Source organism: Taudactylus pleione, unplaced genomic scaffold (genome assembly GCF_031769625.1).
Source record: "Taudactylus pleione unplaced genomic scaffold, aTauple2 ptg001181l, whole genome shotgun sequence".
In the NCBI taxonomy this organism is placed as follows: Eukaryota; Metazoa; Chordata; class Amphibia; order Anura; family Myobatrachidae; genus Taudactylus; species Taudactylus pleione.
Genome location: NW_028285582.1, coordinates 415,017 through 559,195, shown reverse-complemented (window position 1 = coordinate 559,195; position 144,179 = coordinate 415,017). Strand labels below are relative to the sequence as shown.

The following is a 144,179-nucleotide window of genomic DNA, read 5'->3' as shown; positions in this document are numbered from 1 at the left end:
TTGATATATATGTGCGGCTAAGGCGCACACAAACACAGAAAATATTTTTTTATTTTTGCTGGAGAGTAGTGCACTTTGTGGGTTACACCACCCTTTAAGAAATGAGCCAGCCGGCTCTTTACTTATGGGACACAGGCGCACGCTTGGCGCTGCTCCTTTGTTGATGCACGTGCAGCCACAGTGCACACAATTCACAAACACAGAAAATATTTTTTTTTTGTTTTGGACTGGAGTGTACTTTGGGGGTTACAGCACCCTTAACGGTCAAGCCAGCCGGCCCTTTACTTATGACACAGGCGCACGCTTGGCACTACTTTGTTGATGCACGTGCGGCTACTGCGCACACAATTCACAAACACAGAAAATAATTTTTTTTTGGTTTGGACTGGAGTGTACTTTCGGGGGTTACAGCACGCTTTAACGGTCAAGCCAGCCGGCCCTTTACTTATGACACAGGCGCACGCTTGGCACTACTTTGTTGATGCACATGCGGCTACTGCGCACACAATTCACAAACACAGAAAATAATTTTTTTTTTGGTTTGGACTGGAGTGTACTTTCGGGGGCTACAGCACCCTTAACGGTCAAGCCAGCCGGCCCTTTACTTATGACACAGGCGCACGCTTGGCACTACTTTGTTGATGCACGTGCGGCTACTGCGCACACAATTCACAAACACAGAAAATAATTTTTTTTTTGGTTTGGACTGGACTGTACTTTCGGGGGTTACAGCACCCTTTAACGGTCAAGCCAGTCGGCCCTTTACTTATGACACAGGCGCACGCTTGGCACTACTTTGTTGATGCACGTGCGGCTACTGCGCACACAATTCACAAACACAGAAAATAATTTTTTGGGGGGTTTGGAATGGAGTGTACTTTCGGGGGCTACAGCACCCTTAACGGTCAAGCCAGCTGGCCCTTTACTTATGACACAGGCGCACGCTTGGCACTACTTTGTTGATGCACGTGCGGCTACTGTGCACACAATTCACAAACACAGAAAATCTATAATTTTTTTAGCACTTGGGGGGAGCACCCCTGATGGACAGAGCACCCCCTGGACAACACTACAGCACCCCTTTAGGACTGGGACACTGCACAGGACTTTGGAGTGGACACAGCCCCTATGGAGAACTGACTGCACAACACAGTCCAGCCAGCCCCTATGTACTTTGAAGTAGTGGACACAGCCCCTATTAACAGCAGCACAGCACAACACAGCCAGCCCCTATGGACTTTGAAGTAGTGGACAACAGCAGCACAGCACTACACTACACTACACAGCCCTAACTCCCACCCTCCCTCTTCACTGTCCACAGCCGAGTGAGAAAATGGCGCCGACGCGGGTACCTTTTATAGGATCCAAAACCCGCGAGACTCGGAAGGCGGGATGATGACGTTTTGCCTCGATTTCAGATCCGAGTCAGGCGGGAAAAGTCGAGCCTGACTCGGATCGGGGGGGCTCGGATTTCAGAAATCCGAACCCGCTCACCCCTAGTTACTGTGATCACTGGTCCTGTATATGCTGGAATTATGACACACAATACACTATGTACGACACATATAATGGGTTACTGTGATCACTGGTCCTGTATATGCTGGAATTATGACACATAATACACTATGTATGACATATAATGGGTTACTGTGATCGCTGGTCCTGTATATGCTGGAATTATGACACACAATACACTATGTATGACACATATAATGGGTTACTGTGATCACTGGTCCTGTATATGCTGGAATTATGACACACAATACACTATGTATGACACATATAATGGGTTACTGTGATCACTGGTCCTGTATATGCTGGAATTATGACACACAATACACTATGTATGACACATATAATGGGTTACTGTGATCACTGGTCCTGTATATGCTGGAATTATGACACACAATACACTATGTATGACACATATAATGGGTTATTGTTATCACTGGTCCTGTATATGCTGGAATTATGACACACAATACACTATGTATGACACATATAATGGTTACTGTGATCACTGGTCCTGTATATGCTGGGATTATGACACATAATACACTATGTATGACACATATAATGGGTTACTGTGATCACTGGTCCTGTATATGCTGGAATTATGACACACAATACACTATGTATGACACATATAATGGGTTACTGTGATCACTGGTCCTGTATATGCTGGAATTATGACACACAATACACTATGTATGACACATATAATGGTTACTGTGATCACTGGTCCTGTATATGCTGGAATTATGACACACAATACACTATGTATGACACATATAATGGGTTACTGTGATTGCTGGTCCTGTATATGCTGGAATTATGACACACAATACACTATGTATGACACATACAATGGGTTACTGTGATCACTGGTCCTGTATATGCTGGAATTATGACACACAATACACTATATATGACACATAATACACTATGTATGACACATATAATGGGTTACTGTGATCGCTGGTCCTGTATATGATGGAATTATGACACACAATACACTATGTATGACACATATAATGGGTTACTGTGATCGCTGGTCATGTATATGATGGAATTATGACACACAATACACTATGTATGACACATGTAATGGGTTACTGTGATCGCTGGTCATGTATATGCTGGAATTATGACACACAATACACTATGTATGACACATATAATGGGTTACTGTGATTGCTGGTCATGTATATGATGGAATTATGACACACAGTACACTATGTATGACACATATTACGGCTGGATAAGTGCTAATTATGCCCTCTTCATGGACTGGCCACACTTTAATATCAAGCATTTGCAACCCCCTCTGTAGACATCCTGTGTTTGCCCCTGTACTGTGTAGCTGATCCTGGGCAATCTGGTTTGAGCAGCGGGGTATGTATGAGAAATGTGGGTCTCCCGGCTTTACCAGCTTCCATGGGCAGATTGCAGGTGATGCAAAGTGACATAGGAGAGTCCCTACAGCTGCCTGCGGATGACCATCTTTCCTTCCTTCATGGGACTGCAGAGGAGACCGGAGCTGTCGGCATCATTACTGGCATCTTCCTGCCCCTGGTGTGAGGGCTCATGTGGCTGTGGTCTTTCCTAGGTGCCCAGAACATAATCTTCCATGACATTTTCTGCCATAAAAATATGGGCAGAGGCTCAACATCAAGATGCTGTGGATTTCATGCTGTGGATTTCATCTTAGCCAAAACACTGTGACGCCCAAACCTGACGACAGGAGGTACAAGCAAGCCCTCCCCCTCTTCTCAGCACTGCCCCCACTCATCATTGAACCCCCCCCCCTTGTTGTCCAGCCAACCGTCATCATCCAGCACACCCCACTCATCATCCGACACCCCCTTGTTGTCCAGTACACCCCCACTCATCATCCAGCACACCCCCACTCATCATCCGACACCCCCTTGTTGTCCAGTACACCCCCACTCATCATCCAGCACACCCCACTCATCATCCGATACCCCCTTGTTGTCCAGTACACCCCCACTCATCATTCAGCACACTCCCACTCATCATCCGATACCCCCTACTTGTTCAGTACACCCCCATTCATCATGACACCCCCCACTTGTTGTCCAGTAGACCACCACTCATCATCTGGCACCCCCCACTCAACATCCAACACCCTCCACTCATCATCTAGCACACCCCCACTCATCATCTGACACCCTCACTTGTTGTCCAGCACCCTCCACTTGTCATCCAGAACCCCCAACTCATCATCCAGCAGCCCCCACTTGTTGTCCAGTACACTCCCACTTGTCATCCAGCACATCCCCACTCATGATCCGACACCCCCCACTTGTTATCCAGCACCCCTTATTTGTTGTCCAGCACACCCCCACTCATCATCCAACACCCCTCACTTGTTGTCCAGCACCCCCCACTTGTCATCCAGCTCACCCCCACTTGTCATCAAGAACCCCCAACTCATCATCCAGCAGCCCCCACTTGTTATCCAGTACACCCCCACTCATGATCCAACACCCCCCACTTGTTATCCAGCACCCCTCATTTGTTGTCCAGCACACCCCCACTCATCATCCGACACCCCTCACTTTTTGTCCAGCACCCCCACTTGTCATCAAGAACCCCCAACTCATCATCCAGCAGCCCCCACTTGTTGTCCAGTACACCCCCACTTGTCACCCAGCAAACCCCCACTCATGCTCCGACACACCCACTTGTTATCCAGCACATCCCCACTCATCATCTGATACCCCCACTTATCACCCAGCACACCCCCACTCATCATCTGACACCCTCCACTTGTCATCCAGCACACCCACACTCTTCATCTGACACCCCCACTTGTCATCCAGCACACACACACTCTTCATCCGACACCCCCCACTTGTTGTCCAGCAGCCCCCACTTGTCATCCAGCACCCCCCACTCATCATCCAGCACACCCCCACTTGTTGTACAGTACTCTCCCACTTGTCCTCCAGCACACCCCCAATCATCATCCAGCACACCCCCACTTGTTGTACAGTACACTCCCACTTGTCACCCAGCACCCCCCACTCATCATCCAGCACACCCCCACTTGTTGTACAGTACTCTCCCACTTGTCCACCAGCACACCCCCAATCATCATCCAGCACACCCCTACTTGTTGTACAGTACTCTCCAACTTGTCATCCAGCACACCCCCACTCATCATCCGACACCCCCTTGTTGTCCAATACACCCCCACTCATCATCCAGCACACCCACACTCATCATCTGACACCCCCCACTTGTTGTTCAGGTCACCCCCACTCATCATCCGACACCCCACTTGTTGTCCAGTACACCCCCACTCATCATCTGGCACCCCCCACTTGTTGTCCAGCACACCCCCACTCATCATTCAGCACACCCCCACTCATCATCCAACACCCCTGACTTGTTGTCCAGCACACCCCCATTTGTCATCCAGCACATTCACACTCATCATCCAGCACCCCCCAGTCATCATCCGACACCCCCCACTTGTTGTCCAGCAGCTCCCACTAGTCATCCAACACACCCCCACTTATCATCCAGCACCCCCCACTCATCATCCAGCACACCCCTACTTGTTGTCCAGTAGCCTCCCAATCATCATCTGACACCTCCACTTGTCATCCAGCACATCCCCACTCATCATCCGACACACCCCACTTGTTGTTCAGCAGCCCCCATTTGTCATCCAGCACCCCCCACTCATCATCCAGCACACCACCACTCATCATCCGACACCCCCCACTTGTTGTCCAGCAGCTCCCACTAGTCATCCAGCACCCCCCACTCATCATCCAGCACACCCCTACTTGTTGTCCAGTAGGCTCCCAATCATCATCTGACACCTCCCACTTGTCATCCAGCACACCACCAATCATCATCCGACACCCCCCACTTGTCATCCAGCACATCCCCACTCATCATCTGACACCTCCACTTGTCATCCAGCATATCCCCACTCGTCATCCGACACCCCCCACTTGTTGTCCAGCACACCCCCTCTCATCATCTGACAACCTCCACTTGTCATCCAGTACACCCCCACTCATCATCCGATACCTCCTTGTTGTCCAGTACACCCCCACTCATCATCTGACAACCTCCACTTGTCATCCAGCAAATCCCCACTCATCATCCGACACCCCCACTTGTCATCCAGCATATCCCCACTCATCTTCTGACACCCCCACTTGTCATCCAGCACACCCCCACTCATCATCCGACACCCCCCACTCATCATCCGACACCCCCCACTTGTCATCCAGTACACCCCCCACTCATCATCCGACACCCCCCACTTGTCATCCAGCACATCCCCACTCATTATCCAGCACACTCCCACTCATCATCCGGCACACCCACACATCATCTGACACCCCCTTGTTGTCCAGTACACCCCCATTCATCATCCGACACCCCATTTGTTGTCCAGTACACCCCCACTCATCAGCTGGCGCCCCCACTTGTTGTCCAGCACCCCCCACTCATCATCCAGCAGCCCCCACTTGTTGTCAAGTACACCCCCATTTGTCATCCAGCACATTCACACTCATCATCCAGCACACACCCACTCATCATCCGACACCCCCCACTTGTTGTCCAGCAGCTCCCACTAGTCATCCAGCACACCCCCACTCATCATCCAGCACACCCCTACTTGTTGTCCAGTACACTCCCAATCATCTGACACCCCCACTCATCATCCGACACCCCCCACTTGTCATCAAGCACACCCCCACTCAATATCCGACACCGCCCCCACTTGTCATCCAGCACATCCCCACTCATCATCTGACACCCCTCCACTTGTCATCCAGCACACCCCCACTCAACATCCGACACACCCCACTTGTCATCCAGCACACCCCCACTCATCATCCAGCAGCCCCCACTTGTTGTCCAGTACACCCCCACTCATCATCCGACACCCCCCACTTGTTGTCCAGCAGCTCCCACTAGTCATCCAGTACACCCCCAATCATCATCCGATACCCCCCACTTGTCATCCAGCACATCCCCACTCATCATCCGACACCCCCCACTTGTCATCCAGCACATCCCCACTCATCATCTGACACCCCCAATCATCATTCGACACCCCCCACTTGTTGACCAGTACACTCTCACTTGTCAACTGACACTCCCCACTTGTCATCCAGCACACCCCCACTCATCATCCGACACCCCCCACTTGTCATCCAGCACACCCCCACTCATCATCCAGCACACTCCCACTCATCATCCGGCACACCCACACTCATCATCTGACACCCCCTTGTTGTCAAGTACACCCCCATTCATCATCCGACACCCCATTTGTTGTCCAGTACACCCCCACTCATCAGCTGGCGCCCCCCATTCATCATCCAACACCCCTCACTTGTTGTCCAGCAACCCCCACTTGTCATCCAGCACCCCCCACTCATCATCCAGCAGCCCCCACTTGTTGTCAAGTACACCCCCATTTGTCATCCAGCACATTCACACTCATCATCCAGCAGCTCCCACTAGTCATCCAGCACACCCCCACTCATCATCCAGCACACCCCTACTTGTTGTCCAGTACACTCCCAATCATCATCCGACACCCCCACTTGTTGTCCAGCACACCCCTACTCATCATCCGACACCCCCCACTTGTCATCCAGCACACCCCCACTCATCATCTGACACCCCCCACTTGTCATCAAGCACACCCCCACTCAATATCCGACACCACCCCCACTTGTCATCCAGCACATCCCCACTCATCATCTGACACCCCCACTCAACATCCGACACCCCCCACTTGTCATCCAACACACCCCCACTCATCGTCCAGCAGCCCCCACTTGTTGTCCAGTACACCCCCACTCATCATCCGACACCCCCCACTTGTTGTCCAGCAGCTCCCACTAGTCATCCAGTACACCCCCAATCATCATCCGATACCCCCACTTGTCATCCAGCACATCCCCACTCATCATCCGACACCCCCCACTTGTTGACCAGTACACTCTCACTTGTCAACTGACACCCCCCACTTGTCATCCAGCACACCCCCACTCATCATCCGACACCCCCCACTTGTCATCCAGCACACCCCCACTCATCATCCGACACCCCCCACTTGTCATCCAGCACACCCCCACTCATCATCTGACACCCCCCACTTGTCATCCAGCACACCCCCACTCATCATCTGACACCCCCCACTTGTCATCCAGCACACCCCCAATCATCATCCGACACCCCCCACTTGTTGACCAGTACACTCTCACTTGTCAACTGACACTCCCCACTTGTCATCCAGCACACCCCCACTCATCATCCGACACCCCCCACTTGTCATCCAGCACACCCCCACTCATCATCCGACACCCCCCACTTGTCATCCAGCACCCCCCACTCATCATCTGACACCCTCCACTTGTCATCCAGCACAACCCCCACTCATCATCTGACACCCCCTTGTTGTCCAGTACACCCCCACTCATCATTCAGCACACTCCCACTCATCATTCAACACCCCCACTCATCATCTGACACCCCATTTGTTGTTCAGTACACCCCCACTCATCATCTGGCGCCCCCCACTCATCATCCAACACCCCTCACTTGTTGTCCAGCAACCCCCACTTGTCATCCAGCACACCCCCACTCATCATCCAGCAGCCCCCACTTGTTGTCAAGTACACCCCCATTTGTCATCCAGCACACACCCACTCATCATCCGACACCCCCCACTTGTTGTCCAGCAGCTCCAACTAGTCATCCAGCACCCCTACTTGTTGTCCAGTACACTCCCAATCATCATCTGACACCCCCCACTTGTCACCCAGCACACCCCCATTCATCATCTGACACCCTCCACTTGTCATCCAGCACAACCCACTCTTCCGGCCCTTAGAGAATGGAGATGAAGTGTATTTATGTACAGGGCAGGATGGAGCTGAGACACAGGGGGATGTGCTGGAAAGAGAAATGAGGGATTGGGGACATTGGGCCTGATTCAGTAACTGCAATTACGCTCGCAATAGGCCTATTGTTGCATTCTGCGCATCAGGATTCATCAGTGCACATGTGCGAACACTCCACTGCGATCAGGACTGCAATCGCAGTGACTACGCAGACCCATCACAGAGTGATTGACAGGAAGTGCCGTTTGGGGGGTGGTGATGGGGGTGTGGGTGGTTGGCAAAACGCAGGTGTGCCAGTGCGTTGGAACGCCGTTACATGGGCATGCATAAATTATCTACTGCGATACCATACGCAGCCTGTGTACTCGCTGTGTGCGCTGAAGTTAGCAATTCCTGAGTAAGGTCAGAGCTTGTGCAAGTGATGGAGTCACAGACTTGCTAAACATTACGGATGTGTGTGAGGTAAGGTGGGCGCCCTCATGTGCTGCGGCAGCATAGCGGTCGCAGACATTAGCATACTATCGCAGCTGCGATCCTTACTGAATCAGGCCCACAGGGGGGAGGTGATGCTGAAGGACACAGAGGGACGAGCTTGAAGGACAACCATCATTTACCTATTGGGGAGTGAGGTAGGTACCAGGATTCCTGCTGCTGGCCCAGGTGACGCCCTGCAGTGCTGAGAGATATATTACAGCCAATGTTCATCTGCGTCTGGCTGGTAATATTACAGATTTGTGGCTGACACGTATATATGTACATGGTGGGTGGGGGTCATCAGATGACATAACTGCTTGTCCATAGAAAAGGAAATAGGGGGTGCTGGCTGATGCACGTTTTGCAAATATCACACACACAAAATATTGCATCAAACTTAAAGTGCAAAAACATATAATTTATTAGACAATAATAATAATAATACTTTTATTTATATAGCGCTTCTCTCCATCAGGATTCAGTCACTTTACAAAATCAGAAACAAAGCACAGAGGAACACAAACCACAAATAGAGAACATAACGGGTACAATGGACGTATTGTAGAGATTGCTGCAGCCATTTTGGGTAATATATTTCACAAGTTCTATATCCCACTCGCAAAGGGTTCCAGGTGAAGCAGCCACTTTGGGCGTGCTACATAGGTACCTTGGGTGGGAAAGGTAACGTCTGGTAGAGATGACACAAAATGGGGAAGTTGCAGCGTATTACAGCTGAGAGCAGGGCCCTTACATAGCCAACAGATCCATGTGTTTTTCATCCCACCTACGGGTGTACCATGTCATCCAAGTAGGCCTCAGCACAATCTCTGAACCCCTTCAGCCTGTTACCGAGAACGCCCTGGAAGATGGCTGGCGCATTCTTCATCCCAAATGGTGTGCTCTTGAACTCAAACAAGCCAAATGAGGTGACGTAGGTGGACCGTTCTTGAGCCTCAGGAGTCATTGGTTTCTACTAGAGATGAGCGAGTCCAGTTCTCAGGGAACCGGACCCACCCGATCATTGCAATTCCGAGTCAGAGCCAAGACCAGCTCGGGTTTTCCTGCCTGACTCGAATCTCAAAACGAGACAAAACGTCATCATCCCGCTGTTGGATTCTCGCGGGTTTTGGATTATATAAAGGTCCCCGCGATCGGCGCCATTTTCACTCCGGCTGTGGAGAGAGAAGCTAGCAGACGTGTAGTCACAGTCAGTCACTCAGTGTGTGTGCCCAGTCAGGGTCTTGGCCTGAAGGCTGCTGCCATGTTGTCCATAAAGGGGCTTAGGCTGCAGTATATAAAGGGGGGCTACCTTCAGTGGGTGCTGCAGCTGCTGTGTCACTTGTCCTATCCATTACCTGTGGCTGCTGCTGTGTTGTCCTGTCCATCAGGCTAGGGCTGAAGTCCATAAAGGGGTGCTGTGTTGTCCAGGCAGGGGGGGGGCTCTGTCAATTAGGGGTGCTCTTCCTCAGTGTTAATATTAATTCACTTACACTGGGGAGGAGCACCCCTGAATGAGGCAGCACCCCTTTTTATGGACAACAAAGCACCCCTGCCGAGTGCGGAAAGACCAGCTGCAGAGTCACAAATACATGGACGATAAACTGCGACAGTGTCACCGTACAATAATAGCGCAGCTAAGTTGCTAACGCAAACCATCAAAAAAATAAATCTTTTTGTTAGTTTTTGTGGATTGATAAAAAAATAAAAGTGAAATAAAATTAATATTATCAATCCACAAAAAATAACACAAAGATGTATTTTTGTGTGTGTGCGTTAGCATCTTAGCTGCGCTATTATTGTTTGGTGACACTGCCGGCCAGACCCCAGTTCATCGTCCATGTATTTGTGACTCTACAGGTGGTCTAGCAGCACCTCCACCAGCAAGGCCACCTCATTTCTATTAGATGTATAAATATTAAAAAACCTCCTCCAGATCAAAGATATCTTTTAGGAACTGAAGAACTTGATCCTAGATTGATCTTCTCTCATCATTTTTTTAAAGAATCAAAACATTAAAATAAATAAATTGAAAACCAATCAATCCTTCCGTCCTTTCCCTGTCTTCAGTCCATAAACATATTCCAACTCCGTCGGGCCTCTGACCTAGTTAAGGAAAACATTCTTGCTTAACCCTAAGTCCCCCCCCCCGGGGGTGCATAAACCGAAAGCCCCTTTCCCGCACCCTAAACCTAATCCTACTGGGGGGGTGTCTAACCTACCCCAGGGGAGCCTAACCCTAACCCCCCCCCAAAACCTAACCACGTTACACTCCCTAAACCTAACCCTCCCTTCCACCCCCCTTACCCTCCCTTAGGGGTGCCCTCCGCCGTCGGGCTTCTCCTGTCGGAATATAGGTTAGCTGCATTTAGTCCGCCGGTCTGTAAACCGCATCCCGTGTATACCATCCCACATGTACAGCAAAGGAAACAAGCAGGAGAGTCTATCTTCTAAAAGTCGCCGGACTCAATAGGAGGCAACTCAGAAGGTACCAATATAATTCTCCTGCGACTTCTATTGAGTGGGCAAAAGCCCCTGAGAAATTGGCAAAATCAGACGGCGACTTTCATTACAGAGAGCGTTTTCTGCAGGACCACTGTATGCATGGGGGAGACACCGTACAAGTCACACGGGTGACGTCATTATCCCTATGTAAGCCTTGTTTGTGCATATTACTGTTTGATACGTTTGTGAGGGAGGACGGACGAGAGGCTCAGATGTTGAGCATTCCAAAAAGATTAAATTATTTTTTTATAGTGTGATAGAGATTATTGAATATTCCATAATGATTTAACGAAGCAGTTTGCATTCATTATTTGTCTAAAAATCATAGAGAACACACATTATATAAGAAAAATTGTGATAAAAGTTGTGTTTGACAGTAAAACGTAACGTCTATATATAACCTGTATCACTTTACATCTGGTTATTACACAAAGGGAACCCATCTAGCATGCTATTTTTACATCACTTCAGGCATTTCTCTGAGCACAAGTTTTGTAGTGCACTTTACACAATCACCGACATACAGGGGAGACTGAAGAAGGCCAGGCCTTACATAATTATAGTGCAGTTCACACAATCACCGACATACAGGGGAGACTGAAGAAGACCAGCCCTTACATAATTATAGTGCTAAGACAACTAGATTTGAAAAATATTTGTAGAAAAAATATTAAACTTGAAACACAACAAAAGTGTGAAATGGCCTCTGGGCTTGTTCCTATGGGGTTTGACTGCATTGAATAGAGCTCAAACGTCATCAATCTCGCTGCCCCGAGGTCCGTCTATTGTTTTGCAACTTATTTTGGTGCATTTCTAGTGGCTTTTAACGTCACTGAGTATTTATTATATATTGCAGTTTCTATTTTTAACATTAGAAACAACTGGAAGGCGAATGGCTTTGTGGCGAGTTTGCCGCAAATCTCTTACTATTACATAAGGTGACTTGAAACTCACAGGAATTGTGCTGGAATCATGACAAGTTCCAACCTGTTACCCCCCCTCTCCAGAGTAACAACATACATTAACACAGAGCCGTAGCCAGACTTTTTAGGTGCCCTGTGCCAGAAAGAGCATTGGCGCCCCCTCATTTTTCAAAGGGACATAATGCACCCAAAAAGGGCCATGGCTTCATGGGGAAGGGCCAGGGAAGAGATAAGGGAGGCCAGGAGATGCTGGGGATAAATAGGGACATAATATAGTGCACCTGAGAGAGGGCCATGGCCTCATGGGGAAGTGCCAGGGAAGAGATAGAGGAGGCCAGGAGATGCTGGGGATAAATAGGGACATAATATAGTGCACCTGAGAGAGGGCCATGGCCTCATGGGGAAGTGCCAGGGAAGAGATAGAGGAGGCCAGGAGATGCTGGGGATAAATAGGGACATAATATAGTGCACCTGAGAGAGGGCCATGGCCTCATGGGGAAGGGCCAGGGAAGAGATAGGAGAGGCCAGGAGATGCTGGGGATAAATAGGGACATAATATAGTGCACCTGAGAGAGGGCCATGGCCTCATGGGGAAGGGCCAGGGAAGACATAGGAGATGCTGGGGATAAATAGGGACATAGTATAGTGCACCTGAGAGAGGGCCATGGCCTCATGGGGAAGGGCCAGGGAAGACATAGGAGAGGCCAGGAGATGCTGGGGATAAATAGGGACATAGTATAGTGCACCTGAGAGAGGGCCATGGCCTCATGGGGAAGGGCCAGGGAAGAGATAGGGGAGGCCAGGAGATGCTGGGGATAAATAGGGAAATAATATAGCGCACCTGAGAGAGGACCATGGCCTCATGGGGAAGGGCCAGGGAAGACATAGGAGAGGCCAGGAGATGCTTGGGATAAATAGGGACATAATATAGTGCACCTGAGAGAGGGTTATGGCCTCATGGGAAAGGGCCAGGGAAGAGATAGGGGAGGCCAGGAGATGCTGGGGATAAATAGGGACATAATATAGTGCACCTGAGAGAGGGCCATGGCGTCATGGGAAAGGGCCAGGGAAGAGATAGGGGAGGCCAGGAGATGCTGGGGATAAATAGGGACATAATATAGTGCACCTGAGAGAGGGCCATGGCGTCATGGGGAAGGGCCAGGGAAGAGATAGGGGAGGCCAGGAGATGCTGGGGATAAATAGGGACATAATATAGTGCACCTGAGAGAGGGCCATGGCCTCATGGGGAAGGACCAGGGAAGAGATAGGAGAGGCCAGGAGATGCTGGGGATAAATAGGGACATAATATAGTGCACCTGAGAGAGGGCCATGGCCTCATGGGGAAGGGCCAGGGAAGAGATAGGGGAGGCCAGGAGATGCTGGGGATAAATAGGGACATAATATAGTGCACCTGAGAGAGGGCAATGGCCTCATGGGGAAGGCCAGGGAAGAGATAGGGGAGGCCAGGAGATGCTGGGGATAAATAGGGACATAATATAGTGCACCTGAGGGCAATGGCCTCATGGGGAAGGGCCAGGGAAGAGATAGGGGAGGACAGGAGATGCTGGGGATGAAATAAGAGGAAGCTACAACTAAGAATGATAATAAACAGAAAAAAAACAGCGCCCCCTGTCCTGCGGTGCCCTGTGCCCTGGTACCGGCCACACTACCCTAGCTACGGCCCTGCATTAACATCCCAAACAGCTGTGTATATGGTGAATGTTGGCGACATTTACAAATATTTTAATTAGGGGTGAGCGGGTTCGGATTTCTGAAATCCGAACCCCCCCGAGCCCCCCGATCCGAGGCAGATCCGAGTCAGGCTCGACTTTTCCCGCCTGACTCGGATCTGAAATCGAGGCAAAACGTCATCATCCCGCCTTCCGAGTCTCGCGGGTTTTGGATCCTATATAAGGTAGCTGCGTCGTCGCCATTTTCTCACTCGGCTGTGGACAGTGAAGAGGGAGGGTGGGAGTTAGGGCTGGCTGGGCTGTGTAGTGTAGTGTAGTGTAGTGCAGAGTAGTGTTGTGCTGTGCTGTGCTGCGCTGTGCTGCTGTTGTCCACTACTTTAAAGTCCATAGGGGCTGGCTGTGTTGTGCTGTGCTGCTGTTGTTAATAGGGGCTGTGTCCACTACTTCAAAGTCCATAGGGGCTGGCTGGACTGTGTTGTGCAGTCAGTTCTCCATAGGGGCTGTGTCCACTCCAAAGTCCTGTGCAGTGTCCCAGTCCTAAAGGGGTGCTGTAGTGTTGTCCAGGGGGTGCTCTGTCCATCAGGGGTGCTCCCCCCAAGTGCTAAAAATTTTTTATTTTTTGTTTGTTTGTGAATTGTGTGCGCAGTAGCCGCACGTGCATCAACAAAGTAGTGCCAAGCGTGCGCCTGTGTCATAAGTAAAGGGCCGGCTGGCTTGACCGTTAAAGGGTGCTGTAACCCCCAAAGTACACTCCAAACCAAAAAAAAAATTATTTTCTGTGTTTGTGAATTGTGTGCGCTGTGGCTGCACGTGCATCAACAAAGTAGTGCCAAGCGTGCGCCTGTGTCATAAGTAAAGGGCCGGCTGGCTTGACCGTTAAAGGGTGCTGTAACCCCCAAAGTACACTCCAGTCCAAACCAAAAAAAAAATTATTTTCTGTGTTTGTGAATTGTGTGCGCAGTAGCCGCACGTGCATCAACAAAGTAGTGCCAAGCGTGCGCCTGTGTCATAAGTAAAGGGCCGGCTGGCTTGACCGTTAAAGGGTGCTGTAACCCCCAAAAGTACACTCCAGTCCAAACCAAAAAAAAAATTATTTTCTGTGTTTGTGAATTGTGTGCGCTGTGGCTGCACGTGCATCAACAAAGGAGCAGCGCCAAGCGTGCGCCTGTGTCCCATAAGTAAAGAGCCAGCTGGCTCATTTCTTAAAGGGTGGTGTAACCCACAAAGTGCACTACTCTCCAGCAAAAATAAAAAAATATTTTCTGTGTTTGTGTGCGCTTTAGCCGCACGTATATATATCAATATAACATAAATGGAGGACCAAACTTTCTCCGATAAAAATAAAATAGGGAAAGATCAAGAATTACTTCCTCCTAGTGCTGTTGCTGCTGCTGGGAGTTGTTCATCATCCCAGAGAGGAAGTAGGAACATCACTACTTTTACTAAACAATTGACCCTCCAACAGTCCCTAGCGATGAGGATGAAGTACGACAGCAGTCATCCTGAAGCAAAACGTATAACTGAGGCCTTGACTGCTATGTTGGTGTTAGACGTGCGTCCGGTATCCGCCATTAGTGCAGTGGGATTTAGACAATTGATGGAGGTAGTGTGTCCTCGGTTCCAAATCCCGTCTAGATTCCACCAGCATCCTCAAAGCAGCAGCGACAAGCGTGCGTCTGTCTGTTAAAGGGTGGTGTAACCCTCAAAGTGCTCCAAAAAATAAAAAACTATTTTTTTAATGTGTTTGTGACTTGTGTGCGATGTAGCCGCACGTGCATCAACATAGTAGCAGCGCCAAGCGTGCGCCTGTGTCATAAGTCAAGGGCTGGTTTGGACATCTGGTCCGGACTGAAGGACGTGCAACCAATTTCTGACAAGTCTACTGTCACTGCATATGATACTGTCCTCAAAGCTGCAGCGACAAGCGTGCGTCTGTCTGTTAAAGGATTACATCGGTGACAGCATCCAAGTAGGCATGTCAGACAGTCCATACCTGTACTGGCAGGAAAAAGAGGCAATTTCGAGGTCCCTGTACAAACTGGCTCTATTTTACCTGAGTTGCCCCCCCCTCCAGTGTGTACTCCGAAAGAGTGTTTAGTGCAGCCGGGAACCTTGTCAGCGAAAGGCGTAGGAGGTTGCTTCCACAAAATGTGGAGAAGATGATGTTCATAAAATGAATTATCAACTCTTCCAGGGAGACCAGCCTCCAGACCGTACAGAGGGACCTGTGGTTGTGGATTCCAGCGGGGACGAATTAATACTCTGTGACGATGAGGATGTACACAACACTGAAGAGGGTGAGGAATCGGTGGATGAGGAGGATGAGGACGACATCTTGCCTCCGTAGAGCCAGTTTCTGCAGGGACAGATTAATTGCCAGCTTGTTTTGTGGGGGCCCAAACGAACCAATCATTTCAGCCACAGTCGTGTGGCAGACCCTGGCGCTGAAATGTTTGGTTTGTTAAAGTGTGCATGTCCTGTTTATACAACATAAGGGTGGGTGGGAGGGCCCAAGGACAATTCCATCTTGCACTTCTTTTTTTTCTTTGCATTATGTACAGTTTGGGGCCTAGTTTTTCAAACTGCCATCCTGTCTGCCACTGCAGTGTCACTCCTAGATGGGTCACGTGTTTGTGCCGCCCACTCGTGTCGCTTAGCACAGTCATCCAGCTACCTCGGTGCAACGTTTTGGACATAAAAACACTATTGTGAGGTGTGAGGTGTTCAGAATAGACTGGAAATGAGTGGAAATTAAGGTTATTGAGGTTAATAATAGCATAGGAGCAGAAAAACCCACAAATTCTGTGATTTTAGCTGTTTTTATGCTTTTTTAAAAAAAAATACAGATCCAAAACACAAAACCCAGAACCCAAAACACGGAAGGGTGGTTTTGGCAAAACCAATCCAGATCCAAAACACGAAGAAAGATCCAGATCCAAAACCAAAACACAAAACACGAAAAGTGGCCGGTGCACACCCCTAATTTTAATGAATGTCATGAGATTATGAGGGAAAATAATTATGACTCCTGCTTATACTTTGTGAATGGTATGTTAATGAATTAGTAACAATAAATGAATTGCAACAGTTATTAAATGGGAATTAGTATATTTTCTTCACTATTCTATGATCAAACTCTCCGTACTCTGATAATCAGAGAGATATCGCACCAGCGCCTTTGTTTTACGTACTTGGGTGTTTTTTGCTGCTGCGCATACGTAAAAAATCCCTAGAAACTCCTACAGCGCTCGTATTACAGAGCGTGCGCGCAAAGGCGCAGTTGTGATTGAGCCGCGCGTTATCAGAAATGTATTAGAAAAGTGCTGGGCGCTCCTGGGCAGTGACAGGGAGGTGGCTATAGAGATGCACTTCTTATAGGCGTATTACAGGAGTGTCGCGGGTGCGTCACAGATGCTTAGTCGCTCACATTGGGCGCTGTACTCAGACGGAGAAACTGCCGTAGGGCCCGGTGCAAGTTTCTATGACGAGACTGATGGTGGCGTCTAAAGATTCACCAACCTCTCTGGGCGCTGACAGTGGGCGTCTCAGTCCTCGCACTTTTCCGGCGCTCAGGTGTACACAAGGGAAGGACTTTGTAGTGGCATTTGCATAAAGTCACAGACCTCCAATAGGCGTTGTCTCATTCACTGCTGAGTCCATCTCTGAATAAGCCCCTTAAAAACTTCCAACGGTGACACTACTGTAACAGCCCGATATGTGCGCAGCCAGTCATTGGCGTGATGCCTATTGGCGCATCACGCTGAATTGAATTGGCTCCATAGAACCCGGCTTTTTGCTATTTTGGTGGATTAATGCTGCAGCCAAAACCACATATTCCTTTGTGATTTTATATAAAAAAACCCCAAAGAAACCACGTTTGCAGCCGAAAGTCTCTTCGCCAATTCCACCCCCACACCCCTGTTGCCGCACTACCCCCCCCCACACACACACTTTACTGCCTCAGCTGACTGCAGTCATAAACTTATACACAAAGCTGATCGCAGGGGCTGGCTCACCACTCTGCTCTGTCTGTCTATCAGGGCAGAGCAGGCGTTGGGGAACCGGGAGGAAGATGGCGTTATTATCACATGGCTTTATAGGACGGTATTTTTTCACAATATATTTTTAGTAAATCTGAGCAAATAACATTTCCCATTACAAGTATAGGAAATGCGATCTGCTTACTAAAAATATGTGAATTGAAGGGCCTGGAGTCGTTTTTCACGAAAACTGCTCTAAAAGCCCTTTAATACATTTATGTGATACTAATGTGAAAATGGTGAGAAAACACCCGAGTTCACATTATTTAATTAAAAATAATTTTGATAAATATGCTTCTAGGTCATTCCACCTTGAGAGAGGGAATTGTATGTTAGATGGAGCTGGACAGGCTTGGATTTACTTTATTGTTTTGTTTATTTTGTGCTCTGAAATAAAACTATCTGCGGACACACTTGTAAGCACTGGACTGATGTACTAATAATTGGCTGCTGCGTGCAAGGTACTGCCGTTTACCCCAGGAGCCAGCGAACCCTAACCTGATAATATAAAAATATATATATAAATCCATATGAACCGACATCAATCTCCACAATGGTGAAAATAGCCCAGGTGTCTTCCTTTAGGCACTCCAGGCCTTTGTAATATTCCAAAATGTATTAGTTCATGTCACAGATGGTCTAAGGGCCTGATTCAGAGCCGCTCGTTCGCTCCGAGCGATGTTTGCCCAACTGCGCATGCGTACGGATCGTTATACGCATGCACGAACCAGTCAGTGCGGTCGAAATTCATGTGCTCGCAAAATAGCGAATGCCTGCTAATTTGAGTGACAGAATGAGGCATATGTGGGTGGTAACAGGGGAAGGTGCTTGAAAACGGGGAGTGGAGATCAGAACGCAGGCGTGCTTAAAATGTCAAAAAAGGCGTTTTATGGGTGTGCATAATTAATACAGCAGCGTCATCGACCACGTCACTGGGTTATTTTATAGTCAGAACTGCTCGCAAGATTGTGGTAGCAAAACCAGCCACAAGAATAGCGAGCAGTTCATACGCTGGTCGATGTACTCGATTAATCTAATAAATAGCGGACATGACATAGGATGCGAGCGGCCAGCGGGCGTATTTATCCAAAAAACGACCGCATGTTTTGTACGCTCGTTCAGACCTAGAGGCGTGAACAGACCGCAAAGAGCGAACGGTTCATTTGAATAGCCACCCCTATTTTCTGGATGAGCGAGCGCTAATTGCGTCCAGCTCTGAATCAGGCCCAAAGTGCATCTCCAATGGTGGAAAATCTGCGCATGCACAAGTCTCTTTCTGTGACTACGGTCGCAGTGCCCTTAAACCCCAAATAGCGGTGATAAGAAATTATAATGATCAGGTCATAAACCCGATAATTGGTAAATATGCCCCTATGTACTATGGGCCTGATTCAGACCCGGACGCTCTCTGCGTACGCTCGCTAGATGCATATGCAAATTTTTCAAAGTGACACCACAGGAAGCGAGCGCTCGCCAAGGCATAAGCACGCCCACCATGTCTTAACAAGCGGCCACTTTGTGTATGCGTACGCCCAATCACACAGCCAGAGCCGCCCACCAGCGCACGTCATCTCCAGGAAGTGGAGTAAAACATTGGTACATCGAGCACCATCGGATGTGAACGCAGTGCTTGAGGTAGCTTTACCCTACCACAAGCGTTGCGAGGTGATTTCGTAAAAAAAAAAAAAAGGCAAGTGACGTATACTATGATGCTGCCTGTTAATTATGTAATCCTCTAAAACGGCGTTTAAACAGCCGGGCACGCCTGCGTTCGCATCTCCAACCCCCCGTTGTTAGTGTCCTGCCCCTGTTACCACCCACAAACGGCCTCTCCTGTCACTCATTACCCTGGGCTGCCTTTGCTGGGGAGCGAGAGGGATGCGATCGCAGTGAGTAGTTCACGCATGCGCAGAACGAAGCGTACGCAGAACATCGGGCCGCTTGCGAGCACACGCATATAGCGAACGGGTCTGAATCAGGCCCTGTGGACACACTGCTGCAACACCTCCTGGGTGGCAATGGCGAGATCCCCTCTGTCCGCTTGCTATCTCCCGGTGCTGCGCTTAGTATTAGGCAGAAGGTTTGAGCGCTGAGGCGTTTGTCTGGTAGTCACAGGATACAAGCAGATGCCGGCGTAGTAGGAGGTTTATTGGCTCCAATAGAATGTCTTTAAAACATACAATTGTTCCTAGTTGCAGGCACTGGGAATATCACAGTATACAGATACTCTTGCGGGTTCAGGTGATACACTGATATACACTTCTGGCACAGGATACAGCTGAGGGTAACCCAGTCCGAGGCCTCTTCAATCCAATTAATAATAGTTCACAAAATCTGGACTTTTTGTACATATTCACATCTATAATCTCACATCAGGAAATGGTTTCCGAAACTGGATTAAGCTCAATTACGTTTATCTTCTGAAATATGATCTGGATTTAAACACAATCTGATTTTGCAATGACGGCCATCCAGCCTCATCTCTCCACCAGGCAGGATAACAGGGGAGATGACCTCCTGCTGTGGATACAGCAATCGGTAATCCTGCCGTCCTTATGCAGAACCTTACACCAACATGTCCATCTCATTACCGCTCCCGGAATCATGCAGACACGATAGATCCCCAAATGGCAATATACAGCAGAGCCAACCGTTAAATATAACGTAATTAAAGTTGCACAATGTTATATCTACAGTCAGATGCATAAAGATTGGGACATTGACAGAATTCTCATATTTTGGCCTCTAGTCACCACCACAATGGCTTTGAAATGAAACAAACAAGATGTGATTTACCTGCAGACTTTCAGATTTAATTTGAGGGTAATTACATCCAAATCAGGTGAACGGTGCAGGAATTACAACGGTTTCTATATGTGCCTCCCACTTTTTAAGGGGCCTAAAGTAATGGGACTATCAACTCAGAAGCTATTTCATGGACAGGTGTGGGCTATTCCCTCGTTATTCCATTATCAATTAAGCAGGTGAAAGGTCTGGAGTTGATTCTAGGTGTGACATTTGCATTTGGAATCAGTTGCTGTTGACTCTCAATATGAGATCCAAAGAGCTGTCACTATCAGTGAAGCCATCATTAGGCTGAGACATCAAAACAAACCCATCAGAGAGATAGCAAAAACATTAGGTGTGGCCAAATCAACTGTTTGGAACATTCTTAAAAAGAAAGAACGCACCGGAGAGCTCAGCAAGACCAAGGAAAACAACTGTGGTGGATGACAAAATAATTATTTCTCTGGTGAAGAAAAACCCCTTCACAACAGTTGGTCAAATCAAGAACACTCTCCAGGAGGTAGGTGTATATGTGTCAAAGTCAACAATCAAGAGAAGACTTCACAAGAGTGAATATAGAGGGTTCACCACAAGATGTAAACCATTGGTGAGCCACAAAAACAGGAAGACCAGATTAGAGTTTGCCAAACAACATCTAAAAAAGTCATTACAGTTCTGGAACAACATCCTATGGACAGATGAGACAAAGATCAACTTGTACCAGAGTGATGGGAAGAGAAGAGAAGGAAAGGAACTGCTCATGATCCAAAACATACCACCTCATCAGTGAAGCATGGTGGTGGTAGTGTCATGGCGTGGGCATGAATGGCTGCCAATGGAACTGGTTCCCTTGTATTTATTGATGATGTGACTGCTGACAAAAGCAGCAGAATGAATTCTGAAGTGTTTCGGGCAATATTATATGCTCATATTCAGTCAAATGCTTCAGAACTCATTGGACAGCGCTTCACAGTGCAGATGGACAATGACCCGAAGCACACTGCAAAAGCAACCAAAGAGTTTTTAAGGCTATAAAGTGGAATGTTATGCAATGGCCAAGTCAATCTCCTGACCTGAATCCGATTGAGCATGCATTTCACTTGATGAAGACAAAACTGAAGGGAAAATGCCCCAAGAACAAGCAGGAACTGAAGACATTTGCAGTAGAGGCCTGGCAGAGCATCACCAGGGATGAAACCCAGCGTCTGGTGATGTCTATGCGTTCCAGACTTCAGGCTGTAATTGCCTGCAAAGGATTTGCAACAAAGTATTAAAAAGTGAAAGTTAGATTTAGGATTGTTTAGTTTGTCCCATTACTTTTGGCCCCTTAAAAAGTGGCACATATAGAAACCGTTGTAATTCCTACACCGTTCACCTGATTTGGATGTAATTACCCTCAAATTCCATCTGAAAGTCTGCAGGTAAAACACATCTTGTTTGTTTCATTTCAAAACCATTGTGGTGGTGAATAGAGGCCAAAATCAGAAAATTCTGTCAATGTCCCAATATTTATGGACCTGACTGTATAGTCGGTCTTCATTGGGTACATGGCACTGACCTCTACCCTTATAGGCACTACAGCATATGCAGCGGTGGCTATCTCAGGTGGCAGCCTAGTCACTGGCCACATGGATTCTCTACAATCTATGCTCAACCTCACTGCCCGCCTCATTTTCCACCCCACTGCCCCCCTGCCAGTTGCCCCCCTGGCTCCCTATATTGTAATATATTCAGACTCAAAGTATAACTTTTCACACTCACCTCCATGGCCCTCAGCAAATGCCCAGCCCCACATCTCCAAACTCATCCCCCTCCCACTGCGCTGTGCCAACTGCCACTCGGTGATCACTGCTGCTCATTCCCGCCTTCAGGATTTCTCCCGCGCTGCTCCCATCCTCTACACAGCTCTCTCACATTTAGTAAGACCTTCGCCTGGACTCCTGGGTATTAGATGGGATTGGGTGCGGGATCTTGGCGGTCAGAATCCCGATGCCGGCATCCCGACAGGGTTAGGATGCCAACACCTGTCGGTAAGTCTCCTAACCCTTCCCACTAGAGCCAAAACCTAACCTTCCCCCCCAGTGCCTGACCCTAACCCTCCCCCCAGTGCCTGACCCTAACCCTCACCCCCAGTGCCTGACCCTAACCCTCACCCCACTACTTACCGTCGGGATTATGACTACATCTCATTAGATATTACATAAGGAGCCACTGTAGCCCACCACCCCTTCTCCTATCTCTCCAGAACCTGCACCCTCTAGGTCTGCCCATTCCCTGATTAGAGTGTAAGCTCTTGTCTGCAGGACCCTCTCTGCTTATATTTCCTTTACGTAATGATGTCATTTGCAGCCTGTTAATCTGTGAGCCCGTATGTAACTGTCTGATGTGTTCAGCCTATAATGTGTATTCTTAATAAACGTTATACTCACCTGTACGGGGTCCAGAGAAGAAACATTTGTTATTGTTCAGCGGGAATATCCGGGGCCAAAATTTACATTCCATAAGATAAGTTTTATTTTAAAATCCCTTTTGAGTGTCTTCTTTTTTAAATACTCTATGGGGGTATATTCAATTGGCCGCGAGGTTTTGCGAGGAAAAAACCTCGCGCCCAATTTCGAAATCCCGCAGGTATGCACGCTCCCGATACCCGCAGGATTCAATTAAAAAAAACAGTGGACGCGGGGTTTTCATCACTGAAAACCCCGCGCCGCGTAAATAAAAAAAAAAAAAAATCACTTACCTGTCCGGGTCTCCGCGGCACCCGGCGGCCTCCCCTCTCTCTTCTTACTGGAGAGGGGGCTGCTGGGAGTCCCGGGGGCTGATGGGAGGAGCAAGGGCTGCTGGGAGATGTAGTTCTCCCAGCGCCCATTCCGGGGGGGCCACACACACCGCACCGGGTGTCACACACACACTCATGCACTCATACACACACACACACCACACACACAGTCACTCATACACACTGACATACAGCACACACACAGTCACTCATACACACTGACATACAGCACACACACAGTCACTCATACACACTGACATACAGCATACACACTGACATACAGCACACACACAGTCACTCATACACACTGACATACAGCACACACACAGTCACTCATACACACTGACATACACCACACACACAGTCACTCATACACACTGACATACAGCACACACACAGTCACTCATACACACTGACATACAGCACACACACAGTCACTCATACACACTGACATACACCACACACACAGTCACTCATACACACTGACATACAGCACACACACAGTCACTCATACACACTGACATACAGCACACACACAGTCACTCATACACACTGACATACAGCACACACACAGTCACTCATACACACTGACATACACCACACACACAGTCACTCATACACACTGACATACAGCATACACACTGACATACAGCACACACACAGTCACTCATACACACTGACATACAGCACACACACAGTCACTCATACACACTGACATACAGCACACACACAGTCACTCATACACACTGACATACAGCACACACACAGTCACTCATACACACTGACATACAGCATACACACTGACATACAGCACACACACAGTCACTCATACACACTGACATACAGCACACACACAGTCACTCATACACACTGACATACAGCACACACACTGACATACAGCACACACACAGTCACTCATACACACTGACATACACCACACACACAGTCACTCATACACACTGACATACAGCACACACACAGTCACTCATACACACTGACATACAGCACACACACTGACATACAGCACACACACAGTCACTCATACACACTGACACACACCACACACACAGTCACTCATACACACTGACACACACCACACACACAGTCACTCATACACACTGACATACAGCACACACACAGTCACTCATACACACTGACATACAGCACACACACTGACATACAGCACACACACAGTCACTCATACACACTGACATACAGCACACACACTGACATACAGCACACACACAGTCACTCATACACACTGACACACACCACACACACAGTCACTCATACACACTGACATACAGCACACACACAGTCACTCATACACACTGACATACAGCACACACACACACTGACATACAGCACACACACAGTCACTCATACACCCTGACATACAGCACACACACAGTCACTCATACACACTGACATACAGCACACACACTGACATACAGCACACACACAGTCACTCATACACACTGACATACAGCACACACACTGACATACAGCACACACACAGTCACTCATACACACTGACATACAGCACACACACAGTCACTCATACACACTGACATACAGCACACACACAGTCACTCATACACACTGACATACAGCACACACACAGTCACTCATACACACTGACATACAGCACACACACAGTCACTCATACACACTGACATACAGCACACACACAGTCACTCATACACACTGACATACAGCACACACACTGACATACAGCACACACACAGTCACTCATACACACTGACATACAGCACACACACTGACATACAGCACACACACAGTCACTCATACACACTGACATACAGCACACACACAGTCACTCATACACACTGACATACAGCACACACACAGTCACTCATACACACTGACATACAGCACACACACTGACATACAGCACACACACAGTCACTCATACACACTGACATACAGCACACACACAGTCACTCATACACACTGACATACCGCTGCAGCAGAAGAGCCGGCTCCCGACGCTGGATGCAGAAGATGAGAAGACAGCGCTGAGGAAGGTGAGTAATTAAGGACTAATTAAGCTAATTGGATACTTCCAATTGCTTAATTAGTCCTCAGGGGGGGGCGCCGCGGGGGTGTCAGAGCAAGTCCCGGTGATTTCTCCTGAAATCTTCGATTTCAGGAAAAATCACGCTTGCTCAGTAGGTGCGCAAAAAAAAAACACCTCCCGGCGCGTGTTTTAAAACAAAACACGCACCTAATAGAATAGCAAAAAGCCCGCACCTGCAGGAAAAACCTCGCAGGTGCGGGATTTTTGCTTTTCATGCAGCCTATTGAATATGCCCCTATATGTGAATATTTTCCAGAAAAATAGCCCTGCATATCAATAAGTACCAATCAGGTCTTACGTTACTACAGTACGTCCTTCTCGGCACTGACACCTGGAACCTCTGGCGTTCTGCAGCAGAGCACAGGCGGAAAGGTTACATGCAGAGTCTGCAGTCCGGGAGCGCCCCACAAAACTCAGAGGTCTCAGATGGATCACACACCAGCAATGCAGATTCTGAGGTAATGGGGAGTCAGGAATTATATCACTAATATACTCATATACTGTATATCAGGAGTAGGCAACCTGTGGTACTACACATCCCAGCATGCCCTGCCACAGTTGTAGTATGCCCTGGCAGGGCAGCTGTATGGAAACAGGCTGCTTACACCTGCTGTATACAATACATCTACATTCTGCTATAAACGTCTCTTCTCGCTGTAGACACTTGTTGGTGATTTACTAACGTCACATCTCATATACCCTCATAGTGTCTCATTTTCTGTAAGCAGTCTCTTATCTCATTGTACAGAAGTGTCTGTTTATGGGATATATCCTAAAGCGTATTGGCCCAGTGTCCTAGCCGGAGCCTGCAGGTCACCACAGGTCACTACAGGTCACTCGGTGAGAGGATAAAGCGTCTGATGCCTCAGATTATATCATCCGGAAGTTTCTGTTACAGAGATTATATCAGACGCTTCCTCTAATAATACCCTCGGTGTACAGCGCGGTAACGACACCAAACGGCTCAGTGCACACAGCACCACTGCTGATAGTAATTATCACAATACCGTCCCTCGTAGCCATCTACAGCTGTGTGCATGTGCCTTACAGGTGCCTCGTGCCTCACTGAAGTCACAAGTACCTAGTCAATTGATTGGTACGCTCATCTCTCTCTCTATAAGGGCACAGTCGTGCCCTTATATTAAGGCTGAATAAAAAGAAAAAAGGAATTCTCCCATAGAGAACTCCCGAGGGGGGCAGGGTGTTTACGGGGCTACACCTCAAAAGCTATTAAAGGTACCGAGCTGAAATGTGGCACGGGCGGGGGTAGAACTGTTGCTGGGTGCTGCATGCCAAATCTCAGGGCAAAAAAATAACAATTGAGGATCAGTTTTTTCTGACATTCTCAGTTAGGACACTTTTCTGCTATTCTCTATGGGGGATTTTTGGGAAGACATAACTCATGGTAGGGGGTAAATTTAGACTTGGGGATTGTTTTGTTAGGTAACTATTGCTCCAGTTGTTAAACTATTACCTCACAAATGTGCCATTATAGAGATAGGAAGCTTCAACTTGTTGCGCAGCCTCAGTAGGTGTACTCACTGTGGCTTCACTTGGGTGCACCAAGATGGCTGGCCAGTGCGGGCATTAGAGGTGGCGGAACCCGGCAATTGTAGTGGGCGTTACCAGCGGCGGTGGCGACCTGGTGACGGTGTGGCGGTTAGCCAGGTGGGGACTGGTAGCAATACGGCCATCGGCGGTGACACCCTACGGTGGCGGGAACCGGCAGCGGTGTGAGTGTTCCGAAAGATCCAGTCTTTGCCAGCCATTCTGCAGAGTTCGGCAGCAGTGCCCATTTAAAAAATGGCGCCTTAGCGCCATTATTGAAATTCAAAGATGGCCGTTGTGAGCCAATCATGGTTCGCGACGCCATCATGAGGCGACATGGCAGTCCGAAGGCGGGGAGGTAGCAGTGAAGAAGACGCAGCACTGTTTTCCACCCATCTGCATCACTTTGGCTTCCCCCTCTCTGTACTGCTTAATGTTCTTAACAGGCCCTTAACACGCCTTTCTGTCTCACCGCTTTCTTTTCTGCCCAGACCTCAGATGCATATCTGTATTGTGCAAGGAACACGTCCATTAAAGCGTCAGCCTTAATGATCGTCATTTCATTGCTTTGATTAAGTCTCAGTGGCAGAAATTCAGTAGGTTTAGTGAAAATTCAGCTCATGTCTACGAAGCCTCAATGGGACATGTGACACCAGGGCCGGATTTACCGCTAGGCAGACCACTAGGGCCCGGCGGGTCCAAGGGGCCTGTAGCCGGGCCCCCGGAATCCGGCCCTAGAGAGGACCTGTATTTGCTGCTGCTGCTGGCACCGGCGGGCGAGAGGACACACAACAGCGCTTCCAGAGCCCTGCCGCTACTAGGTGGGCGGAGGAGGCGGAGTTTCAGGGCAATGACGGCCTAACATTTAGCAGAGTATGCGGCTGGCTGACAACACGCACATACCTATTCCGGAGCACTGTTCCGTGGGTGCGACATCACGTCAACAAGTCACGTCGCAATTATACTCACTGGGAGGCGGAGCTCGAGGATCTATGTAGGAGCAGGCTGCAGGGGTCAGTGACGGGCCGATATAGGGGTCTGTGCTGAGAGGGGTCAGTGATGGGCAGATATAGGGGATCTGTGCTGAGAGGGGTCAGTGACGGGCAGATATAGGGGTCTGTATTGAGAGGGGTCAGTGATGGGCAGATATAGGGGGTCTGTGCGGAGAGGGGTCAGTGATGGGCAGATATAGGGGGTCTGTGCTGAGAGGGGTCAGTGATGGGCAGAAATAGGGGGTCTGTGCTGAGAGGGGTCAGTGATGGGCAGATATAGGGGGTCTGTGCAGAGAGGGGTCAGTGATGGGCAGATATAGGGGTCTGTATTGAGAGGGGTCAGTGATGGGCAGATATAGGGGGTCTGTGCTGAGAGGGGTCAGTGATGGGCAGATATAGGGGGTCTGTGCTGAGAGGGGTCAGTGATGGGCAGAAATAGAGGGTCTTTGCTGAGAGGGGTCAGTGATGGGCAGATATAGGGGGTCTGTGCTGAGAGGGGTCAGTGATGGGCAGATATAGGGGGTCTGTGCTGAGAGGGGTCAGTGATAGGTAGAAATAGGGAGTCTGTGCTGAGAGTGGTCAGTGATGGGCAGATATAGGGGTCTGTGCTGAGAGGGGTCAGTGATGGGCAGAAATAGGGGGTCTGTGCTGAGAGGGGTCAGTGATGGGCAGATATAGGGGGTCTGTGCTGAGAGGGGTCAGTGATGGGCAGATATAGGGGGTCTGTGCTGAGAGGGGTCAGTGATGGGCAGAAATAGGGGGTCTGTGATGGGCAGAAATAGGGGGTCTGTGCTGAGAGGGGTCAGTGATGGGCAGATATAGGGGGTCTGTGCTGAGAGGGGTCAGTGATGGGCAGATATAGGGGGTCTGTGCTGAGAGGGGTCAGTGATGGGCAGATATAGGGGGTCTGTGCTGAGAGGGGTCAGTGATGGGCCGAAATAGGGGGTCTGTGCTGAGGGGTCAGTGATGGGCAGATATAGGGGGTCTGTGCTGAGAGGGGTCAGTGATGGGCAGATATAGGGGGTCTGTGCTGAGGGGGTCAGTGATGGGCAGAAATAGGGGGTCTGTGATGGGCAGAAATAGGGGGTCTGTGCTGAGAGGGGTCAGTGATGGGCAGATATAGGGGGTCTGTGCTGAGAGGGGTCAGTGATGGGCAGATATAGGGGGTCTGTGCTGAGAGGGGTCAGTGATGGGCAGATATAGGGGGTCTGTGCTGAGAGGGTTCAGTGATGGGCAGAAATAGGGGGTCTGTGCTGAGAGGGGACAGTGATGGGCAGATATAGGGGGTCTGTGCTGAGAGGGGTCAGTGATGGGCAGATATAGGGGGTCTGTGCTGAGAGGGGTCAGTGATGGGCAGATATAGGGGTCTGTGCTGAGAGGGGTCAGTGATGGGCAGATATAGGGGGTCTGTGCTGAGAGGGGTCAGTGATGGGCAGAAATAGGAGGTCTGTGCTGAGAGGGGTCAGTGATGGGCAGATATAGGGGGTCTGTGCTGAGAGGGGTCAGTGATGGGCAGATAAAGGGGGTCTGTGCTGAGAGGGGTCAGTGATGGGCCGAAATAGGGGGTCTGTGCTGAGGGGTCAGTGATGGGCAGAAATAGGGGGTCTGTGATGGGCAGAAATAGGGGGTCTGTGCTGAGAGGGGTCAGTGATGGGCAGATATAGGGGGTCTGTGCTGAGAGGGGTCAGTGATGGGCAGATATAGGGGGTCTGTGCTGAGAGGGGTCAGTGATGGGCAGATATAGGGGGTCTGTGCTGAGAGGGGTCAGTGATGGGCCGAAATAGGGGGTCTGTGCTGAGGGGTCAGTGATGGGCAGATATAGGGGGTCTGTGCTGAGAGGGGTCAGTGATGGGCAGATATAGGGGGTCTGTGCTGAGGGGGTCAGTGATGGGCAGAAATAGGGGGTCTGTGATGGGCAGAAATAGGGGGTCTGTGCTGAGAGGGGTCAGTGATGGGCAGATATAGGGGGTCTGTGCTGAGAGGGGTCAGTGATGGGCAGATATAGGGGGTCTGTGCTGAGAGGGGTCAGTGATGGGCAGATATAGGGGGTCTGTGCTGAGAGGGTTCAGTGATGGGCAGAAATAGGGGGTCTGTGCTGAGAGGGGACAGTGATGGGCAGATATAGGGGGTCTGTGCTGAGAGGGGTCAGTGATGGGCAGATATAGGGGGTCTGTGCTGAGAGGGGTCAGTGATGGGCAGATATAGGGGTCTGTGCTGAGAGGGGTCAGTGATGGGCAGATATAGGGGGTCTGTGCTGAGAGGGGTCAGTGATGGGCAGAAATAGGAGGTCTGTGCTGAGAGGGGTCAGTGATGGGCAGATATAGGGGGTCTGTGCTGAGAGGGGTCAGTGATGGGCAGATATAGGGGGTCTGTGCTGAGAGGGGTCAGTGATGGGCAGATATAGGGGGTCTGTGCTGAGAGGGGTCAGTGATGGGAAGAAATAGGGGGTCTGTGCTGAGAGGGGTCAGTGATGGGCAGAAGTAGGGGGTCTGTGCTGAGAGGGGGCAGTGATGGGCAGATATAGGGGGTCTGTGCTGAGAGGGGTCAGTGATGGGCAGATATAGGGGGTCTGTGCTGAGAGGGGTCAGTGCTGAGAGGGGTCAGTGATGGGCAGATATAGGGGGTCTGTGCTGAGAGGGGTCAGTGATGGGCAGATATAGGGGGTCTGTGCTGAGAGGGGTCAGTGATGGGCAGATATAGGGGTCTGTGCTGAGAGGGGTAAGTGATGGGCAGATATAGGGGGTCTGTGCTGAGAGGGGTCAGTGATGGGCAGAAATAGGAGGTCTGTGCTGAGAGGGGTCAGTGATGGGCAGATATAGGGGGTCGGTGCTGAGAGGGGTCAGTGATGGGCAGATATAGGGGGTCTGTGCTGAGAGGGGTCAGTGATGGGCAGATATAGGGGGTCTGTGCTGAGAGGGGTCAGTGATGGGAAGAAATAGGGGGTCTGTGCTGAGAGGGGTCAGTGATGGGCAGAAATAGGGGTCTGTGCTGAGAGGGGTCAGTGATGGGCAGATATAGGGGGTCTGTGCTGAGAGGGGTCAGTGATGGGCAGATATAGGGGGTCTGTGCTGAGAGGGGTCAGTGCTGAGAGGGGTCAGTGATGGGCAGATATAGGGGGTCTGTGCTGAGAGGGGTCAGTGATGGGCAGATATAGGGGGTCTGTGCTGAGAGGGGTCAGTGATGGGCAGATATAGGGGGTCTGTGCTGAGAGGGGTCAGTGATGGGCAGATATAGGGGGTCTGTGCTGAGAGGGGTCAGTGATGGGCAGATATAGGGGGTCTGTGCTGAGAGGGGTCAGTGATGGGCAGAAATAGGGGGTCTGTGCTGAGAGGGGTCAGTGATGGGCAGATAAAGGGGGTCTGTGCTGAGAGGGGTCAGTGATGGGCAGAAATAGGGGGTCTGTGCTGAGAGGGGTCAGTGATGGGCAGATATAGGGGTCTGTGCTGAGAGGGGTCAGTGATGGGCAGAAATAGGGGGTCTGTGCTGAGAGGGGTCAGTGATGGGCAGAAATAGGGGGTGTGTGCTGAGAGGGGTCAGTGATGGGCAGATATAGGGGGTCTCTGCTGGAAGGCGTCAGTGATGGGCAGATATAGGGGGTCTGTGCTGAGAGGGGTCAGTGATGGGCAGATATAGGGGTCTGTGCTGAGAGGGTCAGTGATGGGCAGAAATAGGGGGTCTGTGCTGAGAGGGGTCAGTGATGGGCAGAAATAGGGTGTCTGTGCTGAGAGGGTCAGTGATGGGCAGAAATAGGGGGTCTGTGCTGAGAGGGGTCAGTAATGGGCAGATATAGGGGGTCTGGGCTGAGAGGGGTCAGTGATGGGCAGATATAGGGGGTCTGTGTTGAGAGGGGTCAGTGATGGGCAGATATAGGGGGTCTGTGCTGAGAGTGGTCAGTGATGGGCAGATATAGGGGGTCTGTGCTGAGAGGGGTCAGTGATGGGCAGAAATAGGGGGTCTGTGCTGAACGGGATCAGTGATGGGCAGAAATAGGGTGTCTGTGCTGAGAGGTGAGAGGGGTCAGTGATGGGCAGATTTAGGGGGTCTGTGCTGAGAGGGGTCAGTGCTGAGAGGGGTCAGTGATGGGCAGAAATAGGGGGTCTGTGCTGAGAGGTGAGAGGGGTCAGTAATGGACAGATTTAGGGGTCTGTGCTGAGAGGGGTCAGTGATGGGCAGATATAGGGGGTCTGTGCTGAGAGGGGTCAGTGATAGGCAGAAATAGAGGGTCTTTGCTGAGAGGGGTCAGTGATGGGCAGATATAGGGGGTCTGTGCTGAGAGGGGTCAGTGATGGGCAGATATAGGGGGTCTGTGCTGAGAGGGGTCAGTGATAGGTAGAAATAGGGAGTCTGTGCTGAGAGTGGTCAGTGATGGGCAGATATAGGGGTCTGTGCTGAGAGGGGTCAGTGATGGGCAGAAATAGGGGGTCTGTGCTGAGAGGGGTCAGTGATGGGCAGATATAGGGGGTCTGTGCTGAGAGGGGTCAGTGATGGGCAGATATAGGGGGTCTGTGCTGAGAGGGGTCAGTGATGGGCAGAAATAGGGGGTCTGTGATGGGCAGAAATAGGGGGTCTGTGCTGAGAGGGGTCAGTGATGGGCAGATATAGGGGGTCTGTGCTGAGAGGGGTCAGTGATGGGCAGATATAGGGGGTCTGTGCTGAGAGGGGTCAGTGATGGGCAGATATAGGGGGTCTGTGCTGAGAGGGGTCAGTGATGGGCCGAAATAGGGGGTCTGTGCTGAGGGGTCAGTGATGGGCAGATATAGGGGGTCTGTGCTGAGAGGGGTCAGTGATGGGCAGATATAGGGGGTCTGTGCTGAGGGGGTCAGTGATGGGCAGAAATAGGGGGTCTGTGATGGGCAGAAATAGGGGGTCTGTGCTGAGAGGGGTCAGTGATGGGCAGATATAGGGGGTCTGTGCTGAGAGGGGTCAGTGATGGGCAGATATAGGGGGTCTGTGCTGAGAGGGGTCAGTGATGGGCAGATATAGGGGGTCTGTGCTGAGAGGGTTCAGTGATGGGCAGAAATAGGGGGTCTGTGCTGAGAGGGGACAGTGATGGGCAGATATAGGGGGTCTGTGCTGAGAGGGGTCAGTGATGGGCAGATATAGGGGGTCTGTGCTGAGAGGGGTCAGTGATGGGCAGATATAGGGGTCTGTGCTGAGAGGGGTCAGTGATGGGCAGATATAGGGGGTCTGTGCTGAGAGGGGTCAGTGATGGGCAGAAATAGGAGGTCTGTGCTGAGAGGGGTCAGTGATGGGCAGATATAGGGGGTCTGTGCTGAGAGGGGTCAGTGATGGGCAGATATAGGGGGTCTGTGCTGAGAGGGGTCAGTGATGGGCAGATATAGGGGGTCTGTGCTGAGAGGGGTCAGTGATGGGAAGAAATAGGGGGTCTGTGCTGAGAGGGGTCAGTGATGGGCAGAAGTAGGGGGTCTGTGCTGAGAGGGGGCAGTGATGGGCAGATATAGGGGGTCTGTGCTGAGAGGGGTCAGTGATGGGCAGATATAGGGGGTCTGTGCTGAGAGGGGTCAGTGCTGAGAGGGGTCAGTGATGGGCAGATATAGGGGGTCTGTGCTGAGAGGGGTCAGTGATGGGCAGATATAGGGGGTCTGTGCTGAGAGGGGTCAGTGATGGGCAGATATAGGGGTCTGTGCTGAGAGGGGTAAGTGATGGGCAGATATAGGGGGTCTGTGCTGAGAGGGGTCAGTGATGGGCAGAAATAGGAGGTCTGTGCTGAGAGGGGTCAGTGATGGGCAGATATAGGGGGTCGGTGCTGAGAGGGGTCAGTGATGGGCAGATATAGGGGGTCTGTGCTGAGAGGGGTCAGTGATGGGCAGATATAGGGGGTCTGTGCTGAGAGGGGTCAGTGATGGGAAGAAATAGGGGGTCTGTGCTGAGAGGGGTCAGTGATGGGCAGAAATAGGGGTCTGTGCTGAGAGGGGTCAGTGATGGGCAGATATAGGGGGTCTGTGCTGAGAGGGGTCAGTGATGGGCAGATATAGGGGGTCTGTGCTGAGAGGGGTCAGTGCTGAGAGGGGTCAGTGATGGGCAGATATAGGGGGTCTGTGCTGAGAGGGGTCAGTGATGGGCAGATATAGGGGGTCTGTGCTGAGAGGGGTCAGTGATGGGCAGATATAGGGGGTCTGTGCTGAGAGGGGTCAGTGATGGGCAGATATAGGGGGTCTGTGCTGAGAGGGGTCAGTGATGGGCAGATATAGGGGGTCTGTGCTGAGAGGGGTCAGTGATGGGCAGAAATAGGGGATCTGTGCTGAGAGGGGTCAGTGATGGGCAGAAATAGGGGGTGTGTGCTGAGAGGGGTCAGTGATGGGCAGATATAGGGGGTCTCTGCTGGAAGGCGTCAGTGATGGGCAGATATAGGGGGTCTGTGCTGAGAGGGGTCAGTGATGGGCAGATATAGGGGTCTGTGCTGAGAGGGTCAGTGATGGGCAGAAATAGGGGGTCTGTGCTGAGAGGGGTCAGTGATGGGCAGAAATAGGGTGTCTGTGCTGAGAGGGTCAGTGATGGGCAGAAATAGGGGGTCTGTGCTGAGAGGGGTCAGTAATGGGCAGATATAGGGGGTCTGTGCTGAGAGGGGTCAGTGATGGGCAGATATAGGGGGTCTGTGTTGAGAGGGGTCAGTGATGGGCAGATATAGGGGGTCTGTGCTGAGAGTGGTCAGTGATGGGCAGATATAGGGGGTCTGTGCTGAGAGGGGTCAGTGATGGGCAGAAATAGGGGGTCTGTGCTGAACGGGATCAGTGATGGGCAGAAATAGGGTGTCTGTGCTGAGAGGTGAGAGGGGTCAGTGATGGGCAGATTTAGGGGGTCTGTGCTGAGAGGGGTCAGTGCTGAGAGGGGTCAGTGATGGGCAGAAATAGGGGGTCTGTGCTGAGAGGTGAGAGGGGTCAGTAATGGACAGATTTAGGGGTCTGTGCTGAGAGGGGTCAGTGATGGGCAGATATAGGGGGTCTGTGCTGAGAGGGGTCAGTGATAGGCAGAAATAGGGGGTATGTGCTGAGGGGTCAGTGATGGGCAGAAATAGGGGGTCTGTGCTGAGAGGGGTCAGTGCTGAGAGGGGTCAGATGGGTAGAAATAGGGGGTCTGTGCTGAGTGGGGTCAGGGATGGGCAGAAATAAGGGGTCTGTGCTGAGAGGTGAGAGGGGTCAGTAATGGGCAGATATAGGGGGTCTCTGCTGAGAGTGGTCAGTGATGGGCAGATAAAGGGGGTCTGTGCTGAGGGGTCAGTGATGGGCAGAAATAGGGGGTCTGTGCTGAGAGGGGTCAGTGATGGGCAGAGATAGGGGGTCTGTGCTGAGAGGGTTCAGTGATGTGCAGAAATAGGGGGTCTGTGCTGAGAGAGGTCAGTGATGGGCACAAATAGGGGGTCTGTATTGAGAGGGGTCAGTGGTGGGCAGAAATAGGGGGTCTGTATTGAGAGGGGTCAGTGGTGGGCAGAAATAGGGGGTCTGTATTGAGAGGGGTCAGTGATGGGCAGATATAGAGGGTCTGTGCTGAGAGGGGTCAGTGATGGGCAGAAATAGGGGGTCTGTGCTGAGAGGGGTCAGTGATGGGCAGAAATAGGGGGTCTGTGCTGCGAGTGCTCAGTGATGGGCAGATATAGGGAGTGTGTGCTGAGGGGTCAGTGATGGGCAGAAATAGGGGGTCTGTGATGGGCAGATATAGGGGGTCTGTGCTGAGGGGTCAGTGATGGGCAGAAATAGGGGGTCTGTCCTGAGAGTGGTCAGTGATGGGCAGAAATAGGGGGTCTGTGCTGAGAGTGGTCAGTGATGGGCAGAAATAGGGGGTCTGTGCTGAGGGATCAGTGATGGGCAGAAATAGGGGGTCTGTGCTGAGAGGGGTCAGTGATGGGCAGATATAGGGGGTCAGTGTTGAGAGGGGTCACTGGTGGGCAGAAATAGGGGGTCTGTGCTGAGAGGTGTCAGTGATGGGCAGAAATAGGGGGTCTGTGCTGAGAGGGGTCAATGATGGGCAGATATAGGGGTCTGTATTGAGAGGGGTCAGTGATGGGCAGATATAGAGGGTCTGTGCTGAGAGGGGTCAGTGATGGGCAGATATAGTGGGTCTGTGCTGAGAGGGGTCAGTGATGGGCAGAAATAGGGGGTCTGTGCTGAGAGAGGTCAGTGATGGGTAGAAAGAGGGGTTTTCTATTATGAGTTAAGGGGGTCTGTGCTGACATGGGAGAGGGGTCAGTGATGTGAGGAAAGATAGGGCCTGTGCTATGAGGGGGGAGGGTCTGTGCTACGAGGGTTTAGGGTTAGGCTGCTGGGGGTGGAAGGTTAGGACTAGGGATGAGAGGGGGAGGGTTACATTTAGGCTGCAGGGAGGGAGGGTTAGGCTGCTGGGGGAGGGTGGTTAGGGTTAGGCTGGGAGGGTTGGGTTTAGGTTGCGGAGAGTGAGGGCTAGGTTAGGGGTAGGGTTACCGGCAGGTATCGGTAACCTAACCTAGTCGGGATGCCGGCATCGGGATTCTAAGAGCCAGCATTCCGTACCCAATCATACATAGATAAATACATAGCCAACGTTTCAAGCCCAGAGCGGACCTTTTCTTCAGGTGCTGTAAGGGGACATGAATCAGAAATTAAAATATAGTGCTGTGGATTGTTTGAGGGAGGGGGGTCCCAAAACTTGCATCTTGCCTAGGGCCCCATGAGGACTAAATCCGGCTCTGTGTGACACCGCAAGGTTTTTTGGTCTATGGAATATATATATTAGGTACACCTTTATAGTATTTGTCTCCCCTTTACCACCAGGACTGCCTAAATTCTTCCTGGTATGGATACAAAAAGGTGCTGGAGACAATTCTCAGACTCATGATGGCGTCACACAGATGCTGCAAATTTGGTGGCTGCACATTTATACTGCAAATCTCCCATCCCCCACATCCTAGAGCTGTTGTATTGTACTGAGACCTGGTGACTGTGGTGACCATTGGGGTACACTTACCTCATTGTCATGTATATGGTACCATCGTGAGATGACGTGATCTGTATTGTACTGACACCTGGTGACTGTGGTGACCATTGGAGTACACTAACCTCATTGTCATGTACATGGTGCCAGCGTGAGATGACGTGTGCTGTATTGTACTGACACCTGGTGACTGTGGTGACCATTGGGGTACACTGACCTCATTGTCATGTACATGGTACCAGCATGAGATGACGTGTGCTGTATTGTACTGACACCTGGTGACTGTGGTGACCATTGGGGTACACTGACCTCATTGTCATGTACATGGTACCAGCGTGAGATGACGTGTGCTGTATTGTACTGACACCTGGTGACTGTGGTGACCATTGGGGTACTGACCTCATTGTCATGTACATGGTACCAGCGTGAGATGACGTGTGCTGTATTGTACTGACACCTGGTGACTGTGGTGACCATTGGGATACACTGACCTCATTGTCATGTACATGGTACCAGCGTGAGATGACGTGTGCTGTATTGTACTGACACCTGGTGACTGTGGTGACCATTGGGGTACACCGACCTCATTGTCATGTACATGGTACCAGCGTGAAATGACGTGTGCTGTATTGTACTGACACCTGGTGACTGTGGTGACCATTGGGGTACTGACCTCATTGTCATGTACATGGTACCAGCGTGAGATGACGTGTGCTGTATTGTACTGACACCTGGTGACTGTGGTGACCATTGGGATACACTGACCTCATTGTCATGTACATGGTACCAGCGTGAGATGACGTGTGCTGTATTGTACTGACACCTGGTGACTGTGGTGACCATTGGGATACACTGACCTCATTGTCATGTACATGGTACCAGCGTGAGATGACGTGTGCTGTATTGTACTGACACCTGGTGACTGTGGTGACCATTGGGATACACTGACCTCATTGTCATGTACATGGTACCAGTGTGAGATGACGTGTGCTGTATTGTACTGACACCTGGTGACTGTGGTGACCATTGGGGTACACTTACCTCCTTGTCATGTACATGGTACCAGCGTGAGATGACGTGATCTGTATTGTACTGACACCTGGTGACTGTGGTGACCATTGGGATACACTGACCTCATTGTCATGTACATGGTACCAGCGTGAGATGACGTGTGCTGTATTGTACTGACACCTGGTGACTGTGGTGACCATTGGGATACACTGACCTCATTGTCATGTACATGGTACCAGCGTGAGATGACGTGTGCTGTATTGTACTGACACCTGGTGACTGTGGTGACCATTGGGGTACACTGACCTCATTGTCATGTACATGGTACCAGCGTGAGGTGACGTGTGCTGTATTGTACTGACACCTGGTGACTGTGGTGACCATTGGGGTACACTGACCTCATTGTCATGTACATGGTACCAGCGTGAGATGACGTGATCTGTATTGTACTGACACCTGGTGACTCAAGTGACCATTGGGGTACACTGACCTCATTGTCATGTACATGGTACCAGCGTGAGATGACGTGTGCTGTATTGTACTGACACCTGGTGACTGTGGTGACCATTGGGATACACTGACCTCATTGTCATGTACATGGTACCAGCGTGAGATGACGTGTGCTGTATTGTACTGACACCTGGTGACTGTGGTGACCATTGGGGTACACTGACCTCATTGTCATGTACATGGTACCAGCGTGAGATGACGTGATCTGTATTGTACTGACACCTGGTGACTGTGGTGACCATTGGGGTAACACTGCATTGTTGTGTACATGGTGCGCTATCCTGCTGGAAAGAGCCATTAGATGAAGGGTAGACTGGGACCATAATAGGAGGCACATGCTCAGCAGTAATAATTAGATAGGCTACTGCATTTATACAATGCTCACTTGGTATTAAGGAACCTAATCTGTGCCAAGAATACATTCCCAGCACCATTATACCACCACCAGCAATAGCTTGAACTAGTTTCAGAAGGCAGGCTTCATCGTGTGTATGGAAAGTTACAAACCCTCCACCGTGAGATTCATTATCCCAAGCAAGGTTATTCCAATCTTCAGCTGCCCATTGGTGGTGACCTGTGCCCACTGTAGCCTCAGGTTCCTGCTCTTAGGAGTGAGCATGGCATTGGCCTTACGCTGCTGTAGCCCATCCACTGTACTCTGCCATCCTGTCACCAGGAAACACTTGGTATAGCTGCTGAAGCATCTCTTTGCTGGTGATATAAAAAATTTGAGTTATGGTAGACTTACCTTGATAACTCCTTTTCTTTGAGGTCCATAGGGTCCACAGGGATACCATGGAGATATTATGGTTGGAGAGATCCAGGCACCAAACAGTTAAAGCTTCAGCTCCCAGGATGCCTCGGGTCCTCCTCCATATATACCCCGCCCCTAGCCACAGGCCTTCAGTTTTGTTAACAAGCTCCAAGGTAGAAGGAAAGAGAAGAAAGAAAGAGGAGAATGAAGAGCAATCGTACACCAGAAACACTCTTATACAAGATGAGGGAATCCGTGACTGGAAGAAAAAATTACCCATGCAGCCAGGTGTGTCAGGTTGGGTGCCCGGTGGAGCGCATGGACCTCAAAGAAAAGGAGTTATCTAGATAAGTTTACCATAACTCCAATTTTCTTCTTCAGAGTTATGGTAGACAGTGTCCACAGGGATCTACAGGGATACCATGGGGATGTTCTAAAGCAGTTACCCTAGGGTGGGGGATGCTCCTGAGCAGAAAGTAGAATTTGTCACCCAAAGGAAGCATCCTGTGAGGCAAAAGTGTCAAAGGCATAGAACCTAAGAAAAGTGTGGACAGAAGACCACGTGGCTGCCTTACACAATTGTTCACGACGAAATGCCCAGAATGGCCCTAAAGACCGAGTAGAATGTGCTGTCACCGTGCTTGGGACAGGGAGATCAGCCTGTGTGTACACATGAGAGATTGGCGAGATGGCTACACATGACTGAGTCTGCTTATTAGATGGCCATCCTCGTTTGTGAAAACCATAGAATACAAAAAGAGAATCTGATTTTCTAACAGAGTTTGTGCGCTCCACATGGATACAGAGAGCATAAACTACATCCAGGGAGACTTCCACCTACAGAAAGATCTGGAGCCTGAAAAGCTGGAACTACAATTTCTTCATTCACATGAAAATGAGTCACTACCTTAGGAAGGTAACCCTCCCTTGTACGAAGAACAGCTCTATCCTGGTGAAAAATAAAAAATGGGGAGCAACAAGAAGCGCTGCAAAATCAGAGACTCTGCATGCAGAAGAGACAGTGAGGAGAAAGAGAGTCTTCGCTGTCAACCATTTCAAATCTACAGTCCGAAGTTCAAATGGGGGAGCCTGTAGCCCTTTAAGCACCAAAGACAAATCCCACGGTGCTACCGGTGGAACTAAAGGAGGCTGAACTCGCAGAACTCCTTGAAAAAAAATCCTAACATCTGGTAATGAGGCAATCTTCCTCTGGAACCAGACTCAGTGCAGAAACCAGCACTCTCAAAGTGGCCAGACAGATACCACGGTCTAAACTCGCCTGTAGAGAAGCCAGTCTGGAAATCCAGAATACCTTAGGATCATACTTTCTATGGGAACACCAGTGACCAAAAAAATGCCAAACTCCATTGACCAATAGATGCGGGCAGAGGCAGGCTTCCGTGCCCTAAGCATCATTTGAATTACAGAACTGGAAAATCCTTTCGCTCTTAGGATGGAAGATTGAAGAGCCACGCCATCAAAGCCAGATGAGATAAGTCCGGATGCCGGCAAGGACCCTGCATTAGCAGATCCTGCCATAGAGGAAAAGTATACGGACTATCTACGGACAGATTCTGTATGTCGGTGATCCAATGACGTCTGGGACAAGCTGGAGCCACCAGTATTACTGTTCCGCCTTCCTGCTTGAATTTCCTGAGAACTCTTGGGAGGAGGGAAATCGGAGGAGAGATACGCCAGCTTGAAGTCCCATCTTACTGCCAGTGCATCCACAAAGGTTGCTGACGGGTCTGTGGACCTGGATCCATACCTGGGGACCTTGTGGTTGTGACGTGACGCCATGAGATCTATTTCTGGTAGACCCCATTTGTTTAGCAGGAGCTGAAACACTCCCGGATGGAGAGCCCACACTCCGGCGTGTATGTCCTGACGACTTAAGAAGTCTGCTTCTCAATTGAGTACTCCTGGTATGAATATTGCAGAGATGGCTAGAGGATGACATTCTGCCCAAATCAGGATCTTTGTCACTTCTTTCATGGCTGCGTAACTTCTTGTGCCTCCCTGATGATTGAGGTAGGCCACTGTAATCGCATTGTCGGACTGGATCTGGACCGGCTTGCCCTGGAGCAGGTCCTGATCCATGACAAGTGCTCTGTATACTGCTCGCAGTTCCAGAATGTTTAATGGCAGATGAATTTCCTGATTTGTACATCTTCCCTGAAAAGGTGTGATGACCTGTCACTGCGCCCCCATCCAGGAAGACTGGAATCTGTCATGAGAAACACCCAATTTGGAATCCAGAATGGGCACCCTTTGTTCAGATGATCCTTTCTCAGCCACCACAGGAGGGAGTGATGACCCTCTGGAGTGAGAATGATTCTCTGGGACCTTATTAGATGATACTGTCCATTCCACTTGGAGAGAATCAATTTTTGCAGAGGCCTGGAATGAAACTGAGCATACCTCACCATGTTGAAGGTGGATACCATTGATCCCAGTACCTGCATTGCTAGCAGAATGTATACCCTTCGCTTGTGTAGCAACTTGCATACTTGCAATGATAGGGCCACGATCTTGTCCTTGCAGAAAGACTGTTTGAGCCCAAGAATCCAGAAGAGCTCCCAGATGTACCATCTGCTGTGTTGGAGAAAATGATGATTTCTTCCATTTGTTGATCCAGCCGTGCTTTTGTAGGCAGGCTATGGTCAGTTGAAGATGGTTTTGTAAAACAACCGAAGTCTGCGCCAATATCAGGTCATCCAGATATGGCAGTATTCTGACTCCCTGACGCCTGAGATAGGCCGTCATGACCGCTATTATTTTGGTAAATACAAGGGGAGCGGTAAGGGTAGAGTCTGAAATTGGTAATGTTGCTAGAGGACAGCAAACCGTAAAAATTGTTGGTGAGATGGTGTAATAGGAACATACAGATATGCATCTTGAATGTCTAGGGAAACCATGTAATCCCCCGCTCCATTGCCAAAATAATTGACTGGAGAGTTTCTATACGAAACCTGGGTACATGGATAAACCTGTTGAGGGTTTTTAGATTTAGTACTGTATACAGTAAGGCGATAAGCCCCATTCGGTTTCTGAACCAGGAATAGATTGGAATAACCACCCCTTCCCTGTTGGGACACAGGAACCGGTACTATTACCCCCGTCTGCAGCAGGGAGTGAATGGCCTCCTGAAGGGCCAAGGCCGTGACTGCATCTGGAGGATCTGTTACAAAAAAAAACTCCTGGGGAGGATGCCTCCTGAAAGTGAGGGCATAGCCCTGAGAGACCACTTCTCGGACCCAGGCATCTGTTGTTGACGCAAATAATCCTCAAACTGAAGAGGGCCTCCCACTCTGGGATCCCCCAGGAGGCGGCTCACCCCATCAGGCCGAGGGTTTGTCGTCCGGTTTAGAAGCTGGTTGTCTTGCCGGGCCAGACCTCTAAGTGTGTCACCTTGTTGTCTTGCGAAAACTAGTCGGCTTAGAGGAAGACTGTTCCCTTGCTCATCCCTGAGTACGGAGGGACCGAAAAGAAACCTGCCTACTTTGAAGTCGCCAGAGTAGCTATTATTTTATCCAACTCTGCTCCAAAAAGTACCTTTCCATAGAAAGGAAAGACTTTCAGCGCCTTCTTTGATCCTGTATCAGCCTTCCAGGATCTTAACCAAAGGGCCCTGCGTGCTACTATTGTATGCTGCTGATGCCTTAATAGCTAAAATTCCAGAATCTACTGCAGCTCCTCCCAGATAGGAAGATGATTCCCATATATGGGAGATATACTGTACATCATCTGTTCTCTGGTAGCATCTGGTAAATAATCTTCCAATGCCCCCATCCATTTTTTAACAGCTTTGGCTACCCAGGCTCCAGCCATAGCTGGACGAGCAACTGATCCAGATGATGAAAATATTGCCTTAAGACATGCCTCAATGATTCTATCTGTGGAATCCTTGAGCGAAGACACTGATGGAATAGGCAATGTTGCATTTCTGATTAAATGCGTCACATGATCATCTACAGTAGGAAGTACCTCCCGCCTAGTACATACAGAAGCTGGGAAAGGATACAACGATGTTATACTTTTATTCACATAAAACAGTTTGTCCGGGTTACCCCATGCCTCATCCATTAGCTCAGTGAGCTGTTCAGATACAGGGAACTCCATTTTGGCCACCTTCCGGTGGTTCATCATCCTGAATATCTAGAATTGATTTAACCGCCCTCACCAAAGGAGGAACATCTTCTGTGGTTGGATGATCCTCCTCCCCCGAGCTAGACCCTGGAGAGGAACCCTGCCCATCATCTGATTCCTCTGATGATGCGTCTGAATCCACACTAATAAAAATATAACTTGTGCTTAGGCTCCTTAGTAACTACCAGTCTGCTTTCAACATTAGATGGTGCCATACTCTGACTAGAATGGCCATCTTCCAGGAAGGATGTATAGGAGGTGCAAACATGGCATGCTGTGTACACCCCATCCAAGGAGGCATTCGTGGGAGCAGCCATACGATCCACAAACTGCTTCATTACCTGGGACAAAGAGGAGACCCAAGATGGCTCCTGTCCAGAGACAGGTATACTGGACTGGTGAGGTGACTCTTTATAACAGACAGCACACAAACCATCCTTAATGTCCTGAGGGGGACATACAGGCCATACAGGGGGCTCCCCTCCTGTTTCCCTTTATCTTTTGACATGTTCAATAAAGGTAATAAATGCAATGTTATGTGACAGCCTTCACACAATGCTTAATGAATGTGATGTACTCATAGAAAAACCTCCACCCCAAGGGGATGGAGAGAATAAACGGTGATAGTTACAACTGACAGAAATAAAAGACGGTGTCAATACAGCAGCTAGCAAACAGTCACATACAATGATTATGTAATATAATCACAATCGAAAACATAAATAATACAGGAATTTTATACTTCCTGTATTATTTATTTTTCCATGTTGAATTTTAGGTAATGTTTTAGGATTATTTTTGTTGACCGGTCTATGAATTGTATTATATGTGTGAGAATAAATAGGTTTATAATTTAGCATTTATGATTTTCTCTGATGTGTTTTAATGACTTTTACAAAGGCCAAATTGTGATGACTAGGTCAGAGCATCTCCAGAACGGCACGCCTCATGTGGTGTTCCCGGTATTCAGTGTTGTTACCTAACAAGAGTGGTCCAAGGAAGGAGAACCTGTGAACCAGCGACGGAGTCATGGGCGCCCGAGGCTCATTGAGGAGCGTGGGGAGCGAAGGCTCGCCTGTCTGTTCCTATCCCACAGAAGAGCTATGATAGAGAGGTGTTAGAACACACAGTGCAGCGCCCATGCTGACCCCTGCCCACCACCGAAAGCACCTACATTGGGCAAATGAGCGTCAAAACTGAACCATGGTGCAATGGAACGAGACCTGGTCTGATGGATCACGTTTTCTTTTACATCATGTGGACAGCCGGGTGCGTGTGCGTCATTTACCTGGGGAAGAGATGCATTATAGGAAGAAGGCAGCCGACGGGGGCAGTGTGATGCTCTCGGCAACGTTCTGCTGGCAAACTTTGTGTCCTGCCATTCATGTGGATGTTCCTATGACACGTGCCACCTACCTAACCATTACTGGAGACCTAGTAACCCCTTCATGACACGTACCACCTACCTAACCACTGCTGGAGACCGAGTAACCCCTTTAGGACACCTACCTAACCATTGCTGGAGACCTAGTAACCCCTTTATGACACATACCACCTACCTAACTATTGCTGGAGACCTAGTAACCCCTTTATGTCACGTACCACCTATCTAACCATTTCTGGAGACCTAGTAACCCCTTTATGACACGTACCACCTACCTAACCATTGCTGGAGACCTAGTAACCCATTTATGACACGTACCACCTACTTAACCATTGCTGGAGAACTAGTAACCCCTTTATGACACGTACCACCTACCTAACCATTGCTGGAGACCTAGTAACCCATTTATGACACGTACCACCTACTTAACCATTGCTGGAGAACTAGTAGCCCCTTTATGACATATACCACCTACACAAACATTGCTGGAGACCTAGTAACCCCTTGATAGCATTGGTATTCCCTGATGGCAGTGCCCTCTTTCAGCAGGATAATGTGCCCGGCTGCCACACTACAAACAGTGATCAGATGGAGCATCTGTGGAATGTGCTGGAAAACCAGAGGTCCCACCTCACAGGATCTGCTGCTAACGTCCAGGTGCCAGATACCACAGGACACCATGAGGGGACTTGTGGAGACCTTGTCTTGAAGGCTGTTTTGGCGGCACCAGCGGACCTACACAATATCAGGCAGGTTTGAATGTTATGGCTGATGGGTGTATATACAGTATATATGGGGGCAAATGTATTTTAGCAATCTCTTATGGGTGTCAAAGTACGGTATGATTCTATTAAGGAATCAATATTTTTATATTATATTAACTTATATTTCTCTATCAAATGAATGGGGCAATACTATCTGAGCGTTAATGGCGCAATGTTTGGTTGTTAGAGATGGGTGGTCCCGCCATCCACCTCCTACTCCCCAGAATCACTTTCGCTCATTCCGGATCGCTCCTGTCAGTCTTACCGATTGGTGATGATCCTCTCACTAGATCATCACTGGGTCAGGTCAGGACAGGTCAGATGACCTGGGAGTGAGCAGACATTACCCTGAGTGTACACTGAGCCTGTACATAGCGATAGTATATTACTAATATTCATTCCACTCCACAAGGCTCACAGTTATCATCATCGCTATAACCCCTACAGTAACATCCTATTTTCACAGTCATTAGTGAGTGCGGGAGGCGTGTACAGGCTGCCATATCAACCACGATTATCAGACACCGACGTCCACTTGGTTGCTGGTGGTACTCCCATGATTGAGAGTGCATTATTTCCCAGCTTTCCCCAAACTAGGAACCTTTATCACGAAAGACTTAGGACCTGATTCAGACCCGGACGCTAAGAAGCGTTCGCTCGTAGCTGGCCGATGTTCGCATTCTGCACATGCATCGCAGTGCGCGAACCAGTGCGAAAGCTCAGGAAGCGTTCGCTTGCTGCGCATAGACAGCCCAGCAGAGTGATTGACAGGAGAGGCCGTTTGTGGGTGGTGACCACTAGAAACGGGGGAGTGGAGGTGCAAACGCAGGCGTGCCCGAGCGTCTTAATGCCGTTGCAGAGGCGTGCATAATTAACAGGTAGCGTCATTGTACACGTCACCTGATTGTATTTCACACTGAAGTGATCGCAGTGCTTGCAGTAGGGTATAGTCATCCTCAAGTGCTGCGATCGCATCCGATGGTCCTTGAAGTACCGATGGTTACATTCACTTACTAGAGATGACGTGGCCAAGTTGGCCTCTTAAGACAGACTGGTGGGCGTCTGCATACACAAAGTGATCGCACGCCAAGACATAGTGGGCGTGCTTATGCCTTGCCATGCGATCGCCTGCCTTGCTGGGTGTGTGCTGGATTTTAATATACTGGGTGCGAGCGAACGCATCTAGCGAGCGGCTCTGAATGAGCTCCTTAGTTCTAAGATCCAGATTCAGTAAGTGTGTGGCAGCATTTCAGGTCTCCTCTTCCCACCTCGTATGTGTGCTACTGCCAGACACACTGACCGGACATAAACGGTGGACAAGAATTAGACCCCATCTGGGTCACCTACAGACAAGTCACACAGGACACAGACCATTCTTATGGTTCTGAAACTTTTTGCACAATAAACTGCAGTGTTTCCCAACCTCGGTCCTCCAGGCACACCAACAGTCCAGGTCTTAGTGATATCCACGCCTCAGCACAGATGTTTAAATCAAAATAACTGAGATACTAATTAAGACACCTGTGCTCAAGTATGGTTACATGAACTGGTTGGTTTATTGGGAAGTGTCTGCAGAGAGGGGATAGTGGACAGATAGCAGGTGTGGAGCTGTCACCGGTATTGGGGTCTGCAGATAAGGGGCAGTGGTTAGATGGTGAATGAGGGGCTCAGCTGATATTGGGGTCAGCGGCGGGGATAATGGGTATATGGAGGAAGAGGGGCTCAGGCTGATATTAGGGTCTGCGGAGGGGACAGTGGATAGATGGAGGAAGAGGGGCTCAGGCTGATATTGGGGTCTGCGGAGGGAATAATGGGTAGATGGAGGAAGAGGGGCTCAGGCTGATATTAGGGTCTGCGGAGGGGACAGTGGATAGATGGAGGAAGAGGGGCTCAGGCTGATATTGGGGTCTGCGGTGGGGATAATGGGTAGATGGAGGAAGAGGGGCTCAGGCTGATATTAGGGTCTGCGGAGGGGACAGTGGATAGATGGAGGAAGAGGGGCTCAGGCTGATATTGGGGTCTGCGGAGGGGATAATGGGTAAATGGAGGAAGAGGGACTCAGGCTGATATTGGTGTTTGCGAGGGGATAATGGGTATATGGAGAAATAGGGGCCTCAGGCTGATATTGGGGTCTGCGGAGGGGATAGTGGACAGATGGAGGATGAGGAGCTCAGGATATTATTGGGGTCTGCAGAGAGGGGGCGGTGGATAGATGGAGGAAGAAGAGCTCAGGCTATTATTGGGGTCTTGGACACTTGGAGGAAACGCGTCAGTGTATCCCTTATAGGTGACCACTCACCACCATGCTGGATTGACTTGCACGCTGTACCTTCACTTTATCCTAAGGACTATTATGGATATGGACTATGGGCCTGATTCAGACCCACTCGCGAGCGGCTGTCCGCTCGCAAGTGGGTCGATGTTATGGACTGAGCATGCGCACGACGGAGGGAGCTCCGTGGTGCGCATGCGCCAGACGCGACGAGCGAAGGAAAGTCCTTCGCTCGTTGTGTCCGATCAAAGGGGGCGTGCTGTCAATGTTGATTGACAGCACGCCCCCTTTGGTGGGCGTGCCTCCCTGACGGGGGCGTTCCCACGGGAACGCCTCCCGTCAGAAGCCGGCCCACTGACATCACTAGTGATGTCAGTGGGAGTGATTTTGGCTCTGATAGAGCCAAAATCACTCCGGAGCTTGCGGTTGAAAACCTCAACCGCAGGCTCCGGCTCGCAATTTCGATGGTCGCGATGGTCGAGACCATCGTGGCCATCACAATGCACGCTCGTATAGCCTGTGGGTGGTGACCCACAGCTATACGAGCGTCCAGGAGGACGCTCCATGAAAATGGAGCCCGGCCCTCATTCAGAGCGTGCGCTCTGCTCAGAGCGTACGGCTCTGAATGAGGGCCTATGTGCAAGTATATGCCAACAATGACCTTTTTCAGTGTGGAGTGTGTCCCTATAAGATAAGGGAACCTGAACTTTTTATATTCATATTTTTATTGTTTATTGTGTTTTTATTATAAATTGGTTCATGGTGTATGCTACACCAAATAAAGAACAATTGTTTTGCATGGAATATCGACTTTTTCTCATTGTCTGACCGAGGAATACGAGAGGTCTGGAGGACATGAGAGGAGGACTCATCAGCTCTTAATTATAAGGAGTTGCATTGAGTGGATGGAGGTGTGACCACCACTACACAAAGATACCTTTATGTGATCATCATACACTTACCTTGGGTAAGTGTGTCAGAGAAACTTCGTGGATTGTGCATTGCCTTAGAGATTGTGAAGACTTACCATTGCAGTATCTCTATTCTCTTCCATGTACTAAGCTTACGGCGAGGAATAACACCGCCTAGTGTGGACGGAGGTCTTCTATAACAAACCATTTCCTTCACACAAGAGGGAAACACAGAGACTTTTGTGGTCTTTCCATTTGTTATTTGTTGTGTTGTGGGGTTTTTAGTGTAATCCCTAGGAAGGGACGGAGCAGCTGTGAGCTTACACGCTGGTTGTGTTTTATTATCTATTATTGGGGTCGGCGTGGGGATAGTGGATAGATGGAGGAAGAGGGGCCTCAGGCTGATATTGGGGTCTGCAGATAGGGGGCGATGGATGAAGAGGGGTTCAGGCTGATATTGGGGTCTGCGGAGGGGATAGTGGATAGATGGAGGAAGATGGGCCTCAGGCTGATATTGGGGTCTGCAGATAGGGGGCGGTGGATAGATGGAGGAAGAGGGGCCTCAGGCTGATATTGGGGTTTGCAGATAGGGGGCGATGGATGGAGGAAGAGGGGTTCAGGCTGATATTGGGGTCTGCGGAGGGGATAGTGGATAGGTGGAGGAAGAGGGGCCTCAGGCTGATATTGGGGTCTGCAGATAGGGGACGGTGGATGGAGGAAGAGGGGTTCAGGCTGATATTGGGGTCTGCGGAGGGGATAGTGGATAGATGGAGGAAGAGGGGCCTGAGGCTGATATTGGGGCCTGCAGATAGGGGGCGGTGGATAGATGGAGGAAGAGGGGCCTCAGGCTGATATTGGGGTCTGCAGAGAGGGGACGATGGATAGATGGAGGAAGAGGGGCTCAGGCTGATATTGGGGTCTGGAGGGGATAGTGGATAGATGGAGGAAGAGAAGCTCAGGCTGATATTGGGGTTTGCGGAGGGGATAGTGGATAGATGGAGGAAGAGGGGCCTCAGGCTGATATTGGGGTTTGCGGAGGGGATAGTGGATAGATGGAGGAAGAGGAGCTCAGGCTGATATTGGGGTCTGCAGATAGGGGGCGGTGGATAGATGGAGGAAGAGGAGCTCAGGCTGATATTGGGGTTTGCGGAGGGGATAGTGGATAGATGGAGGAAGAGGAGCTCAGGCTGATATTGGGGTTTGCGGAGGGGATAATGGATAGATGGAGGAAGAGGGGCTCAGGCTATTATTGAGGTCTGTGGAGAGGGGACGGTGGATATATGGAGGAAGAGGGGCTCAGGCTAATATTGGGGTATTTGGAGGGGACGGTGGATAGATGGAAAAAGAGGGGCTCAGGCTAATATTGGGGTATTTGGAGGGGATAATGGATAGATGAAGAGGGGCCTCAGGCCGATACTGGGGTCTGCAGAGAGGGGACGATGGATAGATGGAGGAAGAGGGGCTCAGGCTGATATTGGGGTCTGGAGGGGATAGTGGATAGATGGAGGAAGACGGGCTCAGGCTATTATTGGGGTTTGCGGAGGGGATAATGGGTAGATGGAGGAAGAGGGTCTCAGGCTATTATTGGGGTCTGCGGAGAGGGGACGGTGGACAGCTGGAGGGCGGGGGAGTCAGGCTGACGTCAGTGTTGGGACGCTGTTGTACCAGGCCTGCTCCTCTTCCAGCTGTGTGATGTTTTCTAACCTCTTATTACTCCCTAGCATCCGCTTCTGGCTCCGCCTTCTGCGCACACACGGTCACCTCATCAACGATTACTTTTTTTAAGGCTTCATATGACTGAGCACCCACAATACATGACCCAATGGGCCTTTGATACGCCCGGAAGCACCTTCCCCCCATAGATAGTGACAGAGAACAGGACTTAGAACTTGGTGGCTTAGTCTGGTTTTGATTTGATTACATAAGGAGACAACGTGGTATATAATCAATGCGTGAGAAAACGAGGGTGCTCTGCAAGCTGTAGCCTTATACTATACTTATAATGGGGAGCTCTGCTGGGGTATAACGCCACGTTCTGTAGGAGAACCGACGGGGGAAGGGTCCGACACTGACTGGACATGCACTGTTAGTGCATCCACCTTGTCCAGTAGGAGTGAGTAGATGTACGGTGCAAGCTATGGCCGGCATCCCATGGATGGACTAGTCTGAGGGGTACAAGGTGGCTTCATTTAGTTTTTGGCAATGGAGGGAGTGAGGGCACACAGACTGGGCATCACCATTACTGTGATAATTTGTGCCGCTAACAACCCAGGTGAATAGGGGCCCCAAGACGCAGGAAGGAGCCAGGGACCAGGCCGGGTATGTACAATGTCTTTAATTCCCTGCTTGTTGCATTGCTCATGCCACTAAAACCCAGAAAGTGAAATAAAAAGGAGGAGGAGGAGAGCCCCTGGGGTGGAGGAAGGGACAGTATACACCCTGATATCTGGTGACCCGGCATTACCAGGCAGACTCGTTCCATCTCTCCTGGCGATCAGAGTACCGTCCCTCCCGGGCAGGGTGCTGCGCTCTCTTCCATAGTCACTGACTGACTGACCAGGAAACTTTGGCAATGTCCGCACATTAAAAATGCCTGGTAAATTACACAGTGCAAAATCTGACAAAAAAGTGCCATTAAAACATGTGTCGCCCCATCCAAATGACCTCCATACCCCCCTGTAACTGCCCCGACCCCCATGTTTGGCCCCATAACCCCTGCGGTAGCAGCCTCCACAAGCAGAGCGGTTTGGTCAGTGAAACGCGCTGGTCTGTCGCTGGCAGGTACGTGATGGAAATGGAATTGTGCCTGGGAACAGCCCCAGTCTTGTAAGAAAGGTCTCGTTGTGAAAAGCCCCATTAAGTCCGCAGTGGTCCCAGAGAAATGGTCCTATCGCGCCACGTGGCTGCCGGGCAGCGTGCTATTGGCCAGGCGGATGACTGGTAACGGATGCGCCTCGGTGTTGAACACCCAGTTGTCTAACGGCAGAAGGTCGTCGCTGGAGAAGAGGAGGTACAGGTACCTGGGGGCGGGAGAGACAGCAATTAGAGGAGACAACAGGGGCGGAATTCGGTTCCTCTCTGGTCAGAAAATACATCCACAGTGACTGGTTCATCTATTACATCCCTTTACCCAGAAGTCTATGCTCCTTTTGGGGAATAATTTGTGAAAATAATAAAAGCATATATAACAAATCACCTTTCATTCAGGTAGTACTGAGCTTGTGTTATATACCATCCGGATATCATGTATCACCCGGTATCAGCTCCATTCTATGTCATCTAATGCTAATCACGTGGGTGACAGACACTTCTCACCCCACTCTTTGGTCATCTTCCCCCCGTGTCAGTGACACCCCCCCCACCTCACCCTTCTGCAACAATTCTGACATCTTCAACTTTCCATTCCTGCCGCCACCTCCTCACCTTCACCCTCCGGGCACCCAAATCCTTTGATGGGTGGATGGGGCACTCACTGATGGGAGGAGCTAGGCGGATGGGTGCATTCAGTGATGGGGAGTGTTTCCTGATGGGAGGAGCTAGGCGGATGGGTGCAGTCAGTGATGGGCGGTGCTAGGGAGTGTTTCCTGATGGGAGGAGCTAGGCGGATGGGTGCATTCAGTGATGGGCGGTGCTAGGACGTGTTTCCTGATGGAAGGAGCTAGGCGGATGGGTGCATTCAGTGATGGGCGGTGCTAGGGAGCGTTTCCTGATGGGAGGAGCTAGGCGGATGGGTGCATTCAGTGCTAGGGAGTGTTTCCTGATGGGAGGAGCTAGGCGGATGGGTGCATTCAGTGATGGGCGGTGCTAGGAAGCATTTCCTGATGGGAGGAGCTAGGCGGATGGGTGCATTCAGTGATGGGCGGTGCTAGGACGTGTTTCCCGATGGGAGGAGCTAGGCGGATGGGTGCAGTCAGTGATGGGCGGTGCTAGGGAGTGTTTCCCGATGGGAGGAGCTAGGCGGATGGGTGCATTCAGTGATGGGCGGTGCTAGGGAGTGTTTCCTGATGGGAGGAGCTAGGCGGATGGGTGCATTCAGTGATGGGCGGTGCTAGGGAGCGTTTCCTGATGGGAGGAGCTAGGCGGATGGGTGCATTTAGTGATGGACGGTGCTAGGGAGTGTTTCCTGATGGGAGGAGCTAGGCGGATGGGTGCATTCAGTGCTAGGGAGTGTTTCCCGATGGGAGGAGCTAGGCGGATGGGTGCAGTCAGTGATGGGCGGTGCTAGGGAGTGTTTCCTAATGGGAGGAGCTAGGCGGATGGGTGCATTCAGTGCTAGGGAGTGTTTCCTGATGGGAGGAGCTAGGTGGATGGGTGCATTCAGTGATGGGCGGTGCTAGGAAGCATTTCCTGATGGGAGGAGCTAGGTGGATGGGTGCATTCAGTGATGGGCGGTGCTAGGAAGTGTTTCCTGATGGGAGGAGCTAGGCGGATGGGTGCATTCAGTGATGGGCGGTGCTAGGGAGCGTTTCCTGATGGGAGGAGCTAGGCGGATGGGTGCATTTAGTGATGGACGGTGCTAGGGAGTGTTTCCTGATGGGAGGAGCTAGGCAGATGGGTGCATTCAGTGCTAGGGAGTGTTTCCTGATGGGAGGAGCTAGGCGGATGGGTGCATTTAGTGATGGGCGGTGCTAGGGAGTGTTTCCCGATGGGAGGAGCTAGGCGGATGGGTGCATTCAGTGATGGGCGGTGCTAGGGAGTGTCTCCCGATGGGAGGAGCTAGGCGGATGGGTGCATTCAGTGATGAGCGGTGCTAGGGAGTGTTTCCCGATGGGAGGAGCTAGGCGGATGGGTGCATTCAGTGATGGGCGGTGCTAGGGAGTGTTTCCCGATGGGAGGAGCTAGGCGGATGGATGCATTCAGTGATGGGCGGTGCTAGGGAGTGTTTACTGATGGGAGGAGCTAGGCGGATGGGTGCATTTAGTGATGGACGGTGCTAGGGAGTGTTTCCTGATGGGAGGAGCTAGGCGGATGGGTGCATTTAGTGATGGGCGGTGCTAGAGAGTGTTTCCTGATGGGAGGAGTTTGTTTGATGCTAAGGTGCTAATGGAAAGATTGTATCATTAATAACGGTGTAACGTTCTCACTTCAGCGTCTCGGCCAGAAAGAAGCTCTGCTGCACGTCATCATACGCCGGTGCCGAGGAGTAAACGTCCTTCAGACCCGAAAACCCTCCACTCACTCGGCAGTACTTCTCAATGGCCTGCAGGTGGAGACAAAGCCACATCAGCACACAGTACAACACAGCTGGGCACGGCGCACTTCTCTGGGCTATGGCAGATTATTATTACACACACCTGTGCCGCTTCCCAGCCCCAAGTCCGGTATTTAGGGTCGTGAGTGAAGCGCCACATGTACCAGTACGTTTCGATCACCTCTGGCCGCAGGATGTAGTATTTCTCATTCTGACGCACGGCCACGGCTTCGGCGCCCCCGTCAAACTTAAAAGCTTCGGGGCCCAATTTCAGCACTGAGAACAGAGGAAGATACAAGGGAGGCGTGAAAAGCACAGCAGAGGGGCGGGGCTATGCAAATGATATGCAGAGTGAGAGGAGCAAGATGCCACCCAGAGCTTCGGTAAGGGGTGACAAGAAGGTGTTACCCCTTACTAGTGCTAGTGTCCACTCACCTGTCCGGTCGTAGGACTCATGGCATGTGTGGGCAATCTCTGCGCCCAGCTGAAGGTAGTGCCCGGCCTTGTCTCCTGGAGACCCATCTGCACCAAGCGCTAACATGCCGCCTGCAAAACAGGTCAAGTGGCCCATCTTTCTCTCTAGGTGACCATTCTTCCACTCGCCAATAAAGGTCAGCCCCCCGTTTGACTTGCGGATGAGGTGCTTCTCGATGGCCTGTAACAGGGCAAGCAGGAAGTCATTATATTGCGAGCATACGGCGGTGAGGGCCGACTTTCACGTCAGTATTCCAGAAGGTGGCGCTACAGAGCCAGAAAATAAAAACAGCTCCTCGGAAAGGGAAATGCAAAACTTTGTTAGAGAACTAAATACGTCTCCAAAGCACAATACTGACCCCGTTATACAGCTAAACAGCCCCAATACGAGGGTACAATAAACAATTATCATATCACGATGCGTAAGCACTCACTTCAATGGCGTTGTCATACATCTTCCGAGCATCAATGTCAGTCCGGTCAGACACCAGCCAGGCCTTCAGGAGATACTCGTAGAAGCTGTCTCCTAATCCGCCCACCGAGGTGTGGTCTGTGAGGAAAAGGAAACGTTAGAAATAAACCTGAACAGCGTCCAATCATCAAGACTCTCACTGACCGCGTGTGCTAGCTGCAGGGTCTACGGGCTGGATTGAATTAGCCACGGAAGCCACAGAACACGTTCGCGCACTAAGTCTCAGGTCATTGATTCTGCTTGCAGCCTATATAGGAGCGAGTACAGTCCGCCTGCCGTAACTGGTAAGAAAAATGCGCAACAATGGCAGCTCGCGTGTGATTGAATCTGGCCCAATCTGTCTTCTACACACAGACCCCGGGAACATGGTACGGGGCGGCCGCAGTGGCTGATGTTAGAGGCTGAGGAGCAGGCAGGTCACTGTACTTATAACTCCCATACGGCTATAATACGTCCCCTATAGCCCTAACGCATACTCTGAGACCAACTCCCCATAGAGCACCTGCCAGCCCTGTACCATCCACTCATCACTAGCTCTCTAATAACCATAAAGACTCCAACACTTACGCTGCCCCCATCGGCCGGTTCTCGGATTCAAATAGTTTGGGTAGAGTCCATTGGGACGATCCATTTTCTGCAGAAGTTTTCGGATATGCATGACCTACAAGATGGACAAGAAACCCATATATATTCCTCACTCTTTGCTCTATACACAGGTGTATATCATAACATCCTCCAGACAGACGGACGCAAAGAGCTGCCTGCGCTACCATAACATCTCAACAACCACAACAAGGAGAAAAGGAGGCTGTGATTGGAGAGAGACGGGAAGAAAAGAGGAGGCTGGGACTGGATTCAGCAGGGAAGGAGAGAAGTCTGGAATGGATTAAGGAAGACAGGAAATATAGGAAGCTGCGGTTGTACTGTGTATGGAATGAGACTGCATTGAGAGGAAAATGAGAGGAGGCTGGGAGTGTACTAGGAGGGAAGGAGAGGAGGCTGGGAGTGTACTAGGAGGGAAGGAGAGGAGGATGGGAGTGTACTAGGAGGGAAGGAGAGGAGGCTGGGAGTGTACTAGGAGGGAAGGAGAGGAGGCTGGGAGTGTACTAGGAGGGAAGGAGAGGAGGATGGGAGTGTACTAGGAGGGAAGGAGAGGAGGCTGGGAGTGTACTAGGAGGGAAGGAGAAGAGTCACTAGGACATTTTGTCCTCTTTGTCTCTAAGTTAGTATGACATAAGTGTGATGTAGATCTATACCTTTGTAGATAAACTAATAGCTTTGAATGTAATAGACCTAGTGTGCCCTTCTTTAGAAGTACTTTACACTGTGTGTTCCCCTGTATAGATTAGAACGGGATGTAAGAGCTGCAGAACTCACCTTATTGTAATATACAGGATTCCCAGTCAGGTAGGTCAAGTGCACAAACTCCAGGTGGAGGGTCCCGAACTCAGCCAGGATGCTGCTGCCTGCAGATGCCCACCCCCAGTTCCTTCCAACACCACTAGGGGGAGACAGGAGAGAGGTCACAGAGATCACATACATATTCCCAGACCCAATGCAGCACAGAGATAGACAAATATATTAATGGTTTATTATAGAGATCATAACAGGGTTCTGTGATCCAGACCAGACAGATAAGACAATGGTAATATAATCAGGAAAAGCCACATTGCAGAAAAACTGGAAAGACAAAGATTTGGGTTCTGTGGTGCAGAAGGACAAAATTCAGTAAAATATAACTTTTATTACGTATATTAAAGTACCATAATTAAAGATAACTGCAAAATAAAACTCAATTATAGAAAATGTGAACGAAGATAGAAATAGTGATTAAACAGTGCTGTGTGCAGGAACGCTGCAGATGGTTTCCTTTACTTCTATACAAAGCCACGGTGCAACCATACAGGTATGTATCCCGCTATGGCCTGGGCAGTTACAGGTATGTATCCCGCTATGACCTGGGCAGTTACAGGTATGTATCCCGCTATGGCCTGGGCAGTTACAGGTATGTATCCCGCTATGGCCTGGGCAGTTACAGGTATGTATCCCGCTATGGCCTGGGCAGTTACAGGTATGTATCCCGCTATGGCCTGGGCAGTTACAGGTATGTATCCCGCTATGGCCTGGGCAGTTACAGGTATGAATCCCGCTATGCCCTGGGCAGTTACAGGTATGTATCCCGCTATGGCCTGGGCAGTTACAGGTATGTATCCCGCTATGGCCTGGGCAGTTACAGGTATGTATCCCGCTATGGCCTGGGCAGTTACAGGTATGTATCCCGCTATGGCCTGGGCAGTTACAGGTATGTATCCCGCTATGGCCTGGGCAGTTAGAGGTATGTATCCCGCTATGGCCTGGGCAGTTAGAGGTATGTATCCCGCTATGGCCTGGGCAGTTAGAGGTATGTATCCCGCTATGGCCTGGGCAGTTAGAGGTATGTATCCCGCTATGGCCTGGGCAGTTAGAGGTATGTATCCCGCTATGGCCTGGGCAGTTAGAGGTATGTATCCCGCTATGGCCTGGGCAGTTAGAGGTATGTATCCCGCTATGGCCTGGGCAGTTAGAGGTATGTATCCCGCTATGGCCTGGGCAGTTAGAGGTATGTATCCCGCTATGGCCTGGGCAGTTAGAGGTATGTATCCCGCTATGGCCTGGGCAGTTAGAGGTATGTATCCCGCTATGGCCTGGGCAGTTAGAGGTATGTATCCCGCTATGGCCTGGGCAGTTAGAGGTATGTATCCCGCTATGGCCTGGGCAGTTAGAGGTATGTATCCCGCTATGGCCTGGGCAGTTAGAGGTATGTATCCCGCTATGGCCTGGGCAGTTACAGGTATGTATCCCGCTATGGCCTGGGCAGTTACAGGTATGTATCCCGCTATGGCCTGGGCAGTTACAGGTATGTATCCCGCTATGGCCTGGGCAGTTACAGGTATGTATCCCGCTATGGCCTGGGCAGTTACAGGTATGTATCCCGCTATGGCCTGGGCAGTTACAGGTATGTATCCCGCTATGGCCTGGGCAGTTACAGGTATGTATCCCGCTATGGCCTGGGCAGTTACAGGTATGTATCCCGCTATGGCCTGGGCAGTTAGAGGTATGAGTGCTAAGGACCTGCTGGGGTCAGACATTAACAGGATCCTAATCAGTGCTGGGCTCTGCTTCACATACAGAGCACACAGGCAGGGGGAAGGGCTTATACACAGAGCACACAGGCAGGGGAAGGGCTTATACACAGAGCACACAGGCAAGGGCTTATTCACAGAGCACACAGGCAGGGGGAAGGGCTTATACACAGAGCACACAGGCAGGGGGAAGGGCTTATACACAGAGCACACAGGCAAGGGCTTATACACAGAGCACACAGGCAGGGGGAAGGGCTTATACACAGAGCACACAGGCAGGGGGAAGGGCTTATACACAGAGCACACAGGCAGGGGGAAGGGCTTATACACAGAGCACACAGGCAGGGGGAAGGGCTTATACACAGAGCACACAGGCAGGGGGAAGGGCTTATACACAGAGCACACAGGAAGGGTAAGGGCTTATACACAGAGCACACAGGCAAGGGGAAGGGCTTATACACAGAGCACACAGGCAGGGGGAAGGGCTTATACACAGAGCACACACGCAGGAGAAAGGGCCTATACACAGAGCACACACGCAGGGGGATGGGTTTATACACAGAGCACACGCAGGGGGATGGGCTTATACACAGAGCACACAGGCAGGGGGAAGGGCTTATACACAGAGCACACACAGGGGGAAGGGCTTATGCACAGAGCACACGCAGGGGGAAGGGCTTATACACAGAGCACACGCAGGGGATGGGCTTATACACAGAGCACACGCAGGGGGATGGGCTTATACACAGAGCACACGCAGGGGGATGGGCTTATACACAGAGCACACGCAGGGGGAAGGGCCTATACATAGCACACTCGCAGGGGGAAGGGCTTACACACAGAGCACACGCAGGGGGAAGGGCTTACACACAGAGCACACGCAGGGGGAAGGGCTTACACACAGAGCACACACAGGGGGAAGGGCCTATACACAGCACACTCGCAGGGGAAAGGGCTTATACATAGAGTACACACGCAGGGGGAAGGGCTTATACATAGAGCACACACGCAGGGGGAAGGACCTATACACAGAGCACACACGCAGGGGGAAGGGCCTATAGACAGAGCACACACGCAGGGGGAAGGGCCTATAGACAAAGCACACACGCAGGGGGAAGGGCCTATAGACAGAGCACACACGCAGGGGAAAGGGCTTATACACAGAGCGCACAGTCTCACTATACCCACTAAATGATAGTCTAAGACCCTCCAGTACACCCTCCCTATAACACCACTAGGTGATAGTTGGAACAAGAAGAATGAATAATTTCAGGCTATAAATCACCACAAAAGGAAATGGTCTTACACACTGTATCCAGTAACTCCCTCCCAGTAACTCCCTCCCAGTAACTCCCTCCCAGTAACTCACCTCTTCAGATTGACCATGGCCCAGGGGATGCCTGTTGGAGTATTAAATGCAGGAAGCAATTTTTCTGCCAGCAGCACAGCCTTATTCTTAAACACCTGGAAAAGAGGAAATCTATGGTAACATCACACAGGGGTATTATAGAGACCTGTACAACACCTGATGTATAGTGTGTAATACAGTCTGCTCCCTGTATACAGCGCTGTGTCTCCTGTGTCACAGTCACCAGCCATACACTGATCACTCTATGGTAACATCACACAGGGGTATTATAGAGACCTGTACAACACCTGATGTATAGTGTGTAATACAGTCTGCTCCCTGTATACACCGCTGTGTCTCCCTGTGTCACAGTCACCAGCCATACACTGATCACTCTATGGTAACATCACACAGGGGTATTATAGAGACCTGTACAACACCTGATGTATAGTGTGTAATACAGTCTGCTCCCTGTATACAGCGCTGTGTCTCCTGTGTCACAGTCACCAGCCATACACTGATCACTCTATGGTAACATCACACAGGGGTATTATAGAGACCTGTACAACACCTGATGTATAGTGTGTAATACAGTCTGCTCCCTGTATACAGCGCTGTGTCTCCCTGTGTCACAGTCACCAGCCATACACTGATCACTCTATGGTAACATCACACAGGGGTATTATAGAGACCTATACAACACCTGATGTATAGTGTGTAATACAGTCTGCTCCCTGTATACAGCGCTGTGTCTCCTGTGTCACAGTCACCAGCCATACACTGATCACTCTATGGTAACATCACACAGGGGTATTATAGAGACCTGTACAACACCTGATGTATAGTGTGTAATACCGTCTGCTCCCTGTATACAGCGCTGTGTCTCCTGTGTCACAGTCACCAGCCATACACTGATCACTCTATGGTAACATCACACAGGGGTATTATAGAGACCTGTACACCTGATGTATAGTGTGTAATACAGTCTGCTCCCTGTATACACCGCTGTGTGTCCCTGTGTCACAGTCACCAGTCATACACTGATCACTCTATGGTAACATCACACAGGGGTATTATAGAGACCTGTACAACACCTGATGTATAGTGTGTAATACAGTCTGCTCCCTGTATACACCGCTGTGTCTCCTGTGTCACAGTCACCAGCCAAACACTGATCACTCTATGGTAACATCACACAGGGGTAATTATAGAGACCTGTACAACACCTGATGTATAGTGTGTAATACCGTCTGCTCCCTGTATACAGCGCTGTGTCTCCTGTGTCACAGTCACCAGCCATACACTGATCACTCTATGGTAACATCACACAGGGGTATTATAGAGACCTGTACACCTGATGTATAGTGTGTAATACAGTCTGCTCCCTGTATACAGCGCTGTGTCTCCTGTGTCACAGTCACCAGCCAAACACTGATCACTCTATGGTAACATCACACAGGGGTATTATAGAGACGTGTACAACACCTGATGTATAGTGTGTAATACAGTCTGCTCCCTGTATACACCGCTGTGTCTCCCTGTGTCACAGTCACCAGCCATACACTGATCACTCTATGGTAACATCACACAGGGGTATTATAGAGACCTGTACAACACCTGATGTATAGTGTGTAATACAGTCTGCTCCCTGTATACAGCGCTGTGTCTCCCTGTGTCACAGTCACCAGCCATACACTGATCACTCTATGGTAACATCACACAGGGGTATTATAGAGACCTGTACAACACCTGATGTATAGTGTGTAATACCGTCTGCTCCCTGTATACAGCGCTGTGTCTCCCTGTGTCACAGTCACCAGCCATACACTGATCACTCTATGGTAACATCACACAGGGGTATTATAGAGACCTGTACAACACCTGATGTATAGTGTGTAATACCGTCTGCTCCCTGTATACAGCGCTGTGTCTCCTGTGTCACAGTCACCAGCCATACACTGATCACTCTATGGTAACATCACACAGGGGTATTATAGAGACCTGTACACCTGATGTATAGTGTGTAATACAGTCTGCTCCCTGTATACAGCGCTGTGTCTCCCTGTGTCACAGTCACCAGCCAAACACTGATCACTCTATGGTAACATCACACAGGGGTATTATAGAGACGTGTACAACACCTGATGTATAGTGTATAATACAGTCTGCTCCCTGTATACAGCGCTGTGTCTCCTGTGTCACAGTCACCAGCCATACACTGATCACTCTATGGTAACATCACACAGGGGTATTATAGAGACGTGTACACCTGATGTATAGTGTGTAATACAGTCTGCTCCCTGTATACAGCGCTGTGTCTCCCTGTGTCACAGTCACCAGCCATACACTGATCACTCTATGGTAACATCACACAGGGGTATTATAGAGACCTGTACAACACCTGATGTATAGTGTGTAATACAGTCTGCTCCCTGTATACAGCGCTGTGTCTCCCTGTGTCACAGTCACCAGTCATACACTGATCACTCTATGGTAACATCACACAGGGGTATTATAGAGACGTGTACAACACCTGATGTATAGTGTGTAATACAGTCTGCTCCCTGTATACACCGCTGTGTCTCCCTGTGTCACAGTCACCAGCCATACACTGATCACTCTATGGTAACATCACACAGGGGTATTATAGAGACCTGTACACCTGATGTATAGTGTGTAATACAGTCTGCTCCCTGTATACACCGCTGTGTCTCCCTGTGTCACAGTCACCAGCCATACACTGATCACTCTATGGTAACATCACACAGGGGTATTATAGAGACCTGTACAACACCTGATGTATAGTGTGTAATACAGTCTGCTCCCTGTATACAGCGCTGTGTCTCCCTGTGTCACAGTCACCAGTCATACACTGATCACTCTATGGTAACATCACACAGGGGTATTATAGAGACCTGTACACCTGATGTATAGTGTGTAATACAGTCTGCTCCCTGTATACAGCGCTGTGTCTCCCTGTGTCACAGTCACCAGTCATACACTGATCACTCTATGGTAACATCACACAGGGGTATTATAGAGACCTGTACAACACCTGATGTATAGTGTGTAATACAGTCTGCTCCCTGTATACACCGCTGTGTCTCCTGTGTCACAGTCACCAGCCATACACTGATCACTCTATGGTAACATCACACAGGGGTATTATAGAGACCTGTACACCTGATGTATAGTGTGTAATACAGTCTGCTCCCTGTATACAGCGCTGTGTCTCCCTGTGTCACAGTCACCAGTCATACACTGATCACTCTATGGTAACATCACACAGGGGTATTATAGAGACCTGTACAACACCTGATGTATAGTGTATAATACAGTCTGCTCCCTGTATACAGCGCTGTGTCTCCTGTGTCACAGTCACCAGCCAAACACTGATCACTCTATGGTAACATCACACAGGGGTATTATAGAGACCTGTACAACACCTGATGTATAGTGTGTAATACAGTCTGCTCCCTGTATACAGCGCTGTGTCTCCCTGTGTCACAGTCACCAGCCATACACTGATCACTCTATGGTAACATCACACAGGGGTATTATAGAGACCTGTACACCTGATGTATAGTGTGTAATACAGTCTGCTCCCTGTATACAGCGCTGTGTCTCCCTGTGTCACAGTCACCAGCCATACACTGATCACTCTATGGTAACATCACACAGGGGTATTATAGAGACCTGTACAACACCTGATGTATAGTGTGTAATACCGTCTGCTCCCTGTATACAGCGCTGTGTCTCCCTGTGTCACAGTCACCAGCCATACACTGATCACTCTATGGTAACATCACACAGGGGTATTATAGAGACCTGTACAACACCTGATGTATAGTGTGTAATACAGTCTGCTCCCTGTATACAGCGCTGTGTCTCCTGTGTCACAGTCACCAGCCATACACTGATCACTCTATGGTAACATCACACAGGGGTATTATAGAGACCTGTACACCTGATGTATAGTGTGTAATACAGTCTGCTCCCTGTATACAGCGCTGTGTCTCCCTGTGTCACAGTCACCAGCCAAACACTGATCACTCTATGGTAACATCACACAGGGGTATTATAGAGACCTGTACAACACCTGATGTATAGTGTGTAATACAGTCTGCTCCCTGTATACACCGCTGTGTCTCCTGTGTCACAGTCACCAGCCATACACTGATCACTCTATGGTAACATCACACAGGGGTATTATAGAGACCTGTACACCTGATGTATAGTGTGTAATACAGTCTGCTCCCTGTATACAGCGCTGTGTCTCCCTGTGTCACAGTCACCAGCCAAACACTGATCACTCTATGGTAACATCACACAGGGGTATTATAGAGACGTGTACAACACCTGATGTATAGTGTGTAATACAGTCTGCTCCCTGTATACAGCGCTGTGTCTCCCTGTGTCACAGTCACCAGCCAAACACTGATCACTCTATGGTAACATCACACAGGGGTATTATAGAGACCTGTACACCTGATGTATAGTGTGTAATACAGTCTGCTCCCTGTATACAGCGCTGTGTCTCCTGTGTCACAGTCACCAGCCAAACACTGATCACTCTATGGTAACATCACACAGGGGTATTATAGAGACCTGTACAACACCTGATGTATAGTGTGTAATACAGTCTGCTCCCTGTATACAGCGCTGTGTCTCCCTGTGTCACAGTCACCAGCCATACACTGATCACTCTATGGTAACATTACACAGGGGTAATTATAGAGACCTGTACAACACCTGATGTATAGTGTATAATACAGTCTGCTCCCTGTATACAGCGCTGTGTCTCCTGTGTCACAGTCACCAGCCATACACTGATCACTCTATGGTAACATCACACAGGGGTATTATAGAGACGTGTACACCTGATGTATAGTGTGTAATACAGTCTGCTCCCTGTATACAGCGCTGTGTCTCCCTGTGTCACAGTCACCAGCCATACACTGATCACTCTATGGTAACATCACACAGGGGTATTATAGAGACCTGTACAACACCTGATGTATAGTGTGTAATACAGTCTGCTCCCTGTATACAGCGCTGTGTCTCCTGTGTCACAGTCACCAGTCATACACTGATCACTCTATGGTAACATCACACAGGGGTATTATAGAGACCTGTACACCTGATGTATAGTGTGTAATACAGTCTGCTCCCTGTATACAGCGCTGTGTCTCCTGTGTCACAGTCACCAGCCATACACTGATCACTCTATGGTAACATCACACAGGGGTATTATAGAGACCTGTACACCTGATGTATAGTGTGTAATACAGTCTGCTCCCTGTATACAGCGCTGTGTCTCCCTGTGTCACAGTCACCAGCCAAACACTGATCACTATAATCAGTGTAGGGAGCAGCCCTATGAGTACTATTAGTGTAGGGAGCAGCCCTATGAGTACTATTAGTGTAGGGAGCAGCTCTATGAGTACTATTAGTGTAGGGAGCAGCTCTATGAGTACTATTAGTGTAGGGAGCAGCTCTATGAGTACTATTAGAGTAGGGAGCAGCTCTATGAGTACTATAAGTAGTGTAGGGAGCAGCCATATGAGTACTATAAGTGGTGTAGGGAGCAGCCCCCTATGAGTACTATAAGTGGTGTAGGGAGCAGCCCCCTATGAGTACTATCAGTAGTGTAGGGAGCAGCCCCCTATGAGTACTATCAGTAGTGTAGGGAGCAGCCCCCTATGAGTACTATCAGTAGTGTAGGGAGCAGTCCCCTATGAGTACTATCAGTAGTGTAGGGAGCAGTCCCCTATGAGTACTATCAGTAGTGTAGGGAGCAGTCCCCTATGAGTACTATCAGTAGTGTAGGGAGCAGTCCCCTATGAGTACTATCAGTAGTGTAGGGAGCAGTCCCCTATGAGTACTATCAGTAGTGTAGGGAGCAGTCCCCTATGAGTACTATCAGTAGTGTAGGGAGCAGCCCCCTATGAGTACTATCAGTAGTGTAGGGAGCAGCCCCCTATGAGTACTATCAGTACTGTAGAGAGCAGCCCCCTATGAGTACTATCAGTAGTGTAGGGAGCAGTCCCCTATGAGTACTATCAGTAGTGTAGGGAGCAGCCCCCTATGAGTACTATCAGTAGTGTAGAGAGCAGTCCCCTATGAGTACTATCAGTAGTGTAGGGAGCAGCCCCCTATGAGTACTATCAGTAGTGTAGGGAGCAGTCCCCTATGAGTACTATCAGTAGTGTAGGGAGCAGTCCCCTATGAGTACTATAAGTAGTGTAGGGAGCAGCCCCCTATGAGTACTATCAGTAGTGTAGGGAGCAGCCCCCTATGAGTACTATCAGTAGTGTAGGGAGCAGTCCCCTATGAGTACTATCAGTAGTGTAGGGAGCAGTCCCCTATGAGTACTATAAGTAGTGTAGGGAGCAGCCCCCTATGAGTACTATCAGTAGTGTAGGGATCAGCCCCCTATGAGTACTATCAGTAGTGTAGGGAGCAGCCCCCTATGAGTACTATAAGTAGTGTAGGGAGCAGCCCCCTATGAGTACTATAAGTAGTGTAGGGAGCAGCCCCCTATGAGTACTATCAGTAGTGTAGGGAGCAGTCCCCTATGAGTGCTATCAGTAGTGTAGGGAGCAGTCCCCTATGAGTGCTATAAGTAGTGTAGGGAGCAGCCCCCTATGAGTACTATAAGTAGTGTAAGGAGCAGCCCCCTATGAGTACTATAAGTAGTGTAGGGAGCAGTCCCCTATGAGTACTATCAGTAGTGTAGGGAGCAGCCCCCTATGAGTACTATCAGTAGTGTAGGGAGCAGCCCCCTATGAGTACTATAAGTAGTGTAAGGAGCAGCCCCCTATGAGTACTATAAGTAGTGTAGGGAGCAGTCCCCTATGAGTACTATCAGTAGTGTAGGGAGCAGCCCCCTATGAGTACTATCAGTAGTGTAGGGAGCAGCCCCCTATGAGTACTATCAGTAGTGTAGGGAGCAGTCCCCTATGAGTACTATCAGTAGTGTAGGGAGCAGTCCCCTATGAGTACTATCAGTAGTGTAGGGAGCAGTCCCCTATGAGTGCTATCAGTAGTGTAGGGAGCAGTCCCCTATGAGTGCTATAAGTAGTGTAGGGAGCAGCCCCCTATGAGTACTATAAGTAGTGTAAGGAGCAGCCCCCTATGAGTACTATAAGTAGTGTAGGGAGCAGTCCCCTATGAGTACTATCAGTAGTGTAGGGAGCAGCCCCCTATGAGTACTATCAGTAGTGTAGGGAGCAGCCCCCTATGAGTACTATAAGTAGTGTAAGGAGCAGCCCCCTATGAGTACTATAAGTAGTGTAGGGAGCAGTCCCCTATGAGTACTATCAGTAGTGTAGGGAGCAGCCCCCTATGAGTACTATCAGTAGTGTAGGGAGCAGCCCCCTATGAGTACTATCAGTAGTGTAGGGAGCAGTCCCCTATGAGTACTATCAGTAGTGTAGGGAGCAGTCCCCTATGAGTACTATCAGTAGTGTAGGGAGCAGCCCCCTATGAGTACTATAAGTAGTGTAGGGAGCAGTCCCCTATGAGTACTATAAGTAGTGTAGGGAGCAGTCCCCTATGAGTACTATCAGTAGTGTAGGGAGCAGTCCCCTATGAGTACTATCAGTAGTGTAGGGAGCAGTCCCCTATGAGTACTATCAGTAGTGTAGGGAGCAGTCCCCTATGAGTACTATCAGTAGTGTAGGGAGCAGTCCCCTATGAGTGCTATAAGTAGTGTAGGGAGCAGCCCCCTATGAGTACTATAAGTAGTGTAAGGAGCAGTCCCCTATGAGTACTATCAGTAGTGTAGGGAGCAGTCCCCTATGAGTACTATCAGTAGTGTAGGGAGCAGTCCCCTATGAGTGCTATAAGTAGTGTAGGGAGCAGCCCCCTATGAGTACTATAAGTAGTGTAGGGAGCAGTCCCCTATGAGTACTATAAGTAGTGTAGAGAGCAGTCCCCTATGAGTACTATCAGTAGTGTAGGCATCAGCCCCCTATGAGTACTATCAGTAGTGTAGGCATCAGCCCCCTATGAGTACTATCAGTAGTGTAGGGAGCAGCCCCCTATGAGTACTATTAGTAGTGTAGGGAGCAGCCCCCTATGAGTACTATAAGTAGTGTAGGGAGTAGTCCTATGAGAGATTACAGACTGATATGTAACAGATGATGTGATATCACATAACATGGCGGATATGCGATTTATCATATAACACATGAAATAACAGTAAAAGAAGGAGGACCCCTGGACACAGCAGGGTGGGTGCTTATTGATTTATGAATAGAGCCTGGTGCCATTAGGATACACAGTAACCGCAGAGCCAGTCAGTAATACCCGGGAATACTACATCTGCCAATGTGTGTACTAATGATGTACAGGGAGAGGCTGTGGTCTGGTGCTGGGTAACGCCGGCCACTAAATCACTGTGTAACTACGTCTGCCATGTGTGTACTAATGATGTACAGGGAGAGGCTGTGGTCTGGTGCTGGGTAACGCCGGCCACTAAATCACTGTGTAACTACGTCTGCCATGTGTGTACTAATGATGTACAGGGAGAGGCTGTGGTCTGGTGCTGGGAATCACTATGTAAAAGCAAAGCGTTCTCCCACATCCCAAATCTACAGCAACCTTAGAGGTGACACGCCGTTACTATTATTTATTAACGTTATTAATGTAGTGCTCCCATACCCCACAGCACTATACAACCGGGAACAAACACAGTAACAATGGGGATTCAGCGGACACACCAGCTTACAATCTACACGGAGCTGGAATCTAAGGCACAGACATAAGTGTACATAAATCTCCTGCAGCACTGTATACAAAACGGAGCTCTCTGCAGTGTCTGAGACGCTGACACCAGAAGCTGACAGAGATCGCACAGACGCAGAGAGCACAATGTAACAGGTCGCCATAAAGGGATGACATTCCGGGCCCCTCGCAGTGCAGTGCCAAAGATGTTATTCTGGATGTGTGCTCGATATCTCCTCATGACTCGGAGTCTGCCCCTGAAAACTAAAATCGCTTTTTTTCTATCCCGACTTCATTACCAGGGTCTTACCTCCTGCCCGGATAGGTAAAAAGCCGCCAGCAGACCACCGATGAAGCGGATATTCACCTCAAACACGGACACCTCGGAATTCTGCAAGTCAGTGAAAAAAATGTATGAGAAGACAGGTACTCAGACATTATGGGCAGGCAGGTGGCCAGATCACCCTCTGTCTGCGGGATCATCAGACCATAGGACTTATGGAAGAATCATATATTTATATACACCTGTGTACAGAGAGCGTCAGTCCCTTCTGCTACGACCAGCAGCTAAACACCTACACCACCACCATCATTATCTCTCCTGTATCCATCTGCCCCTCGCCTTCCCCACTGCAGGTACAATTACTTTCTTAGCAGACATTTGTTTGGAGGTGAGGAGAAGGGATGACCGAGGACCCCCCAGGCCTCTGCGCCTGTAACCCTCCACCCAAAGACAGAACGTAGCTTCTACATTACCAGGACAGCTAAGAAACATGACTGTGTCCCAGATGATCTGTGTGTGTGCAGCGACCGGCCAGAGCCTGGTATAACGGATATAGTACATATATATTTCTATATTATTATTACATGTTTCTATAGGAACAAGCAGGGCCACACTCACCACGCCAAAGTCCAGGTTATTCTGCACCCACTCCTGTCCATCTCGGAACTCGTCCAGAAGCCCCATAATATACAGGGTGTCCAGCGCATCCACAATGGTGGCTCCCATCTGTGAGTTTCCTGCGGGCATGGACAATTCATAGTGACGAACCGACACATGCAGAGTTAATGAACCATGTGAGGCTGTGGCTAAAGCGGACAGGAGAGATGCCCAGTGGTGCCAGTCGCATAAATGGATTGGTCACACCGGGTAGTACTAGCAAGCTTATGCCTCGTAACATCAGCACCATAGGGACATTACACAGAATCCCCGGCAGCAGCGATAGCTCTGTATACCGTGTGATTATAGGGACATTACACAGAATCCCCGGCAGCAGCGGTAGCTCTGTATACTGTGTGATTATAGGGACATTACACAGAATCCCCGGCAGCAGCGATAGCTCTGTATACTGTGTGATTATAGGGACATTACACAGAATCCCCGGCAGCAGCGGTAGCTCTGTATACTGTGTGATTATAGGGACATTACACAGAATCCCCGGCAGCAGCGGTAGCTCTGTATACCGTGTGATTATAGGGACATTACCCAGAATCCCCGGCAGCAGCGGTAGCTCTGTATACCGTGTGATTATAGGGACATTACCCAGAATCCCCGGCAGCAGCGGTAGCTCTGTATACTGTGTAATTATAGGGACATTACACAGAATCCCCGGCAGCAGCGGTAGCTCTGTATACTGTGTGATTATCAGGTAAAGCAGCATATTACGCATATATAAGTGTGTAATCAGCAAACATAAACATTTACCAAATATGTTGGTGGAGTGCCCCTTCCTTGCGATAGGTTTCAGCTCATTGTGGCCCCAGCCATATTGTTTATAATTATCCCATGCATGTTTCATCATCTGGAAAGAAAAAACACAAAAAAGTTATAGGGTGACACAGCTGTAGTGTAATATCCTATAATAGAGAGGGTGACAGCAGTAGTGTAATATCCTATAATAGAGAGGGTGACAGCTGTAGTGTAATATCCTATAATAGTGGGGGTGACATAGCTGTAGTGTAATATCCTATAATAGAGAGGGTGACAGCTGTAGTGTAATATCCTATAATAGTGAGGGTGACACAGCTGTAGTGTAATATCCTATAATAGTGAGGGTGACAGCAGTAGTGTAATATCCTATAATAGAGAGGGTGACAGCTGTAGTGTAATATCCTATAATAGTGGGGGTGACATAGCTGTAGTGTAATATCCTATAATAGAGAGGGTGACAGCTGTAGTGTAATATCCTATAATAGAGAGGGTGACAGCTGTAGTGTAATATCCTATAATAGTGAGGGTGACACAGCTGTAGTGTAATATCCTATAATAGTGAGGGTGACACAGCTGTAGTGTAATATCCTATAATAGTGAGGGTGACAACTGTACTGTAATATCCTATAATAGTGAGGGTGACAGACGTAGTTTAATATCCTATAATAGTGAGGGTGACACAGATGTAGTGTAATATCCTATAATAGTGAGGGTGACACAGCTGTAGTGTAATATCCTATAATAATGAGGATGACACAGCTGTAGTGTAATATCCTATAATAGTGAAGGTGACACAGATGTAGTGTAATATCCTATAATAGTGAGGGTGACACAGATGTAGTGTAATTTCCTATAATAGTGAAGGTGACACAGATGTAGTGTAATATCCTATAATAATGAGGATGACACAGATGTAGTGTAATATCCTATAATAGTGACACAGCTGTGCTGTAATATCCTATAATAGTGAGGGTGACACAGATGTAGTGTAATATCCTATAATAGTGAGGGTGACACAGCTGTAGTGTAATATCCTATAATAGTGAGGGTGACAGATGTAGTGTAATATCCTATAATAGTGAGGGTGACACAAATGTAGTGTAATATCCTATAATAGTGAGGGTGACACAAATGTAGTGTAATATCCTATAATAGTGAGGGTGACACAGATGTAGTGTAATATCCTATAATAGTGAGGGTGACACAGATGTAGTGTAATATCCTATAATAGTGAGGGTGACATAGCTGTAGTGTAATATCCTGTAATAGTGAGGGTGACACAGCTGTAGTGTAATATCCTGTAATAGTGAGGGTGACACAGCTGTAGTGTAATATCCTATAATAGTGAGGGTGACACAGCTGTAGTGTAATATCCTATAATAGTGAGGGTGACACAGCTGTAGTGTAATATCCTATAATAGTGAGGATGACACAGCTGTAGTGTAATATCCAACAATAGTGACACAGCTGTGCTGTAATATCCTATAATAGTGAGGGTGACACAGATGTAGTGTAATATCCTATAATAGTGAGGGTGACACAGATGTAGTGTAATATCCTATAATAATGAGGATGACACAGATGTAGTGTAATATCCTATAATAGTGACACAGCTGTGCTGTAATATCCTATAATAGTGAGGGTGACACAGATGTAGTGTAATATCCTATAATAGTGAGGGTGACACAGCTGTAGTGTAATATCCTATAATAGTGAGGGTGACACAGATGTAGTGTAATATCCTATAATAGTGAGGGTGACACAAATGTAGTGTAATATCCTATAATAGTGAGGGTGACACAAATGTAGTGTAATATCCTATAATAGTGAGGGTGACACAAATGTAGTGTAATATCCTATAATAGTGAGGGTGACACAGTTGTAGTGTAATATCCTATAATAGTGAGGGTGACACAGCTGTAGTGTAATATCCTATAATAGTGAGGGTGACACAGCTGTAGTGTAATATCGTAAAATAGTGAGGGTGACACAGCTGTAGTGTAATATCCTATGATAGTGAGGGTGACACAGCTGTAGTGTAATATCCTATAATAGTGAGGGTGACACAGCTGTAGTGTAATATCCTATAATAGTGAGGGTGATACAGATGTAGTGTAATATCCTATAATAGTGAGGGTGACATAGCTGTGCTGTAATATCCTATAATAGTGAGGATGACACAGCTGTAGTGTAATATCCTATAATAGTGAGGGTGACACAGCTGTAGTGTAATATCCTATAATAGTGAGGGTGACACAGCTGTAGTGTAATATCCTATAATAGTGAGGGTGACACAGCTGTAGTGTAATATCCTATAATAGTGAGGGTGACACAGCTGTAGTGTAATATCCTATAATAGTGAGGGTGACACAGCTGTAGTGTAATATCCTATAATAGTGAGGGTGACACAGCTGTAGTGTAATATCCTATAATAGTGACACAGCTGTAGTGTAATAACCTATAATAGTGAGGGTGACAGCTGTAGTGTAATATCCTATAATAGTGAAGGTGACAGCTGTAGTGTAATATCCTATAATAGTGAGGGTGACAGCTGTAGTGTAATATCCTATAATAGTGAGGGTGACAGCTGTAGTGTAATAACCTATAATAGTGAGGGTGACACAGCTGTAGTGTAATATCCTATAATAGTGAGGGTGACACAGCTGTAGTGTAATATCCTATAATAGTGAGGGTGACACAGCTGTAGTGTAATATCCTATAATAGTGAGGGTGACACAGCTGTAGTGTAATATCCTATAATAGTGAGGGTGACACAGCTGTAGTGTAATATCCTATAATAGTGAGGGTGACAGCTGTAGTGTAATATCCTATAATAGTGAAGGTGACAGCTGTAGTGTAATATCCTATAATAGTGAGGGTGACAGCTGTAGTGTAATATCCTATAATAGTGAGGGTGACACAGACGTAGTTAATATCCTATAATAGTGAGGGTGACAGCTGTAGTGTAATATCCTATAATAGTGCGGGTGACAGCTGTAGTGTAATATCCTATATTAGTGAGGGTGACAGCTGTAGTGTAATATCCTATAATATTATATAATAGTGAGGGTGACACAGCTGTAGTGTAATATTATATAATAGTGAGGGTGACACAGCTGTACCATAATATCCTGTACACTAGGGTGATGCGATCACAGCCTAGTGCGTCACAGGACAGTGCTGCTGAGAAAATGGACGATGCGGAGATATCCTCGGGCTGAGCGTTGGCTGCGCACATTTGTCTTTCTCCTCCGATGCTGCAGAAGAAACTATTTTTGCCAATGTGATACAGGAAAGGCAGCCGCTATCTGTGCGCTTGTGGCTGGTTACTTAGTATAATGTGATACAGGAAAGGCAGCCGCTATCTGTGCGCATGTGGCTGCTTACTTAGTGTAATGTGATACAGGAAAGGCAGCCGCTATCTGTGCGCATGTGTCTGGTTACCTAGTGTAATGTGATACGGGAAAGGCAGCCGCTATCTGTGCGCATGTGTCTGGTTACTTAGTGTAATGTGATACAGGAAAGGCAGCCGCTATCTGCACACTTGTGGCTGGTTACTTAGTATAATGTGATACGGGAAAGGCAGCCGCTATCTGCGCGCTTGTGGCTGGTTACTTAGTATATTGTGATACAGGAAAGGCAGCCGCTATCTGTGCGCTTGTGGCTGGTTACTTAGTATAATGTGATATAGGAAAGGCAGCCGCTATCTGTGCGCTTGTGGCTGGTTACCTAGTGTAATGTGATACAGGAAAGGCAGCCGCTATCTGTGCGCTTGTGGCTGGTTACTTAGTATAATGTGATACAGGAAAGGCAGCCGCTATCTGTGCGCTTGTGGCTGGTTACTTAGTATAATGCGATACAGGAAAGGCAGCCGCTATCTGTGCGCTTGTGGCTGGTTACCTAGTGTAATGTGATACAGGAAAGGCAGCCGCTATCTGTGCGCTTGTGGCTGGTTACTTAGTATAATGCGATACAGGAAAGGCAGCCGCTATCTGTGCGCTTGTGGCTGGTTACTTAGTGTAATGTGATACAGGAAAGGCAGCCGCTATCTGTGCGCTTGTGGCTGGTTACCTAGTGTAATGTGATACAGGAAAGGCAGCCGCTATCTGTGCCCTTGTGGCTGGTTACTTAGTGTAATGTGATACAGGAAAGGCAGCCGCTATCTGTGCGCTTGTGGCTGGTTACCTAGTGTAATGTGATACAGGAAAGGCAGCCGCTATCTGTGCGCTTGTGGCTGGTTACTTAGTATAATGTGATACAGGAAAGGCAGCCGCTATCTGTGCGCTTGTGGCTGGTTACTTAGTATAATGTGATACAGGAAAGGCAGCCGCTATCTGCGCGCTTGTGGCTGGTTACTTAGCGGCTGCCTTTCCTGTATCACATTACACTAAGTAACCAGCCACAAGTGCGCAGATAGCGGCTGCCTTTCCTGTATCACATTACACTATCTGCGCGCTTGTGGCTGGTTGCTTAGTATAATGTGATACAGGAAAGGCAGCCGCTATCTGTGCGCTTGTGGCTGGTTACTTAGTATAATGTGATACAGGAAAGGCAGCCGCTATCTGTGCGCTTGTGGCTGGTTAGTGTAATGTGATACGGGAAAGGCAGCCGCTATCTGTGCGCTTGTGGCTGGTTAGTGTAATGTGATACGAGAAAGGCAGCCGCTATCTGCGCGCTTGTGGCTGGTCACTTAGTATAATGTGATACGGGAAAGGCAGCTGCTATCTGTGCGCTTGTGGCTGGTTACTTAGTATAATGTGATACAGGAAAGGCAGCCGCTATCTGTGCGCTTGTGGCTGGTTACTTAGTATAATGTGATACAGGAAAGGCAGCCGCTATCTGTGCGCTTGTGGCTGGTTACTTAGTGTAATGTGATACAGGAAAGGCAGCCGCTATCTGTGCGCTTGTGGCTGGTTACTTAGTGTAATGTGATACAGGAAAGGCAGCCGCTATCTGTGCGCTTGTGGCTGGTTACCTAGTGTAATGTGATACAGGAAAGGCAGCCGCTATCTGTGCCCTTGTGGCTGGTTACTTAGTGTAATGTGATACAGGAAAGGCAGCCGCTATCTGTGCGCTTGTGGCTGGTTACTTAGTGTAATGTGATACAGGAAAGGCAGCCGCTATCTATGCGCTTGTGGCTGGTTACCTAGTGTAATGTGATACAGGAAAGGCAGCCGCTATCTGTGCGCTTGTGGCTGGTTACTTAGTATAATGTGATACAGGAAAGGCAGCCGCTATCTGTGCGCTTGTGGCTGGTTACTTAGTGTAATGTTTTACAGGAAAGGCAGCCGCTATCTGTGCGCATGTGGCTGGTTAGTGTAGTGTGATACAGGAAAGGCAGCCGCTATCTGCGCGCTTGTGGCTGGTCACTTAGTCTAATGTGATACGGGAAAGGCAGCCGCTATCTGTGCGCTTGTGGCTGGTTACTTAGTATAATGTGATACAGGAAAGGCAGCCGCTATCTGTGCGCTTGTGGCTGGTTACCTAGTGTAATGTGATACAGGAAAGGCAGCCGCTATCTGTGCGCTTGTGGCTGGTTACTTAGTGTAATGTGATACAGGAAAGGCAGCCGCTATCTGCACGCTTGTGGCTGGTTACTTAGTATAATGTGTAGGAGATTCTCCTATCATCCTAACTCAGCAGGGAATATTATTCCATTAACTTTTAAAGGTTACATTACTGCTGTTATTTATCAAGCAGGGTTTTTAGTGTCTTCGTTAGAAAAGTGAAGCAGATAATTGGAACGGACTGAGGCGAGAGAGACGGCCTGAAGTGCTGAATAATTGGGGGCACACATACAAAGGCTCCCAGCATTCCCATCACAGGAGACCCTGAATTCCTCTGCTCTCCGGCTGGAAGGAGAACACATTTACTGGATGCCAGCTCTTTGCAGACTGCCGATCAGGAATCTTAGTTACACGCGGGCTCCGTGCCCTCTCTGATCTCCCCTTCGCAGGCGGCTAATGACAGGCAGCTGGCAGCAGCTATTGCAGACCTCCTGTTGTGCTTGAAGCATCGTTAGGAAAAAAAGCTTTTAATTGCCAATAGACAGAGCCGTGAGTGGTTGGCACAGACACAAGATATGGGTTCGATGCCACAAAGCACAATGGGTCAGGAGGAGATGCAGAGGAGGCTAAACATAAGGTTGCGAGAGGAGAGAACTGGGGGAGGGGGGAGGAAGGAAGAATTGTAAATAACCTGGGCAGAAGGTCCATATGGAACGAGGGAGAGGGATCAGTGAAATGAGTGATCCCCGCTGGGATGTGTAGGGATCAGCCATCTCCAATGGCTGCAAATCCACGGGGAGGCGGAGTCCTTGTGCGTCAATAACTCCGCCCAGGAGAAGATCACTAATCAATAACACTGTACAATCTCTGTTATAGAACAAACATGGGAGACCGGACTAAGAGCCAATGTGCTATCGCGCATCACCAGCACCAACTGGGGGTGTCACGTTTATTCCCCCTCCCTTATATCACGCTATCCCGCATCCCCAGCACCACCCGGGGGTGTCACGTTTATTCCCCCTCCCTTATATCACGCTATCCCGCATCACCAGCACCACCCGGGGGTGTCACGTTTATTCCCCCTCCCCTATATCACGCTATCCCGCATCCCCAGCACCACCCGGGGGTGTCACGTTTATTCCCCCTCCCCTATATCGCGCTATCCCGCATCACCAGCGCCACCCGGGGGTGTCACGTTTATTCCCCCTGCCCTATATTGCGCTATCCCGCATCACCAGCACCACCCGGGGGTGTCACGTTTATCCCCCCTCCCCTATATCGTGCTATCCCGCATCACCAGCACCACCCGGGGGTGTCACGTTTATTCCCCCTCCCCTATATCGCGCTATCCCGCATCCCCAGCACCACCCGGGGGTGTCACTTTATTCCCCCTGCCCTTTATCGTGTTATCCCGCATCACCAGCACCACCCGGGGGTGTCACGTTTATTCTCCCTCCCCTTTATCGTGCTAACGCGCATCCTCGCACATCTCTACGCCTGTCATGTAATCGCCTTTTCCAATTCGTCTCACACTCCGGCTGATACAGAGCTGGTAACAAAATGGCCGCCAATTACCCAAACACAAAATAGTGGATGCAAACATCGCATTTTAATGCGCAGATTCATATACATCTCCGGCTACGTCCAGACCCGCTTGGGCAGCGTATGTGCCTAGCCTGGGACACCTCATCATTGTGCACCTGAATGCGCACAGGAGACCCCACGATTTCCTTATGTGGCGAGCACTGGGTGACTGTGCGGCCTGGCTGCGGCTCAATCAGCGCCATCACCATGAAATCCCCCTGCCTCCGCTGATTACGGGGTTAGGTCAGTATAAGGTGGTTCATCTTTATCATCACGTAAATGGCAGCGTAGTATCTACGCCATCGTCCCGCTCTGACGCAGGGGCCCTGGCCTGCCACGTATCTCACCTCCTTGATTTTGTCCCTTTTCTCTCGGTTCTCGGGATCCCCGGGGTCCCCGCTCTTTAGCTCCGGCAGGTTGGGGACTGGCGCCAGCGGCATGGGTTGGTTATCTTTCTTTTTAAGTTCTTCCATCAGTTTGTTCTTCTCGGTCTGGATCTCTGCCCTGATCTCATCTCGAGACTTCTTCAGCTTCTCCTTGGCCTCCTCTAAAGCGCGCTCGTGGTCCGCGCGGATCTTGTTCCTCAGCTGCTCCTCCTCCTCTCTGGAAGACAAGAGAACATGCAATGGTCTGTGGGACACAATGGCTGACACACAGAGCATGTTATACACAGAGTGTCATTGGCTATAGAGAGGACACTCAGACACCAGGCCGTGTGTCCCCTGCACTAGCTTCATGTCCTGCTTACTAACAATGTAAGGTAAACAGGAATTATATTCCATTCATATGATAATAAAGGGGAGACGGCTGCGAGGCGGGAGCACGGAGGGCAACGGCTGCGAGGCGGGAGCACGGAGGGCAACGGCTGCGAGGCGGGAGCACGGAGGGCAACGGCTGCGAGGCGGGAGCACGGAGGGCAACGGCTGCGAGGCGGGAGCACGGAGGGCAACGGCTGCGAGGCGGGAGCACGGAGGGCAACGGCTGCGAGGCGGGAGCACGGAGGGCAACGGCTGCGAGGCGGGAGCACGGAGGGCAACGGCTGCGAGGCGGGAGCACGGAGGGCAACGGCTGCGAGGCGGGAGCACGGAGGGCAACGGCTGCGAGGCGGGAGCACGGAGGGCAACGGCTGCGAGGCGGGAGCACGGAGGGCAACGGCTGCGAGGCGGGAGCACGGAGGGCAACGGCTGCGAGGCGGGAGCACGGAGGGCAACGGCTGCGAGGCGGGAGCACGGAGGGCAACGGCTGCGAGGCGGGAGCACGGAGGGCAACGGCTGCGAGGCGGGAGCACGGAGGGCAACGGCTGCGAGGCGGGAGCACGGAGGGCAACGGCTGCGAGGCGGGAGCACGGAGGGCAAGGGCTGCGAGGCGGGAGCACGGAGGGCAAGGGCTGCGAGGCGGGAGCACGGAGGGCAAGGGTTGCGAGGCGGGAGCACGGAGGGCAAGGGCTGCGAGGCGGGAGCACGGAGGGCAAGGGCTGCGAGGCGGGAGCACGGAGGGCAAGGGCTGCGAGGCGGGAGCACGGAGGGCAAGGGCTGCGAGGCGGGAGCACGGAGGGCAAGGGCTGCGAGGCGGGAGCACGGAGGGCAAGGGCTGCGAGGCGGGAGCACGGAGGGCAAGGGCTGCGAGGCGGGAGCACGGAGGGCAAGGGCTGCGAGGCGGGAGCACGGAGGGCAAGGGCTGCGAGGCGGGAGCACGGAGGGCAAGGGCTGCGAGGCGGGAGCACGGAGGGCAAGGGCTGCGAGGCGGGAGCACGGAGGGCAAGGGCTGCGAGGCGGGAGCACGGAGGGCAAGGGCTGCGAGGCGGGAGCACGGAGGGCAAGGGCTGCGAGGCGGGAGCACGGAGGGCAAGGGCTGCGAGGCGGGAGCACGGAGGGCAAGGGCTGCGAGGCGGGAGCACGGAGGGCAAGGGCTGCGAGGCGGGAGCACGGAGGGCAACGGCTGCGAGGCGGGAGCACGGAGGGCAAGGGCTGCGAGGCGGGAGCACGGAGGGCAAGGGCTGCGAGGCGGGAGCACGGAGGGCAAGGGCTGCGAGGCGGGAGCACGGAGGGCAAGGGCTGCGAGGCGGGAGCACGGAGGGCAAGGGCTGCGAGGCGGGAGCACGGAGGGCAAGGGCTGCGAGGCGGGAGCACGGAGGGCAAGGGCTGCGAGGCGGGAGCACGGAGGGCAAGGGCTGCGAGGCGGGAGCACGGAGGGCAAGGGCTGCGAGGCGGGAGCACGGAGGGCAAGGGCTGCGAGGCGGGAGCACGGAGGGCAAGGGCTGCGAGGCGGGAGCACGGAGGGCAAGGGCTGCGAGGCGGGAGCACGGAGGGCAAGGGCTGCGAGGCGGGAGCACGGAGGGCAAGGGCTGCGAGGCGGGAGCACGGAGGGCAACGGCTGCGAGGCGGGAGCACGGAGGGCAACGGCTGCGAGGCGGGAGCACGGAGGGCAACGGCTGCGAGGCGGGAGCACGGAGGGCAACGGCTGCGAGGCGGGAGCACGGAGGGCAACGGCTGCGAGGCGGGAGCACGGAGGGCAAGGGCTGCGAGGCGGGAGCACGGAGGGCAACGGCTGCGAGGCGGGAGCACGGAGGGCAAGGGCTGCGAGGCGGGAGCACGGAGGGCAACGGCTGCGAGGCGGGAGCACGGAGGGCAAGGGCTGTGAGGCGGGAGCACGGAGGGCAACGGCTGTGAGGCGGGAGCACGGAGGGCAACGGCTGTGAGGCGGGAGCATGGAGGGTTTAGGTTTGTACTGAGCAGATAGACTGGATGTAAATGTAGAGTCAGTGATAACATGGGAACATCTGTATGGAAAAAATGTGTTGAGTTACACAACACTTCTCTGCGCGAAAGACAACGCATTCCTCACTGCAGCGTGAGATCCAGCTGTGCGCTGTAATAACCAGCTATAAGACACAGCAGGACGCTGCTCCCTGAGCTCATTAAGCCAGAAACATGCAGACCTGACTGTTACTCAGAAAAATACAATTTCATATCTATCGCAGTGTAAAATAAAAGACGTACCACGTCCGCCATCCCAAATTATATACGTAATTCCCACATTTTACTGAAAAATCCTTAGGGCAGCCATATAGAATTATCACAATAAGAATATGGGCGTCATGCACAAGTCTCTAATATCAGTTCTAGGCAGATGTGACCTGCAGGGAGCAAGATCCAGGCATCAGCTACATCTAACTACTGTGATAAGCAAGTACTAGTACAGTACCATGGCGTCCCCATTCCTGGCTGCTAGTACAGTACCATGGCGTCCCCATTCCTGGCTGCTAGTACAGTACCATTGCGTCCCCATTCCTGGCTGCTAGTACAGTACCATGGCGTCCCCATTCCTGGCTGCTAGTACAGTACCATGGCGTCCCCATTCCTAACTGCTAGTACAGTACCATGGCGACTTCATTCCTGGCTGCTAGTACAGTACCATGGCGTCCCCATTCCTGGCTGCTAGTACAGTACCATGGCGTCCCCATTCCTGGCTGCTAGTACAGTACCATGGCGTCCCCATTCCTGGCTGCTAGTACAGTACCATGGAGTCCCCATTCCTGGCTGCTAGTACAATACCATGGCATCGACATTCCTGGCTGCTAGTACAGTACCATGGCGTCCCCATTCCTGGCTGCTAGTACAGTACCATGGCGTCCCCATTCCTGGCTGCTAGTACAGTACCATGGCATCGACATTCCTGGCTGCTAGTACAGTACCATGGCATCCCTATTCCTGGCTGCTAGTACAGTACCATGGCGTCCCCATTCCTGGCTGCTAGTACAGTACCATGGCGTCCCCATTCCTGGCTGCTAGTACAGTACCATGGCGTCCCCATTCCTGGCTGCTAGTACAGTACCATGGCGTCCCCATTCCTGGCTGCTAGTACAGTACCATGGCGTCCCCATTCCTGGCTGCTAGTACAGTACCATGGCGTCCCCATTCCTGGCTGCTAGTACAGTACAATGGCGTCCACATTCCTGGCTGCTAGTACAGTACCATGGTGTCCCCATTCCTGGTGTTAGTACAGTACCATGGCGTCCCCATTCCTGGTGCTAGTACAGTACCATGGCGTCCCCATTCCTGGCTGCTAGTACAGTACCATGGCGTCCCCATTGCTGGCTGCTAGTACAGTACCATGGCGTCCCCATTCCTGGCTGCTAGTACAGTACCATGGAGTCCCCATTCCTGGCTGCTAGTACAGCCCATGGCGTCCCCATTCCTGGCTGCTAGTACAGTACCATGGCGTCCCCATTCCTGGCTGCTAGTACAGTACCATGGCGTCCCCATTCCTAACTGCTAGTACAGTACCATGGCGACTTCATTCCTGGCTGCTAGTACAGTACCATGGCGTTCCTATTCCTGGCTGCTAGTACAGTACCATGGCGTCCCCATTCCTGGCTGCTAGTACAGTACCATGGCGTCCCTATTCCTGGCTGCTAGTACAGTACCATGGCGTCCCCATTCCTGGCTGCTAGTACAGTACCATGCAATCGACATTCCTGGCTGCTAGTACAGTACCATAGCGTCCCCATTCCTGGCTGCTAGTACAGTACCATGGCATCCCCATTCCTGGCTGCTAGTACAGTACCATGGCGTCCCCATTCCTGGCTGCTAGTACAGTACCATGGCGTCCCCATTCCTGGCTGCTAGTACAGTACCATGGCATCCCCATTACTGGCTGCTAGTACAGTACCATGGTGTCCCCATTCCTGTCTGCTAGTACAGTACCATGGTATCCCCATTCCTGGCTGCTAGTACAGTACAATGGCGTCCACATTCCTGGCTGCTAGTACAGTACCATGGTGTCCCCATTCCTGGTGTTAGTACAGTACCATGGCGTCCCCATTCCTGGCTGCTAGTACAGTACCATGGTATCCCCATTCCTGGCTGCTAATACAGTACCATGGCGTCTCCATTGCTGGCTGCTAGTACAGTACCATGGCGTCCCCATTCCTGGCTGCTAGTACAGTACCATGGAGTCCCCATTCCTGGCTGCTAGTACAGCCCATGGCGTCCCCATTCCTGGCTGCTAGTACAGTACCATGGCGTCCCCATTCCTGGCTGCTAGTACAGTACCATGGCGTCCCCATTCCTAACTGCTAGTACAGTACCATGGCGACTTCATTCCTGGCTGCTAGTACAGTACCATGGCGTTCCTATTCCTGGCTGCTAGTACAGTACCATGGCGTCCCCATTCCTGGCTGCTAGTACAGTACCATGGCGTCCCTATTCCTGGCTGCTAGTACAGTACCATGGCGTCCCCATTCCTGGCTGCTAGTACAGTACCATGCAATCGACATTCCTGGCTGCTAGTACAGTACCATAGCGTCCCCATTCCTGGCTGCTAGTACAGTACCATGGCATCCCCATTCCTGGCTGCTAGTACAGTACCATGGCGTCCCCATTCCTGGCTGCTAGTACAGTACCATGGCGTCCCCATTCCTGGCTGCTAGTACAGTACCATGGCATCCCCATTACTGGCTGCTAGTACAGTACCATGGTGTCCCCATTCCTGTCTGCTAGTACAGTACCATGGCGTCCCCATTCCTGTCTGCTAGTACAGTACCATGGCATCCCCATTCCTGGCTGCTAGTACAGTACCATGGCGTCCCTATTCCTAACTGCTAGTACAGTACCATGGCGTCCCCATTCCTGGCTCCTAGTACAGTACCATGGTTTCTCCATTCCTGGCTGCTAGTACAGTACCATGGTATCCCCATTCCTGGCTGCTAATACAGTACCATGGCGTCTCCATTCCTGGCTGCTAATACAGTACCATGGCATCGACATTCCTAGCTGCTAGTACAGTACCATGGCGTCCCCATTCCTGGCTGCTAGTACAGTACCATGGCGTCCCTATTCCTGGCTGCTAGTACAGTACCATGGCGTCCCCATTCCTGGCTGCTAGTACAGTACCATGCAATCGACATTCCTGGCTGCTAGTACAGTACCATGGCGTCCCCATTCCTGGCTGCTAGTACAGTACCATGGCATCCCCATTCCTGGCTGCTAGTACAGTACCATGGCATCCCTATTCCTAACTGCTAGTACAGTACCATGGCGTCCCCATTCCTGGCTGCTAGTACAGTACCATGGCGTCCCCATTCCTGGCTGCTAGTACAGTACCATGGCGTCCCCATTCCTGGCTGCTAGTACAGTACAATGGCGTCCACATTCCTGGCTGCTAGTACAGTACCATGGTGTCCCCATTCCTGGTGTTAGTACAGTACCATGGCGTCCCCATTCCTGGTGCTAGTACAGTACCATGGCGTCCCCATTCCTGGCTGCTAGTACAGTACCATGGCGTCCCCATTGCTGGCTGCTAGTACAGTACCATGGCGTCCCCATTCCTGGCTGCTAGTACAGTACCATGGAGTCCCCATTCCTGGCTGCTAGTACAGTACCATGGCGTCCCCATTCCTGGCTGCTAGTACAGTACCATGGCGTCCCCATTGCTGGCTGCTAGTACAGTACCATGGCGTCCCCATTCCTGGCTGCTAGTACAGTACCATGGAGTCCCCATTCCTGGCTGCTAGTACAGTACCATGGCGTCCCCATTCCTGGCTGCTAGTACAGTACCATGGCGTCCCCATTCCTGGCTGCTAGTACAGTACCATGGCGACTTCATTCCTGGCTGCTAGTACAGTACCATGGCGTTCCTATTCCTGGCTGCTAGTACAGTACCATGGCGTCCCCATTCCTGGCTGCTAGTACAGTACCATGGCGTCCCTATTCCTGGCTGCTAGTACAGTACCATGGCGTCCCCATTCCTGGCTGCTAGTACAGTACCATGCAATCGACATTCCTGGCTGCTAGTACAGTACCATAGCGTCCCCATTCCTGGCTGCTAGTACAGTACCATGGCATCCCCATTCCTGGCTGCTAGTACAGTACCATGGCGTCCCCATTCCTGGCTGCTAGTACAGTACCATGGCGTCCCCATTCCTGGCTGCTAGTACAGTACCATGGCATCCCCATTCCTGGCTGCTAGTACAGTACCATGGTGTCCCCATTCCTGTCTGCTAGTACAGTACCATGGCGTCCCCATTCCTGTCTGCTAGTACAGTACCATGGCATCCCCATTCCTGGCTGCTAGTACAGTACCATGGCGTCCCTATTCCTAACTGCTAGTACAGTACCATGGCGTCCCCATTCCTGGCTGCTAGTACAGTACCATGGCGTCCCCATTCCTGGCTGCTAGTACAGTACCATGGTTTCTCCATTCCTGGCTGCTAGTACAGTACCATGGCGTCCCCATTCCTGGCTGCTAGTACAGTACCATGGCATCCCCATTCCTGGCTGCTAGTACAGTACCATGGCATCCCTATTCCTAACTGCTAGTACAGTACCATGGCGTCCCCATTCCTGGCTGCTAGTACAGTACCATGGCATCCCCATTCCTGGCTGCTAGTACAGTACCATGGCGTCCCTATTCCTAACTGCTAGTACAGTACCATGGCGTCCCCATTCCTGGCTGCTAGTACAGTACCATGGTGTCTCCATTCCAGGCTGCTAGTACAGTACCATGGTATCCCCATTCCTGGCTGCTAATACAGTACCATGGCGTCTCCATTCCTGGCTGCTAATACAGTACCATGGCATCGACATTCCTGGCTGCTAGTACAGTACCATGGCGTCCCCATTCCTGGCTGCTAGGTACAGTACCATGGCATCCCCATTCCTGGCTGCTAGTACAGTACCATGGCATCCCCATTCCTGGCTGCTAGTACAGTACCATGGCGTCCCCATTCCTGGCTGCTAGTACAGTACCATGGCGTCCCCATTCCTGGCTGCAAGTACAGTACCATGGCGTCCCCATTCCTAACTGCTAGTACAGTACCATGGCATCCCCATTCCTGGCTGCTAGTACAGTACCATGGCGTCCCCATTCCTGGCTGCTAGTACAGTACCATGGCGTCCCTATTCCTAACTGCTAGTACAGTGCCATGGCGACCCCATTCCTAGCTGCTAATCACATCACTGAGCAGGTGACATGCACAAACCTAGATGGTTATTCAGCTACAAAATGAAGCAGTATATTCTTTGCTCTGGTCTATGTTCCTGTACGGTATTACCATTAAGCTGTTATTCTTTTTTTTCCAACACTTAAAGAGGACGGAGACTGAGCATTAATTACCAGCGCAGCGCAGCAGCGCACATCTGAAGTAAACCACAGCAACTGATTAATATGAAAATGATCCAACCTTTATATAGCTCCAACACATTGTGCAGCGCTGTACAGAAAATATATACTTATCGTAGCGGTGGCGCTTACTGTCTAACTGCTTCACTACACTCAGTACGGTACTGGACTTTGGGAGGAAAGCAGAAGAGCTGGAGGAAACTCGCACCAACACTGGGAGAAACACAAACTCCACACAGAACCGAAAACTGTCAGGCTGCAATGCCGACCACTGTGCCGTCACACTGTCCAATGTGCAATAGTCTAATAGCTGGTAGCTAAGCCGTCAGTGCAGATCTGCACCAATGAGCAATGTTAGTAAATAACATTCATATTTCAGACATCAGGCAGCCATAGTACCTAACATTCCACCACATACATCAAAGTCAGTCCTTCCGCCTCCTGGGGGATACACCAGCGCTAGTAACGATCTGTATAAACCTCTTATTTCACAATAACACTAATGAAATCATACGTTTCTATTCTATGAGACATTCTGCTGTACAAACTTCCAGATTTATTCCAATCAAGAAAGACAGATAAAATTGGGTTCCAGGTATAGTTCCGGGATACACGGGGGCCGTACAGCATAAATGGAACTGGGCCAGAGAGAATAATTGATCCTGGAAATGGAGAACAATGTCATTGTGTCTCTAAAAATAATTTCTAATTAAATAAAATAATAAAGGGTGGAAATGGTTCTACTCCCAGATCGACTCCTGCGGTTTCCCGTAACGCATCACAGCCCTGACTGAAATGGCCGCTCCCGCAGAGAGGGTCCTTTGTGACGGACAGGCAGACAGAGTTGGATTGTGTCATATAGTCCCTCAGAGACCGTGACAAAGGATTAAGTCAGCAAATGGAGCCTCTGAGAAACGTATAGACGCGGCGCGGACGCACAACATGGTGAATATTCAGCTGTTCTGCTGTAGAAATGGCAGAGAACAGACCAGAGAGGGGAATGAATGTAAACAGACTCCTGGGAAATGAGGCACAAACAGGATTCTCTCAGGAGTTGCTGGAACAAAGACCCATAAGAGGGAACAGAATAAAAAAAACAAGACAGCTAAATACATAATGGCCAGAAAATGCCAGCGAGGCACCGAGTGAGGCACAGGGTGAGGCCTGGCGGTCACAGCGAGGAAAACAACCAATGTCAGGGCAAAGACAAGGACAACTGCAGAGCATGGCTATTGGTGCAAGGCCAAACTAAAGGTAAACTAGTAGTAATGGACATCTCTAAGTACAGGCAAAGCCAGACGTGTTTCTGACATGTATAATAAGTCATGGACACCAATGCAGCACAGGGAGACAGACGTGTTTCTTAAAAATAAAAAATGTATTCAGGTGTAAGGATGAGAGTGACATGTTACCAAGGTATAAGAGGGTAAGGATGAGGGTTAAGGGTGAGAGTGACATGTTACCACGGTATAACAGGGTAAGGATGAGGGCTAAGGGTGAGAGTGACATGTTACCAAGGTATAAGAGGGTAAGGATGAGGGGTAAGGGTGAGAGTGACATGTTACCAAGGTATAAGAGGGTAAGGATGAGGGTAAGGATGACAGTGACATGTTACCAAGATATAAGAGGGTAAGGATGAGGGGTAAGGGTGAGAGTGACATGTTACCAAGGTATAAGAGGGTAAGGGTGAGAGCGACATGTTACCAAGGTATAAGAGGGTAAGGATGAGGGGTAAGGGTGAGAGTGACATGTTACCAAGGTATAAGAGGGTAAGGATGAGGGGTAAGGATGAGAGTGACATGTTACCAAGGTATAAGAGGGTAAGGATGAGGGGAAAGGGTGAGAGTGACATGTTACCAAGGTATAAGAGGGTAAGGATGAGGGGTAAGGGTGAGAATGACATGTTACCAAGGTGTAAGAGGGTAAGGATGAGTGGTAAGGATGAGAGTGACATGTTACCAAGGTATAAGAGGGTAAGGATGAGTGGTAAGGATGAGAGTGACATGTTACCAAGGTATAAGAGGGTAAGGATGAGGGGTAAGGGTGAGGGTTACATGTTACCAAGGTATAAGAGGGTAAGGATGAGGGTAAGAATGAGAGTGACATATTACCAAGGTATAAGAGGGTAAGGATGAGGGTAAGGATGAGAGTGACATGTTACCAAGCTATAAGAGGGTAAGGATGAGGGGTAAGGGTGAGAGTGACATGTTACCAAGGTATAAGAGGGTAAGGATGAGGGGTAAGGGTGAGAGTGACTTGTTACCAAGGTGTAAGAGGGTAAGGATGAGGGGTAAGGGTAAGAGTGACATGTTACCAAGGTATAAGAGGGTAAGGATGAGGGGTAAGGATAAGGTTACCAATGTATAAGAGGGTAAGGATGAGGGGTAAGGGTGAGAGTGACATGTTACCAAGGTATAAGAGGGTAAGGATGAGAGTGACATGTTACCAAGGTATAAGAGGGTAAGGATGAGGGGTAAGAATGAGAGTGACATGTTACCAAGGTATAAGAGGGTAAGGATGAGGGGTAAGGGTGAGAGTGACATGTTACCAAGGTATAAGAGGGTAAGGATGAGGGGTAAGAATGAGAGTGACATGTTACCAAGGTATAAGAGGGTAAGGATGAGGGGTAAGAATGAGAGTGACATGTTACCAAGGTATAAGAGGGTAAGGATGAGGGGTAAGGGTGAGAGTGACATGTTACCAAGGTATAAGAGGGTAAGGATGAGAGTGACATGTTACCAAGGTATAAGAGGGTAAGGATGAGGGGTAAGGGTGAGAGTGACATGTTACCAAGGTATAAGAGGGTAAGGATGAGGGGTAAGGGTGAGAGTGACATGTTACCAAGGTATAAGAGGGTAAGGGTAAGAGTGACATGTTACCAAGGTATAAGAGGGTAAGGATGAGGGGTAAGGGTGAGAGTGACATGTTACCAAGGTATAAGAGGGTAAGGATGAGGGGTAAGGGTAAGAGTGACATGTTACCAAGGTATAAGAGGGTAAGGATGAGGGGTAAGGATAAGGTTACCAATGTATAAGAGGGTAAGGATGAGGGGTAAGGGTGAGAGTGACATGTTACCAAGGTATAAGAGGGTAAGGATGAGGGGTAAGGGTGAGAGTGACATGTTACCAAGGTATAAGAGGGTAAGGATGAGGGGTAAGGGTGAGAGTGACATGTTACCAAGGTATAAGAGGGTAAGGATGAGCGGTAAGGGTGAGAGTGACATGTTACCAAGGTATAAGAGGGTAAGGATGAGGGGTAAGGGTGAGAGTGACATGTTACCAAGGTATAAGAGGGTAAGGATGAGGGGTAAGGGTGAGAGTGACATGTTACCAAGGTATAAGAGGGTAAGGATGAGGGGTAAGGGTGAGAGTGACATGTTACCAAGGTATAAGAGGGTAAGGATGAGGGGTAAGGGTGAGAGTGACATGTTACCAAGGTATAAGAGGGTAAGGATGAGGGGTAAGGGTGAGAGTGACATGTTACCAAGGTATAAGAGGGTAAGGATGAGGGGTAAGGGTGAGAGTGACATGTTACCAAGGTATAAGAGGGTAAGGATGAGGGGTAAGGGTGAGAGTGACATGTTACCAAGGTATAAGAGGGTAAGGATGAGGGGTAAGGGGAGACCGCATGTATACCCACTGAATACTGTTGTCATAAAAATATTATTTGCTTTGTTATAATGACAAAGTGTCATAAACTCAGAGAGAAGGAAAACAGCCACATTATGTTACATATCAGACATAATGGACACACTGAGGCCTGACCAATAGTCACTACAGCGCCAGTCTATGGACGCATGCTGCATACATTATTACGCCGCTTCGTCACCGGCAGAGACACCAGGAGGCTGGGCCGGAGACGCTTTCATTGGTAAAACAGTAATAAAATTATCTCCCACAGCAGAAAATAACGTTAATGGAATGTACATACGAGGTACAGTATGGGGAACATCCTGAGAGCAGAGATTACCAGTAACAGAGGATTTAGCACCATTTAGCAGGTCTGACCCTACATGAGACTAATTGTAGGAGAATTTAGATGCAGCGCACAGGACAGGGGATGGCGATGTGATCTGTCATCAATCAGCGGCTGTAATATATTACTCTGTTCTGGGCTATAATTTAGCACATGTACAGACATCTCATTTGTCACTCTGTGTGCAGGAGGCTGTGTAGTCGGGCACTGAATGATGAGCGTGTGCTCTGTGCTCCAAATACACCCATCTCCTTCACCGAAAACTTCCTACCCGAATACAAGACCCCTGCACGGCGTAACGGTGGGGGGGTAATTACTGCCGCATGCCGAGTAATATTCCGCTATAGCGGGCAATGTTTCAAGCCTGTGTACGTCTCATTTTATGTTGCCAAAACCATGTATACTATATGGAGAAATGGGGCTCTTGCCGTACAATCACCCACACGATTTACAGCGGACGTTACATAATCCAGGGTGTGATGGGGAAACTGGCTCCGTAATTACAGGTAGACGCTTATCAGGCCGTTATCATCTCTAGATCTACCCACAATCCCATACGTATTACACGCGTGGTACAAATCACACACGCTTAACTCTGGCCTAAGTATGGGAAATGATTAAAAACAAATCGATAAAAACTCCCACAGGCACAAATATGACGGCAGTCACTTATACACCAGCCATCTATGTATCATTTCTGCTTAGTTCTCCCAGGGATGGGATTTATGAACCTCCATTGGATTATCGCCCCTGGCGTGTGGCAGGAGGGCAGCTATAAATTCACTTAACATTGTGCTAGGAGGAGGCATTAATATTTCATATCTTCAATCTTTCCCGAGCCGAGAGAAAATACTCATCAATAACGATGGCCGGTTACAGGGGAAGATGCAAAGTAGGACGCCGGATCCTGAGCCGGGAAATAAGGGATAAATACAACGCAACACACGTCGCAATGTGTGGGTGCCGCATACTAATGGTGCATACACACGATCAGATTTTTCCTTCAGATATGAACGATAACGATTTAAAAATCGTTCAGTCGTTCATATCTGAAGGAAAATCGTTCATATCTGACATGCCTGAACGATGGACGATCAACGATGCGCGTTCCCGTTTGTCGGATAACGATATCTGACATCTGATGGGTTTGCAGTCAGACTTGGACGATTCCATTCATTTTAATGCAGTCAAAAATCGTTCAATCGTTCAAATCGTTCAAAACTTTGGTAAAATCGTTCAAATCGTTCATCTGACAAATCTGACCGTGTGTATGCTCCATAACTCAGCTCCAATCATAGCGAGGCGAATAACAAGGGCAGGACACATACAGTGAGGTGAGGGTACTGTAGCTACTGTATAATCCTGGTATGGAGACACAGGGCACGGGCAGGACACATACAGTGAGGTGAGGGTATCGTAGCTGCTGTATAATCCTGGTATGGAGACACAGGGCACGGGCAGGACACATACAGTGAGGTGAGGGTATCGTAGCTGCAGTATAATCCTGGTATGGAGACACAGGGCATGGGCAGGACACATACAGTGAGGTGAGGGTATCGTAGCTGCAGTATAATCCTGGTATGGAGACACAGGGCACGGGCAGGACACATACAGTGAGGTGAGGGTATTGTAGCTGCTGTATAATCCCGGTATGGAGACACAGGGCACGGGCAGGACACATACAGTGAGGTGAGGGTATCGTAGCTGCTGTATAATCCCGGTATGGAGACACAGGGCACGGGCAGGACACATACAGTGAGGTGAGGGTATCGTAGCTGCTGTATAATCCTGGTATGGAGACACAGGGCATGGGCAGGACACATACAGTGAGGTGAGGGTATCGTAGCTGCTGTATAATCCTGGTATGGAGACACAGGGCATGGGCAGGACACATACAGTGAGGTGAGGGTATCATAGCTGCTGTATAATCCTGGTATGGAGACACAGGGCATGGGCAGGACACATACAGTGAGGTGAGGGTATCGTAGCTGCTGTATAATCCTGGTATGGAGACACAGGGCACGGGCAGGAGGGCAGGACACATACAGTGAGGTGAGGGTATCGTAGCTGCTGTATAATCCCGGTATGGAGACACAGGGCACGGGCAGGACACATACAGTGAGGTGAGGGTATCGTAGCTGCTGTATAATCCCGGTATGGAGACACAGGGCACGGGCAGGACACATACAGTGAGGTGAGGGTATCGTAGCTGATGTATAATCCTGGTAGGGAGACACAGGGCACGGGCAGGACACATACAGTGAGGTGAGGGTACCGTAGCTGCTGTATAATCCTGGTAGGGAGACACAGGGCACGGGCAGGACACATACAGTGAGGTGAGGGTACCGTAGCTGCTGTATAATCCCGGTATGGAGACACAGGGCACGGGCAGGACACATACAGTGAGGTGAGGGTACCGTAGCTGCTGTATAATCCTGGTATGGAGACACAGGGCATGGGCAGGACACATACAGTGAGGTGAGGGTATCATAGCTGATGTATAATCCTGGTATGGAGACACAGGGCATGGGCAGGACACATACGGTGAGGTGAGGGTATCGTAGCTGATGTATAATCCTGGTATGGAGACACAGGGCATGGGCAGGACACATACAGTGAGGTGAGGGTATCGTAGCTGCTGTATAATCCTGGTATGGAGACACAGGGCACGGGCAGGACACATACAGTGAGGTGAGGGTATCGTAGCTGATGTATAATCCTGGTATGGAGACACAGGGCACGGGCAGGACACATACAGTGAGGTGAGGGTACCGTAGCTGCTGTATAATCCCGGTATGGAGACACAGGGCACGGGCAGGACACATACAGTGAGGTGAGGGTATCGTAGCTGCTGTATAATCCCGGTATGGAGACACAGGGCACGGGCAGGACACATACAGTGAGGTGAGGGTACCGTAGCTGATGTATAATCCTGGTATGGAGACACAGGGCATGGGCAGGACACATACAGTGAGGTGAGGGTATCATAGCTGCTGTATAATATACTGGTATGGAGACACAGGGCATGGGCAGGACACATACAGTGAGGTGAGGGTATCGTAGCTGCTGTATAATCCTGGTATGGAGACACAGGGCATGGGCAGGACACATACAGTGAGGTGAGGGTATCGTAGCTGCTGTATAATCCTGGTATGGAGACACAGGGCACGGGCAGGACACATACAGTGAGGTGAGGGTATCGTAGCTGCTGTATAATCCTAATATGGAGACACAGGGCATGGGCAGGACGTGTGCCACATTTATAGAGAATATAAATAAGGCCAGTACAGCTTACATAAGATAAATACATGCGCCTGTGTGTGACGTTATTCATGGCAGGGCACTTTTCTAACATACCTCGGGCACTGCCAGTAGGCATTGCATCCAATGAATGGCAGGGTGATTGTACACACAGGAATATGCAGGAATTGTGGGTACACATAAAACTAGATCAGGATTGTGCAGGAGACGGGTTTATTCATATCTAACCTGCCTATCATGCAGCAAAACTCAATACACAAAAGCATGCAGACATGGTTAGGAGATTCAGTTGTTGTTCAGACCAATCACCAGAATGGAGAAGAAATCGGTCTTTGCTAGGGGACGGTTATTGCTGCCATACAGGGGTGTTGGGGTGTTTTGGAAACTGATTATCTCCTGGCGTTCTCATGCACAGCAGTTTGTATAATAAAAACCATCCTGTGAGCGGCAGTTCTTTGTGCGATGGAGTCACACACAGAAACGCACACAGCAGCATCTATTGGCGATCTGGCGCAAGAAACACCTTCCCTTGTGTACATCCCTGCGCCCGAATATGCAAGGACTGAGACGCCCTTTTGTAACTTCCGTACACGCATACACATACACATTTATATGTACAATCTGTGTAACACGTGTCATACAAGTTGTTAGAAATAGTCGCACATGCGCAGTTGCAAAAATAAAAAAAATCGCTCAACTACGTGAACATTGGCGCTGCGTGCGTGTCAGAATCAGGCCCTTTGTTAGTGAGAGAGGTCCCCTGCCACCCCTGCAGCACAGATCAGGAACCGGAGGCTACAGGTCCCCAACACCGGACAGCTGAATAGGGGAAGATTGCTGCCTGCTCTGGGGAAGCTCGATTATTGTTGTGTGTGCAGATGGTATTGTCGGAATGCAGGGAATATTCTATTGGCACACATCATGCCCCTTAGTACCAAGTAAGCATTGCATAATGCCGCAGCCTATCTGCGGCTGCCCATTAGCCTCCCTTTATGGGCACAGTCTACCCATCCTCTAATGGCTCCATCCAGCAGGATAACGTGTCATGTCACACAGAACACGTCATCTCACGCTGGTACCATGTACATGACAATGAGGTCAGTGTACCCCAATGGTCACCACAGTCACCAGGTGTCAGTACAATACAGCACACGTCATCTCACGCTGGTACCATGTACATGACAATGAGGTCAGTGTACCCCAATGGTCACCACAGTCACCAGGTGTCAGTACAATACAGCACACGTCATCTCACGCTGGTACCATGTACATGACAATGAGGTCAGTGTACCCCAATGGTCACCAGGTGTCAGTACAATACAGCACACATCATCTCACGCTGGTACCATGTACATGACAATGAGGACAGTGTACCCCAATGGTCACCACAGTCACCAGGTGTCAGTACAATACAGCACACGTCATCTCACGCTGGTACCATGTACATGACAATGAGGTCAGTGTACCCCAATGGTCACCACAGTCACCAGGTGTCAGTACAATACAGCACACGTCATCTCACGCTGGTACCATGTACATGACAATGAGGTCAGTGTACCCCAATGGTCACCAGGTGTCAGTACAATACAGCACACATCATCTCACGCTGGTACCATGTACATGACAATGAGGACAGTGTACCCCAATGGTCACCACAGTCACCAGGTGTCAGAACAATACAGCACACGTCATCTCACGCCGGTACCATGTACATGACAATGAGGTCAGTGTACCCCAATGGTCACCACAGTCACCAGGTGTCAGTACAATACAGCACACGTCATCTCACGCCGGTACCATGTACATGACAATGAGGTCAGTGTACCCCAATGGTCACCACAGTCACCAGGTGTCAGTACAATACAGCACACGTCATCTCACGCTGGTACCATGTACATGACAAGGAGGTAAGTGTACCCCAATGGTCACCACAGTCACCAGGTGTCAGTACAATACAGCACACGTCATCTCACGCTGGTACCATGTACATGACAATGAGGTCAGTGTACCCCAATGGTCACCACAGTCACCAGGTGTCAGTACAATACAGCACACGTCACCTCACGCTGGTACCTTGTACATGACAATGAGGTCAGTGTACCCCAATGGTCGCCACAGTCACCAGGTGTCAGTACAATACAGCACACGTCATCTCACGCTGGTACCATGTACATGACAATGAGGTCAGTGTACCCCAATGGTCGCCACAGTCACCAGGTGTCAGTACAATACAGCACACGTCATCTCACGCTGGTACCATGTACATGACAATGAGGTCAGTGTACCCCAATGGTCACCACAGTCACCAGGTGTCAGTACAATACAGCACACGTCATCTCACACTGGTACCATGTACATGACAATGAGGTCAGTGTACCCCAATGGTCACCACAGTCACCAGGTGTCAGTACAATACAGCACACATCATCTCACGCTGGTACCATGTACATGACAATGAGGTCCGTGTACCCCAATGGTCACCACAGTCACCAGATGTCAGTACAATACAGCACACGTCATCTCACGCTGGTACCATGTACATGACAATGAGGTCAGTGTACCCCAATGGTCACCACAGTCACCAGATGTCAGTACAATACAGCACACGTCATCTCACGCTGGTACCATGTACATGACAATGAGGTCAGTGTACCCCAATGGTCACCACAGTCACCAGGTGTCAGTACAATACAGCACAGGTCATCTCACGGTGGTACCATGTACATGACAATGAGGTCAGTGTACCCAATGGTCACCACAGTCACCAGGTGTCAGTACAATACAGCACACCTCATCTCACGCTGGTACCATGTACATGACAATGAGGTCAGTGTACCCCAATGGTCACCACAGTCACCAGGTGTCAGTACAATACAGCACACCTCATCTCACGCTGGTACCATGTACATGACAATGAGGTCAGTGTACCCCAATGGTCACCACAGTCACCAGGTGTCAGTACAATACAGCACACGTCATCACATGGCTTGTTACTGGCGGTATTCTATACATGCAGGTTCTAGGGGGTTCAAAAGTGGCAGGATAAAAAAAGGATATTATCCCCAAATTCACATGCCCCCATTTCACATATCCAAGCCTTATAAAGCAAACACACAACACCAGCCTGCCCTACATACACTGACCCAACGCCATACTACACAGCAATGCCAGCCTGCCCTACATACACTGACCCAACGCCATACTACACAGCAATGCCAGCCTGCCCTACATACACTGACCCAACACCATACTACGCAGCAATGCCAGCCTGCCCTACATACACTGACCCAACACCATACTACGCAGCAATGCCAGCCTGCCCTACATACACTGACCCAACACCATACTACGCAGCAATGCCAGCCTGCCCTACATACACTGACCCAACACCATACTACACAGCAATGCCAGCCTGCCCTACATACACTGACCCAACACCATACTACACAGCAATGCCAGCCTGCTCTACATACACTGACCCAACACCATACTACGCAGCAATGCCAGCCTGCCCTACATAAACTGACCCAACACCATACTACGCAGCAATGCCAGCCTGCCCTACATACACTGACCCAACACCATACTACACAGCAATGCCAGCCTGCCCTACATACACTGACCCAACACCATACTGCACAGCAATGCCAGTCTGCCCTACATACACTGACCCAACACCATACTACACAGCAATGCCAGCCTGCTCTACATACACTGACCCAACGCCATACTACACAGCAATGCCAGCCTGCCCTACATACACTGACCCAACACCATACTACACAGCAATGCCAGCCTGCCCTACATACACTGACCCAACACCATACTACACTGCAATGCCAGCCTGCCCTACATACACTGACCCAACACCATACTACACAGCAATGCCAGCCTGCCCTACATACACTGACCCAACACCATACTACACAGCAATGCCAGCCTGCCCTACATACACTGACCCAACACCATACTACACAGCAATGCCAGCCTGCCCTACATACACTGACCCAACACCATACTACACAGCAATGCCAGCCTGCCCTACATACACTGACCCAACACCATACTACACAGCAATGCCAGCCTGCCCTACATACACTGACCCAACACCATACTACACAGCAATGCCAGCCTGCTCTACATACACTGACCCAACACCATACTACACAGCAATGCCAGCCTGACCTAACACAGCAATGCCCTAAATGCATACTAGTAAATACATGAATTATCTATACAAATACAATATAGATACACTGGACTGAAGCATGTATTGCTGCCAGTTTCCCAGAGCCACCTCTGCCAGGCCAGACTGTACTCCGCCAGCAGCTGACAGCCCTTCGGTAACGCTGAGAGAGCACTGAAACCGAATGAAAGCCCTGATGGGATAATAAGATCAGTAAATCGATTTATAAAATAATCTTAACTGTAATAAATTGCCTGAGTGTATAATCTTTTTATTCCACTAGAACATAAACAGTCCGTGTACGAGCTCCAGCAATACAGAGGAACCCTGAGACTGGCGTACGTCACCATGGTGGGATGGGAATTGTGCGAGTACCCCTTATAGCCTCTGTGCGCACTGCTCAGGACTACCCTATCCTAATACAGGCTATATAATGCGCACATCTCAGTTATGACCCATAATACGCATACTGTATACATACATAAAGTACCCACCCACCCCACACATCAACCATACATGTGCTGCCTGTCCCCCTAGACGGTTGGGTATGAAATACAGACGGATTACATGCCGCCGGTTCAAATCCCAACGAGAGAAGCCCGACAGATCAAAATCTCGACAAAGGCTCGTAAGTATCTTTTACCTTCCCCTCTCACCCCCCACCCTAATGCTCCCGTTGGGGTACCTAGCCCTAAGACTCGGGGGGGGGGGGGTGCCTAACCCCAAATACCCCCTGTGGTGCCTAACCCTAACTCTCCCAGGAGGTGCCTAACCCTAACCCCGCTTCCCCTAGCCTAAACCTCCTGGGGGGTCCCTAACCCTAAGTCCCCCCGGGAGTGCCGAAACCTAACTCCCTCCCCCCGCGGCTAACACGACGCGACGCCCGGCTAACCTACACTCGATATACCAGGCATTGGTATTTAGACGCCTATCTTTAGTCCCATACCGGGCTTTCAGTGTCGGGATTCTGGCGGTTGGCATCCTGACTACATTCCCCCCAGACTCATGTGTTACCATATTACTATGTCTACCAGCGTATAGATAACATCACATGGTCACTAACACTTACTGATGGGAAACATGTGTCACCATATTACTATGTCTACCAGCGTATAGATAACATCACATGGTCACTAACACTTACTGATGGGAAACATGTGTCACCATTTAACTATGTCTATCAGGGTATAGATAACATCACATGGTCACTAACACTTACTGATGGGAAACATGTGTTACCATATTACTATGTCTACCAGGGTATAGATAACATCACATGGTCACTAACACTTACTGATGGGAAACGTGTTACCATATTACTATGTCTATCAGCGTATAGATAACATCACATGGTCACTAACACTTACTGATGGGAAACGTGTGTTACCATATTACTATGTCTACCAGGGTATAGATAACATCACATGGTCACTAACACTTACTGATGGGAAACGTGTTACCATATTACTATGTCTATCAGCGTATAGATAACATCACATGGTCACTAACACTTACTGATGGGAAACGTGTTACCATATTACTATGTCTATCAGCGTATAGATAACATCACATGGTCACTAACACTTACTGATGGGAAACATGTGTCAGACAGAGGCCGGGGACGGGAGGGTCCCTGAGCTCCGGCACATTACAGAGTCCTGTATGACAGCACAGAGGCCGGGGACAGGAGGGTCCCTGAGATCCAGCACATTACAGAGTCCTATATGACAGGACAGAGGCCGGGGACAGGAGGGTCCCTGAGATCCGGCACATTACAGAGTCCTGTATGACAGCACAGAGGCCGGGGACAGGAGGGTCCCTGAGCTCCAGCACATTACAGAGTCCTGTATGACAGGACAGAGGCCGGGAAAAGGAGGGTCCCTGAGCTCCAGCACATTACAGAGTCCTGTATGACAGCACAGAGGCCGGGGACAGGAGGGTCCCTGAGCTCCAGCACATTACAGAGTCCTGTATGACAGCACAGAGGCCGGGGACAGGAGGGTCCCTGAGCTCCAGCACATTACAGAGTCTTGTATGACAGCACAGAGGCCGGGAAAAGGAGGGTCCCTGAGCTCCAGCACATTACAGAGTCCTGTATGACAGCACAGAGGCCGGGGACAGGAGGGTCCCTGAGCTCCAGCACATTACAGAGTCCTGTATGACAGCACAGAGGCCGGGGACAGGAGGGTCCCTGAGCTCCAGCACATTACAGAGTCTTGTATGACAGCACAGAGGCCGGGGACAGGAGGGTCCCTGAGCTCCAGCACATTATAGAGTCCTGTATGACAGGACAGAGGCCGGGGACAGGAGGGTCCCTGAGCTCCAGCACATTACAGAGTCCTGTATGACAGCACAGAGGCCGGGGACAGGAGGGTCCCTGAGCTCCGGCACATTACAGAGTCCTGTATGACAGCACAGAGGCCGGGGACGGGAGGCTCCCGGAGCTCCGGCACATTACAGAGTCCTGTATGACAGCACAGAGGCCGGGGACAGGAGGGTCCCTGAGCTTCAGCACATTATAGAGTCCTGTATGACAGCACAGAGGCCGGGGACAGGAGGGGAGAATGTAATAGAAATGTGTGAGCGGTGATGAATTGAGCTGTAGCCTCATCGCCCAGGACCCTGAGAGCTGTGTAATAAGACGTTTTATGCAGAATGACACAGACCTCCCGGGAACACGCAGGACAATTAATAATAATGTTACTGTAAGGATTCATAGAGAGACAGACCCGCTGAGTAATGTCCAGCACTGTGACCAGGGGAAGAGGGAGCCTGCGCTGCTGCATAACGTTACACTAAGAGACCTAGCGCAGGGTACTACGTTCTGCACATCTAACCTACAAATAAATATGTAACGGCGACCTATCAAATTAGCGACAGATTCCGACGCCGAGATATGGACATGAAATACCATGTGAGATGGGATAGGCTTACTCAGTGTGCCCAGATTGGGGAGGGGGATCACTTCCTGAGCAACTCGAGTGCGCTTACTTCAACACTCCTGGAATATAAAAAATCCCTGTTACTGACTCCTCCCACTGCGCTGCAGGATAGTAACTAATCACAGGCTCCTATTCCAGCACCTGTAAGCACTCATTTCTGGGTATGTGTGGTCACGCCACTTATGGAGAACACACGCTGATAGAGGGTAATCTAGCCCCCGGCTTCTTTCTACCAACATTCACATTTATGAGCTCACATCAGGGGACTACAACGTCCACAACTGGACCTGAACTCAGCTGACAGCAATGTGACAATTGCGTTCATCCTTTGAATACAGAAAGCAGATCGCCATGATAATTGTAGCGCGTGTGCGGGCGACCGAGGGTTAAATATCGCTCGGTCGGGCATGCCGGATTGTCCAGCATGCCTGTCCGATGCGATATTTATAGGGTAAACTGTCGGCCGCATCATGCAGTGTACACCCAGCCGCGTCCGACAGACAGACATTTCCTGTGTTCCTTCCAATGGAAGGAACAGGAAAATGTCTCCTCCCCCGGGGGCGGAGCGCAGATGTCGGGGGGAAGGACCAGGGAAATGTCTCCTCCCCCGGGGGCGGAGCGCAATGTCGGGGGGAAGGACCAGGGAAATGTCTCCTCCCCGGGGGTGGAGCGCAGATGTCGGGGGGAAGGACCAGGGATTGTCTCCTCCCACCGGGGGCAGAGCGCGGATGTCGGGGGGAAGGACCAGGGATTGTCTCCTCCCACCGGGGGCAGAGCGCGGATGTCGGGGGGGAAGGACCAGGGAAAGGTCTCCTCTGCCCGGGGGCGGAGCGCAATGTCGGGTGAAGGAACAGGGAAATGTCTCCTCCCCTGGGGGCGGAGCACAATGTCGGGGGAAAGGACCAGGAAAATGTCTCCTCCCCCGGAGGCAGAGCACAGATGTCGGGGGAAGGACCAGGAAAATGTCTCCTCCCCCGGGGGCGGAGCGCAATGTCGGGTGAAGGAACAGGGAAATGCCTCCTCCCCTGGGGGGCGGAGCACAATGTCGGGGGAAAGGACCAGGAAAATGTCTCCTCTCCCGAGTGCGGAGCGCAGATGTCAGGGGAAGGACCAGGGAAATGTCTCCTCTCCCGAGTGCGGAGCGCAGATGTCAGGGGAAGGACCAGGAAAATGTCTCCTCCCCCGGGGGCAGAGCACAGATGTCGGGGGAAGGACCAGGAAAATGTCTCCTCCCCCGGGGGCGGAGCGCAATGTCGGGTGAAGGAACAGGGAAATGTCTCCTCCCCTGGGGGGGCAGCGCAGATGTCGGGGGGAAGGACCAGGGAAATGTCTCCTCCCCGAGGGCGGAGCGCAGATGTCAGGGGAAGGAGCAGGGAAATGTCTCCTCCCCGAGGGCGGAGCGCAGATGTCAGGGGAAGGAGCAGGGAAATGTCTCCTCCCCTGGGGGAGGAGCGCAGATGTCAGGGCTAATACACTGTGAGAAATCTGAGTGTATTGCGCGGACACTTGCGGCTGGCAGGCATTTTATCTGGACGTGTATACCCAGCGTTAGAATTAAGCCTTTGCTGAGCCCAGGACACAGCAATTAGCATAGGACTTCCTATGTCAGAATGTCCCAAAACCAATCTTACCCCCAAAGTGATAAAGGCTTATATATCAAATTAAAAGTACATTTCTGCGATTGGCACATAGCGCCAGAACTTAATCCCCTTTATTAATTACTGCACCTATTATATACAGGTCAAGTCTCCAATATCCAAAACGCTTGGGACCAGAAGTATTTTGGAATTTGGATTCACCGTATTTTGGAATACTTGCATATCATAATGAGAGATCTTGGGGATGGTAGCGCTCCCGCTAGGCTGTTTTAGCGGCACGCTGCGCCCTGCCCTCCTTCTGGAGGGCAAAAAGCGCCCTGCCCTCACTGCACAGCGCCCCGCTAAGACAGCCTGTGGGTGCCGTCTTCACCCGCGGGTCGCATCTATTCTACCTGTCAGCAGCGCGTGGGGGCTGCCCGGCGTGTCTAAGTGCCGGGAACGCCCCCAAAAGTGACGAAAAGTCGGTGTCTTATAGACACACCCCCTTTTAAATAACCACGCCCTCTTTTCAGGGCGCGCGCGGAAGTGCCCTCTCTAGCTTCAGCGCCCTGCCTGCCGCCGGCGCTAGAGTGAACACTAGGACGGGACCCAAATCTAACACCCGGAATGCATTTATCTTTCCTACACACCTTATACACAGCCTGAAGGTCATTTATACAACAGGTTTAATCATTTTGTTCATCAAACAAAGTGCGTGTACATACATGAAATTAATTTATGTTACATATACACCTTATACACAGCCTGAAGGTCATTTTATACAGTATGTTTAATCATTAAACAAGGTTTGTGTACATTGCAACATCAGAAAGTAAAGATTTCACTATCTCAGTTATTCTAAAAATATTCTGTATTTCAGTGTATTTGTATATGGGAGACTCAACCTGTATATAAAGAACATGTTATAAATGGAACGGGTACGAAGTCCCGGGCGCTGAATAGCCGCCGGTTAATATTCTGACGCCAAAAGCCCGAAGGAAGAAGATGCCGTCAGGGGAGGCAAGTACCCTAACCCTACCACACTCCCCCCTCTAACCCTAACCCTACCACACTGCCCCCTCTAACCCTAACCTTACCACACTGCCCCCTCTAACCCTAACCCTACCCCCTCTAACCCTGACCCTACCACACTGCCCCCTCTAACCCTAACCCTACCACACTGCCCCCTCTAACCCTAACCCTACCCCCTCTAACCCTGACCCTACCACACTGCCCCCTCTAACCCTAACCCTACCCCCTCTAACCCTAACCCTGCCACACTCCCCCCTCTAACCCTAACCCTACCACACTGCCCCCTCTAACTCTAACCCTACCACACTGCCCCCTCTAACCCTAACCCTACCACACTGCCCCCTCTAACCCTAACCCTACCATACTGCCCCCTCTAACCCTAACCCCTCTAACCCTACCACACTGCCCCCTCTAACCCTGACCCTACCACACTGCCCCCTCTAACCCTACCACACTCCCCCACTAACCCTAACCCTACCACACTGCCCCCACTAACCCTAACCCTACCACACTCCCCCCTCTAACTCTACCCACACTGCCCTCTCTAACCTACCACACTGTCCCCTCTAACCCTAACCCTACCACACTCCCCCCTCTAACCCTAACCCTACCACACTCCCCCCTCTAACCCTACCACACTCCCACCTCTAACCCTAACACACTGCCCTCTCTAACCCTAACACACTGCCCTCTCTAACCCTAACACACTGCCCCCTCTAACCCTAACCCTACGACACTCCCCCCTCTAACACTACAATACTCCCCCCTCTAACCCTACCACTCTCCCCCCTCTAACCCTACCACACTGCCCCCTCTAACCATAACCCTACCACACTCCCCCTCTAACCCTAACCCTACCACAATCCCCCCTCTAACCCTAACACACTCCCCCCCTCTAACCCTACCACACTCCCCCCCTCTAACCCTACCACACTCCCCCCCCTCTAACCCTACCACACACCCCCCCTCTAACCCTACCACCCTGCCCCCTCTAACCCTACCACCCTGCCCCCTCTAACCCTACCACCCTGCCCCCTCTAACCCTACCACCCTGCCCCCTCTAACCCTATCACACTGCCCCCTCTAACCCTACCACACTGCCCCCTCTAACCCTAACCCTACCACACTCCCCCCTCTAACCCTAACCCTACCACACTCCCCCCTCTAACCCTAACCCTACCACACTCCCCCCTCTAACCCTACCACCCTGCCCCCTCTAACCCTACCACCCTGCCTCCTCTAACCCTACCACCCTGCCCCCTCTAACCCTACCACACTGCCCCCTCTAACCCTACCACACTGCCCCCTCTAACCCTACCACACTGCCCCCTCTAACCCTAACCCTACCACACTGCCCCCTCTAACCCTAACCCTACCACACTCCCCCCTCTAACCCTACCACACTGCCCCCTCTAACCCTAACCCTCCCTTTAGTGGTGCCTAAACCTAACCTCTCCCCGGTGGTGCCTAATTCTAACCTCCCCCTGGGGGTCCCCAAACCTCCTTCCCCTTAGTTTCAAGTACAGCATACAGAGATGTTACAGCAGTTTTGATGTTCAAAAGATACTCACAGCCCAGGCTGGCAGGCCTGGTATACGAGGTCTGTCCAAAAAGTTTGGTGGATGATCTGATATATCGGTATGCAACGCTTGCAACAAGGTCGCTCATGCGCGCTGACATGCATGGACATGTCTGGCCCGGCTCCCAGTCGGGGTTTTTGGCTGAGGCCGCCACCGCACTGCCATTGCATTCATTTCAACAGAGTGTCCCGAGCAGTGTGCGTCGAACAGCAATGAGCGGAAGCTCATTGTTGGAAGCGTTGCATACAGATATATCAGACCATTCACCAAACGTATATACAATACACATTACCACCGGGGGTAAATCTGCCCTGTGTTCCTCTTAGCCAATCATGCTAGCTTACAAAATATAAATAAACACATCTAACATTTTAAACATACATAATTTTCTCTTCACCACCCAAAAAACTGTTGGTTTTCCAAAAGCACAAACGCAGTCATACTTGCCGACTATGTAATATTCCTTCCCGGGAGATGCCCGGGGAGGTGAAGCAGGTAGGCAGAGTTGGCCGGATCAAATAGTTAAGCCCCGTCCCCTCGCGGGAATTCACTGCGATGATGCATATTTCAAATAGGGGGTAGGGCTAAATAATGCCATTAGGCCCAGCCCCCAACGCTCAGTTTTGGTAATCTCCGCTAACATTCTACCCACTTCCTATTGAATGGGAAGAATGCGGGAGAAGTGCCTACCCTTCCGGGGGTGTGGGAGGGGGGGGAGGGGAGGGTAGGCATGCATGAACTGAGTTAGCATATACTGTTTCTGAACAGGTAAATATAATGCAAAGTTTCAATGGCATTCGTCCTTTCACAGGTCTATGACTAAACCAGTTTGGGCTTTCTGAGTCTTATGGTGCGTACACACTACACGATATGCTCCCTGAGCGATATCGTGTAGTGCAGGGGTCTTCCAACTTGGCCCTCCAGCTGCTGTGGAACTACACATCCCAGCATGCACTGCCACCTTTTTGATATAACAGCATGCTAAAACTATGTGCAGTGCATGCTGGGATGTGTAGTTCCACAGCATCTGGAGGGCCAAGTTTGAAGACCCCTGGTGTAGTGTGTCCCCGGCAGGCTGTGCTCAATGTCGTTCATGACATTGAGCACAGCCGCTGAACGATATCATTAACGATATCGTTCAGCGCCGGACTCTCTCCCCCATTCCCTGACATGCAGCAACCTGACGAGATCGTCAGGTTGGCCTGCATGTCAGCCCGATGAACGATAATGATGAACGACCCGCGGGAACGTGCGTCGTCGTTATCGTTCATCTTTTTGGGGTTAAAAACGGACGATAAAGTGGACGACTGAACGATATCGTTATCGTTCACTTGATCGCCCAGTGTGTACGCACCATTACACCTTATAAGTTCTTACACACAAACACATGGCTTTCCCCACACTTGCTGGGTATTGTACATAGACACACACAGGAGACCTCTGCATTACACATCAATGACAGTGCTGTAAACGAAGGTTTGGTCACTACATCAGGATAAGTAACATATCACTAGGAGGTGAGAGTGTCTCACGCGCCAATTGGTTCTAAATGTTACAGCCGTCTAACACAGAGTAACGTATACATTCCTTATAAGTGCATAGGCCAGTGGTTCCCAAACTGTATGCCGTGGCACCCTGGGGTGGCCTCATGTTGGTGGTCCAGCACCAAATAAACTTATTTATGGTCAATGTAATGTAAATATGTGCACATACAGAAGCTCAAACATGTCCCCATCACATAACTGACCGTAAGGATGACATAAGTACAATTTATTTCACTTTTCTGAATTTCACAATAACAAACTTTTGGCTTAGGGGGGCCGTGATAACGATGCTGATACACTAGGGGGCCGCGATTCAAATAAGTTTGGGAACCACTGGTATAGGCTATACTTCCCTTATAAGTGCACGGCACATTGAATATAATATGTTGAAACACGTTACATGTACAGTCGCAGTACGTGGCGCTCTGCGCCTAAAGGTCCTATTAAAAAAGGTGCCGCGGCATGAGGGTTAATCCCTTCAGTGCCGTGACAGCCATTTTAATCACGAGTGGTTGGGCTCCGGCCACAGGAACATTATTGGGGAGTCCAGAACCTGCCCATTTAGGTGTTCTGAGAGATTCCCACATGCAACATGGCTCAGTGTGTGTAGCAGGGACGACGTACACGTATGTAGCAAAGCTGTCACTAAGACAGAGGAAGGTGCAAAATACTCTGCATCATTTTCTGTGGCCCGGGATGGAGATTAAACACGCAGAATAATACATGTTAATTGGACACTTCATTGCTGTAATGTAATCTACAGCACTCGCTACTCAGTTGCCAGCGACACCGCACACTGGAAATAAGATCTCCGACGCGGGTCACATCCGAGACTCGGCCACACGGCATCTCATATAGCCAAACACACAGTATAACGCACATTAAGTCACCGGATACAGGACTGCATCCTACCTAGTGCAGGTTATTCCGGCCCCAGCCACACACAGACTATATCATGCTACAAAGAGAGTAAGGGGTCTCCCAATGTTGCCGCTGTTGTGTGATATACTCCTGGAGGGCCGTCTGAGTATACAGACATACATGTGCACACAATTTGCTGACCAGTATATGGAATCATCCATGTAGCATTACAGTGTGACATCATAGAGCATCTGAAGACATGGCTGACTGTGCAGAATACAGAGCAACCAATCACTTTCTACCTTTTTCCCAGCACAGTTTGCAAAATGACAGCCGTTACCCGATTGGCTGCAGCACTGTGTGGCTGGTAATACACGCGGGACCCCTGCACAGCCTGACCCTGATAGTCCAGGCTCATTAGGACTAAGAGCGCCAGCTCCGCTCCTCTGCTGCTGTCACTAATAGGGAATAACAGGCACCGGGTGAAGTAAACGCATATTGGACGACATGCTGTAATTAACGCTAATATAAAATGGGCATATGTATTAGCAGATGTAATTCCGGTACCGGTTCCCCTGCTGCAGATGGAGGATACGGCATGGAGGGACCCGCACACCCTAACGCCCCTGTATTTCCTGATATGAACCATGGGGGGTAATATACAGCGTCACCTGGCACCGCAGGCATTACTCTGCCCCACGTTACAGGCGGTGACCGACACACTGCTCATTAAGCTGCCATTGTCGCCATATCAATCTGCTCAGCGCACATATGTCCTCATACATCTAACCTCAACACGCCACGTGGCACGAGATGCCTAGAACGATTGAGCCACCTGGTCACGTGCCACTGTTTGCGCAGAGCATCTTTTGTTTGCCCAAAAATGCGTCTCTACCCCAATGCCAGGCGAATAATACACACCGGGAGGCTGCGTTTATTATGTGTGCGCGACTGAGTCTGTATATGAAGCACAACGGAACTTGGCATGGATAAAATCCGCGGCCGCTGACTCAGTCACGCACAGATATACAAGTGTCGCATATCACATTAACCAGCGCGGCCTCCTGGGATGTCCTAGTCACGACTAAAACCCATTTTGGGCGAAAAGTAAGCAAAAGATTCCTAATGGACCTGGTGCGCAGGGGGAGGGGCTATTTGACGGGACTGCAGCAACAGTATGAGGATATCTGTATACGCACAGCTGTCACTCACACTGCGTAACATGGCAGCCTGCCGTAGGGGAGTGACGGACAGCATGGCGGTTATCTCATGCACAACCTGTTATAATAAAATGTAATCGCGGCAGCGTCCTCCCAGCAACGTCTCCAATCTCTGGGATTTATCATCTAATAACAGAGGCAAATAACGGATTCACCCAGGTAATGTACTGAGCGCTTTCCCCAATATGAGACAAGCTGTAAACACCTGTCTTGCAGATGCCTGTGCATTATGTACAGTCACACACTACAGATGTATATATTCAACACCGTACAGTATATAACTATATATCCAACACCGTACAGCATGTAAGTAAAACTAGATATATACAACACAGGCTGTATATATGTGTATATATATATATATATATATATATATATATATATATATATATATATATATACATACATACATACACACACACATAGCACAGGGTGTATAAACCCACAGCTATAATATATAATTTTTTTATATACACACACACTACCTCTGGAGCCACAGGAGATAGTAGGACCTCCTCTTGAACGTCCCCATAATCTTCCTTGTCCTGCTGAAGGTTTCCGAGGAGGTGGAGCAGTTGATGGAAGATAAGTGGACTTACCACCCGTGGCCAGAGATAGCCACTTATCTAGTTCAGACCCAAACAGAACTTTCCCCGTGCGAGGGAGAGCTTCCACTGCTCTCTTAGATTCCGCATCAGCCTGCCATTGTCGCAGCCGAAGGGCTCTGCGGGCCGAGATTGCCAGAGCCGAGGATCTGGAGGAAAGATTACTTCCCAGAGGAAAGCAGCTGACTCAGCAATCTGCTCCGCCAAGGGAATAAGATCCTCAGCTGGGATCCCAGTCCTTAACCCCTCGGAAAGCTGTGTAGCCCATGCTTCAACAGCCTTGTTGACCCAGCCGCTCACTAGTGCAGGGCGAAAGGTCACCCCGGCTACTATGTACATAGACTTCAAGGTATTTTCCAACTTCCTGTCGGAAGATTCCATTAGGGAAACGGCTCCTGGAACCATGAGTACCTTCTTCTTGGACAGATGAGTCACCGAAGGATCCACTGAAGGTGGAATCTCACATAACTTCCTGCTATCCGTAGGGAAATATAGTAATAGGATAGAATTTTACGCGAGACTTGGAACTTTTTATCCGGGTGTTTCCATGCAGAGGTAAGGATATCATCCAGTTCCTCCGACGCTGGGAAGGTGGCAGCCAGTCTCTGTCTTTTATTAAAGATAAACGGTTTAGTAGAGATTGGGTCTAGGTATTCCACATTTAACACCTGGCGCATAGCCGAAATCAACGTCTCTACGCCCTGAGATAAAGGCTCCGACTCCTCTGGGACCTGTTCCTCCTCTGGTTCTTGAAACTCCCCTTCCTCTAGAGTCGGCATATCCTTATCTTCCGATTCATCCCACCTAAATGGATTCAGAATCAGTCTCTTAGCAGGAATTTGTGAGGACGAGCCCGCAGAAGGGACCTGGGCTGTCATAGCTTTAGTGAGACCCTCTACAGACTTAGCGAGGGAACGAGCCCAATCTGGTTCAGAGAGGGCAGACGTCTGAGATCTGGAAACCTCTCTTTCCCTGCGAGAAGCCTCCAGCTCCGATTAATGTTAATTGTAAACATTAATAGAACAAAACTGGGTAATAAAAGACAGATATATAGGAAAGAAGACCCTGCTCGCAAGCTTATAATCTATAGGGACTTGCACTAGGAAATGTAGGTTACCTGTGGGGAACCTGGCACCGGGCGCTGGGGGTAACCTGTGCGGCATCTGCCATTATCCCTCTGTGTGAGCCATGGGAAGTGTGCAGACCTGTGCCATTATCCCTGTGTGAGCCATGGGAAGTGTGCAGACCTGTGCCATTATCCCTCTGTGTGAGCCATGGAAAGTGTGCAGACCTGTGCCATTATCCCTCTGTGTGAGCCATGGGAGGTGTGCAGACCTGTGCCATTATCCCTCTGTGTGAGCCATGGGAAGTGTGTAGACCTGTGCCATTATCCCTCTGTGTGAGGCATGGGAAGTGCGCAGACCTGTGCCATTATCCCTCTGTGTGAGCCATGGGAAGTGCGCAGACCTGTGCCATTATCCCTCTGTGTGAGCCATGGGAAGTGTGCAGACCTGTGCCATTATCCCTCTGTGTGAGCCATGGGAAGTGTGCAGACCTGTGCCATTATCCCTCTGTGTGAGCCATGGGAAGTGTGCAGACCTGTGCCATTATCCCTCTGTGTGAGCCATGGGAAGTGTGCAGACCTGTGCCATTATCCCTCTGTGTGAGCCATGGGAAGTGTGCAGACCTGTGCCATTATCCCTCTGTGTGAGCCATGGGAAGTGTGCAGACCTGTGCCATTATCCCTCTGTGTGAGCCATGGGAAGTGTGCAGACCTGTGCCATTATCCCTCTGTGTGAGCCATGGGAAGTGTGCAGACCTGTGCCATTATGCCTCTGTGTGAGCCATGGGAAGTGTGCAGACCTGAGCCATTATCCCTGTGTGTGAGCCATGGGAAGTGTGCAGACCTGTGCCATTATCCCTGTGTGAGCCATGGGAAGTGTGCAGACCTGTGCCATTATCCCTCTGTGTGAGCCATGGAAAGTGTGCAGACCTGTGCCACTATCCCTCTGTGTGAGCCATGGGAGGTGTGCAGACCTGTGCCATTATCTCTCTGTGTGAGCCATGGGAAGTGTGCAGACCTGTGCCATTATCCCTCTGTGTGAGCCATGGGAAGTGTGCAGACCTGTGCCATTATCCCTCTGTGTGAGCCATGGGAAGTGTGCAGACCTGTGCCATTATCCCTCTGTGTGAGCCATGGGAAGTGTGCAGACCTGTGCCATTATCCCTCTGTGTGAGCCATGGGAAGTGTGCAGACCTGTGCCATTATCCCTCTGTGTGAGCCATGGGAAGTGTGCAGACCTGTGCCATTATCCCTCTGTGTGAGCCATGGGAAGTGTGCAGACCTGTGCCATTATCCCTCTGTGTGAGCCATGGGAAGTGTGCAGACCTGTGCCATTATGCCTCTGTGTGAGCCATGGGAAGTGTGCAGACCTGTGCCATTATGCCTCTGTGTGAGCCATGGGAAGTGTGCAGACCTGAGCCATTATCCCTGTGTGTGAGCCATGGGAAGTGTGCAGACCTGTGCCATTATCCCTCTGTGTGAGCCATGGGAAGTGTGCAGACCTGTGCCATTATCCCTCTGTGTGAGCCATGGGAAGTGTGCAGACCTGTGCCATTATCCCTCTGTGTGAGCCATGGGAAGTGCGCAGACCTGTGCCATTATCTCTCTGTGTGAGCCATGGGAGGTGCGCAGACCTGAGCCATTATCCCTCTGTGTGAGCCATGGGAAGTGTGCAGACCTGTGCCATTATCCCTGTGTGTGAGCCATGGAAAGTGTGCAGACCTGAGCCATTATCCCTGTGTGTGAGCCATGGGAAGTGTGCAGACCTGTGCCATTATCCCTGTGTGAGCCATGGGAAGTGTGCAGACCTGTGCCATTATGCCTCTGTGTGAGCCATGGAAAGTGTGCAGACCTGTGCCATTATCCCTCTGTGTGAGCCATGGGAGGTGTGCAGACCTGTGCCATTATCTCTCTGTGTGAGCCATGGGAAGTGTGCAGACCTGTGCCATTATCCCTCTGTGTGAGCCATGGGAAGTGTGCAGACCTGTGCCATTATCCCTCTGTGTGAGCCATGGGAAGTGTGCAGACCTGTGCCATTATCCCTCTGTGTGAGCCATGGGAAGTGTGCAGACCTGTGCCATTATCCCTCTGTGTGAGCCATGGGAAGTGTGCAGACCTGTGCCATTATCCCTCTGTGTGAGCCATGGGAAGTGTGCAGACCTGTGCCATTATCCCTCTGTGTGAGCCATGGGAAGTGTGCAGACCTGTGCCATTATCCCTCTGTGTGAGCCATGGGAAGTGTGCAGACCTGTGCCATTATGCCTCTGTGTGAGCCATGGGAAGTGTGCAGACCTGAGCCATTATCCCTGTGTGTGAGCCATGGGAAGTGTGCAGACCTGTGCCATTATCCCTGTGTGAGCCATGGGAAGTGTGCAGACCTGTGCCATTATCCCTCTGTGTGAGCCATGGGAGGTGTGCAGACCTGTGCCATTATCTCTCTGTGTGAGCCATGGGAAGTGTGCAGACCTGTGCCATTATCCCTCTGTGTGAGGCATGGGAAGTGTGCAGACCTGTGCCATTATGCCTCTGTGTGAGCCATGGGAGGTGTGCAGACCTGTGCCATTATCCCTCTGTGTGAGCCATGAGAAGTGTGCAGACCTGAGCCATTATCCCTCTGTGTGAGCCATGGGAAGTGTACAGACCTGTGCCATTATCCCTCTGTAAAATCAGCTATGTATTTTGTTTTAGCGGTGTGCCGCCAAAAGGACAGGGCACATACTGCCCATTTGAAATCGGGCAGGGCGCCGTGTCCCGCTAAAACAGCCTAGCGGGAACGCTAACGTATACAGCACTCTACGGTCGTGCACAGCATCAGACTTTACACACCGTATCGTGAGCTGCACAGTGTAACACATATACATTCCCGGCTCAGAGCTGCACAGTGTAACACATACACATTCCCGGCTCAGAGCTGCACAGTGTAACACATACACATTCCCGGCTCAGTGCTGCACAGTGTAACACATACACATTCCCGGCTCAGTGCTGCACAGTGTAACACATATACATTCCCGGCTCAGCGCTGCACAGTGTAACACATATACATTCCCGGCTCAGCGCTGCACAGTGTAACACATATACATTCCCGGCTCAGCGCTGCACAGTGTAACACATATACATTCCCGGCTCAGCGCTGCACAGTGTAACACACATACATTCCCGGCTCAGCGCTGCACAGTGTAACACATATACATTCCCGGCTCAGCGCTGCACAGTGTAACACATATACATTCCCGGCTCAGCGCTGCACAGTGTAACACACATACATTCCCGGCTCAGCGCTGCACAGTGTAACACATATACATTCCCGGCTCAGCGCTGCACAGTGTAACACACATACATTCCCGGCTCAGCGCTGCACAGTGTAACACATATACATTCCCGGCTCAGTGTAACACATATACATTCCCGGCTCAGCGCTACACAGTGTAACACATACACATTCCCGGCTCAGCGCTGCACAGTGTAACACATATACATTCCCGGCTCAGCGCTGCACAGTGTAACACATATACATTCTTTGTGCACGGTGCCCTGCATCAGGCTTCCATACAGCAATATACATTTGTACACACTTATTTACAGTTAGGTACAGCTCTGTGTTATATATACTGTGTTATATATACAGGGCTATGATAAGGCAGCCCTGCAGTGCTGAAAGCTAAGCTTCCAGTCCCCAACGTGGAGAACCAATAGCGTGGGGTAAAGGACACAGACAGTGGACTACAGCTGTAATACATACACGCAGTGACTCACCAGCACAGACTGTAAGGAGCGTTATATCTGACACTCCAGCTACAGCTGTAGTACATACACGTAGTGACTCACCAGCACAGACTGTAAGGAGAGTTATATCTGACACCCCAGCTACAGCTGTAATACATACACGTAGTGACTCACCAGCACAGACTGTAAGGAGAGTTATATCTGACACCCCAGCTACAGCTGTAATACATACACGTAGTGACTCACCAGCACAGACTGTAAGGAGAGTTATATCTGACACCCCAGCTACAGCTGTAATACATACACGCAGTGACTCACCAGCACAGACTGTAAGGAGCGTTATATCTGACACCCCAGCTACAGCTGTAGTACATACACGCAGTGACTCACCAGCACAGACTGTAAGGAGCGTTATATCTGACACCCCAGCTACAGCTGTAGTACATACACACAGTGACTCACCAGCACAGACTGTAAGGAGAGCGTTATATCTGACACCCCAGCTACAGCTGTAATACATACACGCAGTGACTCACCAGCACAGACTGTAAGGAGAGTTATATCTGACACCCCAGCTACAGCTGTAATACATACACGCAGTGACTCACCAGCACAGACTGTAAGGAGAGTTATATCTGACACCCCAGCTACAGCTGTAATACATACACGCAGTGACTCACCAGCACAGACTGTAAGGAGCGTTATATCTGACACCCCAGCTACAGCTGTAATACATACACGCAGTGACTCACCAGCACAGACTGTAAGGAGAGTTATATCTGACACCCCAGCTACAGCTGTAATACATACACGCAGTGACTCACCAGCACAGACTGTAAGGAGAGAGTTATATCTGACACCCCAACTACAGCTGTATTACATACACGCAGTGAATCACCAGCACAGACTGTAAGGAGCGTTATATCTGACACCCCAGCTATAGCTGTAATACATACACACAGTGACTCACCAGCACAGACTGTAAGGAGCGTTATATCTGACACCCCAGCTACAGCTGTAATACATACACGCAGTGACTCACCAGCACAGACTGTAAGGAGAGTTATATCTGACACCCCAGCTACAGCTGTAATACATACACGCAGTGAATCACCAGCACAGACTGTAAGGAGCGTTATATCTGACACCCCAGCTATAGCTGTAATACATACACACAGTGACTCACCAGCACAGACTGTAAGGAGCGTTATATCTGACACCCCAGCTACAGCTGTAATACATACACGCAGTGACTCACCAGCACAGACTGTAAGGAGAGTTATATCTGACACCCCAGCTACAGCTGTAATACATACACGCAGTGACTCACCAGCACAGACTGTAAGGAGAGTTATATCTGACACCCCAGCTACAGCTGTAATACATACACACAGTGACTCACCAGCACAGACTGTAAGGAGAGTTATATCTGACATCCCAGCTACAGCTGTAGTACATACACGCAGTGACTCACCAGCACAGACTGTAAGGAGCGTTATATCTGACACCCCAGCTACAGCTGTAGTACATACACGCAGTGACTCACCAGCACAGACTGTAAGGAGAGTTATATCTGACACCCCAGCTACAGCTGTAATACATACACGTAGTGACTCACCAGCACAGACTGTAAGGAGCGTTATATCTGACACCCCAGCTACAGCTGTAGTACATACACGCAGTGACTCACCAGCACAGACTGTAAGGAGAGAGTTATATCTGACACCCCAGCTACAGCTGTAATACATACACACAGTGACTCACCAGCACAGACTGTAAGGAGAGCGTTATATCTGACACCCCAGCTACAGCTGTAATACATACACGCAGTGACTCACCAGTACAGACTGTAAGGAGAGTTATATCTGACATCCCAGCTACAGCTGTAGTACATACATGTAGTGACTCACCAGCACAGACTGTATGGAGAGTTATATCTGACACCCCAGCTACAGCTGTAATACATACACGTAGTGACTCACCAGCACAGACTGTAAGGAGCGTTATATCTGACACCCCAGCTACAGCTGTAGTACATACACGCAGTGACTCACCAGCACAGACTGTAAGGAGCGTTATATCTGACACCCCAGCTACAGCTGTAATACATACACGCAGTGACTCACCAGTACAGACTGTAAGGAGAGTTATATCTGACATCCCAGCTACAGCTGTAGTACATACACGTAGTGACTCACCAGCACAGACTGTAAGGAGAGTTATATCTGACACCCCAGCTACAGCTGTATTACATACACGTAGTGACTCACCAGCACAGACTGTAAGGAGCGTTATATCTGACACCCCAGCTACAGCTGTAGTACATACACACAGTGACTCACCAGCACAGACTGTAAGGAGCGTTATATCTGACACCCCAGCTACAGCTGTAGTACATACACGCAGTGACTCACCAGCACAGACTGTAAGGAGAGTTATATCTGACACCCCAGCTACAGCTGTAATACATACACACAGTGACTCACCAGCACAGACTGTAAGGAACGTTATATCTGACATCCCAGCTACAGCTGTAATACATACACGTAGTGACTCACCAGCACAGACTGTAAGGACAGTTATATCTGACACCCCAACTACAGCTGTAATACATACACGCAGTGACTCAACAGCACAGACTGTAAGGACAGTTATATCTGACACCCCAGCTACAGCTGTAATACATACACGCAGTGACTCACCAGCACAGACTGTAAGGAGCGTTATATCTGACACCCCAGCTACAGCTGTAGTACATACACACAGTGACTCACCAGCACAGACTGTAAGGAGCGTTATATCTGACACCCCAACTACAGCTGTAATACATACACGCAGTGACTCACCAGCACAGACTGTAAGGAGCGTTATATCTGACACCCCAGCTACAGCTGTAGTACATACACACAGTGACTCACCAGCACAGACTGTAAGGAGAGCGTTATATCTGACACCCCAGCTACAGCTGTAATACATACACGCAGTGACTCACCAGCACAGACTGTAAGGAGAGAGTTATATCTGACATCCCAGCTACAGCTGTAATACATACACGTAGTGACTCACCAGCACAGACTGTAAGGAGCGTTATATCTGACACCCCAGCTACAGCTGTAATACATACACGTAGTGACTCACCAGCACAGACTGTAAGGAGAGTTATATCTGACACCCCAGCTACAGCTGTAATACATACACGTAGTGACTCACCAGCACAGACTGTAAGGAGAGAGTAATATATCTGACACCCCAGCTACAGCTGTAGTACATACACGCAGTGACTCACCAGCACAGACTGTAAGGAGCGTTATATCTGACATCCCAGCTACAGCTGTAATACATACACACAGTGACTCACCAGCACAGACTGTAAGGAGAGAGTTATATCTGACACCCCAGCTACAGCTGTAGTACATACACGCAGTGACTCACCAGCACAGACTGTAAGGAGCGTTATATCTGACACCCCAGCTACAGCTGTAATACATACACGCAGTGACTCACCAGCACAGACTGTAAGGAGCGTTATATCTGACACCCCAGCTACAGCTGTAATACATACACGCAGTGACTCACCAGTACAGACTGTAAGGAGAGTTATATCTGACATCCCAGCTACAGCTGTAGTACATACAGTAGTGACTCACCAGCACAGACTGTAAGGAGAGTTATATCTGACACCCCAGCTACAGCTGTAGTACATACACACAGTGACTCACCAGCACAGACTGTAAGGAGAGAGTTATATCTGACACCCCAGCTACAGCTGTAATACATACACGCAGTGACTCACCAGCACAGACTGTAAGGAGAGTTATATCTGACACCCCAGCTACAGCTGTAGTACATACACGCAGTGACTCACCAGCACAGACTGTAAGGAGCGTTATATCTGACACCCCAGCTACAGCTGTAATACATACACACAGTGACTCACCAGCACAGACTGTAAGGAGAGAGTTATATCTGACACCCCAGCTACAGCTGTAATACATACACACAGTGACTCACCAGCACAGACTGTAAGGAGCGTTATATCTGACACCCCAGCTACAGCTGTAATACATACACGTAGTGACTCACCAGCACAGACTGTAAGGAGCGTTATATCTGACACCCCAGCTACAGCTGTAGTACATACACACAGTGACTCACCAGCACAGACTGTAAGGAGAGTTATATCTGACACCCCAGCTACAGCTGTAGTACATACACGCAGTGACTCACCAGCACAGACTGTAAGGAGCGTTATATCTGACACCCCAGCTACAGCTGTAATACATACACGTAGTGACTCACCAGCACAGACTGTAAGGAGAGAGTTATATCTGACACCCCAGCTACAGCTGTATTACATACACGTAGTGACTCACCAGCACAGACTGTAAGGAGCGTTATATCTGACACCCCAGCTACAGCTGTAATACATACACGCAGTGACTCACCAGCACAGACTGTAAGGAGCGTTATATCTGACACCCCAGCTACAGCTGTAATACATACACGCAGTGACTCACCAGCACAGACTGTAAGGAGAGTTATATCTGACACCCCAGCTACAGCTGTAATACATACACGTAGTGACTCACCAGCACAGACTGTAAGGAGAGAGTTATATCTGACACCCCAGCTACAGCTGTAGTACATACACGCAGTGACTCACCAGCACAGACTGTAAGGAGAGTTATATCTGACACCCCAGCTACAGCTGTAATACATACACACAGTGACTCACCAGCACAGACTGTAAGGAGCGTTATATCTGACACCCCAGCTACAGCTGTAGTACATACACGTAGTGACTCACCAGCACAGACTGTAAGGAGAGTTATATCTGACACCCCAGCTACAGCTGTAATACATACACACAGTGACTCACCAGCACAGACTGTAAGGAGAGTTATATCTGACACCCCAGCTACAGCTGTAATACATACACGCAGTGACTCACCAGCACAGACTGTAAGGAGAGCGTTATATCTGACACCCCAGCTACAGCTGTAATACATACACGCAGTGACTCACCAGCACAGACTGTAAGGAGAGCGTTATATCTGACACCCCAGCTACAGCTGTAATACATACACGTAGTGACTCACCAGCACAGACTGTAAGGAGAGTTATATCTGACACCCCAGCTACAGCTGTAGTACATACACGCAGTGACTCACCAGCACAGACTGTAAGGAGAGTTATATCTGACACCCCAGCTACAGCTGTAATACATACACGCAGTGACTCACCAGCACAGACTGTAAGGAGAGCGTTATATCTGACACCCCAGCTACAGCTGTAATACATACACGCAGTGACTCACCAGCACAGACTGTAAGGAGAGAGTTATATCTGACACCCCAGCTACAGCTGTAATACATACACACAGTGACTCACCAGCACAGACTAAGGAGCGTTATATCTGACACCCCAGCTACAGCTGTAGTACATACACACAGTGACTCACCAGCACAGACTGTAAGGAGCGTTATATCTGACACCCCAGCTACAGCTGTAATACATACACGCAGTGACTCACCAGCACAGACTGTAAGGAGCGTTATATCTGACACCCCAGCTACAGCTGTAGTACATACACACAGTGACTCACCAGCACAGACTGTAAGGAGAGCGTTATATCTGACACCCCAGCTACAGCTGTAGTACATACACGCAGTGACTCACCAGCACAGACTAAGGAGAGAGTTATATCTGACACCCCAGCTACAGCTGTAATACATACACACAGTGACTCACCAGCACAGACTGTAAGGAGAGCGTTATATCTGACACCCCAGCTACAGCTGTAGTACATACACGCAGTGACTCACCAGCACAGACTGTAAGGAGAGCGTTATATCTGACACCCCAGCTACAGCTGTAGTACATACACGCAGTGACTCACCAGCACAGACTGTAAGGAGAGCGTTATATCTGACACCCCAGCTACAGCTGTAGTACATACACACAGTGACTAACCAGCACAGACTGTAAGGAGAGAGTTATATCTGACACCCCAGCTACAGCTGTAATACATACACACAGTGACTCACCAGCACAGACTGTAAGGAGAGCGTTATATCTGACACCCCAGCTACAGCTGTAATACATACACACAGTGACTCACCAGCACAGACTGTAAGGAGAGCGTTATATCTGACACCCCAGCTACAGCTGTAATACATACACGCAGTGACTCACCAGCACAGACTAAGGAGAGAGTTATATCTGACACCCCAGCTACAGCTGTAATACATACACACAGTGACTCACCAGCACAGACTGTAAGGAGAGCGTTATATCTGACACCCCAGCTACAGCTGTAATACATACACGCAGTGACTCACCAGCACAGACTGTAAGGAGAGCGTTATATCTGACACCCCAGCTACAGCTGTAGTACATACACGCAGTGACTCACCAGCACAGACTAAGGAGAGAGTTATATCTGACACCCCAGCTACAGCTGTAATACATACACACAGTGACTCACCAGCACAGACTGTAAGGAGAGTTATATCTGACACCCCAGCTACAGCTGTAATACATACACACAGTGACTCACCAGCACAGACTGTAAGGAGAGAGTTATATCTGACACCCCAGCTACAGCTGTAATACATACACGCAGTGACTCACCAGCACAGACTGTAAGGAGCGTTATATCTGACACACCAGCTACAGCTGTAATACATACACACAGTGACTCACCAGCACAGACTGTAAGGAGAGCGTTATATCTGACACCCCAGCTACAGCTGTAATACATACACGCAGTGACTCACCAGCACAGACTGTAAGGAGCGTTATATCTGACACCCCAGCTACAGCTGTAATACATACACGCAGTGACTCACCAGCACAGACTGTAACTCACCAGCACAGACTGTAAGGAGCGTTATATCTGACATCCCAGCTACAGCTGTAGTACATACACGCAGTGACTCACCAGCACAGACTGTAAGGAGAGTTATATCCGACACCCCAGCTACAGCTGTAATACATACACGCAGTGACTCACCAGCACAGACTGTAAGGAGAGTTATATCTGACACCCCAGCTACAGCTGTAATACATACACACAGTGACTCACCAGCACAGATTGTAAGGAGCGTTATATCTGACATCCCAGCTACAGCTGTAATACATACACGCAGTGACTCACCAGCACAGACTGTAAGGAGAGTTATATCCGACACCCCAGCTACAGCTGTAATACATACACACAGTGACTCACCAGCACAGACTGTAAGGAGAGAGTTATATCTGACACCCCAGCTACAGCTGTAATACATACACACAGTGACTCACCAGCACAGACTAAGGAGCGTTATATCCGACACCCCAGGTACATAACATTGGCACAGTCACATAGCAGTAGTTGATGATCTATGCGCTAGTAATGATGTGGTGGAAGCTCATTTGACAAATGCGCAGCAGACTTCCTGTTTTGAAGGGCTCATCCACACAAATGGTGTCATGCACTATAACCCTTGCATGCAGATGTCACACCAGATACAGCGCACAGACTAATGCATCAGCCTCTTTATTACATGACATTCTGCTGGGGAACGTCTGATGTACAGACAGCGGCTGACTGTGCAGCCCGACCCATGTTATCCAGGCACCAAACGGATGTGCCCGAGGGGCCAGGAGAATCTTCCTGCCGGGATCTGCCCGTGTGGCCGCGATTACACAAAGTCTCATAGATCTCTCAGTTACTGTAATAGGTACAATCTGAGGCAGCAGTGTTTGTACTATATTAGGAGAAGAGACACCGGCTCAGCAGTATGGACGTGGGGAGAGAATGTCGCGGTTACTTGTATTCTGGGCTGAGACCAGCAGGACACTTACACTTAGTCTGCTCCGTGGTATCATCATCAGTGATTTGTAGGGATGCTCACTGATGGTCTGACATCGATGGCAAAAAGCTCTACAATCGATGGTTGTTCACTGATGGTGAACACAGTCAGAGGCCAACTGATGGGTGGCAGTTGGGGTCAGCGCTTGTACAATCAGGGGCCATCCCTATTGATGTGTAAGGTGGCACAGTGCCAGACAATAGGGACACAGAGGTATGCGGTGAATGTGGTATCTGGCTGGTCAGGTGTCATTGTCGCACCCCTGTCTGCTTTGTATAGTCACCAACTTCACTGCACAAGCTCATACAGATTCACTTACTTAAAGGGACTAAACCACAGAGGGCAACCCCCTTATATATACATAAAGTGACTTCTCCTGTATTGGGGGAGGGGGGGTTCTTCCAGTGTATGATAGCAAGGTGGTAAGCCACAGGTGAGGCTGCATATTAGGAACATACATATACATCTACCATAGTAATATATCAGTCTCCAAGCCTCTCGCAGTACAACCAGGGAATATTATCATCTGGGACATGCAGGCTCTATCCTGGGTGATGTACTGGGACATGCAGGGAGAAGCTCGGCCCTATCCTGGGTGATGTACTGGGATATGCAGGGAGAAGCTCGGCCCTATCCTGGGTGATGTACTGGGACATGCAGGGAGAAGCTCGGCCCTATCCTGGGTGATGTACTGGGACATGCAGGGAGAAGCTCGGCCCTCTCCTGGGTGATGTACTGGGACATGCAGGGAGAAGCTCGGCCCTATCCTGGGTGATGTACTGGGACATGCAGGGAGAAGCTCGGCCCTCTCCTGGGTGATGTACTGGGACATGCAGGGAGAAGCTCGGCCCTCTCCTGGGTGATGTACTGGGACATGCAGGGAGAAGCTCGGCCCTCTCCTGGGTGATGTACTGGGACATGCAGGGAGAAGCTCGGCCCTCTCCTGGGTGATGTACTGGGACATGCAGGGAGAAGCTCGGCCCTATCCTGGGTGATGTACTGGGACATGCAGGGAGAAGCTCGGCCCTATCCTGGGTGATGTACTGGGACATGCAGGGAGAAGCTCGGCCCTATCCTGGGTGATGTACTGGGAAATGCAGGGAGAAGCTCGGCCCTATCCTGGGTGATGTACTGGGACATGCAGGGAGAAGCTCGGCCCTATCCTGGGTGATGTACTGGGACATGCAGGGAGAAGCTCGGCCCTATCCTGGGTGATGTACTGGGAAATGCAGGGAGAAGCTCGGCCCTCTCCTGGGTGATGTACTGGGACATGCAGGGAGAAGCTCGGCCCTCTCCTGGGTGATGTACTGGGACATGCAGGGAGAAGCTCGGCCCTCTCCTGGGTGATGTACTGGGACATGCAGGGAGAAGCTCGGCCCTGTCCTGGGTGATGTACTGTGACATGCAGGGAGAAGCTCGGCCCTATCCTGGGTGATGTACTGGGAAATGCAGGGAGAAGCTCGGCCCTTTCCTGGGTGATGTACTGGGACATGCAGGGAGAAGCTCGGCCCTCTCCTGGGTGATGTACTGGGACATGCAGGGAGAAGCTCGGCCCTATCCTGGGTGATGTACTGGGACATGCAGGGAGAAGCTCGGCCCTGTCCTGGGTGATGTACTGGGACATGCAGGGAGAAGCTCGGCCCTATCCTGGGTGATGTACTGGGACATGCAGGGAGAAGCTCGGCCCTCTCCTGGGTGATGTACTGGGACATGCAGGGAGAAGCTCGGCCCTCTCCTGGGTGATGTACTGGGAAATGCAGGGAGAAGCTCGGCCCTATCCTGGGTGATGTACTGGGACATGCAGGGAGAAGCTCGGCCCTATCCTGGGTGATGTACTGGGACATGCAGGGAGAAGCTCGGCCCTATCCTGGGTGATGTACTGGGACATGCAGGGAGGTCAGCATTTGGCTATAATATCATTAGCGATTCAAGGATTGATTTGTCCACGGCTATTGCCGGAGTGAAGTGTGATGGAAAGAGATTAGCATGCGGGTGGAGGGCTGGCTGCGGGTCCCTAGACGCCTGTAACTACTTTAACTAATTTCCTTCCAAGGGGCTGCAGAACTAAAAAAAAAATGCTCCCAGGGGATGTGCACACTCGTAATCACTAGCACCACATTTATTATTAGTTATATCATATAGCACACATATTCCGCAGCGCTGTACAGAGAATATTTGGCCATTCACATCAGTCTCTGCCTCAGTGGAGCTTACGCTCTATATTCCCGATCACATGTACACACATACTTTACACACTAGTCCCTGCCTCAGTGGAGCTTACACTCTATATTCCCTATCACATGTACACACATACTGTACACACTAGACTCTGCCTCAGTGGAGCTTACACTCTATATTCCCGATCACATGTACACACATACTGTACACACTAGTCCCTGCCTCAGTGGAGCTTACACCCTATATTCCCTATCACATGTACACACATACTGTACACACTAGTCCCTGCCTCAGTGGAGCTCACACCCTATATTCCCTATCACATGTACACACATACTGTACACACTAGTCTCTGCCTCAGTGGAGCTTACACTCTATATTCCCTAACACATGTACACACATACTGTACACACTAGTCCCTGCCTTAGTGGAGCTTACACTCTATATTCCCTATCACATGTACACACATACACTGTACACACTAGTCCCTGCCTCAGTGGAGCATACACTCTATATTCCCTATCACATGTGCACACATACTGTACACACTAGTCCCTGCCTCAGTGGAGCTTACACTCTATATTCCCTATCACATGTGCAAACATACTGTACACACTAGTCCCTGTCTCAGTGGAGCTTACACTCTATATTTCCTATCACATGTATACACACATACTGTACACACTAGTCTCTACCTCAGTGGAGCTTACACCCTATATTCCCTATCACATGTACACACACATACTGTACACACTAGTCCCTGCCTCAGTGGAGCTTACACTATATTCCTCCCTATCACATTTACACACACATACTGTACACACTAGTCCCTGCCTCAGTGGAGCTTACACTATATTCCTCCCTATCACATGTACACACATACTGTACACACTAGTCCCTGCCTCAGTGGAGCTTACACTCTATATCCCCGGTCACATGTGCACACATACTGTACACACTAGTCTCTGCCTCAGTGGAGCTTACACTCTATATTCCCTATCACATGTGCACACATACTGTACACACTAGTCCCTACCTCAGTGGAGCTTACACCCTCTATTCCCTATCACATGTACACACACATACTGTACACACCTCAGTGGAGCTTACACCCTATATTCCCGATCACATGTACACACATACTGTACACACTAGTCTCTGCCTCAGTGGAGCTTACACTCTATATTCCCTATCACATGTACACACATACTGTACACACTAGTCCCTGCCTCAGTGGAGCTTACACTCTATATTCCCTATCACATGTACACACATACTGTACACACTAGTCTCTGCCTCAGTGGAGCTTACACTCTATATTCCCTATCACTTGTACACACATACTGTACACACTAGTCTCTGCCTCAGTGGAGCTTACACTCTATATTCCCAATCACATGTACACACATACTGTACACACTAGTCTCTGCCTCAGTGGAGCCTACACTCTATATTTCCTATCACATGTACACACATACTGTACACACTAGTCCCTGCCTCAGTGGAGCTCACACTCTATATTCCCTATCACATGTACACACATACTGTACACACTAGTCCCTGCCTCAGTGGAGCTCACACCCTATATTCCCTATCACATGTACACACATACTGTACACACTAGTCCCAGCCTCAGTGGAGCTCACACCCTATATTCCCTATCACATGTACACACATACTGTACACACTAGTCCCTGCCTCAGTGGAGCTTACACTCTATATTCCCTATCACATGTACACACATACACTGTACACACTAGTCCCTGCCTCAGTGGAGCTCACACCCTATATTCCCTATCACATGTACACACATACTGTACACACTAGTCCCTGCCTCAGTGGAGCTCACACCCTATATTCCCTATCACATGTACACACATACTGTACACACTAGTCTCTGCCTCAGTGGAGCTTACACTCTATATTCCCTAACACATGTACACACATACTGTACACACTAGTCCCTGCCTTAGTGGAGCTTACACTCTATATTCCCTATCACATGTACACACATACACTGTACACACTAGTCCCTGCCTCAGTGGAGCATACACTCTATATTCCCTATCACATGTGCACACATACTGTACACACTAGTCCCTGCCTCAGTGGAGCTTACACTCTATATTCCCTATCACATGTGCAAACATACTGTACACACTAGTCCCTGCCTCAGTGGAGCTTACACCCTATATTCCCTATCACATGTACACACACATACTGTACACACTAGTCTCTGCCTCAGTGGAGCTTACACTCTATATTTCCTATCACATGTATACACACATACTGTACACACTAGTCTCTACCTCAGTGGAGCTTACACCCTATATTCCCTATCACATGTACACACACATACTGTACACACTAGTCCCTGCCTCAGTGGAGCTTACACTATATTCCTCCCTATCACATTTACACACACATACTGTACACACTAGTCCCTGCCTCAGTGGAGCTTACACTATATTCCTCCCTATCACATGTACACACATACTGTACACACTAGTCCCTGCCTCAGTGGAGCTTACACTCTATATCCCCGGTCACATGTGCACACATACTGTACACACTAGTCCCTGCCTCAGTGGAGCTTACACTCTATATCCCCGGTCACATGTGCACACATACTGTACACACTAGTCTCTGCCTCAGTGGAGCTTACACTCTATATTCCCTATCACATGTGCACACATACTGTACACACTAGTCCCTACCTCAGTGGAGCTTACACCCTCTATTCCCTATCACATGTGCACACATACTGTACACACTAGTCTCTGCCTCAGTGGAGCTTACACCCTCTATTCCCTATCACTTGTACACACATACTGTACACACTAGTCCCTGCCTCAGTGGAGCTTACACCCTCTATTCCCTATCACATGTACACACATACTGTACACACTAGTCCCTGCCTCAGTGGAGCTTACACCCTATATTCCCGATCACATGTACACACATACTGTACACACTAGTCCCTGCCTCAGTGGAGCTTACACTCTATATTCCCTATCACATGTACACACATACTGTACACACTAGTCCCTGCCTCAGTGGAGCTTACACTCTATATTCCCTATCACATGTACACACATACTGTACACACTAGTCTCTGCCTCAGTGGAGCTTACACTCTATATTCCCTATCACATGTACACACATACTGTACACACTAGTCTCTGCCTCAGTGTAGCTTACACCCTATATTCCCTATCACATGTACACACACATACTGTACACACTAGTCCCTGCCTCAGTGGAGCTACACCCTATATTCCCTATCACATGTACACACACATACTGTACACACTAGTCCCTGCCTCAGTGGAGCTACACCCTATATTCCCTATCACATGTACACACACATACTGTACACACTAGTCCCTGCCTCAGTGGAGCTACACCCTATATTCCCTATCACATGTACACACATACTGTACACACTAGTCCCTGCCTCAGTGGAGCTTACACCCTCTATTCCCTATCACTTGTACACACATACTGTACACACTAGTCCCTGCCTCATTGGAGCTTACACCCTCTATTCCCTATCACATGTACATACATACTGTACACACTAGTCTCTGCCTCAGTGGAGCTTACACTCTATATCCCCGGTCACATGTACACACATACTGTACACACTAGTCTCTGCCTCAGTGGAGCTTACACTCTATAATCCCTATCACATGTACACACATACTGTACACACTAGTCTCTGCCTCAGTGGAGCTTACACTCTATATCCCCGGTCACATGTACACACATACTGTACACACTAGTCCCTGCCTCAGTGGAGCTTACACTCTATATTCCCTATCACATGTACACACATACTGTACACACTAGTCTCTGCCTCAGTGGAGCTTACAGTCTATATCCCCGGTCACATGTACACACATACTGTACACACTAGTCTCTGCCTCAGTGGAGCTTACAGTCTATATCCCCGGTCACATGTACACACATACTGTACACACTAGTCTCTGCCTCAGTGGAGCTTACACCCTATATTCCCTATCACATGTACACACATACTGTACACACTAGTCTCTGCCTCAGTGGAGCTTACACTCTATATTCCCTATCCCTGCCTCAGTGGAGCTTACACTCTATATTCCCTATCACATGTACACACATACTGTACACACTAGTCTCTGCCTCAGTGGAGCTTACAGTCTATATCCCCGGTCACATGTACACACATACTGTACACACTAGTCTCTGCCTCAGTGGAGCTTACACCCTATATTCCCTATCACATGTACACACATACTGTACACACTAGTCTCTGCCTCAGTGGAGCTTACACTCTATATTCCCTATCACATGTACACACATACTGTACACACTAGTCCCTGCCTCAGTGGAGCTTACACTATATATTCCCTATCACATGTACACACACATACTGTACACACTAGTCCCTGCCTCAGTGGAGCTTACACCCTATAATCCCTATCACATGTACACACATACTGTACACACTAGTCTCTGCCTCAGTGGAGCTTACACTCTATATTCCCTATCACATGTACACACACATACTGTACACACTAGTCCCTGCCTCAGTGGAGCTTACACTCTATATTCCCTATCACATGTACACACATACTGTACACACTAGTCTCTGCCTCAGTGGAGCTTACACTCTATATTCCCTATCACATGTACACACATACTGTACACACTAGTCCCTGCCTCAGTGGAGCTTACACTATATATTCCCTATCACATGTACACACATACTGTACACACTAGTCTCTGCCTCAGTGGAGCTTACACTCTATATTCCCTATCACATGTACACACATACTGTACACACTAGTCCCTGCCTCAGTGGAGCTTACACTCTATATTCCCTATCACATGTACACACACATACTGTACACACTAGTCCCTGCCTCAGTGGAGCTTACACCCTATAATCCCTATCACATGTACACACATACTGTACACACTAGTCTCTGCCTCAGTGGAGCTTACACTCTATATTCCCTATCACATGTACACACATACTGTACACACTAGTCCCTGCCTCAGTGGAGCTTACACTCTATATTCCCTATCACATGTACACATACTGTACACACTAGTCCCTGCCTCAGTGGAGCTTACACTCTATATTCCCTATCACATGTACACACATACTGTACACACTAGTCCCTGCCTCAGTGGAGCTTACACTCTATATTCCCGATCATATGTACATACATACTGTACACACTAGTCTCTGCCTCAGTGGAGCTTACACACTATATTCCCGATCACATGTAAACACACATACTGTACACACCTCAGTGGAGCTTACACTCTATATTCCCTATCACATGTACACACATACTGTACACACTAGTCCCTGCCTCAGTGGAGCTTACACTCTATATTCCCTATCACATGTACACACATACTGTACACACTAGTCCCTGCCTCAGTGGAGCTCACACTCTATATTCCCTATCACATGTACACACATACTGTACACACTAGTCCCTGCCTCAGAGGAGCTTACACTCTATATTCCCTATCACATGTACACACATACTGTACACACTAGTCCCTGCCTCAGTGGAGCTCACACTCTATATTCCCTATCACATGTACACACATACTGGACACACTAGTCCCTGCCTCAGAGGAGCTTACACTCTATATTCCCTATCACATGTGCACACATACTGTACACACTAGTCCCTGCCTCAGTGGAGCATACACTCTATATTCCCTATCACATGTGCACACACATACTGTACACACTAGTCCCTGCCTCAGTGGAGCTTACACTCTATATTCCCTATCACATGTACACACCAGTCTCTGCCTCAGTGGAGCTTACACTATATTCCTCCCTATCACATGTACACACATACTGTACACACTAGTCCCTGCCTCAGTGGAGCTTACACTATATTCCTCCCTATCACATGTACACACATACTGTACACACTAGTCCCTGCCTCAGTGGAGCTTACACTCTATATTCCCTATCACATGTGCACACATACTGTACACACTAGTCCCTGCCTCAGTGGAGCTTACACTCTATATTCCCGATCACATGTACACACACATACTGTACACACTAGTCTCTGCCTCAGTGGAGCTCACACTCTATATTCCCTATCACATGTACACACATACTGTACACACTAGTCTCTGCCTCAGTGGAGCTCACACTCTATATTCCCTATCACATGTACACACATACTGTACACACTAGTCCCTGCCTCAGTGGAGCTCACACCCTATATTCCCTATCACATGCACACACATACTGTACACACTAGTCCCTGCCTCAGTGGAGCTTACACTCTATATTCCCTATCACATGTACACACATACACTGTACACACTAGTCCCTGCCTCAGTGGAGCTCACACCCTATATTCCCTATCATATGTACACACATACTGTACACACTAGACTCTGCCTCAGTGGAGCTTACACTCTATATTCCCTATCACATGTACACACACATACTGTACACACTAGTCCCTGCCTCATTGGAGCTTACACCCTATATTCCCTATCACATGTACATACATACTGTACACACTAGTCCCTGCCTCAGTGGAGCTTACACTCTATATTCCCTATCACATGTACACACATACTGTACACACTAGTCTCTGCCTCAGTGGAGCTTACACTCTATATTCCCTATCACATGTGCACACATACTGTACACACTAGTCTCTGCCTCAGTGGAGCTTACACTCTATATTCCCTATCACATGTACACACATACTGTACACACTAGTCTCTGCCTCAGTGGAGCTTACACTCTATATTCCCCATCACATGTACACACATACTGTACACACTAGTCTCTGCCTCAGTGGAGCTTTCACTCTATATTCCCGATCACATGTACACACATACTGTACACACTAGTCTCTGCCTCAGTGGAGCTTACACTCTATATTCCCCATCACATGTACACACATACTGTACACACTAGTCTCTGCCTCAGTGGAGCTTACACTCTATATTCCCCATCACATGTACACACATACTGTACACACTAGTCTCTGCGTCAGTGGAGTTTACACTCTATATCCCCGGTCACATGTACACACATACTGTATACACTAGTCTCTGCCTCAGTGGAGCTCACGCTCTATATTCCCTATCACATGTACACACATATTGTACACACTAGTCTCTGCATCAGTGGAGCTTACACTCTATATCCCCGGTCACAGGTACAAACATACTGTACACACTAGTATCTGCCTCAGTGGAGCTTACACTCTATATTCCCTATCACATGTACACACACATACTGTACACACTAGTCTCTGCCTCAGTGGAGCTTACACTCTATATCCCCGGTCACATGTACACACATACTGTACACACTAGTCCCTGCCTCAGTGGAGCTTACACTCTATATTCCCTATCACATGTACACACATACTGTACACACTAGTCTCTGCCTCAGTGGAGCTTACACTCTATATCCCCGGTCACATGTACACACATACTGTACACACTAGTCTCTGCCTCAGTGGAGCTTACACTCTATATTCCCTATCACATGTACACACATACTGTACACACTAGTCCCTGCCTCAGTGGAGCTTACACTCTATATTCCCTATCACATGTACACACACATACTGTACACACTAGTCCCTGTCTCAGTTGAGCTTACACTCTATATTCCCTATCACATGTACACACACATACTGTACACACTAGTCCCCTGCCTCAGTGGAGCTTACACTCTATATTCCCTATCACTTGTACACACATACTGTACACACTAGTCCCTGCCTCATTGGAGCTTACACCCTATATTCCCTATCACATGTACACACATACTGTACACACTAGTCCCTGCCTCAGTGGAGCTTACACTCTATATTCCCTATCACATGTACACACATACTGTACACACTAGTCTCTGCCTCAGTGGAGCTTACACTCTATATTCCCTATCACATGTACACACATACTGTACACACTAGTCCCTGCCTCAGTGGAGCTTACACTATATATTCCCTATCACATGTACACACATACTGTACACACTAGTCTCTGCCTCAGTGGAGCTTACACTCTATATTCCCTATCACATGTACACACATACTGTACACACTAGTCCCTGCCTCAGTGGAGCTTACACTCTATATTCCCTATCACATGTACACACATACTGTACACACTAGTCTCTGCCTCAGTGGAGCTTACACTCTATATTCCCTATCACATGTACACACATACTGTACACACTAGTCCCTGCCTCAGTGGAGCTTACACTCTATATTCCCTATCACATGTACACATACTGTACACACTAGTCCCTGCCTCAGTGGAGCTTACACTCTATATTCCCTATCACATGTACACACATACTGTACACACTAGTCCCTGCCTCAGTGGAGCTTACACTCTATATTCCCGATCATATGTACATACATACTGTACACACTAGTCTCTGCCTCAGTGGAGCTTACACACTATATTCCCGATCACATGTAAACACACATACTGTACACACCTCAGTGGAGCTTACACTCTATATTCCCTATCACATGTACACACATACTGTACACACTAGTCCCTGCCTCAGTGGAGCTTACACTCTATATTCCCTATCACATGTACACACATACTGTACACACTAGTCCCTGCCTCAGTGGAGCTCACACTCTATATTCCCTATCACATGTACACACATACTGTACACACTAGTCCCTGCCTCAGTGGAGCTTACACTATATTCCTCCCTATCACATGTACACACATACTGTACACACTAGTCCCTGCCTCAGTGGAGCTTACACTCTATATTCCCTATCACATGTGCACACATACTGTACACACTAGTCCCTGCCTCAGTGGAGCTTACACTCTATATTCCCGATCACATGTACACACACATACTGTACACACTAGTCTCTGCCTCAGTGGAGCTCACACTCTATATTCCCTATCACATGTACACACATACTGTACACACTAGTCTCTGCCTCAGTGGAGCTCACACTCTATATTCCCTATCACATGTACACACATACTGTACACACTAGTCCCTGCCTCAGTGGAGCTCACACCCTATATTCCCTATCACATGCACACACATACTGTACACACTAGTCCCTGCCTCAGTGGAGCTTACACTCTATATTCCCTATCACATGTACACACATACACTGTACACACTAGTCCCTGCCTCAGTGGAGCTCACACCCTATATTCCCTATCATATGTACACACATACTGTACACACTAGACTCTGCCTCAGTGGAGCTTACACTCTATATTCCCTATCACATGTACACACACATACTGTACACACTAGTCCCTGCCTCATTGGAGCTTACACCCTATATTCCCTATCACATGTACATACATACTGTACACACTAGTCCCTGCCTCAGTGGAGCTTACACTCTATATTCCCTATCACATGTACACACATACTGTACACACTAGTCTCTGCCTCAGTGGAGCTTACACTCTATATTCCCTATCACATGTGCACACATACTGTACACACTAGTCTCTGCCTCAGTGGAGCTTACACTCTATATTCCCTATCACATGTACACACATACTGTACACACTAGTCTCTGCCTCAGTGGAGCTTACACTCTATATTCCCCATCACATGTACACACATACTGTACACACTAGTCTCTGCCTCAGTGGAGCTTACACTCTATATTCCCCATCACATGTACACACATACTGTACACACTAGTCTCTGCGTCAGTGGAGTTTACACTCTATATCCCCGGTCACATGTACACACATACACTGTACACACTAGTCCCTGCCTCAGTGGAGCTCACACCCTATATTCCCTATCATATGTACACACATACTGTACACACTAGACTCTGCCTCAGTGGAGCTTACACTCTATATTCCCTATCACATGTACACACACATACTGTACACACTAGTCCCTGCCTCATTGGAGCTTACACCCTATATTCCCTATCACATGTACATACATACTGTACACACTAGTCCCTGCCTCAGTGGAGCTTACACTCTATATTCCCTATCACATGTACACACATACTGTACACACTAGTCTCTGCCTCAGTGGAGCTTACACTCTATATTCCCTATCACATGTGCACACATACTGTACACACTAGTCTCTGCCTCAGTGGAGCTTACACTCTATATTCCCTATCACATGTACACACATACTGTACACACTAGTCTCTGCCTCAGTGGAGCTTACACTCTATATTCCCCATCACATGTACACACATACTGTACACACTAGTCTCTGCCTCAGTGGAGCTTACACTCTATATTCCCCATCACATGTACACACATACTGTACACACTAGTCTCTGCGTCAGTGGAGTTTACACTCTATATCCCCGGTCACATGTACACACATACTGTATACACTAGTCTCTGCCTCAGTGGAGCTCACGCTCTATATTCCCTATCACATGTACACACATATTGTACACACTAGTCTCTGCATCAGTGGAGCTTACACTCTATATCCCCGGTCACAGGTACAAACATACTGTACACACTAGTATCTGCCTCAGTGGAGCTTACACTCTATATTCCCTATCACATGTACACACACATACTGTACACACTAGTCTCTGCCTCAGTGGAGCTTACACTCTATATCCCCGGTCACATGTACACACATACTGTACACACTAGTCCCTGCCTCAGTGGAGCTTACACTCTATATTCCCTATCACATGTACACACATACTGTACACACTAGTCCCTGCCTCAGTGGAGCTTACACTCTATATTCCCTATCACATGTACAAACACATACTGTACACACTAGTCCCTGCCTCAGTTGAGCTTACACTCTATATTCCCTATCACATGTACACACACATACTGTACACACTAGTCCCCTGCCTCAGTGGAGCTTACACTCTATATTCCCTATCACTTGTACACACATACTGTACACACTAGTCCCTGCCTCATTGGAGCTTACACCCTATATTCCCTATCACATGTACACACATACTGTACACACTAGTCCCTGCCTCAGTGGAGCTTACACCCTATATTCCCGATCACATGTACACACATACTGTACACACTAGTCTCTGCCTCAGTGGAGCTTACACTCTATATTCCCTATAACATGTGCACACACATACTGTACACACTAGTCCCTGCCTCAGTGGAGCTTACACTCTATATTCCCGATCACATGTACACACATACTGTACACACTAGTCCCTGCCTCAGTGGAGCTTACGCTCTATATTCCCTATCACATGTACACACATACACTGTACACACTAGTCCCTGCCTCAGTGGAGCTTACACTCTATATTCCCGATCACATGTGCACACATACTGTACACACTAGTCTCTGCCTCAGTGGAGCTTACACTCTATATTCCCTATCACATGTACACACATACTGTACACACTAGTCTCTGCCTCAGTGGAGCTTACACTCTATATTCCCTATCACATGTACACACATACTGTACACACTAGTCTCTGCCTCAGTGGAGCTTACACTCTATATTCCCTATCACATGTACACACATACTGTACACACTAGTCTCTGCCTCAGTGGAGCTTACACTCTATATTCCCTATCACATGTACACACATACTGTACACACTAGTCTCTGCGTCAGTGGAGCTTACACTCTATATTCCCTATCACATGTACACACATACTGTACACACTAGTCCCTGCCTCAGTGGAGCTTACACTCTATATTCCCTATCACATGTACACACATACTGTACACACTAGTCTCTGCCTCAGTGGAGCTTACACTCTATATTCCCTATCACATGTACACACATACTGTACACACTAGTCCCTGCCTCAGTGGAGCTTACACTCTATATTCCCTATCACATGTACACACATACTGTACACACTAGTTTTGTTGGGAGCCAGTTATACGTATGTTTTTGTGTGTGGAAGGACGCCCTCACAAGCACAGGACGAACATACAAACTCCACACATATAGGACCTTGGTGGGAATCAAACTCAAGACCTCAGTGAAGGAGTAATGCTAACCATTACACCAGTCGTGCTGGGCGCATAAAGACAGAGAAGGGTTGGGAATGGGGTAGTACCAGACACATACAGGGACTATGGGATCAGGACACCAGCAAGGAAATACTGGGACATGGGCAGTACTACAGCCAGGGAGGTATATAGATGCTGGGATCATAGGACCGAGTCAGGACATCTAGCTGGGAAGATAACCAGAAACAGGGACAACAGACATGATGATGATATACAGATACAGGGGCTATGGGTATAATGATGATATAGATACAGGGACTCGGAGTATAATGATATACAGACACAAGGTCTACAGGCACAATAACAATATATAGATACATGGACTACTAGCAAGATGATTATATACAAATACAGGGACTAGATACGACGATATACAGAAAAAGGGACTACGGGCATATGAAGAGAGGGACTATATGCACGATGACATAAAGCTACGGGGATTACGGGACCACAGTTAGGTCAGTGAGGGTTTCTGCAATATTCTACGGCAGCGTTTCCCAACCTCGGTCCTCAAAGCACACTAACAGTCCAGGTTTTAGTGATATCCAGGCTTGGGCACACGTGATTAAATAAAAATAACTGAGGTTCTAATTAAGACACCTGTGCTCAAGTATGCTATCCTTAAAACATGGACTGTGTGCCCTGAGGGCCGTGGTTGGGAACCCCTGTCCTACGGTATAACAGGTATCAGTGTTTTCCTGCAGTCTACTCTGTAGCACATAATAAAGTGCCCCAGCCCCAAAGTAAAGCGTTATGGCGTTATATAAATGCCCTGCAGTAGGGCCCAGGGTACGATACCGTGACTGATAATGCGGATACGGACCTCGCCAGCCGGCACACGCCCCTGTAGGAGAAAGGTAGGAGTTATAATTACCTGTGCCGATGCTCATCGTGGCCCTGACCGTGAATGAGGAAGCCCCCCACGTTCTTGTCCCCTTTATCCGAGTCTATGTGGGGTATCAGCACGTCCTCCAGGCCCAGGTCAAAGCGTTTGTGCTTGGATGAGTCGGGCAGAAAGAAGAAGGCCCCGAAACACAGAGTGATGAAGGCACTGAGGATGAGGAGCAAGATGAACTTCTCGGAGAGCCTCAGGGTGGCACGGTGATGAGGGATGGAGGACGTCCCCAGGTTCAGAGCTGGGATCCTGCGCCCAGTCAGGGGGAGCAGAGCTGGGGTGGTCATGCCTGGGGTGGAGGTGAAGAGCTGGTCTCAGGTGATACCGAATGTAAAATGCATTGAGGGTACTTCCTGGCCGACCTGGGCACACCTGTCACACTCAGGTCCCAGAGGGGCGATTCCACAGCACAGTGTGCCCCCAGCCCGTCGGGTATGTACCACCACAACAGTTGTGCCTTCACCCACCGTCCTGTGGCAACTGTGCCAAGAATCACTACTGGGTATGCAATGCTACCTGTGCCAGGAATCACAGCCAGCTGTCCAGCGGCATCTGTGCAAGGAGAGGATTCACCGCCAGGTATCCGGTGCCATCTGTGCCAGAAGCCACTGCCAGGTATCCAATGCCAACTGTGGAGGCAGTCACTGCCGAGTATATATAAAGTTACCTGGGCCACGAGTCACTGTCGGCTATATATGCTGTAGACGTTGCCAGGAGTCACTTCCAGGTATAATGCCACCTGTGCCAGGAGTCACTTCCGGGTATATATGCTGCAGCCGGTGCCAGTACACACTGCAGGGTATATCCAATGTCACTTTTGCCAGGAGTCAGGTATATTTAATGCCCCCTGTGCCAGGAGTCACTACAGGGTATATATGATGCCACCTGTGCCAAGAGTTACTACAGGGTATATATGATGCCCCCTGTGCCAAGAGTCACTACAGGGTATATATGATGCCACCTGTGCCTGGATACTGCCAGGTATATATGATGCCCCCTGTGCCAGGAGTCACTGCCAGGTATATATGACGCTACCTGTGCCAGGTATATATGCTGCCACCGGGGCCAAGAGTCACCGTCGGGTATATATGATGCCAATGGTGCCAGGAGACTCTGCCAGGTACAGATGGTGCCCCTGAGTAGATGAGACGGGTGTGGCGGTGCACCTAGGAGTGTCCAATGCTGGGGCTCCCCGGGTCCTGGTCTCCTCTCTCCGCAGCTCCTCCCCCACCCTAGTCGGTTATCGGTGCGGGCGCCATCTTACCCGGGAGGGCGGAGCGAGGAGGGGCTGCCATGGCGACGCCAGGGTCTCCGGGAGCCAATCACAGTTCTCACACCCAATGCGGCCCCTGAGCCAGCGCGGGCGCGTCACCTCCGTCACAGGGTCACGTGGGCTCATGACGCCGCTGCCGCCCTCCCTCCCGCCCGCCTCCGCCATCTTTCCTGAGGGCAGAAATGAGGCGTGAGCTCCCAAGTGAGTCATTATTGGTGTGGGGCGGAGGCATGCTGGGATTTATAGTTCCACAGCAGCTGGAGAGAGCCATAATAACACGATGAGGATAAGAGAAAGCATCCTCACATTTAAGTCCATGAAGCACTTCAGAGCACGGTGTCTACTCTCCCGCAATCTTCGGGGCACGCGCCCAGCCTCCGGGAGAGTCCGTCACCGTCCCGGATCGCAAGCGCTTCCCCAGTGACCGATGGTGCGATTCTCTGCGAATGGCGACATCTAGCCCCGCCCCCTGCCCTACAATGCTGCAACTGGTGACGCCTGGGGGAATCCCGAATTTAGTGGAACCCTTCCATCCGGCAACAGCTGGCCAACCTCTCCGCATGCTACCCAACTGAGGTGGGCATCAGAAGGTTTGGGTGAGGTGATTTACGCGGAGCGGCCTGCCCGTAGCATCGCCCCTGCGGCCGGGAGAATAATGTGAATCTGGGCTGTAGTTGATGATGCGATCATGGCTCCACACCCCCCTTTTTTCGGAAATGACTTCCCCTACGGGTCGTATGATTCTCATGCCATGCCCCTCATCAGGATCACTCTCCACGGAGTATCTCCTACAAGACACCTGGCGATAGTGGGTATGCCTCCGGGCACGAGGCTGAGCTCATCCCACACACACGCCCCTCCATTCAGTGGTGGCTAAAGGCATGGGCTAGCAGGGCTGTCGCCTGGAGCGCCATACACTGAAGGGCGCAGCCCTGCATGCTGCCTAAACAGAGACACTCACCACCGGCCGGCTCCGAAAATCTCAACATCCACCCACCCATTGGCGTTATTGGTGGGGGCAAGGGCGCATAAATGCAGCGCAGGATGGCGATGGGCGCAGAGAAGCCTAGCGTTGACCCTGCCTCCATTACTCCTGATCACTTCTCCCATCTGTTCAGGAGAAAAGGAGGAAATGATGCTTGGAGCAATTGGATCGCTTCGGGTGTATGCGTTCCCACATGCACGGTATTTATTATCTTTAAATAGCAAGTGAGGCACTTTGTAAGCATGCATTGCCACTGTTCTGGAGATGTCCTCTTTTCCGTACTTCTGTGGAGGATAATAAATGATGATGGAGAAGGGGGGAGGATGTTACAGTGCAGACAGAGCTCAGAGAGGAGATCCAAAGCTTCTCTGTTCACTACATCATGTGACTAGTTGCCATGGCGATCAGATGACTCTGGATAAAGGTCCTGATTCCGAGGTGGATGCAAGAGCGATCAGTGCTGTGTCCTCGGTAACAGCAGATCTGAGAATGTATGTAGATGATGCAGGTATCGTCTTTTGAATTCAGACGCGTCCGAAGACTCAGGATGGGATCACCATCGGGAACATCGGCGGAGCAGCAGACATCTGGGTTACCCTAAGCTTACTCAGAATGTCCACCGCAAGTAACTTGCCAATGTCAGTAAATCTGCGTCCGCAGTCACTGGCATCAAAATGCCTATAAAACGTCTGTAGCTTCCCTCACACTGCGACCGGGGCCGCGGCACATGCACACTGCTGCACAGGCGCCATTACCAAAACATCAGTCAATAGCAACCCAGTCTCCACTTGTATCGGTGTCTGAATCAGCCCCAAAGTGCTGAATTATTTATTGCTCATTAATAGCAGCCTCAGGAAACAAACCAAGGAAAAATGATTATTACCAAGATTCTTCTCATAGCCTGCTAGAGTGATTTATGTAAAACTAGCTGGGGTACCCGGCGGTGCCTGGGTTGATGACTGGGCACTGAAGAACACCTGCAGCCTTCATTTTTTTACATTGTCCTCGTCTATAACTTGGATAACTATACACATTAGGAGTAAATTATTATTATCCTTTATTTATATGGCGCCACAAGGGTTCCGCAGCGCCTTACACAGTACATAAACAAATGAGCACACAAGAAAACAGTTATTAACAGTACACGCAATGCAGGACAGATACATGATTTATACACATTGCTGCATAACACTTACATAAGCAACATGGTGTCAGCAACCAAGTGTTAGGTGCTGTTATAGATTAAAGTATAAGTAAGGGAAGGAGAAGCACGTGAGGGCAGAGGGCCCTGCTCATGAGAGCTTACATTCTAAAGGGGCGGGGCAGACAAATGGGTGACACAGATGGGCTGGATTGTGAGGAAGGAACATGGAGTAGTGGGTTAGGATGAGCGCTGGAAAGCTTTGAGGAAGAAAGGGGTCTTGAGAGCCCATTTGAAGATTAGGACCCAGGAAACAAAGTTATCAAGGTATGTTGAGCCGAGGTCAGGGAGACGAGAAAGGCAGCTACTCAAAGTTGCAAATGTCATGAGCATTGAGTGGAAAGAATGAAATGGAGAGTTTAGCAGGTAAGAGTTGGTGGGAGTGACCAGACGATAGAAGTACCCTAACACCGTGGCAAACTCCAGGCCTGGGATTGTGAAAGAATGTGTGGCCCCCAAAGGAGATAGCTGCAGGGGAAGTGGTGTCAGATGGGTAAATCCAGGATTTGGTGATGGTTAGGAGATTCAAGGAGTTGGAGATGAAGCTGTCATGGACAGGGACCAGTTGATTATAGACAGAACTGGTTTTCCAGAGGACACAGGAGAGAGGGACAGAGGGCCTGATTCAGACCCGGTCGCGAGCGCTATGCATTCGCAAGCGGGTCGATGGTAGCCCAGTGCGCATCCGCGACACTCGGATAGTGACGGGCAAACCGTCGCTCCGGGTCTCTTACCAAAGGTGGCGTGCTGTCGATGTTGAGTGACAGCACGCCCCCTTTGGTGGGTGGGCCGAGGGAGTGGCTGCCCAGACGGAGGCGTTCCCATGTGAACGCCTCCGTTTGGGGCCGGCCCCACTGATGTCAGTGGGAGAGATTTCGGCTCTGATAGAGCTGATATCTCTCTGGGGCTTGCAGCACCGAGACCCTGCCGCAAGGGTCTCGTCGCAAGACCGATGGTCTTGCCCATCGCGACCATCTTCCTGGCCGCTCGCTATAGCTGTGGGTGGTCACACACAGCTATACGGGAGGCTGCTCTAAAAAACAAGAAGGCCGGCCCTGATTCAGAGCGAGTGCTTTCTCAGAGCGTCCGGCTCTGAATGAGGCCCTGTATACGGTGTGTGTACTGTGTTTTTTTAACTATTTTACAGTGGAGGAACGGATGCTGGCACTTGTAGTTCCACAAGTGCCAAAGGGCAGACATGCTGGCACCTGTAGTTCCACTGTAAAATACAATAGTTTTGAACTATTTTCTACATTATTAACCCTGTACCCACCGCTCTAGGGGTGCGGGGAAGAGCATGCGCACTGGGCCACCATCGACCCGCATAGCGCTCGCGAGCGGGTCTGAATCAGGCCCACAGTACAACTTTATTATTACCTACTCCACTTTCAGTTTTCGGAGTTTGCTGAATATCGGGTGGGTTCCTATCGGACCCCTAATGATGAATGGCCCGGTAACTTAAATATGCGGAAACTAGTGTTTCTTCATGGTTACCAGGCCATTTATCGGTTGATGAATAGGCCCCACAGAGCCTTATTTAGAGGTCACGCAATGCCGATATTCACGTATTGGAGCAATTATTTGCTACTGCGCAAAACATTCTGAAAACCCCTATGGAGCATGCATTACCCTGAGTGTACACAGAAATGCGCTGTTGTGTACCGGCAAATGGTATCAGACATGGTGAGCCTGCTACTGCGATCTCGTATGCAGTCAAAATGGCTCTGATGTCTTCCAACAGGCATTATGTCGCTCTTCGGGTGATGATGTGCATCCGAACGTTGTGCCTTTGTGCGCAAACGGCAGATCTGAGACGCCAACTGTGGGCGTCTCAGTGAAAGTCCCAACGGCTGCTACATTTGCATATTTTCCCACATTCGCTGCATACAGGATTGCAGCAGCATTTGCGACTGTGAATCAGGCCCTTTGTGACAACTCTATACACAGATAGAGGTCTCTGGGTGAGGAAGTCCTAGTTCTATGGACCACACTGGGGGCAGTAACCTTTCCATGGCTGGGCTGGACTCCAGCACTATTGGGTTGATAGCGGAAACTTTTTGCCTTCCAGGGCTCACTCCATCTTGTGTTAAAATGTGGCCAAACAAATTTTCTTTGCAGGAGCCGATACTTGTCTTTAGTCAGTCTCCAATTTCGTGACGTCTCCAATATAAGGAGTGACGTCACCGTAGTAGATGTTGGCCAGATCTGGCTGTATTACCTGCCGGATAGCATTCTGAGATAGACCCACGCACCTTTGTAACTCTGCAACCCAAGATGAATTCACAATATCGTAATCTGGGCCTGGTTCAGACCCGCTCGCGAGCGCTGAGCGCTCGCAAGCGGGTCGATGTTGGCCCAGTGCGCATGCGCACGAGGGAGCCGGCTCCGTCGTGCGCATGCGCGAGACCCGGATAGCGACGGCCAAGCCGTTGCTCCGGGTCTCGCTACAAAAGGGGCGTGCTGTCGATGGTGAGTGACAGCACGCCCCCTTTGGTGGGCGTGCCAGGGGCGTGGCTGGCTTGACGGAGGCGTTCCCATGGGAACGCCTACCGTCTGGGGCCGACCACACTGACATCACAAGTGATGTCAGTGGGCGTGCTTTCGGCTCTGATAGAGCCAAAATCACTCCAGGGCTTGCAGCAGATGAGACCCTACCACAAGGGTCTCGTCGCAAGCCCGATGGTCGCGATGGTCTTGACCATCGAGACCATCTTTTTGGCCGCTCGCTGTAGCTGTGGGTGGTCACCTACAGCTATGCGAGCGGCCAGGAGGCCGCTCTAAAATTAGGAAGGACAGCCCTGATTCAGAGCGAGCGCTCTGTCAGAGCGTCCGGCTCTGAATCAGGGCCTCTGTTCCCACCTGTTACTAGGCGCCAGTTGGTGACACCCCATATCGAGAGTCAGCGTTGTATGGAAAAGTGAGCCTGTATTTCTGGGCCTGATTTGGAACCATGTGCAATGCCAATGTTCACGGAACTGAAGAATTTTTTGCAACTCTGGGTGCGCACAACGGCGCTGCTGTGAATGGGACGCACGGTATCAGAGACAGACGTGGCAACAGCGCCAATCCCAACCACTCATACCAATGTCACTGTGTGCTCTGTGCACAGACTGCTATGTAGCCTATACTATTTTTGAGACCCCGAGCCCAAAGCCCCTCTCCCTCCACCCCTTACCGGCCGCACGCATGGTGCCACTCCTATCTCTTACATTGATGATGTCAATACATGTTGTTATTGCTCAGTTGATGGATGCAGATAAAACACAGGGGGTCATTCAGACCCGCTCGCGAGCGGCAGGACGCTCGCAAGCGGGTCGATGTTCCCCCACCGCGCATGCGCACGACGGAGGGAGCTCCGTCGTGCGCATGCGCGAGACCCGGCGAGCGACGGGCTCTCCATCGCTCCAGGTCTCGCACCAAAGGGGGCGTGCTGTCGATGTTGATTGACAGCAAAACGGGCGTTTTATGGGTGTGCATAATTAATATAGCAGCGTCAATGATCACGTCACTTGTTTTTTTTTAACTCAGAACTGCTCGCAAAATAGCGGTTGAAAAAACCAACCACAAGAATAGCGAGCAGTTCATATCCTGTTCGATGTACTCGATTAATCTAATAAATAGCGGACATGACGTATGGTGCGAGCGGCCAGGGGGCGTTTTTAAGAAATAAAAGAGCGTATGTTTTGCTCGCTCGTTCAGACTTAGAGGCGTGAACAGACCGCAATGTGCGAACGGTCATTTGCATAGCCACCCCTTGTTTTTGAACGAACTACCGCAAATAGCGAACGGCTCTGAATGAGGGCCTAAATCTCTATTATCATGTAGGATTTAAGTATTGTTTTTGCTGCAGTGTGCTGGGGGGCAAATCTCTCTTTTTTTTTCTGTGTTCAGTGTAAACCTCGCCCTTTACAAGCGCCTGTCTTATGCCATTAAGCTGATCTGAGCAACTACCATTTTTCTGAATCAGGCCCTGTGTGTTTTTCCCGGTTCCACAAAGATAAACAATAAGGGCCTGATTCAGACCCACTCGCGAGCGGCTGTCCGCTCGCAAGTGGGTCGATGGTCTGCGCATGCGCATGACGGAGGGACTTTCCTTCGCTCGTTGTGTCTGATCAAAGGGGGCGTGCTGTCGATGTTGATTGACAGCACGCCCCCTTTGGTGGGCGTGCATCCCAGAAGGGGGCGTTCCCAAGGGAACGCCTACCGTCAGAAGCCGGCCCACTGACATCACTAGTGATGTCAGTGGGAGAGATTTTGGCTCTGATAGAGCCAAAATCACTCCTGGCCTTGCGGTTGAAAAACTCAACCGCAGGCTTCGGCTCGCAGTGGCGATGGTCGCGATCATCATCCTGCACGCTCGTATATGCTGTGGGTGGTGACCCACAGCTATACGAGCGTCCAGGAGGACGCTCCATAATTATGGAGGTGGGACCTGATTCAGAGCGAGCGTTCTGGTCAGAGCGTCCGGCTCTGAATCAGGGCCTAAATCTTTACTAATAACCTTGGGCCTGATTCAGAGCCACTCGTAAGCGGCAGCTCGTTCGCTCCGAGTGATGTTTGGCCAACTGCACATGCGTACGGATCGTTATACGCATGCGCGAACCAGTCAGTGCGGTCGAAATTCATGTGCTCGCAAAATAGCGAATGCCTGATAATTTGAGTGACAGAATGAGGTGTATGTGGGTGGTAACAGGGGAAGGTGCTTGAAAACGGGGAGTGGAGATCAGAACGCAGGCGTGCTTAAAGGTCAAAACGGGCGTTTTATGGGTGTGCATAATTAATACAGCAGCGTCATTGACCACGTCACTGGGTTTTTTCTAAGCCAGAACTGCTCGCAAAATTGTGGTAGCAAAAACCAACCACAAGAATAGGGAGCAGTTCATACCCTGGTCGATGTACTCGATTAATCTAATAAGTAGTGGACATGACGTAGGATGCGAGCGGCCAGGGGGCGTAGTTTCCCAAAAAACGACCGCAAGTTTTGTTCGCTCGTTCAGACCTAAAG

The 144,179-nt window shown here is 49.8% G+C and overlaps 1 protein-coding gene across 1 annotated transcript; it reads right to left on the bottom strand.

Moving 5' to 3' along the window:
• Nucleotides 1-51,248: 51,248 nt before the first annotated feature.
• MAN1A2 (mannosidase alpha class 1A member 2) lies at nucleotides 51,249-137,043 on the bottom strand. The gene is made up of 13 exons (XM_088462273.1): nucleotides 135,695-137,043; nucleotides 77,415-77,670; nucleotides 69,971-70,067; nucleotides 69,167-69,285; nucleotides 68,576-68,656; nucleotides 59,557-59,651; nucleotides 56,443-56,566; nucleotides 55,633-55,726; nucleotides 55,028-55,143; nucleotides 54,555-54,774; nucleotides 54,223-54,395; nucleotides 54,013-54,128; nucleotides 51,249-51,948 (listed from the first exon to the last, which is right to left on the bottom strand). The coding sequence occupies exons 1-13, from the start codon at nucleotides 136,000-136,002 to the stop codon at nucleotides 51,816-51,818; spliced, it is 1,932 nt and encodes a 643-aa protein (XP_088318399.1). The 5' UTR covers nucleotides 136,003-137,043; the 3' UTR covers nucleotides 51,249-51,815.
• Nucleotides 137,044-144,179: the final 7,136 nt, after the last annotated feature.

Coding starts and splice junctions, on each gene's coding strand:
- MAN1A2 (XM_088462273.1), bottom strand. CDS start 136,002: ATGACCACCCCAGCTCTGCTCCCCCTGACTGGGCGCAGGATCCCAGCT. Junction 56,567..59,556: donor GCCATGGTCAATCTGAAGAG/GTGAGTTACTGG, acceptor GTCTCCCCCTAG/TGGTGTTGGAAGGAACTGGG. Junction 54,775..55,027: donor TGTATGACAACGCCATTGAA/GTGAGTGCTTAC, acceptor GCCCTGTTACAG/GCCATCGAGAAGCACCTCAT.